The sequence below is a fragment of the Pristiophorus japonicus genome, chromosome 17 (genome assembly GCF_044704955.1).
Source record: "Pristiophorus japonicus isolate sPriJap1 chromosome 17, sPriJap1.hap1, whole genome shotgun sequence".
Lineage (NCBI taxonomy): Eukaryota > Metazoa > Chordata > Chondrichthyes > Pristiophoridae > Pristiophorus > Pristiophorus japonicus.
The window spans coordinates 29242273-29386451 of NC_091993.1; the positions used below are offsets into that span (position 1 = coordinate 29242273).

The 144179-nt window shown below is 47.9% G+C and overlaps 1 long non-coding RNA gene across 1 annotated transcript; it reads right to left on the reverse strand.

The window, feature by feature from the left end:
- Window positions 1–24914: 24914 nt before the first annotated feature.
- LOC139228153 (uncharacterized) lies at window positions 24915–92589 on the reverse strand. The gene is made up of 3 exons (XR_011587508.1): window positions 92151–92589; window positions 37738–37835; window positions 24915–25472 (listed from the first exon to the last, which is right to left on the reverse strand). It is a non-coding gene; the product is annotated as an uncharacterized lncRNA (long non-coding RNA).
- Between the last annotated feature and the right edge of the window lie 51590 nt (window positions 92590–144179).

Sequence of the window (144179 nt, forward strand, 5' to 3'; positions counted from 1 at the left end):
AGACCAGGATCAATAGATTTTTAGCTATTAAGGGAATCAAGGGATATGGGAATAGTGCAGGAAAGTGGAGTTGAGGTATAATATAGTGCTCCACCTAGTGGACTACTGTGGTAATGCAACTGCTGCTGTAAATACAATAAAAGGCACGTGATGTATTGAAGCCATTTTGTACAGTGTGTGTGTCAGTGATGTCATAAAGAATATATCACAATGGAGATAGTGCAAGAAAGTGGAGTTGAGGTAGAAGATCAGCCATGATCTTATTAAATGGCGGAGCAGGCTCGAGGGGCTGAATGACTGACTCCTCCTATTTCTTATGTTCTTCTGTTTAATGTATAACAAATACATCTCCTGTACATAGGAACATAAGAACATAAGCATTAGGAACAGGAGTAGGCCATCTAGCCCCTCGAGCCTGCTCCGCCATTCAACAAGATCATGGCTGATCTGGCCGTGGACTCAGCTCCACTTACCCGCCCGCTCCCCATAACTCTTAATTCCCTTATTGGTTAAAAATCTATCTATCTGTGACTTGAATATATTCAATGAGCTAGCCTCAACTGCTTCCTTGGGCAGAGAATTCCACAGATTCACAACCCTCTGGGAGAAGAAATTCCTTCTCAACTCGGTTTTAAATTGGCTCCCCCGTATTTTGAGGCTGTGCCCCCTAGTTCTAGTCTCCCCGACCAGTGGAAACAACCTCTCTGCCTCTATCTTGTCTATCCCTTTCATTATTTTAAATATTTCTATAAGATCACCCCTCATCCTTCTGAACTCCAACGAGTAAAAACCCAGTCTACTCAATCTATCATCATAAGGTAACACCCTCATCTCCGGAATCAGAGTAGTAAATCGTCTAGTGGGGTACCGCAAGGTTCTGTGTTGGGGCCCCAGCTGTTTACATTGTACATTAATGATTTAGACGAGGGGATTAAATGTAGTATCTCCAAATTTGCGGATGACACTAAGTTGGGTGGCAGTGTGAGCTGCGAGGAGGATGCTATGAGGCTGCAGAGTGACTTGGATAGGTTAGGTGAGTGGGCAAATGAATGGCAGATGAAGTATAATGTGGATAAATGTGAGGTTATCCACTTTGGTGGTAAAAACAGAGAGACAGACTATTATCTGAATGGTGACAGATTAGGAAAAGGGAAGGTGCAACGAGACCTGGGTGTCATAGTACATCAGTCATTGAAGGTTGGCATGCAGGTACAGCAGGCGGTTAAGAAAGCAAATGGCATGTTGGCATTCATAGCGAGGGGATTTGAGTACAGGGGCAGGGAGGTGTTGCTACAGTTGTACAGGGCCTTGGTGAGGCCACACCTGGAGTATTGTGTGCAGTTTTGGTCTCCTAACTTGAGGAAGGACATTCTTGCTATTGAGGGAGTGCAGCGAAGATTCACCAGACTGATTCCCGGGATGGTGGGACTGACCTATCAAGAAAGACTGTATCAACTGGGCTTGTATTCACTGGAGTTCAGAAGAATGAGAGGGGACCTCATAGAAACGTTTAAAATTCTGACGGGTTTAGACAGGTTAGATGCAGGAAGAATGTTCCCAATGTTGGGGAAGTCCAGAACCAGGGGACACAGTCTAAGGATAAGGGGTAAGCCATTTAGGACCGAGATGAGGAGGAATTTCTTCACCCAGAGTGTGGTGAACCTGTGGAATTCTCTACCACAGAAAGTAGTTGAGGTCAATTCACTAAATATATTAAAAAGGGAGTTAGATGAAGTCCTTACTACTTGGGGGATCAAGTGGTATGGCAAGAAAGCAGGAAGGGGGTACTGAAGTTTCACGTTCAGCCATGAACTCATTGAATGGCGGTGCAGGCTAGAAGGGCTGAATGGCCTGCTCCTGCACCTATTTTCTATGTTTCTATGTTTCTATGTCTCTGTACCCCCTCCAAAGCTAGTATATCCTTCCTTAAGTAAAGTGACCAAAACTGCACGCAGTACTCCAGGTGGAGCCTCACCAATACCCTATACAGTTGCAGAAGGACCTCCCTGCTTTTGTACTCCATCCCTCTCGCAATGAAGGCCAACATTCCATTTGCCTTCCTGATTACCTGCTGCACCTGAAAACTAACTTTTTGGGATTCATGCACAAGGACCCCCAGGTCCCTCTGCACCGCAGCATGTTGTAATTTCTCCCCATTCAAATAATATTCCCTTTTACTGTTTTTTTCCCCAAGGTGGATGATCTCACATTTTCCGACATTGTATTCCATCTGCCAAACCTTAGCCCATTAGCTTAACCTATCTAAATCTCTTTGCAGCCTCTCCGTGTCCTCTACACAATCCGCTTTCCCACTAATCTTTGTTTCATCTGCAAATTTTGATACACTACACTCTGTCCCCTCTTCCAGGTCATCTATGTATATTGTAAACAGTTGTGGTCCCAGCACCAATCCCTGTGGCACACGACTAACCACCAATTTCCAACCCGAAAAGGACCCATTTATCCCGACTCTCTGCTTTCTGTTAGCCAGCCAATTCTCTATCCATGCTAATACATTTCCTCTGACTCATCGTACCTTTATCTTCTGCAGTAACCTTTTGTGTGGCACCTTATCGAATGCCTTTTGAAAATCTAAATACACCACATCCATCGGTACACCTCTATCCACCATGCTCATTATATCCTCAAAGAATTCCAGTAAATTAGTTAAACATGATTTCCCCTTCATGAATCCATGCTGCGTCTGCTTGATTGCACTATTCCTATCTAGATGTCCCGTTATTTCTTCCTTAATGATAGTTTCAAGCATTTTCCCCACTACAGATGTTAAACTAACCGGCCTATAGTTACCTGCCTTTTGTCTGCCCCCTTTTTTAAACAGAGGCGTTACATTAGCTGCTTTCCAATCCGCTGGTCCAGAGAATTTTGGTAGATTATAACGAATGCATCTGCTATAACTTCCGCCATCTCTTTTAATACCCTGGGATGCATTTCATCAGGACCAGGGGACTTGTCTACCTTGACTCCCATTAGCCTGTCCAGCACTACCCCCCTAGTGATAGTGATTGTCTCAAGGTCCTCCCTTCTCACATTCCTGTGACCAGCAATTTCTGGCATGGTTTTAGTGTTTTCCACTGTGAAGATTGAAGCAAAATAATTAAATAATAACCAAGGGAATAATGGAGGCATGTGAAAAAGGAACGGCAGTAATCATGGGGGATTTTAACCTACATATCGATTGGTCTAATCAAATCACACAGGGTAGCCTGGAGGAGGAATTCATAGAATGCATACGGGATTGTTTCTTAGAACAGTATGTTACAGAATCTACAAGGGAGCAAGCTATCTTAGATCTGGTCCTGTGTAATGAGACAGGAATAATAAACGATCTCCTAGTAAAAGATCCTCTCGGAATGAGTGATCACAGTATGGTTGAATTTTTAATACAGATTGAGGGTGAGGAAGTAGTGTCTCAAACGAGCGTACTATGCTTAAACAAAGGGGGCTACAGTGGAATGAGGGCAGAGTTGGCTAAAGTAGACTGGAAACACAGACTAAACAGTGGCACAATTGAGGAACAGTAGAGGACTTTTAAGGAGCTCTTTCATAGTGCTCAACAAAAATATATTCCAGTGAAAAAGAAGGGCGGTAAGAGAAGGGATAACCAGCCGTGGATAACCAAGGAAATAAAGGAGAGTATCAAATTAAAAACCAATGCGTATAAGGTGGCCAAGGTTAGTGGGAAAATAGAAGATTGGGAAAATTTTAAACAACAGCAAAGAATGACTAAGAAAGAAAGATAGATTACGATGGTAAACTTGCGCAAAACATAAAAACGGATAGTTAAAGCTTTTACAGATATATAAAACGAAAAAGAGTGACTAAAGTAAATGTTGGTCCCTTAGAAGATGAGAAGGGGGATTTAATAATGGGAAATGTGGAAATGGCTGAGACCTTAATCTCCTGTAGGATTGCTTAAAGTGAGTTTTCATTGCCCTGGCCTTTGCGTCTATCTCATTCTGTCCCACAGGCATGTATGCTTCTCTCCCTCTCTCTCTCATTCGCATTTTTCTCTGCTGATTTCTTTCTCTTTCTGGCCATCTCGGCATTGATTTATAGAAACATAGAAATCTACAGGGCAGAAGGAGGCCATTTCAGCCTATCGTGTCTACGCCGACCGACAAAGAGCCGCACGGCCTTCGGTCAGCAGCCCTGAAGGTTACATATAAACCTATCAACAATGATCAATGGCGGAAAGGTAAAGAGCACCCAGCCCAACCAGTCTGCCCCACACGACTGCGACACCCCATGCAACAATCTTGTTATTGCAGCAATCTTTCCTGTTTTGCTACATTGTTAACTGTCCCTATCCCTGATTTCTCTCTCTCTCTCTCTTCGTTTCTCCGGTCACTTTCTATTGCTGCATCTATCCATCAAGACTTGGGATCTCATCAGCCCACCTGTCTCCCCCCTGATAAGAACATAACATAAGAAATAAGAGCAGGAGTAGGCAATTTGGCCCTTCAAGTCACACACCATCCTGACTTAGAAATATATCGGCCGTTCCTTCATCGTCGCTGGGTGAAAATCCTGGAACTCCCTCCCTAACAGCACTGTGGGAGCACCTTCACCACACGGACTGCAGCAATTCAAGAAGGCGGCTCACCACCACCTTCTCAAGGGGCAATTAGGGATGGGCAATAAATGCCGGCCTTGCCAGTGACATCTACATCCCAGGAACGAATAAAAAACAAGAAAAGATAGATAGATGGATAGATCATATTGCCAAGCATAGAATTGGCATTCAAACACAGAGCCTGATAGCAATGTCACAATTCAGAATTCTAACTATTTTTTAAAATACCTTGAAAATGTTCAACAAACAATATCACATTGCTGGAGTACAAATTATTTCTATTTGCACTATAAGTGCAAAGCATTTGCAGTGCTGTGTGACTCTCAGCCCAAGCTTCTAAAACAGGAATCTGTGTCACTTTTTGTTAGCTTGGATTAACGCAGTTGATTCTAATTGAACTGGACTTTAGCAACTTCCAAGGCATCGCCTCACATCCCAGTGCTGTGTTTGGATCGCCATTTTCCTGTCAGAATCTGTCACTGCTTCCCAACCGGATCCCACCTCTACCCTCCCTGAGGTGACTGCTACTTTCCTCTTCAAACACTGCCACTGTCTTACCCTCGACCGCCTCAATTACATTCTGCACCGCAGCTCGCGTTCCCAAGGCAAACATCACCATCCAATGTCAATAGACGTAATACAGCGCAGATTGTGGAGTCTAATTCTCTCACCCCTCTCTCCATTGTAGCCTGTGCGTCGCTCTTTTTAAGTAATACCTGCCCTATTGGCTCTTGGTTAAGCAACGCCTCGATGTCAACATTCTCATGCTTATGCAAATCCCTCCATGGCCCTCGCCCCTCCCTATCTCTGTAATCTCCTCCAGCCCCACAACCCCCCCGAGATGTCTGCGCTCCTCTAATTCTGCCCTCTTGAGCATCCCTGATTATAATCGCTCTACCATTGATGGCCGTGCCTTCTGTTGCCTGGGCCCCAAGCTCTGGAACTCCCTCCCTAAACCTCTCCCCCTCTCTATCTCTCTGTTCTCCTTCAAGACGCTCCTTAAAACCGACCTCTTTGACCAAGCTTTTGGTCACTTGCGCTAATTTCTCCTTATGCGGCTTGATGTCAAATTTTTTATCTCATAATACTCCTGTGAAGCGCCTTGGGACGTTTCACTACATTATAGGTGCTATATAAATACAAGTTGTTGTCATTGGTCCTCTGAGCGTTCTTGCCTTGCTCCCCCTAAGCTTTGCCATCTTAAGACAGTCTTCATTTTTCCTGTATCCTCACGGTCTGCCATTCCAACCCGATTGTTCTCAGTGTGGAACTTCTTGCCTCCCTTCAGTCGACCGATTCACCGACAATCTGCAGGATTTTATAACCTAAGATTGGGGGTTAACGAACCACCGCTTCCTGATTGACCTCGTTATCCTTCTTCACGGCGGCGTGCTGTCATCAGGTTTTAGATCTTCGCGGCAATATTTTTAAATATATTTGCACAATGCTTTCTGACAGTAGGGGCAACATACTTAATTATTACATCTTAAATTTGTGTTTTCATTTGGCCTTTATTACAAGAAGATTTGAGTGTAAGAGTAAAGGGGGCCAAAATTCCCTATCACCCCAGTTGGGGGCGGTAACTTTCTGAGGTCAGACATTCGGCGCCCCGGAAGCGAAATTGGGGAAGTGAAGCGCATTGTCACGCACTCCACTTCCTCTCGGGGCGCCACGCGGGCGCATGGCGGAGCGCTGATGAATTTCAACACCTTTAACGGAAGGGGAGGGGTGCTGCAAGCTGTGCAGACCCTTTGATGGCCCCCACTGGGCCACCAGGGATGCGGGGTGCTGTGGCCTTAGCCCGGCACCAAGACGGAGTGTCGGGCTGCACCATCGCGGCACGGACCCCGTGATGCTTAAAGGCCAGGAGTGGCCGAGGTAAGTCCGCAATCGATCGGCCCGGCACTCTGCCGCAGTGCGTCGGGCCGATCGGGCCGGATCGCGGCTGCCGTCAGTGTCCAGGTAAATTCTATTGCTGAGCCTGCAGCGATGGGCCTTCCCTTTAAGGGAGGGAAGGAGCGTTCCAACTGGGCAGCGCTGCACGGCCCAGTGAGCAACAATGCTCCGCTCACTGCCCCGCCTGCTGCTAATTGCGCTCCAGGAAGGGTGTGGAACGCCTGAGTTAGTTCCACTTCCTGCCTGGAGCGCTACTCCCCAGTTTTTTTTTTTAAGTAGCAAAATAGTGCCTGGCGCTAATTTTTCGTACTTTTTAATGTCAGCGCCCCGAATGAGACACTCCCGAATTTCTCCCCCATGGAAGCAAGGCGGGAAAATAGAGTTGAGATACAAATCAGCCATGATTGGCAGAACAGGCCGGAAGGGCTAAATGGCCTACTCTTGTTCCTACGTTCAGGGGAGGAGGGGGGAAGTTATAGAAGAAATGTTTCAAAAAAATTATGTGGAGCAACGCTTTTAAAAGAAAAATTCTGATTGGCATCATCAGAATAGAAAATAATGAGTTGTGCGGAGACAGTATCCAACAGTTACCTCATTTCACACAAGCAAAAAAATTAGGCTTGTATTTATATTAGCTTTACATTTGAAACACCACTACTCTTTTCAAAGCTCAGAAAATAGGGAATAATGTTAACTCGGCAAATTGATCCAACAATAACATTTTTTCCTGAGACAGGAAATTCCTGTGACTCTTATGATTTTTTGATTTTTTTTTAAGAGTTATATTAGATTCTGTTAATCCAGCTCCTTATTACTGAGGTAATGTGACAATGTAATTTGTACCTTTTTAGGTTTTGACAAATCTATCCTTGTTGTAACCATGGTGACGCGGACAAAACACAAGTGGTCGGTGAACACTTGAGGAGTTGTGATGCATTCCAATTGCCTATTAAACTGCGGAGTGGAGCCAAGATATATTCATAGGCCAACAAGACATCGGTCCCATTGCTGTGGGGATTGGGGGGCGAATGATATCATTTCCTTTGGCAATCAATGGGTTTGATCACAACCGAGAATTTATTTTATTTTCTAGTTCCAAATGCATTTTTTCCGCGATAAATAAGCGTCGGTGCTGCCTGAGAGAAATTAGTTCGTAATTTTGTTTGTTCCAAATAAGAATTTAATCTCATTAAAGTGCTTTGAATACAGTGCCAGCTGTGGCTTAGTGGGCAGCACCCTTGCCTTTGAGTCAGAAAGTTGTGAGTTCAAGTCCCACTCCAGAAACTTGAGCACAAAAATCTAGGCTGACACTCCCAGTGCAGTACTGAGGGAGTGCTGCACTGTCGGAGCTATCGACTATCGGATGAGATGTTAAACCGAGGCCCCGTCTGCCCTCTCAGGTGGACGTAAAAGATCCCGTGGCACTATTTCGAAGACAAGCAGGGGAGTTATCCCTGGTGTCCTGGGACCAATATTTATCCCTCAATCATCATAACAAAAACAAATTATCTGGTCATTATCACGTTGCTGTTTGTGGGAGCTTGCTGTGCGCAAATTGGCTGCTGTGTTTCCTACACCACAACAGTCATGACACTAAAGCAGTACTTCATTGGCTGTAAAGCACTTTTGGAGGTCCTAAGGTCGTGAAAGGGGCTATACGGTATTTATTTTTCTTTCCACCCACCCCGTCTCCCACTCCCAAAACTCAACGGGTAAAATTTTGGTGGGTTTCTCAGCCATACAGACCAGAACACTCCTGATTACTGTGCTGGGTTTGCTGATCGCTAAGATTGCTGATTGGCCTGAGTGCCAATGAGCTAAGGAGGGATAAAATCAGCCCGCGTTCCCCACTCCTTATCATTAGCCAGCGATCCCGCTGTTGTAGAATACATGCCCAGATCCTGAGCTGGACACAGTTCACTACATCACTCCACATGGTCACATATCTAGTCAAGCCTCGCCTATGAAGATTGGTCACTTGGGCGAGATACCATACCAAGGGCTGAGTTGTGCCCATGATACTACAGTAAAGTCAAGGGCATCAGGGAGAAGAACAGGAATAAATTGGTGGACTGCCCTCTGAACCGGCCTAGCAAGCCATTTATTCATAGAATCATAGAAAACTACGACACAGAAGGAGACCATTCAGCCCATCGTGTCCGTGCCGGCCGCCAAAGAGCTACCCAGCCTAATCCCACATTCCAGCACTAGGTCCGGAGCCCTGTAGGTTACAGCACTTCAAGTGCACATCCAAGTACCTTTTAAATGTGGTGAGGGTTTCTGCCTCTACCACTCTTTCAGGCAGTGAGTTCCAGACCCCCACCACCCTCTGGGTGAAAAAATGTTTCCTCATCTCCCCTCTAATCCTTCCATCAAATACTTTAAATCTATGCCCCCTGGTTATTGACCCCTCTGCTAAGGGAAATAGATATTTCCTATCCACTCTATCTAGGCCCCTGATAATTGTATACACCTCAATTAAATGCCCCCTCAGCCTCCTCTGTTCTAAAGAAAACAACCCCAGCCCATCCAATCTTTCCTCATAGCTGAAGTTTTCCAGTCCTGGCAACATCCTCGTAAATCTCCTCTGCACCCTCTCTAGGGCAATCACATCCTTATTCAAGAAGGTGGCTCACCTCCACCTTCCAGAGGGCAATTAGGGACGGGCAATAAATGCCGGCCTTGTCGACGATGCCCACATCCAATAAATTAATTTATAAAAAGCACTTTGTCTCTGTTGCTGGTGTCCTGCACAATGGACCTCAGCCCTTTACCTGGGTCTCTTAGTGAAGGAAATATACGCTCGGAGAATGTCCGTGTCTTTAGAACTCCAGCGGTGAGGGCCTGTCACATCCAGACTCGGGAACTTAGCACCTCCAGGACCTTCAACTGACATTCGCGTTGATCCAATTATAAACTGGAACGGGAAAAAGTATATTTATTATGCAGGGTCCCTGAGGGCTGCAAGATTTATAATGCTCGGGCCTGGGCCCAGGTTCTGATTAATTACATCATTCCACTTCAGAATATGGCTGAAATCCTGCAAGGTGACATCACTCAACACTGAAGAAAGCACAGTGTTCGCCTCGCGATTAATTGTCTCGCTGGTAAATCTTTTGGGGGGGAAAGGGAAGTGTAAAACCCTTGCAATTCAGTGACTTTCTCCAGCATCAGTCTTGCATTTGTAAATCTCTGTCTGAATTTGTGTTTCTTATCGCTCAGTGGTATTTGAGTGGTACTGAGGTATAGATGCCAGGAAGACCACAGTTGTTTTTTTAGTTTTTTTTTTTATTCGTTCCTGGGATGTGGGCGTCGCTGGCAAGGCCGGCATTTATTGCCCATCCCTAATTGCCCTTGAGAAGGTGGTGGTGAGCCGCCTTCTTGAACCGCTGCAGTCCGTGTGGTGAAGGTGCTCCCACAGTGCTGTTAGGGAGGGAGTTCCAGGATTTTGACCCAGCGACGAGGAAGGAACAGCCGATATATTTCCAAATCAGGATGGTGTGTTACTTGGAGGGGAATGTGGAGGTGGTGGTGTTCCCATGCGCCTGCTGCCCTTGTCCTTCTAGGTGGTAGAGGCCGCAGCTTTGGGAGATGCTGCCGAAGAAGCCTTGGCGAGTTGCTGCAGTGCATCTTGTAGATGGTACACACTGCAGCTACGGTGCGCCGGTGGTGGAGGGAGTGGGTGTTTAAGCTGGTGGATGGAGTGCCATGCTGCTCAAACGGGCTGCTTTATCCTGGATGGTGTCGAACTTCTTGCTTTGAGTCCCAATCTCCACTGAGTGAATTGGTTTCAGCCAGGGTGATATCTAACACATTAAAATTGGATTTGGTGTATCCAGATTAGGGAGGGTATCAGAGTGGGTACTTTTATATACAGGGCTTTGGTGAGACCACACCTGGAGTACTGTGTAGTTTTGGCCTCCGTACCTAGGAAGGTTATACTTACCTTAGAGGAACCTCTACGAAGGTTATCCAGAATGATTCCTGGGATGAGAGGATTGTCCTGTGAGGAGAGATTGAGCAGATTTAGAATAATGAGAGGTGATCTCATATAAAGATCTCATTCAAACATATAAAATTCTGAGGGGGATTGACAGGGCAGATGCTGAGAGGTTGTTCCCCCCCTGGCTGGAGAGTCTAGAACCAGAGGTTACAGTCTCAGGATAAGGGGTCGGCCATTTAGGACTGAGATGCGTCGAAATTTCTTCACTCAGAAGGTGGTGGATCTTTGGAATTCTCTACCCCAGAGAGCTGTGGAGGCTCAGTCATTGAGTACATTCAAGGCTGAGATCGATAGATTTTTGGACTAAGGGAGTCAAGGGCGATCATAAGAACATAAGAATTAGGAGCAGGAATAGACCATTCGGCCCCTCAAGCCTGCTCTGCCATTCAGTATCATGGCTGATCTTCGACCTCAACTCTACTTTCCTGCACTATCCCCATATCCCTTGATTCCCTTAATATCCAAAAATCTATCGATCTCTGTCCTGAATATACTCAATGGGGATCAATGGGGATTGGGCTGGGAAGTGGAGTTGAGGTCGAAGATCAGGCATGAGCTTATTGAATTGCGGAGCAGGCTCGAGGGGCCGAATGGCCTACTCCCGCTCCTATGTTCTTGTGTATAAACATAGATCGATGTTTTACACTGCGGGGGTGCATGGGCTGATCCCTAAAGCTACCACCTCTGCATAGAAAACAATCAGACCCAGGAGGGTGGTTTTATTAGCAGTTGGTTCTGATGACACAACCAGCTCTCGCCAGTGGCTCCAAGCGCCACGCCCTGGGACCTTGCCTCAGTTGGCATGCTAAACCTAGGGAGAGGAGCCAAGGGATTCTCCTTGAAGACTTGGCGAATTCTAGACCTCTGAAACCAAAATTGTCTCTTTCGTCACTGCTAAGCTGCTGGACGGGAATTCAGCGATAGTGTTATTATGCTGTGCGACCTTTATTATCTGCAATCTTGTTATCAGTAATATCCATTATTCACAGTCCCTTTATCTTCATTCCAAGGGATCTGTTTCCTCATTATTCACACTCCTGTTTATGTGCCCTGTCCAATTTTCACACTTTCCATTATTCACATTCACTTTAATGCACAGCCCATAAGCAACTCCCCTGTAAGATGTGCCCTCATAAGCCACTGTCACATTTTGACATCATTTTTTACTCTTTATTAGCAAGGATTTGGGGGGAAAAAGTTTGTTTAACTTTGGGTTTTAAAAAGTATAGCATATCCAGACAAGGGCAGCAGGCGCATGGGAGCACCACTGCCTCCAAGTCCACCTCCAACTTACACACCATCCCGACTTAGAAACATAGAAACATAGAAAATAGGTGCAGGAGTAGGCCATTCGGCCCTTTGAGCCTGCACCACCATTCAATAAGATCATGCTGATCATGCAACTTCAGTACCCCATTCCTGCTTTCTCTCCATACCCCTTGATCCCTTTAGCCGTAAGGGCCATAGCTAACTCCCTTTTGAATATATCTAACGAACTGGCCTCAACAACTTTCTGTGGTAGAAAATTCCACAGGTTCACAATTCTCTGAGTGAAGAAGTTTCTCCTCATCTCGGTCCTAAATGGCTTACCCCATATCCTTAGACTGTGACCCCTGGTTCTGGACTTCCCCAACATCGGGAACATTCTTCCTGCATCTAACCTGTCCAATCCCGTCAGAATTTTATATGTTTCTATGAGATCCTCTCTCATTCTTCTAAAGTCCAGTGAAAATAAGCCCAGTCGATCCTGTCTTTCTTCATGTCAGTCCTGCCACTTGGAAATATATCGGCCATTCCTTCATCGTGGCTGAATCAAAATCCTGGAACTCCCTCCCTAACAGCACTGTGGGAGCACCTTCACCACACGGACTGCAGCGGTTCAAGAAGGCGGCTCACCACCATCATCTTGGGGGCAATGAAGGATGAGCAATAAATGCCGGCCTTGATAGCGACACCCACATCCCGTGAACGAATAAAATAAAGTGAAGATGAAAAGGTTGGGATGAAAGGTAGTTATGGTGCAAGCAAGCTGGTTTTGATGTTGTGTCCCTATAGACTAAGTAATAAGCAATTTGTTAGACTATTTTGACAATTGGAAAAGACCTCTCACCCATTGTACAGCAGGGTCTTTGGAGGTGTTTTCAGGCTGTGAATAGCAAAAGCTAAAAACAGAGGAACACAGATGGGAAGGGCGGCTTCTTGAAACAGGATTCTATGATGGCAGTCAGGTTTTTAAAAGAGAAAGCTGAGAGATTTGTTGCAGAGACTAAGAGGCCCAGTATGTTGGGGGAACAGCCAGCTGTCTATTTGTTCAAGTCGAGGAAGATGCACCACTGATGTGAAGAACCACGACTGACTCTTTATTCTGTATTATTACGCAACAGTGAATTGTACAAATTGAATCAAGTGCCTCCAGTTAAATGATTGGTGCTCTGTATGTTCACCACATTGTGAAATGATGCAGATTAACCGGCCATATGTGGCCCCATATCACCAGTCGGTGGCTCGATCTGCCAGTGGGGACATTACAGAAATACACATGTCAAAGGTCACAAGCTGTACCTCCAGGTTACACACATATTGGGCACCAAGTGCCGATTCCCATAAAGGCAAGACAGTCCGGCCACTTACGGAAGCAACGAACATCCTGAGAAGGAATCTACAACAGACCTAAATTTGTAATAGACTTACTCCCATTAGCTGCATTAAGCACATCCCAGTCTCAGGCAGTGTCTTCAGGAGAATGGGGGAGGGTGGGGCGGGCGTGGGCGGGTAATGGGACACAAGAATCCACTCTTATTTGATCCCTTATCAAACAAAGTCTCTGAAGTTCACTGAAGCTACCAGACGGGATGCGGTCTCTAGCTAAGCCGCCATCTTTCACTGAGGGGAGGGGTGGGGCAGCTGTTGGGGGAGCAGGGCGGGGGGGAGGGTTCAATTAAACATAGTCTCATCAGGCTGGACATCGGACAATAAAGAAAGACTTGGAATAATATAACGCCGTTCATGACCACCAGATGCCCCAAAGTGCTTTACAGCCAATGAAGTACTTTTGGAGTGTAGTCACTGTGGTAATGTGTGAAACGCAGCAGCCAAATTGCGCACAGGAAGCTCCCACAAACAGCAATGTGATAACGACCAGATAATCTGTTTTTGTTATGTTGATTTGAGGGATAAATATTGGCTAGGACACCGGGGATAACTCCCCATGCTCTTCTTCGAAATAGTGCCGTGGGATCTTTTACATTCACCTGAGAGGGCAGATGGGGCCTCGGTTTAACATCTCATCCAAAAGAAGGCACCTTCGACAGTGTAGCTCCCTCAGCACTGCACTGCGAGTGTCAGCCTAGGTTTATGTGTTCAAGTCCCTGGAGTGGGACTTGAACCCACACCCTACTGACTCAGAGGCGAGACTGCTGCCTGCTGAGCCACAGCTGGCACTGAATAAAGGAATTAGTTATATGCAAATCAGAGCAGACTGTGAGCTGAAGTTCTAGCCATGCCCGGCAGCGCGTGGACCTTTGCAACACAAATGCTTCAAGCTGCAAAGGTTGCTGCGCGAACGCTGATGTTCCAGAAACATTCGCCCATCCAGCGCCCTTGCGCTGAACATTTGGGGTAAGCGCTGTGAGACCCGGGGGTGTCTGCTCTGCGCTGCCGTCCCTAAGAGGTAGCGACAAGCAAACCGAAGCTGTCAGGGACACAGCTGACATCCAAAGGCCACCTATGCTGCATCGGCTATTAGAACATCTCCTGTCAAACTGCTGGCAGTACTGAAGCAAAAGAGACCCAATTAGCAAGCAGCAAAGATCTCAAGCCAGTCATCCGTCACTAACGCTCGGGAGAAAATCTGACAGCCTGCTTTTCTTTTCTATCCCTTATTAATTGCAATGACTCTACCCAGCAACTCTGAGAAGGCAGAAGATCTTTTATTTGTGGTTAATCAGTTGAGTATTGGCTCAGTTTCCGGCCCTTTATCTGCACAGTTGTTCTGTCACCGAACTACAGTACGTGGACCACGCTTGCGTCTGCGCACATTCAGAGGCTGAACTCCAAGTCATAGTCAACATCTTCATACAAAAGCATAGGCCTTACACTAAACATCTGTAAGACAAAGGTCCTCCACCAACCTGACCCCGCCACACAGCACTGCCCCCCCAGTCATCAAGATCCACGGTGCGGCCTTGGACAACGTGGACCACTTTCCATACCTCGGGAGCCTATTATCAGCAATGGCAGACATTGACGGCGAGGTTCAACACCGCCTCCAGTGTGCCAGCGCAGTCCTCGGTCATCTGAGGAAGGGAATGTTCGAAGATCAGGCCCTCAAATCTGGCACCAAGCTTATGGTCTACAGGGTTGTAGTGATACCCGTCCTCTTGTATGGCTCAGAGACGTGGACCATATACAGCAGACACCTCAAATCGCTGGAGAAATACCACCATCGATGTCTCCGTAAGAGCGTGCAGAAAGCAAGCGCAGGCAGCGGAAGGAGCGTGCGGCAAACCAGACTCCCCACCCACCCTTTCCTCCAACCACTGTCTGTCCCATCTGTGGCAGAGACTGTAATTCCCGTATTGGACTGTTCAGTCACCTGAGAACTCACTTTTAGAGTGGAAGCAAGTCTTCCTCGATTTTGAGGGACTGCCTATGATGATAATGATGATGTTCTTTGAAGAGCCAAGGAATCAGCAGCAGCATCGTCCATATCCCAACTCACTCATGTTTCCAGATGCCTTTTCATCTAAATTTTGTCCCCCCATCTCTCTTGATGGCACTAACCCTTGCTGGGGTCATGGCTCCCCATGGGCTTCGTGTATGAGCCAAGCAAACGAGCTATTCCTCCTTTGGAGGGCCACAGCCAAACCTGACCCTGCCCTCAGTCAACAGTCAGGCACAGCGTGTACTGGACAAGTGCTCAGGCCTGTTGAAACCTGAAAGACTTGCATTTATATAGCACCTTTCATGACCACTGGATGTCTCAAAGCCAATGAAGTACTTGTTGGAGTGTAGTCACTGTTGTAATGTAGGAAATGCAGCAGCCCATGTGCGCACAGCAAACTCCCACACACGGCAATGTGATAATGACCAGATCATGTTTTTGTTATGTTGATTGAGGGATAAATATTGGCCCCAGGACACTGGGGATAACTCCTCCTGCTCTTCTTCGAAATAGTGCCGTGGGATCTTTTACTTCCACCTGAGAGAGCAGACAGGGCCTCGGTTTAACGTCTCATCTGAAAGACAGCACCTCCAGCAATGCAGCACTCTCTCAGTACTGCACTGGGAGTATCAGCTTCGATTTTGTACGTGGTCAAGTCGCTGAAGTGGGACTTGAACCGACAGCCTTCTGACTCAAGCGAGTGTGCTATCCACTGAGCCACAGCTGACACTGAAGGGTTCTTTTTTATCAATTCATTCTCGGGATTCTTGTGTATGCAATAACTCAATAGACTGAATACTGTAAACTCCGAACAGGTACAAACCTGGCTCTACTTTATTAGGGCCCAAAGTTATTACATTACAAGATGGCTGGCCTTTTATACCTGGCCCGCATACACGTGCGCACAGCCCAATGACCTCCGACAGTGGCGCCACCTGGTGGCTAGTAAACCCAAGCATACATAACAATATCCCCCTTTAAGATATTAGTAATGGTCTTTTTACAAATTGAGACAGTCCAGGGCTTTCCGCTCCTGAGTTGAACGCCTCAGTTCAATGCCAGCCTTGGGCGAGCGTTCAAAGTCTGTTATGACTGGGGGCTGGGTAGCCGATCTGATGAGAGTGGCAATGACCACGTCCGGATTGAAAGTCCAGATTCTTGATGACAGCGGAGTCCTCTGATGACTGAGGGTAGGTTGGTTGGTCACTGATTGTGTCTTCCTCAGACTGTTCCGGTTCATCCGTGTGCCGCAGCTTTATCTGATCAACATGTTTCCTGCATGTCTGCCCATTCTTGATTTTAACGATAAACATAACAGTACCGGTGATCCATTTGGGACCTTGACCATAATTCAATACATACACAGGATCATTGATAGAAATGTCACGTGACACAGTAGCACGATCATGATACCCTTGCTGACTTTGACGTCTGTATTCGACACGATTATTCAAGTCAGGGTGGACAAGAGAGAGCCTGATCTTGAGACCTCTCTTCATCAATAGTTCAGCAGGGGAGACCCCGGTAAGCGTATGGGGTCTTGTCCTGTAACTAAGCAATATGCGTGACAAGCGAGTTTGCAGTGAACCTTGAGTTACACGTTTCATACTCTGCTTGATGGTTTGGACCGCATGCTCTGCTTGTCCATTGAATGCGGGTTTGAATGGTGCTGACCTCACATGTTTGATACCATTGAGTTTCATGAACTCTTGAAACTCCATACAGGTGAAGCAAGATCTGTTGTCGCTTACAACAATGTCAGGCAGACCATGCGTAGCAAACATGACACGAACGCTCTCAACGGTAGCTGTGGATGTGCTGGATGACATGATTGAACACTCTATCCACTTGGAATAAGCATCCACCACAACTAAGAACATCTTTCCCAGGAAGGGACCTGCAAAATCTATGTGGATCCTGGACCATGGTTTAGATGGTCATGAACACAGACTCAGCGGCGATTCCGCTGGTGCTTTACTAAGCTGCATGCAAGTGTTGTACTGATGTACACATGGTTCGAGATCAGAGTCAATTCCAGGCCACCATACATGAGACCTGGCAATGGCTTTCATCATGACAATACCGGGATGCGTGCTATGTAGATCATGCACAACTTTCTCTCTGCCTTTCTTGGGCATAACAACACAATTATCCTACAGTATACAATCTGATTGAATGGATAGTTCGACTTTGCGACGGATGTAAGGTTTGGTCTCCTCACACATTTGCTTGAGTATGGCAGACCAATCACCACTAAGGATACATTTCACAACCAATAATATTGGGTCCTGGCTGATCAAGGTCTTAACTTGTTGGGCCGTGACAGGGATTCCTTCACTTTCAAAAGCATCCATGACTAACAGTAGGTCTGCCAGCTTTGGCGTTTCCACCTCTGGTGTGGGCAACGGCAGACGGCTCAATGCATCGGCACAATTCTCAGTGCCAGGTCTATGGTGAATGACATAATCATAGGCAGATAATGTCAGCGCCCACCTCTGGATGCGGGACGATGCATTGGTATTGATACCTTTGTTTTCCGAAAACAATTAAATGAGTGGCTTGTGATTTGTTTCCAGTTCAAACCGAAAATCAAACAGGTACTGATGCATCTTTTTAACCCCATACACAGAGGCTAGTGCTTCTTTCTCTACCATGCTGTAGGCTCTTTCCGCCTTTGACAAACTTTTTGAAGCATATGCAACAGGTTGTAGTTTGCCTGACTCATTAGCTTGAAGGAGCATGCAACCAACTCCATATGACGAAGCATCACAGGCCAATACTAGACGCTTACACGGATCATAATGTACCAGCAGCTAGTTAGAGCAAAGCAGATTAGTAGCTTTCTCAAAAGCTCTATCTTGAGATGCACCCCAAACCCAGTTGTTGCCTTTTCTTAGCAGCATGTGCAGTGGTTCTAAAAAGGTGCTCAATCTAGGTAGGAAATTACCGAAGTAGTTGAGTAGACCCAGGAACTAACGCAGCTCCGTCACATTCTGAGGCTTGGGTGCATTTTTGATGACCTTGGTTTCGAGTCCGTAGGCCTGATACCATCAGCAGCAATTTTCCTCCCTAGGAATTCGACTTCCGGTGCCACGAAGATGCACTTCAAGCATTTCAGTCTGAGTCCCACTTTATCCAGACAATGTAGAACCTCTTCCAGGTTGTTCAGATGTTCAGTGGAGTCACGGCCTGTGACCAGTATGTCAACTTGGAACACGACGGTTCTGGGGACGGACTTCAGTAGACTCTCCATGTTCCTCTGAAGTATGGCTGCAGCCATGTGAATTCCAAAAGGGCACCTGTTGTAAATAAACAGTCCTTTATCAATGTTGATGCACATAAGTTTATTCGATGTGTCAACCAGCTCCTGTGTCACGTAGGCCAACGTCAGATCCAGTTTTGTGAAGGACTTCCCCCCGGCTAGCGTTGCAAACAGGTCATCAGCCTTCGGTAACGGGTATTGATCCTGTTTCGAAACTCGGTTGATTGTAACCTTGTAGTCTCCACAAGTCCTGACAGTGCCATCACTTTTCAACACGGGAACAATGGGGCTGGCCCATTCGTTAAATTCAACCGGTGATATGATCCCTTCACGCTGGAGTCTGTCCGGTTCGATTTCGACCTTCTCTCTCATCATGTACGGAACTGCCCGAGCTTTATGATGGACGGGTCTTGCATCCGAGTCCACGTGGATCTGCACCTTGGCTCCCGTGAAATTGCCGATGCCCGGTTCAAACAGCGAGGGGAACTTGCTCAGCACTTGAGCACATGGAGTCTCCTCCTCCTCCGACAACGCTTTGATCTCGTTCCAGTTCCATTTGATTTTTTCTAGCCAATTCCTGTCAAACAGCGTTGGACCATTGCCTGGGACAATCCATAAAGGTAAATCGCGAACCGCACCATCATACGACACCTTTGATTACTGCACTGCCAATCAGCGTTATGAGTTCTTTAGTGTACGTACGCAACTTGGCATTGACTAGACTCAGCTTAGGCCTCATTGCCTTAGTATCCCACAGCATGTCGAATGTCCTCTGGCTCATTATTGATTGACTCGCACCCGTGTTCAATTCCATCGATGCCGGCACACCATTAAGTTTTACATTAATCATTATTGGTTGGCTCTTTGTTAGGAATGAATACAGTCCATACACTTCCTCCTTTGGTATCTCGGATTGCATATCCGGATCCGCGCTAGACTGGTCATCATCCTCCACATGGTGTGTCGCAGCATGCTTGCTCAGTTGTAAACACATGCACTGGAGATGCCCCACTCTCAAACAGCCTTTACAAATATACTGTTTAAACTGACACTGATGATGCCAATGATTTACCCCACAACGCCAACATGGTGATATCGGATTCATTCCCGTTGGCGGACTTTGAGCAGCCGCAGGTTTCGCGTACGCAGTCGGGTAGGCCCTGCCATGTGCAGCTCTGCCAAATGACGATACTATCTTGTTTACAGTACTTACCGAGTTCCGATTTTTCAATGGTATCTACTTTAAGCTTTTGTCCGTCATCATGTATGCCTGGGCAATCGTGATGGCCCAGCATCTCTGTCGCCAGTAGCTTACACAGGATCACCCCGATTACAAAGAAGTCCCGCAGCATGTCTGCCAACGCAGTTTCAAACTTACACGGTCCAGCTAGACGTCTTAGGTCGGCAATGAATTCTGATACATCCTGTCCCTCAGAACGAACGTGCGTATATAATCAATATCTTGTGATGATGATGCCTTCATCTGGTTTGAGATGGTCACGTACCAGAGCACACAATGTTTCATAGTCCTTGTCCATTGGACTTAAGGGCGAGAGGAGATTCTTTATGAATCCATAGATTTTTGGACCGCAAACCGTGAGGAGGACCGCCCAGAGCCGAACTGCGTCTGCCTCTTTCTCCATTTTGTTGACCACGAAGTACTGGTTCAAGCGGGCTACAAAGTCTGTCCAACCTTCTCCCTCCACGAATCACTCCAGAATTCCAATTGTGCACATTTTTGCATGTGAAGGTTCTTGTTACCTCGTCGCCAAATGTTGTTTATGCAGTAACTCAATAGACTGAATACTGTAAACTCCGAACAGGTACAAACCTGGCTCTACTTTATTAGGGCCCAAAGTGATTCCATGACAAGATGGCTGGCCTTTTATACCTGGGCTGCACACACGTGCACAGAGCCCAATGACCTCCGACAGTGGCGCCACCTGGTGGCTAGTAAACCCAAGCATACATACATGACAGTGCTGTAGGTGTCGCTGGCAAGGCGAGCATTTATGAACCATCCCTAGTCGCCCTGTACAGCTGAGTGGCTCGCTCGGCCACTTCAGAGGGCAGTTAAGAGGCAACAACTTTGGGACGGGACTGGAGTCGCATGTAACCCGAACCGGATAAGGACGGCAGGTTTCCTTCCCTAAAGGACACTAGTGAACCAGTTGGGGTTTTACGACAATCCAACAACAACAACAACTTGGATTTATATGGCGCCTTTAACACAGTGAACGTCCCAAGGCGCCTCACAGGAGTGTCGTGAGACAAAAAATTCGACACCGAACCACATAAGAAGATATTAGGACAGGTGACCAAAAGCCTGGTTAAAGAAGTAGGTTTTATGGAGCATCTTAAAAAAGGAACGAGAGGCGGAGCGGTTTAGGGAGGGAGTTCCAGAGGTTAAGCAGCTGAAAGCATGGTCACCAATGGTGGAGTGATTAAAATTGGGGGCATGAGAGAGAGCACAGAGATCTCAGAGGGTTGTAGGGCTGGAGGAGGTCATGGACTTGAGCACTAAATCTAGGCACCAAAAATGGTCCAATGCAGTACTGTGGGAGCGCTGCACTGTCGGAGGTGCCGACTTTCAGATGAGACGTTAAACCGAGGCCCCGTCTGCCCTCTCTGGTCGATCTAAAAGATCCCTCAAAGCCTCCTTGATAAAATGCAACATCCCCACCGACACCTGGGAGTCCTTGGCCAAAGACCACCCTAAGTGGAGGAAGTGCATCCGGGAGGGCGCTAAGCACCTCGAGTCTCGTCACCGAGAGCATGCAGAAAACAAGCGCAGGCAGCGGAAGGAACGTGTGGCAAACCAGCCCCACCCACCCCTTCCCTCAACCACTGTCTGTCCCACCTGTGACAGGGACTGTAATTCCCATATTGGACTGTTCAGTCACCTGAGAACTCACTTTTGGAATGGAAGCAAGTCTTCCTCGATTTCGAGGGACTGCCGATGATGATGGAAAAGATCCCACGGCCACTATTTCGAAGAAGAACGAGGGAGTTCTCCCCCGTGTCTTGGGGCCAATATTTATTCCTCAACCAGCATCACTAAAACGAAACAGATGATCTGGTCATTATCATATTGCTGTTTGTGGGAGCTTGACGCGTGCTAATTAGCTACCACCTTTCCTGCATTACAACAGTGACTACGCTCCAAAAGCACTTCATTGGCTGTAAAATGTTTTGGGACGTCTTAAGGTTGTGAAAGGCCCTATATAAATGCAAGTTTTTTCAATCTTTTATGAGCTATGTATTTAGCCACTAAGTGATCGGGGGAGCTCCCTGCCAGTCACCTGACGAAGACCATCTACGGTCGGATGAGGTAAGAGTCATGTCCCACACCAGCAGCTTGGCCTCCCTGTTCCCTCTCACAAGGTAGTCACCCTGCAATAATATAGTTTGTCACTTGCTGACTTTTCCAGAACAGAAAGCGCTGGAAAAAAATTTTCATTTTCATGATAGTTACTTTGGAATCTTCGTATCCAAGGAGTTATTGTTTCACCCAAGTCATAGCTACTTAATTTGAAGGATTTCAGCATTGACCGAATGGCCTGTCAGTCACAGTGCCATCGGCCCCATATATTTTCAAAGACATTCTCTTGACCTCGCTGCCTTTGCCAAGATACACTTTAAAACTCCCGGCAGTCCCTCAATTATTGTGTAATGTGAATGCGCGTTCCTTTAGATTAGAAAGCAGAATCACAAGCTCACCATGTTTTCGCTTTGACACTGTTTATAACTCAAATAGGAAAAATGAAATTACCGCACACAATTAAAATCTAGCTGGAAATTTTGCCAGGAGTTAAGCTCCTGAGACAAAAGACATTTCCCAAAGACAAAACAGAAATATTCTGATTTCCATCGAGCCATTTCTTAGTTTAGCCTATTTGCAAATACAGAACATTCCTGTGAGTTTAGAGAATATTCCTAGAAATACGTAAGTTGGATTGTGTTTTTTCTCCTGTTTTCAGCAAGTCTTTCTCAGATGTTTATCCCCCTCCCCTTGCTTGGCCTCCGCATCCTTTTAAGGTGAGGCAGAAAGCCTGGTCTCCAACAAAGGCCTCCTGCAGCTTGAGCTCATTGACATGAACGTTTCTTGACCACGATGAAGGGGCCAAGGCCTATCATGTTGTGGGAGTCCGCCACAGTTGCAAAGAGTAGAGGATGAGACGATTATTATGGGCTGGGTTTTCGGTTCTGGTCATTTCGGGGTAGTAATGGCGGCAGGGTGGTAAAGTTTGCGCCCGGGAACAGTTTGCATCTCAGTCAGCAAAATTCATCAGCTGGGCCTGGAGTGTGTGAAGGGAGGTGTTCACCTCTCTCAGGGCACTAGGCCGGCTGAGCAAGCGCCAATCCCGAGCTAAACAGCTGGCATGGGAGCGCTTTGAGAGAGGTCTGGGGGGGCTGGGAGAAACGTGAAAAAAACCCACCAGAACATTCCCAATACATAGCCCACGCCAGCACAACATACGTCACAAAAACAAAAACCTGAGGTCAACATTACTTATCTCACTGCTCCGGATACAGCTCGGACCGCCCGCTTTCACAGGCGGTCCCAGCAGGGGGCGCTCTACGGGGCATACAGATCAGGCGGCAGCCAAAAGTTGAGCCGGTGTCGCAACCAGGGGCATTACACACCTGATCACCATTTCCTGACGGTAATGCTCCGAATCCCCCTCCAAACTGGCACCGAATTTCCCGGCGGGGCGCTGGAAGCTGGCCGCCCGCCCGGAAGTGCTTACTGCCGCCATTGCTGCCCCTCGTGGCTGCCAACGGGGACAGCAAAAGACCGAGAATGCAACCCATAGAGATTACAATACAGAAACAGGCCATTCGGCATAATCAGTCCATGCTACCATTTGTCCTTCACGTAAGCATTAGGACATAAGAAATAGGAGCAGGAGTCGGCCACCTGGCCCCTCGAGCTTGCTCTGCCATTTAATAAGATCATGGCTGATCTGATCATGGACTCAGCTCCACTTCCCTGCCTGCTCCCCATAATCCTTTACTCCCCTATCGCTCAAAAATCTGTCTATCTCCGCCTTAAATATATTCAATGACCCAGCCTCCACAGATCTCGGGGGTAGTGAATTCCACAGATTTACAACCCTCTGAGAGAAGAAATTCCTCCTCATCTCAGTTTTAAATGGGCGCCCCTTATTCTAAGACTATGTCCTCTAGTTCTAGTCTCCCCTATGAGTGGAAATATCCTCTCTGCATCCACCTTGTCGAGCCCCCTCATTATTTTATATGTTTCGATAAGATCACCTCTCATTCTTCTGAACTCCAGAGTATAGGCCCAACCTACTCAACCTTTCCTCATAAGTCAACCTCCTCATCTCTGGAATCAACCTAGTGAACCTTCGCTGAACAGCCTCCAATGCAAGTATATCTTTCCTTCAATGCAGAGACCAAAACTGTAAGCAGTACCCCAGCACATTTACCCGTCCTGTTCCCGTACCTTTCAACCACTATTCCTTCACCCACTTACTTCAACATGTTCTGCACACAATTGAGTCAAACATTATTCACAAGGATATTTGCAGTCAGGTTTTAGATGAAGTTGTTGCACTCAGTTAGCATTAGGTTGAAATTATGTAAACTAATATTTGTTTGTAGCGCCTGTGGCCAGCAGAGAAAGGGTTTTCATCTCCCCATTCTGGGCTAGATTCCAATCCCAGTCCTATTGGTGTCAGCTGTGGCTCAGTGGGTGGCACTCTCTTGCCTCTGAGTCAGAAGGTTGTGGGTTCAAGTCCCACTCCAGGGGCTTGTGAACAAAAATCCAGGCTGACACTCCCAGTGCAGTGCTGAGAGAATGCCACACTGTTGGAGGTGCCGTCTTTCAGATGAGACGTTCAACTGAGGCCTCGCCTGCTCTCTCAGGTGGATGTAAAAGATCCCACGGCACTATTTCAAAGAAGAGCAGGTGAGTTATCCCTGGTGTCCTGCACAGTATTTATCCCTCAGTCAACAACAAAAACAGTTTATCTGGTCATTATCACATTACTGTTTGTGGGAGCTTGCTGTGTTGCAATTCCGACATTACAACAGTGACTGCACTTCAATAGTTTTTCGCTTTGGGATGTCCTGAGGTTGTGAAAGACATGAAATAAATGCAAGTCTTTCATTTAGAGACTAAAGAAAAGATCCTAACCCACTGCACCAATCAGCATCCATGATCCATAGCAAAAACTTACATTTACCCAACACCTGACTCCATTTCCCCCAACTATTCCCAAGTGCCTGACATACAGCAAATTGCTTTAAAGTGGAATTACTGTTGGAATGTAGGCAAATGTGACAACCATTTTGCGCACAGAGATCCCACGCTGGTCTGCTTTGAGTGAGGAAGAAATGTTGGCAGAGACACCAAAAGAACTCTCAAACCAAAACAGAAATGATTGATATTTAATAAATAAAAGAAGTAAAAAAAATGTCTTCCTCTGACCTTACCCAGAGGTTGGCTGGAACTTTTAAACTGGTTTGAAACTATTTGATCCAACATTTAAAAAGAAATATTTACCGTAGCAACAGAGCAGAACGTTACCCAAAACATGATCTAAGTGCAATAATCACACTCAAGCACGCCATCTGGCCAGCCACAAAGATTCGATTGGTCCAAAGGAGTATAATGTCTAAATGGACTTGGTTTAACATTTTCACACTGCATATGATTTCCGTTCAAGAGCAACACAGAAAGTGGAATTCATTTTGCTTGGTGTTCCTGTGATATCAGTAGTATTGGGTTGGCACACTCTCTGCGAGATGGCTGTACATTCTCCGTCTTCACTTCACCAGGTGGCAAATTGCAATTTTAGCCAGAAACGCAGCTCCTTGGGCAATGATCCGTTTTTCCACCAGATTGAATCTTCTGACCTCTTGTTTATTTAGCCAAAAGAAATGTTTCCTGCAGAGTCAAGAATCGTTAATCCAGCCAATTATTCGGTGACGAAATGTGTTTTAAACTCTCTTGCAATTTCCACTGCGTCCAAAGCTTTCTGCCATGTGTGGAATTCAGACCCCCTCAGTCCAGACCGAAAAACTGCAGGAGGAAAGGAAAAGCTTTAACATTTTTCTCCTAGGTTTATAATTTCATAGAATTGTAGAATCATAGAACGGTTACAGCACAGAAGGAGACCATTCGGCCCGTCAAGCCCGTGCCGGCTCTCTGCAAGAGCACCTCAGCCAGTCCCACTCCCCCGCCCTTTCCCCGTAGCCTGGCTATTTGTTTTCCTTCAGGTACTTATCCAATTCCCTTTTGAAAGCCGCGATTCAGTCTGCCTCCACCACTCTTTCAGGCAGCACATTTCAGATCCTCACCACTCGCTGCGTAAAAAATGAATTCATTATGTCGCCTTTGGCTCTTCTGCCAATCACCTTAAATCTGATTCCTCTGGTCCTCGACCCTTCTGCCAATGCGAACAGTTTCTCTCTATCTACAGAGTCCAGACCCCTCATGATTTATTTACCATATTGAGATACCTAGGTGAAGGGTTGATGCTCACCAGAGCAGCAGACCATAGAGGTTGGAAAGAGTTGAAGTGAAAAAGGATGGTTCTTTAATTCATTCACGGGATTTGGGCATCACTGGCAAGGTCAGCATTTATTGCCCATCCCTAATCATCCTTGAGAAGGTGGTGGTAAGCCACCTTCTTGAACCGCTGCAGTCCGTGTGGTGAAGGTGCTCCCACAATGCTGCTAGGGAGGGAGTTCCAGAATTGTGACCCAGTGATGATGAAGGAATGGCCGATATATTTCCAAGTCAGGATGGTGTGTGACTGGGAGGGGAACGTGGAGGTGGTGGTGTTCCCAAGTGCCTGCTGCCCTTGTCCTTCTAGGTGGTAGAGCTTGTGGGTTTGGGAGGTGCTGCTGAAGAAGCCAAATTAGCCAAAGAAGTTTAATTAAGAACTAGTGTAATGCCTATAAATTGTAGGGAAAATGGAATACTGAGGGAAGTAAGGTGTTCCACAGTACTGAGGAAGAATGAGTTTGAGTGGTGAAATGAGCCTAGACTTTAACTTGATGAGAATGTTACGAAGAGGAAGAATGTGTAGGAAGATGCATTTCTGAGATGGGGAGGGAAATTGGGACATTTTACTACTTTAAAGGTGCTATCAATGACTGTAGTACAGCTCATGGTCTACAGGGCTGTAGTGATACCCGCTCTCCTGCATGGCTTAGAGACGTGGACCATATGCAGTACACACCTCAAATCACTGAAGAAATACCACCAATGATGTCACCGCAAGATCCTGCAAATCTTTTGGGAGGACAGACGCACCAACATTAATGTCCTCGATCAGGCCAACATCCCCAGTATCGAAGCATTGATCATATTCGATCAGTTTCGTTGGGCGGGTTACATTGTTCACATGCTTAACACGAGATTCCCAAAGCAAGTGCTCTACTTGGAACTCCTACACGGCAAGCAAGCCCCAGGTGGACAGAGGAAATGTTTGAAGGACACCCTCAAAGCCTCCTTGATAAAATGCAACATTCCCACCAACACCTGGAATCCCTGGCCAAAGACCACCCTAAGTGGAGGAAGAGCATCTGGGAGAGTGCTGAGCACCTCGAGTCTCGTCGCCGAGAGCATGCAGAAATCAAGCGCAGGTAGCGGAAGGAGTGTGCAGCAAACCAGACTCCTCACCCACCTTTTCCTTCAACCACTGTCTGCCCCACCGGTGACAGAGACTGTAATTCCCATATTGGACTGTTCAGTCACCTAAGAACTCACTTTTAGAGAGAGGCAAGTCTTCCTCGATTTCGAGGTACTGCCTATGAAGACAGTAATATCAATAAAATGGAGAGCGAGAGAGACAAAAATAATTGTGAAGAGGGAGGTTGGAGACCAGATAAGATGAGAGAAAGATTGTCCATTTTTATATATGACCTGTCTAGGACCGTGACAAATGCTGGAACCGAGCCCCCCCCCCCCCAGATATGGAACCAGCATTCAAATCTTGGGCGGGACTGGGCTTGAAATAATTTTAGCAGTAAGCCGATGGTTTTCACACATGGCTGAATTCTAAAATTTCACAGCATAAACTCTGTGCGTGTAATTATGTTTATGTTTAATCGAGGATGAGAGAAAGCCATCACACCCATTGGCTTCAGAACTTCTTGCCTGAATCGTTTTGAGTATAAATAACAAGAAAACCGGTGCCAAAAACGTCTTGTTTTGGCTGGTAGCTGTCCCTTTAAATCCGACACAAGAGAAAGAGCCACCTGCAACCACAACCCACTTCCTTACACATGCAGTGAAGATTGTCGTTACAATCTCCCTGGGTACTGGGTTTGGGAAGAAATCGAACTCATGATTTTCGAAGGTATACTGATTTCACGATTGGTTCAGTTATGAATATGGCAGCCTGTTCTTTATTGGAATGAGGTCGGTAGTTATAAATTTCTAACGAGGGCTGGCAGCAAATCGAGAGCTATAAAAGGAGGCGAGCAGACATCAGTCCTCAAGAGTGTAGTTAAATCAAACAAACTGCGATCTTCAGCAGGCGGTAGGTAACAGTTAGCTCGTTCCCGTTGCTCAAAGGGAGACAAGAGGGGAGCTGAGTAGATAACAGTTGTTTATGGAGATACACGCTAGCATTTAGATTTCTAAGCTGCTCTTACTCTCCCTTTCACCATGATTGAATTTCCACTGTAAATATGCATTTTACCGTCTTATATAGTCTCGTTGCCGAGAGCATGCAGAAATCAAGCGCAGGCAGCAGAAAGAGCGTGCGGCAAACCAGTCCCACCCACCCCTTCCCTCAATGACTATCTGCCCGACCTGTGACAGGGACAGTGATTCTCGTATTGGACTGTTCAGCCACCGAAGGACTCATTTTAAGAGTGGAAGCAAGTCTTCCTCGATTCCGAGGGACTGGCTGTGGTGATTGGAGTAGAATTCCAGTTACAATTGTTTTTATTACGCAGCAAGTTGTTATGATCTGGAATGGGTGGGAAGCAGATTCAATAGTAACTTCTAAATTGGATAAATACTTGAAGGTGAAACATTTACACGGCTATGGGGAAAGAGCGGGGGTGTGGGACTAATTGGATAGCAGATGCGGATAATAAAGTTAGAAAAGTGCTGATGTAACTGTGAACTCTCTGCCGCTGAGAATTAACTCGGTTCCCACTGTGCTCCACTTGTACAGGAGCAACTATATCTTTCGCCTGAGACGTTAAACTGAGGCCCCATCTGCCCTCTCAGGTGGACATTAAAGATCCCATGGCACTATTTCGAAGAAGAGCAGGTGTCCTGGGGCCAATATTTATCCCTCAATCAACATCACTAAAAACAGATGATCAGGCCATTGTCACGTCACTGTTTTGTGGGAACTTGCTGCACACAAATTGGCTGCTGCGTTTTCTACGTTACAACAATGACAACTTTGACACTGTCAACCGTGAGAGTCTATGGAGTGACCTCCTCCGTTTTGAATGCCCCCAAAAGTTTGGCAACATCTTTCGCCTGTTCCACGATGACATGCAGGCCGTGATCCTTACCAACAGATCCATTACAGACCCAATTCACGACTGGACCGGGGTCAAACAGGGCTGCTTCATCGCTCCTACCCTCTTCTCAATCTTCCTTGCTGCCATGCTCCACCTCACTGTCAACAAGCTCCCTGCTGGAGTGGAACTAAACTACAGAACCAGTGGGAAGCTGTTTAACCTACGTCGCCACCAGGCTAGGTCTAAGATCACCCCAACCTCTGTCGTTGAACTGCAGTATGCGGACGATGTCTGCGTCTGCGCACATTCTGAGACTGAACTCCAGGATATATTCAATGTTTTCACCGAGGCATGTGAAAGCATGGGCCTTACGCTTAACATCCGTTAGACAAAGGTCCTCCACCAGCCTGTCACCCGCTGCACAGCACTGCCCCCAGTCATCAATATTCACGGCGCGGCCCACAACAACGTGGACCACTTCCCATACCTCGGGAGCCTCTTATCAACAAAGGCAGACATTGATGCAGAGATTCAACATCGCCTCCAGTGCACTAGTGCAGCCTTCGGCCGTCTGAGGAAAAGAGTGTTCGAAGACCAGGCCCTCAAATCTACCACCAAGCTCATGGTCTACAGGGCTGTTGTAATACCCGCCCTCCTGTATGGATCAGAGGCATGGATGATGTATAGAAGGTACCTCAAGTCGCTGGAGATGTATCACCAACAATGTCTCCGCAAGATCCTACAAATCCCCTGGGAGGACAGGCGCACTAACATCAATGTCTTCGTCCAGGCTAGCGTTGAAGCACTGACCACACTCGATCAGCTTCGCTGGGCAGGCCACACAGTTCGCATGCCAGATACGAGACTCCCTAAGCAAATGCTCTATGCGGAGCTCCTTCATGGCAAACGAGCCAAAGGTGGGCAGCGGAAACGTTACAAGGACTCCCTCAAAGCCTCCCTGATAAAGTGCGACATCACCACTGACATCTGGGAGTCCCTGGCCGAAGACCACCCTAGGTGGAGAAAGTGCATCCGGGAGGGTGCTGAGCTCTTCGAATCTCAACGCCGAGAGCGTGAAGAGGTCAAGCGCAGGCAACGGAAGGAGCGTGTGGCAAACCAGTCCCACCCACCCTTTCCCTCAACGACTGTCTGTCCCACCTGTAACAGAGTCTGTGGCTCTCATATTGGACTGTTCAGCCACCTAAGGACTCACTTTAGGAAGCAAGTCTTCCTCGATTCCGAGGGACTGCCTATGATGATGATGACACTTCAAGAAGTGCTTCATTGGTTGTAAAGCGCTTTGGGATGTCCTGAGGCCGTGAAAGGTGCTATATAAATGCAAGTTCTTTCTTTTCTCAGTTTTCCACCTTCAATCTGCAGGCTTTTAAAACAACAACAACTTGTATTTATAAAGCACCTATAATGTAGTAAAATGCCCCGAGGCACTTCACAGGAGTGTTTTAAGACAAAACAAATAAATTTGACACTGAGCCACATAAGAAGAAATTACAGCAGATGGGTCAAAGTGGTAGGTTTTACGGAGCGTCTTGAAATCCGAGCATTACATTGTCGAACTGTTGCTCATTGTTGAATCCCGGCTTCTCTCCCAGGTGGTGTCCTGCACCCCCCGGCCTCAACCCAGGCTTCCCCAATTCAGAACCAGAGCAGAGCAGACCATGCTGTGAACCCTCCCGTCATTCACAACAGGCTGCACCGTCCTTTCCCTTCTGTGTTAAGCCACAAAGATGGCACATGGGATCGTTGCGCAGAACATAGATGAATGACGAGGATGAATGGAGTTATTCATCTGGGAATTCCAGCACGAACTAATGAAAGTGATAGAGACATGCGGATAATTTGCATTGCTGACCCATAGCGTTGAGAAGATAATGTCCTGTTCTACCCCATTCCTTCAATGTGGGTGGCAGACAATTATAATAGTGAGTCATGTCACTAAAAGGATGATTTTGAGTTGGGGTGGGGCGAGTGGGAGGAAGAACATAATACTTTAATCATAACAACATAATGAATTTACTGGGTAGGCCAAGTGGAGGGCCAAACCTTACAGGAAACTGTTCGGTTTAAGTTTTATTAGGATTGGTTAAAGGGACATTGTCATCAAGACAAAGGGGCACAAATTGCCCTCCACCCGAAACGGGGTGTTCCCACCCCATTTTTGTGCTTTTATCGTCGCGGTGGTTGAGGTCACCTCTTGAGCGAAATTCCGCTCTTTGTTTTTCTCTTGGATCCGGAAGACGCTCGTAACGGGGCAGTGGCAACACGGGAGGGGCAGAAGTTGGGGGCGGTGCTGAATGGCTGCCGTGGTGACGGCTCTCCCCTTCACGTAAAGCGGAGAGCCTCCGTGATTTAAAAACTTCGGCCCACTGGGCCGCCGGTGAGGGTTTCGGCCGGGCCAGCGGCCTGGCACCCAAGAGGCGGCCCGGCCGAACCCCGGGGGGCATAATCGTCGGGCAGACGTGGCAGTCGGCCGACAAAAAAAAAAACGCAGCGGCGGTGCGTCCGCCCGGTTTAAGGGAAGCCGCACTGCCGCTACAGAAGGCCACAGCCTGACTGGACCACCGGGGAAAGCTTGTTTTGGCACCGCCGGGCAGGAGAAAGATTTTCACGGGGGAATTTAACCGTCGGGGGGGGGGGGGAACATCGGTGTTGCGCAATCTGATGGTGCACTTAGCACGGATCAGCAGCCGCGGAGCAGTGGGGAGGGCAGCTGTGTGGGGGGGGCGCGGTGGGAGGGGTGGGGGGGGGGAGCTGTGGTGGGGGGGGGGGTGCGGTGGGCGTGGCGTGGTGGGGGAGGCACAGTTGGGGGGCTGGTGGTGGGGGGGAACTGTGGTGGGGTGGAGCGGGTCACCACCAGGATACCACCGGAGCGGAATTTTGATAATGGCGGCCATTACACGAAAAGTCAGCGGCCATTGCGCTCCGCTGCGTGGCCGCCGATTTGCGATGTTAAGAGGGCGTCAGGAAAGGGGCAGTTTCAGCGGCAAAATGTTTAGCAAGTCTTTCCCTCAGTTGGAAGGATGCTCAGCAGCGGGGACTAGGGGATGGAATTCGGTATGGCTGTGGGCCAGGACTTCCTACGCCCAGTGCAGAAGTCTCACCCCAGCTGCAAAATTGAGGTTACCGCCCCCAAGAGGACATGGAGTGCAATGTCGCGCGCTCCACTTCCTCTCGGGGGGCGGGACTGGGGCACTAAGTGTGGGAATTTTCCAGTGCTACGCAGTGCATGGCCACCAATGGTGGAGCGATTAAATTCGGGGATGCGCAAGGGGCCAAAACCAATGATCTACCTGATCGACATGATTCAATCATTGTGGTGTGGGCCCGGCTCGATGGACTAGCTGGTCTTTCCCTGCCCATCAATTTTGTATGTCCGTATGTTCGACGTGCATTTCTACCATGTGGACAAATATGTGAGTCAGCCCTGCAGTAAACATGTCTTCTTAGGCGATCCCTCGAATCGAGGATGACTTGCTTCCACGCCAAAAAGGGATGAGTTCAATGAGTTCACAGGTGTTTCAATGAAGGACCTGATATTCCGGATCCCGAACTACATCTTGAAGGATGGAAGATGCCTGTGCGTGGATTTTTTTAACATGTGGTGGCCGTTACACACCAGCCACCACAAAACATGTAACCACAAAACAGCCACCAGTAAACATGTGCCATAGGAGCAACTTACTGGATTTAATATGGGTGAAAAATTGGTAATGGAGAAAATAATGAGACTGAAGATAGATAGATCTCCAGGACCAGATGATTGCCACCTCAGGTTATTAAAAGATGTACGTGAGGAAATTATAGATGCTCTCGTCATTATCTTCCATTGTGTCTTTATTCAGGAACTGTCCCCTACGATTGGAAAATTGCTAATGTCACTCCATTACTTAAGAAGGATGGGAGGGAGAAACCAGGAAATGATAGGCCTTTTGGTCTAACGTCTGTTGTGGGGAAGTCACTAACGACTAAGCACCTGGAATGAGATTGGTTGATTTTTGTTGGGTAAGGGGATTAAGGGATATGGATCCAAGGTGGGTAAATAGAGTTCAGTTATAGATCAGCCATGATCAAATGTTTTATTTGTTTGTTCACGAGATGTGGGTGTCGCTGGCAAGGCCGGCATTTATTACCCACCCCTAATAGCCTTTGAGAAGCCACCTTCTTATACCACTGCCATCCGTGTGGTGAAGCTGCAGTGACTTTGTCGTAGCGGTTTGGTACAACTGAATCTCTAGTTAGGCCATTTCAGAGGGCAGTTAAGAGTCAACCACATTGCTGTGGGTCTGGAGTCACATATAGGCCAAACAGGCAAGGACGGCAGATTTCCTTCCCTAAAGGGCATTAGTGAACCAGATGGATTTTTACAACAATCCGGTATAGAATCATGGAATCATAAAAATTTTAAAAGTATTTGGATGTGCACTTGAAGTGCCGTAACCTGCAGTGCTACGGACCGTGAGCTGTAAAATGGGATTAGGCCGATGTGGACACGATGGGCCGAAATGACCTCCTTCCATGCTGTGAATTTTTATGATTCCATGAAGTGCCTCTACCACGCTTTTAGGCAGTGAGTTCCAGACCCTCACCACCTTCTGGGTGAAGAAAATTCCCCTCAAATCCCCCTACCAAATACTTTAAATGACTGGCCCCTGGTTATTGATCACTCTGGTCCTTCCTATCCACTCTATCTAGGCCCCTCATAATTTTATACACCTCAATAAGGTCTCCCCTCAGACTCCTCTGTTCCAAAGAAAACAAATCCAGCCTATTATATAGTTTCATAATCACCATTACTGATACTAGCTTTTTAATTCAGATTCATTTACTTAACTGAATTTAAATTCCCCAGCTGCTGTGGTGGGGATTTGAACTCACGTCTCTGGATCATTAGTCCAGTTTCTGGAGTATTGGTCCAGTAACATCACCACTATGCTACCATTCCCTCTGTTGAATGGCAGAACAGCCTCGATGGGCTGAATGGCCTCCTCCTGTCCCTATGTTCCATTGGGTTTGCCAAACACCAATTTGCCACCACTACAGACAAGGCCCATGGAAAAAATAAATGTCTCTAAACAGGAGATGCAGGATCCTTACTGCTGCTGTGTATGTCACAGGAAGTAATGGTTTTCTTTCATTAATGTAACAACAATATGTTTTCACAAGATATCGCTACAAGCATAATAAGAACATTGTGAGACTCGCGCTCTTTGAATTCATTCTAGTCACAAATCTCTGGCCAACATCAGCAATTACTTTATTCCCTCTGTTGTTTTGAATCAATATCTCATAATTTTTTAAGCTTCCACCCATTCCCCAATGCACAATCGACGAAAAACAAATTCAGACGTGTTTCTTTCAGTGAAACAATTCAATGCGAATGTCAAGCAAGTACAACAATATATGTTTCTGCATTGCTTTTTGTTTTAAGACGGAGAAAGCTGGATGTAGGGCCAAGACCTCCAGTGCAGGATACCGTCAAGGTTGAAAATCTTTGAAGGTGGCAGGACTAAGTTGATAAGGCTGTTTAAAAAAACACACAGGGACCCTGGGCTTTATAAATAGGGGCATAGTGTACAAAAGTAAGGAAGTGATGCTAAGCCTTCATAAAACACTGGTTAGGCCTCTGGGCACCACACTTTAGGAAGGATGTGAAGGCCTTGGAGAGGGTGCGGAGGAGATTACCAGAATGGTGCCAGGGATGAGGGACTTCAGGATGTGGAGAGACTGGAGAAGCTGGGGTTGTTCTCCTTGGAGCAAAGATTGTTAAGGAGAGATTTAATAGAGCTGTTCAAAATTATATGGAATGAATAAGCAGAAACTGTTTCCACTGGCCAGAGGGTCGGTAACCAGAAGACACAGATCTAAGATAATTGACAAAAGGACCAGTGAGGAGGTGAGTTGAATTATTTTACGCAGAGTTGGCGATGGAAACAGATTCAATCGTGTAATATATATAGCTCCACGCAGGGGACTGCTGTGGTAATGCAGCCATTGCTGGCTACAACAATAAAAGAGGGAACAGGTCACTTGACAGGCTCCATCTCAGAGCCTGTGTGTTTGTGAGGTTGTGCAGAAGATATCACAAATAGTAACATGCAAAAGGAAGTTGGATAAATACTTGAAAAGGTCAAATCTGCAGCAGCTAAGGGAAAAGAACAGGGGGAGTGGCACGAATTGGACAGCTCTTTCAAAGGCATGATGGGCCGAATGGCCTCCTTCTGTGCTGTGAAATTCTATGAAAAGAATAGAAGAGAAGCCAGGGTAAATGAGGATTTGCCATTACCCGACACCAAGCAGCGAATTCAAAAGCCTGGGACAAGTGAGCGAGGTAAGGGAGCTCCACAGCTCCGAGATCCTGCGAGGGTCCTGAGTTAGAGCAGTACAATGGTACAATCAGTACAGGTAAAATTAACACTAATAAATTGTTTGATGGAACCACAAGCCTTCAAACCAGTGTGCCTCAGTGGGTAGCACACCCACCTTTGAGTCAGAAGGTTGTGGGTTCAAATCCCTCGCCAGAGACTTGAGCACATAAGTCTAGGCTGACACTCCAGTGCAGTACTGAGGGAGTGCTGCACTGTCGGAGGTGCTGTCTTTCAGATGAGATGTTAAACCGAGGCCCCGTCTGCTCTCTCAGGTGGACATAAAAGATCCCATGGCACTATTTCAAAGAAGAGCAGGGTAGTTATCCCCGGTGTCCTGGCCAATATTTATCCCTCAATCAACATAACAAAAAAACAGATTATCTGGGTCATTATCACATTGCTGTTTGTGGGAGCTTGCTGTGTGCAAATTGGCTGCCGTGTTTCCCACATTACAACAGTGACTACACTCCAAAAATACTTCATTGGGTGGGCAGTTTCGATTTTAAAAAGAAACAAAGAATGCAAGTGGTCAGTCTGAGGAAATTCAAGAGGGAGCTGGATACCTTTTTTTAGGCAAAAGAAGTGATTGAAGAACATGGGTGCGATATAACAAGGTGCGCTGCAATAGCCTTTCCGAGTCCTGTGCGTCCATGCGCTCCAGTGTAAGCCTTTTATAACTTTTGGCTTCACTTTTCAGTCCCTAATAATCTAAACCCTTCACACAAACCCCAATTTGTAACACAATCTAAACAGCCCATATGCAAACACCAGAGCTTATATCACTTTGCTTTTTCAGCACTCAGAAACATTTTTCAATTAAAAACAAATCAAAGTCAAGCCCAAACTGTGTCAACAATGGGATTTGGTTTAATCAGAGCCCCAGTTCTCACCAAACTCAGACTTCAGATCTGATTCAATGTTCAGAAGTATCTCACTATCACACCCCCTGACCATACATCCTTCGCTAGGATGCTTCCCTCATTAACAGAGAATGCCCCGCTCTGTAACATTGCCCGCTGTTTCAGTAAAGCTTCTTGAACATCTCCCAGAGACAGGAAGAAGGCACGACATAAATCCAGGCTGACACCCCCAGTGCAGTGCTGAGGGAGTGCTGTACTGTCGGAGGGCAGCACTGAGGGAGCGCCGCACTGTCGGAGGGGCAGTACTGAGGGAGCGCCGCACTGCCGGAGGGGCAGTACTGAGGGAGCGCCGCACTGTCAGAGGGGCAGTGCTGAGGGAGTGCTGCACTGTCGGAGGGGCAGTACTGAGGGAGCGCCGCACTGTCGGAGGGGCAGTACTGAGGGAGCGCCGCACTGCCGGACGGGCAGTACTGAGGGAGCGCCGCACTGTCAGAGGGGCAGTGCTGAGAGAGTGCTGCATTGTCGGAGGGGCAGTATTGAGGGAGCGCCGCACTGTCGGAGGGGCAGTACTGAGGGAATGCTGCACTGTCGGAGGGGCAGTGATGAGGGAGTGCTGCACTATCGGAGGGGCAGTACTGAGGGAGCGCCGCACTGTCGGAGGGGCAGTACTGAGGGAGCGCCGCACTGCCGGAGGGGCAGTACTGAGGGAGCGCCGCACTGTCAGAGTGGCAGTGCTGAGGGAATGCTGCACTGTCGGAGGGGCAGTGATGAGGGAGTGCCACACTGTCGGAGGGGCAGTAATGAGGGAGTGCTGCATTGTTAGAGGTGCCGTCTTTCAGATGAGGCGTTAAAGCGAGGCCCCGTTTCCTCTCAGCTGGGCGTAAAAGATCCCATGGCACTATTTTGAAGACGAGCAGGGGAGTTATCCTAGGTGTCCTGGCCAATATTAATCCCTCAATCAACATAACAAAAACAGATTATCTGGTCATTGTCACATTGCTGTTTGTGGGAGCTTGCTGTGCACATATTGGCTGACGCATTTCCCACATTACAACAGTGACTACACTCCAAAAGTGTTTCATTGGCTGTAAAGCGCTTTGAGACGTCCGGTGGTCGTGAAAGGCGCTATACAAATCCAAGTCTTTCTTTCTTTTCCTCCAGCCCCTTCCCGCCCTTGCGATAGACTGACTCCTGAGGGGTCGGTGATGCTCCCGATAAGGTCAGCGTGTCACCGAGCTGGTATGCGTTTTGGCGAGCATGTGAGATCACTGACTGAATAGGGACGATGGATATTTCGGTACCGCACTGAGAGGACCTCCAGTGCTGCAGAAAATCAAACTGACAGGACAAAGGCTAGAAGCTTGACAAGAGCGGATTTAATAAGAACCCAGGCATGTCCTTTAACCTTCTGAGATTCTGCTGTAACATTCCAGCACAGAATCAGAAAGATACTAAAGTTGGAAATGTCCTTCCCCCTTTTCCTTGCCGTATATACGGGACACTTTCTTTTAACGAGGTACTCACTAGGGCTTTTTTTTTGGATAAGATTGAGCAATTGTGTCAAATAATTATTGGTCGAAAATAAGTAATTTAAAGGTAGAAATACCTTTTCAGTTTCTTCCTCTCTGACTTTTTCCAGGATATCGTCCACAATCTCTGCTCGTCCTCCGCTGTCTCACTGAGCGGCTGTTCTTCCAGCTTTATCTCAGAAAGGAAGGAAAAAGAAAGACTTGCATTTATATAGCACCTTTCACGACCACCGGGTGTCCCAAAGTGCTTTACAGCCAATGAAGTACTTTTTGAAGTGCAGTCACTGCTATAACATAGGAAACACGGGCAGCCAATCAAGCTCCCACAAACAGCAATGTGATTACAGAGTTACACAGAATGTACAGCACGGGAGCAGGCCCTTCAGCCCCACGGTCTGTGCCGGTGTTTATGCTCCACATGAGCCCCCTCCCACCCCTCTTCATCTCACCCCATCACCATATCCTTCTAATCCTTTCTCCCTCATGTGTTTATCCAGCTTCCCTTTAAATGCATCGATACTATTCACCTCAACCACTCCCTGTGGCAGCGAGTTCCACATTCTCACCACTCTCTGCCTAAATATATTTCTCCTGAATTCCCTATTGGATTTCTTGGTGACTATCTTATATTGATGGTCTCTAGTTATGCTCTTCCCCACAAGTGAAAACATTCTCTCTGTATCCACTCGATCAAAACCTTTCAGAATTTTAAAGACCCCTATTAGGTCATCCCTCAGCCTTCTCTCTTCAAGAGGAAAGAGACCCAGCCTGTTCATTGACCAAGTTGACTGAATTTACTCTCTGTTTAGCTTGGAGTATGTTACCACTCTCCCTGGTTTTATAGGGGCCACTTAGAAAGGGGAGGCCCCTGAGCACACGGAAGCAGCCCGGTAAAATTATCTCTGAGCCGCAATCCTGTCTGGCAATGTTTCGCACCATGAATGAAGCCTTGCAAAATGATCCATTGCATCTCTTCTGAGCCATCCCGCCTCCTGCAAGGTTGTGTCTTCTGTTCCTGCACAAGGGCAGTGGGACGTTGTGGGACTCTGGACCTCCATTCAATGCCTGCCTGGTTGTCGAATTTTTATAGACAGATATTCTATAAATAGAGCGGGAGCGCTGGGCCCTGGAACATCATGGGCCGCCCCGAGCTGTGTGAGAACACCACCGCAGGTCGGGGTTATAAATAGAGCTGGAGCGCCGGGCCCTGAAACATCGTGGGCGGAGGTGCGGCAAATGAGGGTACGGGGCCCAGAAGAGCCAAGGGCCCAGGGGCAGCACGGGCCAGCCCACACTGCGATATGTGCGCGCACTCGGTCCGTGCAGCAGAGCAGGTCTCCAGTCGTCCTGGTTCAACCCTTGCCACTGGACCAAGGCCTAGCTCCGTGTGGTGGCTGATGTGCAACGGTCACCACAGGTTAAAAAAATCCACGCACAGGCATCTTCCACCCCCTCAATTGGAGTTCAGGATTGGAACATTGGGTCCTCCATCGAAACATCTGTGAACTCGTGGAAGCAAGCCATCCTCGTTCGAGGGACCGCCTCTGATGGATGGCTGTCGAATGTTGCTCCCTTCTCTTCAGCAACAGAGGTAAAATAATTCCGGTGGGAGGTGGGATTATCCCAGCAAGTGGCAGAGCTCTGTTAGAATTGACATTTTTACTCGAATTATTGAGCCTCCAATTTGTTTTTCTTTGTCTTCCTGAGTGGAGATGTCCTGACTTTCACCGAGCACCTCTCCACAGAGGCACAATTCCGATCAGGAGTTTCCCCACGTGGGGAATCTCAAGCGCTGACTGCAATCCCATCTCTCCATGGTGCAGCATTCCTGACGAGTGTTCTTTGAACCGCAAATTGGTCGGGATTGTGGCCCCCAAAGAAATTCACCGACTTTGCGACCGTGTTTTTGCCGCTATTTCACCCTCCGCGGCGAATACCCAGTCAGCGGGATCGTCGGTGACCTTTTTGCGGCGGTGCTGTCCACGTACCGCCAGGGAGCGGAGCGCCGATGTGCAACGCCCGAAATAACGTTTGCGACCGATATTTGGCTCTCTCAGGGACCCGTACACCGTGCCCAGAATACCCACAGGGAAAATCCTGCCGTGCAGCCCTGCCAGCAGCGGTAAACTTGAAGACCTGCAAAAAAGGTAAGTTAAGGTTTTTATTTTTGAATTCTTTTTCAGCGATTTAGTAGGTAAGGGTTTTGTGAATGTTTTATTTTTGTTTTTTGCCATTTTTTTCTGTTGTTTCTCCCCCTCTCAAGGCCTCTCTCGCAGCGCTATCGGCCTCGGACTAAAGTTGCCGAAACTCGCGGTTTGCGCCACGAATCCTCGTGCAACGCCGATTTTTTACCGTGGTGCAAATTAAAGGTCAATACCGGGCCTGAAAACGGTAGCGAAGCGAAAACGGTAATTTTGGCGTAAAAATACCATTTTCACTGAAAACCGAATATCTCGCCCTTTAAGTTTCTCACATTACAACTACACTTCAAAAGTACATCATTGGCTGTAAAGCACTTTGGGATGTCCTGAGGTTGTGAAAGGTACTCCTGAATTTTCTACTGGTTGGCACAGTGGTGATGTTACTGGATCAGTAATCCAGAGGCCTGGACTAATGATCCGGAGACACAAGTTCAAATCCCACCACGGCAGCTGGGGAATTTAAATTCATTTAAGTAAATAAATCTGGAATAAAAAACGAGTATCAGTAATGGTGACATAAAACTACCGGATTGTTGGATAAACCCATCTGGTTCCTTTAGAGAAGGAAATCTGCCGCCCTTACCCAGTCTGGGCCTATGTGTGACTCCAGACCCACAGCAATGTGGTTGACACTTAACAGCCCTCTGAAATGGCCCAGCGAGACACTCAGTTGTATAAGGCAGCTCATCACCTCATTCTCGAGGGCAAATAGGGATGGGCAATAAATGCTGCTGATGGCCACCTCCTGTGAACGAATAAATTTTTTTAAAGGTGCTATATAAATTCTTTTTTCCTTGTGTTGGACGTGCCCACCTGTTTCCTGTATCAACGTATCTTTATCGCACTTAAATGTTGTGTAAGTATTTCCTGTTGGCGCTTCAGCCAATGAGTTCCTGCTCTATCTGCTCAGTGTGGAGTGAGAGATTCACCGGGGTCTGGAAGCAGTTTGATGTAATACAGATGCTGAAACATCAGTGCACACGTGAATTCTTGGACATTTCAAATGGCCTGCTTCTGTCAACTTAAACTTAAAGCAGACCCGAGAAATCACATTATCACAGGCAGTGTATGCACCCGTTCTATTCAATCACAGGCTGTTCGAGTGCTTGCATTGATTGCTTTCCACAGGATTTTTTTTTAGCCAGGCACATGCAAGAACTGATCTCTTTCTTTCTCTCTTTCTCTCATAGAAACATATAAAATTCTGACGGGATTGAACAGGTTAAATGCAGGAACAATGTTCCTGATGTTGAGGAAGTCCAGGATCAGGGGTCACAGTCTAAGGATAAGGGGTAAGCCATTTAGGACCGAGATGAGGAGAAACTTCTTCACTCAGAAAGTTGTTAACCTGTGGAATTCTCTACCACAGAAAGTTGTTGAGGCCAGTTCGTTAGATATATTCACAAGGGAGTTAGATGTGGCCCTTATGGCTAAAGGAATCAAGGGGTATGGAGAGAAAGCAGGAATGGGGTAACTGAAGTTGCATGATCAGCCATGATCATATTGAATGGTGGTGCAGGCTCGAAGGGCCGAATGGCCTACTCCTGCACCTATTTTCTATGTTTCTATGTTTTTCTTTCTTTCTCTCTTTTTCTCTCTCTCTCTCTTTCTTTCTCTCTTTCTCTCTGTCCTTTCTTTCTTTAAACATGGTTTATACCTCAACGGGCTCTGATGATTAGCAGCAGTTCCATCACTTCCACTTTACACCTCAATAGTGCAGACTTCAGTTATTTGACTCCGTGTCGATCAAAATATGAAATAAGACTCCAATATTTCTGAAAAGCATTCCAGGCTCAGTGGGCAGCATTTGTACTTCTGAGTCGGAAGGTTGTGCATTCAAGCTCCCCTCCGAAACTTAAGTATGTAATGTAAGTCCGAGGCTTCAGTGCAGTGCCGAGGGAGTGCTGTACGGTTGGAGGCCGTGCACTGCAGATGAGACTCTTTCTCCTTGTTAATCTGGATAGTAAAGGCTCGGTGATACTAGGGGTGTGGTGGAGTTAATGTCTGGGGATGTGTCTATGGGCACAGTTGATTATGGGAACTGGGGAGATTTGAAGCAAGTAGATATGACTGAGGTTCAGTGGGATGATCTTGTGCCGTGTGGGAATAAGGCTCTGTGGGCTGATAGATGAGTAATTAACGACTGTGCAATTTTCTGACGTTCGTTCCCTCTAATTGTTTCAAAAAATGAATGAAGGGAGCTCATTTCTCACGCTGAGCCCCGTTCACCCATCACCCCCTGGCTCCCGGTCCAGCAACGCCTCGATTTCAAAATTCTCATCCTTGTTTTCAAATTCCTCCATGGCCTCGCCCCTCCCTATCTCTGTAATCCCCTCCAGCCCCACAACCACCCGAGATGTCTGCGCTCCTCCAATTCTGGCCTCTTGAGCATCCCTGATTATAATCACTCAACCATTGGTGGCCGTGCCTTCTGTTGCCTGGGCCCCAAGCTCTGGAACTCCCTGCCTAAACCTCTCCGCCTCTCTACCTCTCTCTCCTCCTTTAAGATGCTCCTTAAAACATACCTCTCATCTGCTCTAATATCTCCTTATGTGGCTCGGTGTCAAATTTTGTTTGATAATCACTCCTGTGAAGTGCCTTGGGATGTTTTAAAACCTTAAAGGCACTATATAAATGCAAGTTTTGTTTTGTTGTTGTATATAAATGTAAGTTGTTGTTGACACTAAAGAAAAAATTACTGCAAGGAACAATTTGAAAGTAAAACACATTTTGCGAACAATTATCACAGCGCATGCTCAAATTGCTTTCTGTTCAGCTCAATGGATATTATCTCATGTGAAGAATATATTTCACCCCAAAATTCTGCAAAATGCACTCGATTAAAGGATAGTTCTTCCAACAAGACATCTTACACGGCACGTTGAAGTATTGTGTCCAATTCTGGGCACCGCACTTTAGGAAGGATGTGGAGGCCTTAGAGAGGGAGCAGAAAAGATTTAGGAGAATGGTTCCAGGGATGAGGGACTTCAGTTACGTGGATAGACTGGAGAAGCTGGTGTTGCTCTCCTTGGAGCAGAGAAGGTTGAGAGGAGATTTGATCGAGGTGTTCAAAATCATGAGGGGTCTGGACAGAGTAGATAGAGAGAAACTGTTCCCATTGGTGGAAGGGTCGAGAACCAGAGTGATACGTCCTTACTATACAGTATAAATGCACACGAGGCCCATGCTTGAGAGAAGGTCAGTCTGTGACCTGTCCTTTATTCCTTAGCACTCAAGTGATGAAGGTGGGTGGAGCTTCCCCTTTTATACCTGAAGGTCCAGGTTAGGAGTGTCTCCCACCTAGTGGTCAGTGTTCTCACGGTGTACAACTTAGGTCAGATTATACATGGGTTACAATGCTGGTTGAATACATGACATCACCTACCCCCCCAAAGTCTTATTGGGATCACAGGTTGAGTCTCTCTGGTGGTTTACGCTCCCTTGTAGAGCGCCTGAGTTGGGGCTCCGGTTGTTGGGCGCTGGCCTGAGTGTCTGCTGATGGCAGTGCCTCAGGCCTGTCTGGACTGCCCACAATGACTGGGCTCTCCTCCCTTTGGTTCCGGTGTTCAGTCACCTGTGGTGGAGTGAACTCTATATCGTGTTCTTCCTCTGCTTCTTCTATGGGGTTGCTGAACCTTCTTTTTGTTTGATCCACATGTTTGCGGCAGATTTGTCCATGTGTAAGTTTAACTACCAGAATCCTCTTTGGCAACCGCAGTGCCTGCGAGCCATTTAGGCCCTGCAGCGTAGTTGAGGACAAAAACAGGATCATTTACATCAATATATCGCGCCCTCGCATTCCTGTCATGGTAGTGATATTGTAACTGCCACCTGCTCTCGACAATTTCTTTCATGGTGGGGTGTATAAGGGATAATCGGGTTTTGAGCGTCCTTTTCATTAGTTGCTCTGCGGGTGGAACCCCTGTGAGCAAGTGTGGTCGGGATCTATAGGCCAACAGGAGGCATGATAAGCGGGTTTGTAGGAAACCTCCTTGGAATCTGAGCATCCCCTGTTTGATTATCTGCACTGCTCGTTCTGCCTGGCCGTTTGAGGCCGGCTTGAACGGTGCCGTTCTAACATGGTTAATTCCATTGCCTGCCATGAAGTCCTGGAATTCAGTGCTTGTGAAGCACGGGCCATTGTCGCTGACCAAGATGTCCGGTAGACTGTGGGCGGCGAACATTGCCCGTAGACTTTCTACCGTGGCAGAGGATGTGCTTGAATTTAAAATGTCACACTTGATCCATTTGGAGTAGGCGTCTACTACAACCAAAAACATTTTCCCCATGAAAGGACCTGCGTAGTCCACATGGATGCATGACCAAGGCTTGGTGGGCCATGGCCAGGGGCTAAGGGGGGCTTCCCTGGGCGCATGGCCCAGCTGGGCACACGTGTTACACCTGCGAACACAAAGTTCCAGATCTGCGTCTATCCCTGGCCACCAAACGTGTGACCTGGCAATTGCCTTCATCGTGACAATGCCGGGGTGCTCATTGTGGAGTTCTCTGATGAACACCTCTCTGCCCATCTGGGGCATGACTAGTGGTTTCCCCACAGTAGGCAATCGGCCTGAATCGAGAGTTCATCCTTGCGCCTGTGAAATGGTTTAAATTTCTCAGGGCATGCCCTGTACGTGGCTGCCCAGTCCCCATTCAGGACACATTTCTTGACTAGAGACAAGAGCGGGTCTCTATTTGTCCAGACTTTAATCTGACGGGCTGCCACGGGTGAGCCTTCGCTTCCGAAAGCTTCAACAGCCATGACCATCTCAGCACCATGCTCGGTAGCCCCCTCAGTGGTGGCTAGTGGGAGCCTGCTGAGTGCATCGGCGCAGTTTTCGGTGCCCGGTCTGTGCCGAATTGTGTAGTCATAGGCAGCTAACGTGAGTGCCCACCTCTGTATGCGGGCCAATGCGTTTGCATTTATGGCCTTGTTGTCGGCCAAAAGGGACGTTAGGGGTTTGTGATCTGTCTCCAGCTCAAATTTCCTGCCAAACAGGTACTGGTGCATTTTCTTTACCACATATACACATGCGAGCGCCTCCTTTTCTACCATCCCGTAGCCCCTTTCTGCCCGGGACAGACTCCTGGAGGCATAAGCTACCGGCTGTAACTGACCCTTGGCATTGACATGCTGCAACACACACCCGACACCATAGGACGACGCTTCGCACGTTAACACAAGTTTCTTACATGGGTCATATAGCGTTAACAGATTGTTGGAACATAACAAATTGCGTGCTCTATTAAAAACCCTTTCCTGGCTGTCCCCCCAGACCCATTCGTGACCTTTGCATAGGAGCACGTGTAGCGGCTCTAGCAGCATGCTCAATTTGGGAAGAAAGTTACCAAAATAGTTCAGGAGCCCCAGGAACGAACGCAGCTCCGTCGTGTTACGGGGTCTGGGTGCTCTCTGGATCACTTCCGTCTTGGATGCAGTAGGGCTGATCCCGTCTGCTGCTACCCTCATCCCCAGGAATTCTACCTCTGGAGCTAGGAAGACGCACTTCGCCTTTTTCAGTCGCAGACCTACCCGGTCCAGTCTGCGTAGCACCTCCTCCAGGTTGTGGAGGTGTTCTTCAGTATCGTAACCCATAATGAAGATGTCGTCCTGAAAAACCACCGTCCCTGGAATCGACTTGAGGAAGCTTTCCATATTTCGTTGGAAGATCGCGGCGGCTGAGCGAATCCCGAACGGACATCTGTTGTACTCAAACAACCCCTTGTGTGTCGTGATGGTGGTCAGCTTCTTCGACTCACTCGCCAGCTCCTGGGTCATGTAAGCTGAGGTCAGGTCCAATTTTGAAAAAAGTTTGCCACCGGATAGTGTCGCAAAGAGGTCCTCCGCTCTCGGTAGCGGGTACTGGTCTTGGAGTGACACCCGATTGATGGTGGCCTTGTAATCGCCACATATCCTGACCGACCCATCTGCCTTGAGCACCGGCACAATTGGGCTCGCCCAGTCATTAAATTCGACTGGCGAGATGATGCCTTCCCTCAACAGGTGGTCCAATTCGCCTTCTATCTTTTCCCGCATCACGTACGGCACCGCTCTGGCCTTGTGGTGTACTGGTCTGGCGTCCGGGTTTATGTGAATCACTACCTTGGCCCCCATGAAAGTGCCAATGCCGGGTTGAAATAATGAGTCAAATTTGTCCAGGACCTGTGAGCATGATACTCGCTCCACAGCGGAAATTGCATTGACATCGCCCCATTTCCAGTTCATGACAGCAAGCCAACTCCTCCCCAGTAGTGTGGGACCGTCCCCTGGGACAATCCAGAGTGGCAACCTGTTCTCCGAATCTTTGTGGGTCACGACTACCGTGGCGCTGCCTAGCACCGGAATGATCTGCTTTGTGTAAGTCCGTAGCTGTGCGTCAATCGGCGATAATTTTGGCCTCCTGGCCTTGGATGCCCACAACTTTTTGAACTGTTTGATACCCATCAGGGACTGGCTGGCACCTGTGTCTAACTCCATTGATACTGGGATGCCATTGAGGAGCACTTTCATCATTATCGGTGGCGTCCTGGTGTATGAACTGTATACGTGCTCCACATGAACTCGCTGAACTTCAGCTTCCAGCGATTTCCCCCAGTGTCCATTTCTGCAATTTCTGCAGGTATTTTGCTCATCTCTGCAAACTCCAGCTGAATGTCTGCCTCCACGCCTCCAGCATGAGTTGCGGTTTGAAACAAAAGGTCCCTTGCCAGTCGATCGTCCCTGACTGCCCCTGTTATTGTCCTTGAGTGCACCATTAACAGGTGTTGATGGCCCCATTACTGGCCGCATTGTCCCTTGCAATGGCGTGAATCGCTGTTCAGCTTGCCATTGTCTCTGTCGAACTCCCCCTCTGGGTTGGACTACATGTTGGGGCATGCCTGACTGTCCTTGTCTGCCTGAAGAACTGTGTGCTGCTTTAACAATGTTGAATCTCTGTCCCAACCATTCCTTAACACAGTACCTCTCGTCTGTTCTGCTAGTGCCCATGCTTGCGTGGTTTAAATCCCAGTTTCTTGTCGCCATTGATACGTCCTTACTACATAGTATAAATGCACACAAGGCCCATGCTTGAGAGAAGGTCAGTCTGTGACCTGTCCTTTATTCCTTAGCACTCAAGTGATGAAGGTGGGTGGAGCTTCCCCTTTTATACCTTAAGGTCCAGGTTAGGAGTGTCTCCCACCTAGTGGTCAGTGTTCTCATGGTGTACAACTTAGGTCAGTTTATATATGGGTTACAATGCTGGTTGAATACATGACACAGAGGACACAGATTTAAGGTGATTGGCAAAAGAACCAAAGGCGACATGAGGAAAAACCTTTTTACGCAGCGAGTGGTTAGGATCTGGAATGCGCTGCCTGAGAGGGTGGTGGAGGCAGACTCAATCATGGCTTTCAAAAGGGAGTCGGATAAGTACCTGAAAGAAAAAAAATAGCAGGGCTACAGGGAAAGGGCGGGGGAGTGGGACTGGCTGAAGTGCTCTTGCCGAATGGCCTCTTTCTGTGCTGTAACCATTCTATGACGATTCTATAATTGTGCAACCACTGGTGCTCGGGTGATGTCAGGTAGCATTTCTTCACACAAAGGGCCGTGGAAATCTGGAACTCTCTTCCCCCAAAAAGCTGTTGAGGCTGGGGGTCAATTGAAAATTTCATAACTGAGATGGAAAGATTTTTCTTGGGCAGGGGTTGCGGAGCCTAGACGGGTTGATGGAGTTGTGGTTCAGATCAGCACTTGAATGGCGGAACAGGTTCGAGGGACTGAATGGCCTCCTCCTGTTTCTGTTTGTATGAGTTGAAGTAGGAAACGGGACAATGAATCATGATTCAAGCACAGACAGGATGAAGAAGGTGTGAGATTGGGGGGTGGGGTGGGGGTGAGGGGGGGCAGCGGGGGGAGGTGTGGGATTGGGGGGGGCAGAGGGGGAGGGGTGGTTTGCAATTGAGAAAGAACAAGGGATGCAGACTCATTGGTTACCATTCCACTACACAACGCACAACATGGCCTCAATAGTCACTGCAACCGCTTACTTTTTGTAGTATATATCAATGATTTAGACTTAAATGTAGGGGGCATGATAAAAAAATTTGCAGATGATGCAAAAATTGGTTGTGTGGTTGACAGTGAGGAGGAAAGCTCCAGACTGCAGGAAGATATCGATGAACTAGGCAGATGCAGAAAAGTGGCAAATGGAATTCAATCCGGGAAAGTGTGAGTTAATGCATTTGGGGAGGGGCAACAAGGCAAGGGAATACACAATAAATGGGAGGATACTGAGAGGCGTGGTGGAACATATTCTTGGAGTGTATGTCCACAGATCCTTAAAAGGCAGCAGGACAGGTCGATAAGGTAGTTAAAAAGACATATGGAATGCTTTCTTTTATTAGCCGAGGCATAGAATACAAGAGCAGGGAGGTTATGCTTGAACTGTATACAACACTAGTTAGGCCACAGTTGGAGTACTGCATAAAGTTCTGGTCACCACATTACAGGAAGGATATGATTGCCCTGGAAAGGGTGCAGAGGAGATTTACGAGGATGTTACCAGGACTGGAAAAATTTAGCTAAAAAGAAAGATTGGATAGGCTGGGGTTGTTTTCCTTGGAACAGAGGAGGCTGAGGGCGGTTTAATTGAGGTGTATAAAATTATGAGGGGCCTGGATAGAGTGGATAGGAAGGACCTGTTTCCCTTAGCAGAGGGGTCAATAACCAGGGGTCATAGATTTAAATTAGTCGATGGAAGTATTGTGTTCCTAACACAGATAAGACTGCACTCAGGTAGGTTAAAGTAACAGTGACCTCAGTCTTTATTAAGACACTCCAGTGTGAGGAACAGTCCTTAGGGGCCGGCTTATATATAGTGCTCCCAAGGGATGCTGGGATCCCTTTGGACTTCAGGGGATGCACTCGCTGGTGGCGGAACATGGGAGTGCATGCTTTACAGATACACAATATCACTCCCCACCAAAGTCAAAGTGAAAACTATTTACAAGGTGAGGCGGTCGGGAGCCACTTTCCCTGGTGGACCACCTCGGTAGAAATGTCTGTTCTGGTGTGTTACATAGAAACATAGAAAATAGGTCCTTCGAGCCTGCACCGCCATTCAATGAGTTCATGGCTGAACATGCAACTTCAGTACCCCATTCCTGCTTTCTCGCCATACCACTTGATCACCCTAGCAGTAAGGACTACATCTAATTCCTTTTTGAATATATTTAGTGAATTGGCCTCAACAACTTTCTGTGGTAGAGAATTCTACAGGTTCACCACTCTCTGGGTGAAGAAGTTTCTCCTCATCTCGGTCCTAAATGGCTTACCCCTTATCCTTAGACTGTGACCCCTGGTTCTGGAATTCCCCAACATTGGGAACATTCTTCCTGCATCTAACCTGTCTAAACCCGTCAGAATTTTAAACGTTTCTATGAGATCCCCTCTCATTCTTCTGAACTCCAGTGAATACAAGCCCAGTTGATCCAGTCTTTCTTGATATGTCAGTACCGCCATCCCGGGAATCAGTCTGGTGAATCTTCGCTGCACTCCATTAATAGCAGGAATGTCCTTCCTCAAGTTAGGAGACCAAAACTGTACACAATACTCCAGGTGTGGCCTCACCAAGGCCCTGTACAACTGTAGTAACACCTCCCTGACCCTGTACTCAAATCTCCTCGCTATGAAGGTCAACATGCCATTTGCTTTCTTAACCGCCTGCTGTACCTGCATGCCAACCTTCAATAACTGATGTACCATGACACCCAGGTCTCGTTGCACCTCCCCTTTTCCTAATCTTTCACCATTCAGATAATAGTCTGTCTCTCTGTTTTTACCACCAAAGTGGATAACCTCACATTTATCCACATTATACTTCATCTGCCATGCATTTGCCCACTCACCTAACCTATCCAAGTCACTCTGCAGCCTCATAGCATCCTCCTCGCAGCTCACACTGCCACCCAACTTAGTGTCATCCGCAAATTTGGAGATACTACATTTAATCCCCTCGTCTAAATCGTTAATGTACAATGTAAACAGCTGGGGGCCCAGCACAGAACCTTGCGGTACCCCAGTAGTCACTGCCTGCCATTCTGAAAAGTACCCATTTACTCCTACTCTTTGCTTCCTGTCTGCCAACCAGTTCACAATCCATGTCAGCACACGACCCCCAATCCCATGTGCTTTAACTTTGCACATTAATCTCTTGTGTGGGACCTTGTCGAAACCCTTCTGAAAGTCCAAATACACCACATCAACTGGTTCTCCCTTGTCCACTCTACTGGAAATATCCTCGAAAAATTCCAGAAGATTTGTCAAGCATGATTTCCCTATCACAAATCCATGCTAACTTGGACCTATCATGTCACCTCTTTCCAAATGTGCTGCTATGACATCCTTAATAATTGATTCCATCATTTTACCCACTATCGATGTCAGGCTGACCGGTCTATAATACCCTGTTTTCTCTCTCCCTCCTTTTTTAAAAAGTGGGGTTACATTGGCTACCCTCCACTCCATAGGAACTGATCCAGAGTCTATGGAATGTTGGAAAATGACTGTCAATGCTGTGGCCTCGCTGGGCTGGCGTGTTGTTGGCCCTGCAGGGCTGCTGGTTGAGCCTGGCCTTGCTGGGCTGTTGGGCGTGATGGGTTCGGTTTCCTGGTCCGGGGTGGTGTCGTTGATCCTTTGGATGTGTGTTGTGGGCTCGAAAAAGGTGGTGTCTGCTGTGGGTTGTTCAGGGCAGTCTGTGAACCGTAGCCTCGTTTGGTCCAGGTGCTTTCTGCAAATTTGTCCATTGTCTAGTTTGACTATAAATACCCTACTCCCTTCTTTAGCTATCACCGTGCCCACGATCCACTTGGGACCATGTCCATAATTTAGCACATACACAGGGTCATTCAGATCAATTTCCCGTTACACAGTGGCACGACCATCATTTACATTTTGTTGCTGCCGCCTGCTCTCTACCTGATCATGCAGGTTGGGGTGAATCAGCGAGAGTCTGGTTTTAAGTGTCCTTTTCATGAGTAGCTCAGCCGGGGGCATCCCTGTGAGTGAGTGGGGTCTCATGCGGTAGCTGAGCAGTACTCGGGACAGGCGGGTTTGGAGTGAGCCTTCTGTGACTCGTTTAAGGCTCTGTTTGATTGTTTGTACTGCCCGCACTGCCTGCCCATTGGAGGCTGGTTTAAACGGGGCCGAGGTGACATGTTTGATCCCAGTGCGGGTCATGAATTCTTTAAATTCGACACTGGTGAAACATGGCCCGTTGACACTGACCAATACGTCAGACAGACCGTGGGTGGCAAACATGGCCCTCAGGCTTTCAATGGTGGCGGTGGCGGTGCTTCCCGACATTATTTCACATTCAATCTATTTTGAAAAAGCATCCACCACCACCAGGAACATTTTACCGAGAAACGGACCCATATAGTCGACATGGATCCTCGACCATGGTCTGGAGGGCCAGGACCACAAACTTAGTGGTGCCTCTCTGGACGCATTGCTCAACTGAGCACATACGCTGCATTGCCGTACACAGGACTCTAAGTCAGAGTCGATTCCGGGCCACCATACGTGGGATCTAGCTATCACTTTCATCATTACTATGCCCGGGTGTGTGCTGTGGAGATCTGAGATGAACGTCTCCCTGCCCTTTTTGGGTAGCACTACGCAGTTACCCCACAACTGGCAGTCTGCCTGAATGGCCAGCTCACCTTTCGCTGCTGGAACGGATCAATTAGCTCTTGCATTTCAACGGGGATGCTGGCTCAACTCCCATGCAATACACAATTTTTTACTAGGGACAGCAGAGGATCTTGGCTGGTCCAAGTCCTAATCTGGCGGGCCGTGACAGGTGATTTATCATTTTCAAATGCTTCCATGACCATCAACAAGTCTGCGGGCTGCGCCACCATCAACAAGTTTGCAGGCTGCGCCATTTCCACCCCCGTGGTGGACAATGGTAGCCCACTGAGAGCATCCGCACAGTTCTCGGTGCCTGGCCTGTGGCGGATGGTATAGTTATACGCTGATAGCGCGAGTGCCCACCTTTGTATGGGGGCTGAGGCATTAGTATTTATCCCCTTGTTTTCAGCGAACAGGGATGTGAGGGGCTTGTGATCGGTTTCCAGCTCAGATTTGAGGCCAAACAGTTACTGATGCATTTTCTTTACCCCAAACACACACGCTAAATCCTCTTTCTCAATCATGCTATAGGCCGTCTCGGCCTTAGACAAGCTCCTGGAGGCACAGACGACAGGTTGCAACTTCCCCACAACGTTAGCTTGTTGTAATACACACCCGACTCCGTACGACGACGCATCACATGCTAGCACAAGTCTTTTACACGGGTTATACAATACAAGCAGCTTGTTGGAGCATAAAATGTTTCTGGCTTTCTCAAAAGCAATTACTTGGTTTTTTCCCCATGCCCAGTTCTCACCTTTACGCAATAACACATGTAGGGGCTCTAAGAGGGTGCTTAACCCCGGTAAGAAGTTACCAAAATAGTTAAGGAATCCCAGGAACGACCGCAGCTCCGTGACGTTCTGTGGCCTGGGCGCGTTCCTGATGGCCTCTGTCTTGGTGTCTGTGGGCCGAATGCCATCCGGCCCTCTCCCCAATAGCTCCACTTCTGTTGCCATGAAGACGCATTTCGACCTCTTCAGCCACAGCCCTACGCGATCCAGTCGCTGGAGGACCTCCTCCAGGTTTTTTAGGTGCTCGACGGTGTCCCGACCCATGACCAATATGTCGTCCTGAAAAACCACCGTTCGTGGTACCGACTTGAGTAGGCTCACCATGTTTCTCTGGAAAATCGCTGCAGCTGACCGAATTCCAAACGGGCATCTTTTGTAGATGAACAGTCCCTTGTGCGTGTTGATGCAGGTGAGGCCCTGCAAAGACTCCTGCAGCTCCTGCGTCATGTAGGCTGAAGTCAGGTCAAGCTTGGTGAACGTCTTGCTTCCTGCCAGCATCACAAATAGGTCGTCTGCTTTAGGTAGCGGGTATTGGTCCTGTAGCAAGAAACGATTAATAGTTACTTTATAATCGCCGCAAATCCTGACCGTGCCATCACTTTTGAGTACTGGAACAATCGGGCTGGCCCACTCACTGAATTCCACTGGGGAGATGATGCCCTCGCATTGCAACCTGTTCAGCTCGATTTCCATTTTCTCCCTCATCATGTGAGATACCGCTTGCGCCTTGTGGTGAATGGGTTGTGCCTCTGGGACCAAGTGGATCCGCACCTTCGCCCCAGAAAAGTTTCCAATGCCTGGCTCAAAAAGGGAAGGAAATTTGTTAAGAACCTGGGTACATGAGGCCTCATCGACATGTGATAGCGCTCGGATGTCATCCCAGTTTTTTTGCAGATTTTGCCCAGCCAACTCCTTCCAAGCAGTGTGGGGCCATCGCCCGGGACAATCCAGAGTGGCAGTTCGTGCACCGTGCCCTCGTAGGTGACCTTGACCATGCGCTGCCCAGGACAGTGATCAGCTCTTTGGTGTACGTTCTCAGTTTCGTGTGGATGGGGCTCAGGGCTGGTCTGAGTGCCTTGTTGCACCACAGTCTCTCAATATCTTTTTACTCATGATGGATTGGCTAGCACCAGTGTCCATTCCATGGCTACGGGTAAGCCATTCAGTTTTACATTTAGCATTATAGGTGGACATTTCGTCGAAAATGTGTGCACCCCGTGTTCTTCAGCATCTGCCTCCTCTCTCTGAGGCTCGAAATTGCTTTGATCCACCATGGACCGATCTTCCTCTGCCACGTGGTGGTTAGCAGGTTTTGCAGAGCTTGCAGCTCGTCTGCAAGCTCGTTGGAGGTGCCCCATTGTTCCACAGCTCTTGCAAACATACCCTTTGAAGCGGCATGAATAGACTGAATGGAAGCCTCCACAACGCCAACAAGGTGTGAATTGCCTTGCATTCATCCTTTGTTGCGAACTCTGAGTCATCAGGGTCACCTGAGGCCTGCTGGCAGTTGCAGACTCATGGTTTCTGCCCTGTACATTTCTGCTCGCAAACACAGTTCCAGTTAATTTATGAACATTACTAGCACTCGTGTGCTGAGAGATTTGTTTGGTGTTATCACTGGTGGACATAAACGCCTGTGCTATCGCAATGGCCTTATTGAGGGTCGGTATCGCTACAGTCAAAAGTTTTTGTTGGATGGTCTCGTGGCCAATGCCCAGTACAAAAAAGTCTCTGAGCATTTGCTCCAGGTAGGCAACAAACTCACATTGTCCTGCAAATCGCCTTAGTTCGGCGATGTAGCTCGCCACTTTCTGACCTTCAGATTGCTGGCACGTGTCGAACCGATACCTCGCCATCAGCATGCTCTCCCTTCGGTTAAAATGCTCCCGAACCAATGTATACAGCTCCTCATACGACTTATCTGTGGGTTTCACCAGAGCCAGAAGATTCTTCATGAGGCTGTAGGTCGGGCCCCGCAAACCGTGAGGAGGACCGCTCTCCTATTTGCAGCGCTTCCTTCTCCATCCAGCTCGTTGGTTACAAAGTACTGGTCTAGCTGTTCGACATCGGCTTCCTAGTCGTCACCCTCCGAGAACTTCTCCAGGATGCCCACAGTTTGTTGCATCCTTGCGTTGGATTTGTATACTCGTCACCAGTTATTATGTTCCTAACACAGATGAGACTGCACACAGGGAGGTTAAAGTAACAGCGACCTCAGTCTTTATTAAGACACTCCAGAGTAAGGAACAGGCCTTAGGGGCCCGCTTATATACAGTGCTCCCAAGGGATGCTGGGATCCCTTGGGACTTCAGGAGACGCCTGGTGGCGGAACATGGGAGTGCATGCTTTACAGATACACAACAGGAAGGATTAGAGGAGATTTGAGGGGAAATTTCTTCACCCAGAGGGTGGTGGCGGTCTGGAACTCACTGCCTGAAAGGGTGGTAGAGGCAGAAACCATCACCACATTTAAAAAGTACTTGGATGCGCACTTGAAGAGCCGTAACCTGCAGGGCTACGGACCTAGTGCTGGAAGGTGAGATTAGGCTGGGTAACTCTTTTGCGGCAGCACAGGCATGATGGGCCGAATGGCCTCCTTCTGTGCCATAACTTTCTATGATTTTATGAACCCCACCTCTGCCGTGGAATCCTTCTTCCTGTTCTCATTTATCCTTCACAGTGTTGTCACTCTTACAGGTACTGGGTAATTAACGCAACATCGCCGTCCTGTAAAGCCCCTGGGTATTCCCAGGCTTCAAGCACTGACTCAATGCCAATGCTCACAGGAAGCCTCATGATTTAATCGGCGCCCAAACGCGGCGGAAAAGTTGACGAGATGAAGCGCCGAATGAAAAAATGCCAATCACAACAAGAAGGTGCGAAATAGTTGTGAATATTTGTACTTAACACTCAATGACGTGTGATTACCTTCAGGGATCAGTTTCTGGAATTCCTTGGGTCTGTTGCGAATGTGAGGAATGCTCCTATCACCTCAGCCAATATTTGATTTAGATGCAATGATAAACACACGCTAGCTATCTGTTACGGACAAACACCAGGTCACGGGCAGTAGGTTGACACTGAATCCATTTTGCCACTGACACACCAAAGTGCGCAGAATAGAAAATGCAGCGAATATTTGAATATTTTAAGAATGAGGCACTTATGAAGTTAATACATCCAGGTTAAAGTCGACCTGTACAGAACAAAACATCATTCGAATGCTGGGTTTCTTACAGGGCTTGACAGGGTAGATGCAGGGAGGATGTTTCCCCTGGCTGGGGAGTCTAGAACCAGGGGTCACAGTCTCAGAATAAGGGGTCGGCCATTTAGGACTGAGATGAGGAGAAACTTCTTCACTCAGAGGGTGGTGAATCTTTGGAATTCTCTACCCCAGAGGGCTCTGGAGGCTCAGTCATTGAGTATATTCAAGACAGAGATCGATAGATTTTTGGATATTAAAGGAATCAAGGGATATGGGGATAGTGCAGGAAAGTGGAGTTGAGGTCGATGATCAGCCATGATCTCATTGAATGGCGGAGCAGGCTCGAGGGGCTGAATGGCCGACTCCTGCTCCTAATTCTTAACTTATGTTATGTCTTATGCTTCACTAAACTGCTTGGATTTAGATAAAGAGATGGTCGGATTGGCTAAGTTGGCAGCACTGAGTCGCAAGGCTTTGGGTTCAAATCCCACTCCAGAGCTTGGACACATGATCGAGATTGATGTCCTACTCTGGTACTGAGAGAGTGTCACATTGCTGGAGGTGCCATCCTTCCAATAAGTTGTTTTTTATTTATTCGTTCACAGGATGTGAGCATCACTGGCAAGGCCAGCATTTATTGCCCATCCCCAATTGCCCTCGAGAAGGTGATGGTGAGCCGCCTTGAACCGCTGCAGTCCGTGTTGTGAAGGTACTCCCACAGCACTTTGTCGCAGTGGTTTGGTACAACTGAGTGCCTCGCTGGGCCATTCCAGAGGGCAGTTAAGAGTCAACCACATTGCTGTGGGTCTACATAAGAACATAAGAAATAGGAGCAGGAGTAAGCCGTACAGCCCCTCGAGGCTGCTCCACCATTTAATATGATCATGGCTGATCCGATCATGGACTCAGGTCCAATTTCCTGCCTTGTGGTGGCTGGTGTGCAACGGTCACCACACGTTAAAAAAATCCACGCACAGGCATCTTCCACCCTTCAATATGTTGTTCGGGATCTGGAATATTAGGTCCTTCATTGAAACACATGTGAACTCAACCCTTTTTGGTGTGGAAGCAAGTCATCCTCGATATGAGGGACCGTCTAAGAAGAAGACTTCCCTGCCCGCTCCCCATAACCCCTTAATCCCTTATTGGTTAAGAAACTGTCTATCTCTGTCTTAAATTTATTCAATGTCCCGGCTTCCACGGCTCTCTGAGGCTGCAAATTCCACAGATTTACATATGGATCTGGAGTCACATATAGGCCAGACCGGGTAAGGGCAGCAGATTTACTTCCCTGAAGGACATTAGTGAACCAGTTGGTTTTTACGACAATCCGGTAGTTTCATGGTCACCATTACCGATACCAGTTTTTTAAAAAATTGAACCATTAATGTTAAACCGAGGCCCCGCTCAAGTGGACATTGAAGATCCCTCGGCACCATTCAAAGAAGAGCAGGGGAATGTCCCAGCCAACCTTCCTCCCTCAACCTGCACCTCCAACTACAAATTAACTGCTCATTGCTGTTTGTGAGATCTTGCTGGGTACTGAAGAGATGCGTGGCTGTACAACAATGGTAATTGGATTTCACAATAATTCATACAGTATGAGTAGTGCTTGTGAGACAATTCAGCTGAGATAAAGTGGTGTAGAAACAGCAACAACAACTTATATTTGTATAGCGCCTTTAACTTAGTGCAACGTCCCAAGGCCCTTCACAGGAGCGTTATCAAACAAAATTTGACACTGAGCCACATAAGGAAGAATTAGGGCAGGTAAGGAGTGTCTTAAAGGAGGAAAGAGAGGTAGAGAGGTGGAGAGGTTTAGGAAGGGAGTTCCAGAACTTGGGGCCCAGGCAACAGAAGGTATGGCCATCAATGGTTGCTCAAGAAAAGAAAGGCTTGGATTTATATAGCTCCTTTCACGACCACCGGACATCTCAAAGCGCTTTACAGCCAATGAAGTACCTTTGGAATGTAGCAGCCAATTTGCACACAGCAAGCTCCCACAAATAGCAATGTGACAATGACCAGATTATCTGTTTTTGTTATGTTGATTGAGGGATAAATACTGGCCCCAGGACACCAGGGATAACTCCCCTGCTCTTCTTCAAAATAGTGCCATGGGATCTTTTACATCCACTCAAGAGAGCAGGTAGGGTCTCGGTTTAACGTCTCATCCGAAAGACGGCACCTCCGACAGTGCAGCACTCCCTCAGCACTGCACTGAGAGTGTCGGCCTGGATTTATGTGCTCAAGTCCCTGGAGTGGGACTTGAACCCACAACCTTCTGACTCAGAAGGCAAGTGTGCTGCCCACTGAGCCACAGCTGACACCTACCATCAAATCGGCCATGATCTTATTGAATGACAGAGCAGGCTCGAGGGGCAAATTGGCCTGCTCCTGCTCCTATTTCGTATGTTCTTATGTTCTGACAAGTGGCAGAATTAGAGGAATGCAGACATCTCAGGGGGGTGTTTGTAGGCCTTGAGGAGATTATAGAGATAGGGAAGCAAGGAATGGGATTAATGTCAGTCCTCACACACTGTTGCACACCGCGTCACTGAGGATCTTTGAGAAATTGGGTTTGGGCCGTCACTGCCAAGTTTCAAATAATCTGACAATTTGTCACTTGCTCGGAATTTGCATCGAGGGCTTGAACAGATGGCACCGAAAATAGAATTATCAGGATATTATATTCAGTGATGAATAGATTGTCAGTTCAACTATTGGGTATATTTTCCTCTGCTCACTGTGCACAAGCCAGCGTGAGTATAAGGCACTTGCTCGAACAATATTTTAGTACAGAAGCTTTTTCAACTCTGAAACTTGCGTTTCAATCCAATGCCGCTTGATGGACGACAGAGTGTGGAGTGGAGTGGGTTTGCACAGCCCCAGCCCAGTCCCTGTGAGCATCAGGCCACAGCACTAAACCAGAGGACACGGATTCACGGTGATTGGCAAAGCAACCCGAGGCGACCTGAGGAAAAACTTTCCTTCAGCAGTGAGCATAAGAGTTTAAATAAATATTACAACAATAATGTTTTAAAGATTAAAAAACCTTTAAAATTAGCTTAGGTTATTTTTAGCCCCTTTAAAATATTTACATTTATTTTTCAAAAACTTAAATTTGTGTTTTAAATGTTTAATTAAATTGTATTTTGATTAATTTTGAACATGTGATTTATTTTTATTTAACTGGTGCGTGTGTTTTTTCGGGGATTCCTATTCACGCGTATGGGGATTCCGTACGTAAATGGAATCCTCATAAACATAGTGGGAATCCCGCTTTGTGATTGGTTGGGCCGGCCCATGTGATCCCAGAGAGGCTTGCGAACCGCCTGCGATCCGGGGATCCGTCGGCCTCTCCACAGGGGTATGCCTGAGGGCCCCGAGGTGTGAGTGTCCGAGCCTCTGGGACCATCCATCACCCCTGTGCTCGCTGATCGACATTGGCTCCCAGTTAAACCATGCCTCGATTTCAAAATTCTCATCCTTATTTACAAATCCCTCCATGGCCCTCACCCGCCCCTCCCCCCCGCGCCCCCCACCCTAACTCTGTAATCTTCTTCAGCCTCAGAACCCCACGAGATGTCTGCGCTCCTCAAATTCTGGCTGCTCGAGCATCCCTGATTATAATTGCTCAACCATCGGTGGCTGTGCCTTCAGCTGCCTGGGCCCCAAGCTCTGGAACTCCCTCCCTAAACCTCTCCGCCTCTCCGCCTCTCTTTCCTCCTTTAAGACGCTCCTTAAAACCTACCTCTTTGATCAAGCTTTTGATCATCTGCCTTAATTTCTTCTGTGGCTTGGTGTCAAATTTATGTTTGTCTGTAACACTGCTGTGAAGCGCCTTGGGACGCTTTACTACGTTATAGGCGCTATATAAATAAAAGTTATTATTATTATCAGGTAGGTGCGAGTTTACTTGCGGTTCGGAGGCATTCGTTGGCAGGAACCCTCTGACCTCAGGTTCAGGCCCAATGTTCCTGTCACTGCCCTAATTCAAATCAGTTAACTCAGGGTGCACACTGGGATATTCCTGGTTCAGTACCACGCAGCGACAGGAAGGAAGAATAAAGAGAATTTGCGTGGATTGTACAGCTGGAGTAAGAGCAGTGTAATCATAGAACAGTTACAGCACAGAAGGAGGCCATTCGGCCCGTCGAGCCCGTGCCGGCTCTCTGTAAGAGCCCCTCAGCCAGTCCCACTCCCCTGCCCTTTCCCCGTAGCCTTGCAACTTTTTCCCTTCAGGTACTTATCCAACTCCCTTTTGAAAGCTGCGATTGAGTCTGCCTCCATCACCCTCTCAGGCAGCGAGTTCCAGATCCTAACCACTCGCTGCGTAATAAAAGTTTCCCCTCATGTCGCCTTTGGTTCTTTTGTCAATCACCTTAAACCTGTGTCCTCTGGTTCCCGACCCTTCCACCAATGGGAACAGTTTCTCTCTATCTACTCTGTCCAGACCCCCCATGATTTTGAACACCTCGATCAAATCTCCTCTCAATCTTCTCTGCTCGAAGGAGAACAACCCCAGCTTCTCCAGTCTATCCACGTAAGTCTTACTGCACCCATCTGGCGTATTCCTGTTTTCATCAAGTTTGGATTGCTGTGGGCTACACAGTTTTCACTGGTATGACCCAGGACTATGTTTACGTTTTGGGCCTACCCCTTACACAAAGGTTAGAATAAGCCTCACTGACAGACCTACACCAAGACAAACAAACCCTGAAGCCATAAGACAGAGCAAAGGAGCACGTAGCCAGGCTTAGGAAAATGTTCCTTAAGTGCTTTCAAAATAAGATGTATGCTATCGTCTCAGTTTGCAAATCAAAGCACTGATTGTTTGTTTTAAAGCCACGAACTGTACTGAACTGCCCGATATTCCCCCCATTCCCCCTCGCTGATGATTTTCATCAATTTTAAGCATGACAGAAATTCAGCTGAAGGCACCATTCTGATGCTGTGTGACAAATTATTTTCTGTAATTGATGAAGAGTTAATATGCTCTTACTGCATATACTCGTGAACTATATTCTCACTGTCTTATTTCTCCCTGGTGCCCTGGGGCCAATATTTATCCCGTAACCAACATCACCTGGTGTTCCCATGCGCCTGCTGCCCTTGTCCTTCTCGGCTACTAATCATCCTGCAGAGGGTCAGGTTTACCAGAGGCGCTCCTGGCTATGGGCCATGGGTCAGGAATTCGAGCATTGAGGCCACCATGCCTCATTCACAGCCTAACGCATTTTATCATCATAGTATGAGACCTGGTGAGACCCGGAGTATTGTGCACAGTTTTGGTCTCCTTACCTAAGGAAGGATATACTTGTCACACAGAGAGTGCAGCGAAGGTTCACCAGACTGATTCCTGGGATGGGGGGATTGTCCTATGAGGAGAGATTGAGTAGACTAGGCCGATATTCTCTGGAGTTTAGAAGAATGAGAGGTGATCTCACTAAAACATACAAAATTCTTACAGGGCTTGACAGGGTAGATGCAGGGAGGATATTTCCTTTGTCTGGGGAGTCTAGAACCAGGGGTCACTGTCTCAGAATAAGGGGTCAGCCATTTAGGACTGAGATGAGGAGAAATTTCTTCACTCAGAGGTAGGTGAATCTTTGGAATTCTCTACCCCAGAGGGCTGTGGATGCTCAGTCGTTGAGTATATTCAAGACACAGATCGATAGATTTTTGTATATTAAGGGAATCAAGGGATATGGGGACAGTGCAGGAAAGTGGAGTTGAGGTAAAAGATCAACCATGATCTTATTGAATGGTGGAGGAGGCTCGAAGGGCCAAATGGCCGACTCCTGATCCTATTTCTCATGTTCTTCTGTTTAATGTATAATGAGTACATCTCCTGTGGGATTGCTTAAAGGGAGTTTTCATCACCCTGGCCTTTGCGTCTTTCTCATTCTGTCCCACAGGCATGTATGCTTCTCTCCCTCTCTCTGTCATTCGCATTTCTCTCTGCTGATCTCTTTCTCTGTCTGGGCATTGATTTATAGAAACATAGAAATCTACAGGGCAGAAGGAGGCCATTTTGACCCATCAGGTCCACGCCTATTTCTTATGTTCTTATGTATCGTAGATTACAGAGGGAGGCCATTTGTCCCATCGTGCCTGGTGGAGCTATCCAATTAGCTCCACTCTCTGCTCCTTCCCCATAGCCCTGTCATTTTTTGAAAGTTACTGTTGGATCTGTTTCTACCGCCCTTTCAGGCAGCGCGTTCTAGATCACGTTAACTCACTGTGTTAAAAAAGTGCTCTCATGTCGTCTCTGCTTCTTTTGCTGATCACCTTAAATTTTCTGTCCTCTTCATTTTGAGCTGACTTAAATATACGAATGTATCTTCCATAGTGACGCTCACTGCCTTCACCGTCACTGTGCCGTAATCTGAAGCAATGGATTGCCCGCACATTGTAAAATCATCGAATCATACGGCACAGGAGGAAGCCATTCGGTCCATCGTGCCTGTGCCGGCTCTGTGAAAGAGCGATCGAATTAGTCCCACTCCCTCTGCTCTTTCCCCAGAGCCCTGCAATTTTTTTTTCCTTTTCGAGTATTTATCTAATTCCCTTTTGAAAGTTACAATTGAATCTGTTCCCACCGCCCTTTCAGTTGTTTCAGCCAGGTAGTTCAATAGCTGTGATCAGTGTTAGACTGAGATTGATAGCTCTGGCATAACGCCACTCTTAGGGGACAAAATTGCCCCCCTCCTTAAGGCCTCACCGGGGGCAGACTAATGGGCCGAGCTGTCCTATATTGCCCCCGGGCCGGGAGCGGCAGGAATGGGTTTCTGCGCTGTCCGTGTTGCTACCCCTTCGGGCACGCGGGAGAGGAGCGGCCACCGGTCGGTGCCACTGATAGAATTCCCCGGCGGGAAGCCGTGTGTGCCTGGGCGGCACTCCCCTCTTGGGTGCCAAGCTGCTGGCCCAGCCGAAACCCTCCCTGGTGGCCCAGTCGACCCAACTAAACTCAGTGCAGAGTTTGCAGTGGCCCTGCCCTTTAACTGAAGGGGAGGGACATTGTGACGTGTCAGCGCGGCGCTGATGACTCGGAGCGGCGGCCGATGGATCGGGCGGAGAAAAATCTTCACAAACGGTGAGTGCGTCTACTCTTAGTCGGGGGGCAATTTTGGCCCTGTGTACGGAAGGTTAGGCTTCATAGAAACATAGAAACATAGAAAATAGGTGCAGGAGTAGGCCATTCGGCCCTTCGAGCCTGCACCACCATTCAATCTGATCATGGCCGATCATGCAATTTCAGTACCCTATTCCTGAGTTCTCTCCATACCCCTTGATCCCTTTAGCCGTAAGGGCTACATCTAACTCCCTTTTGAATAGCTCTAACGAACTGGACTCAACAGCTTTCTATGGTAGAGAATTCCACAGGTTCACAATTCTCTGAGTGAAGACGTTTCTCCTCATCTTGGTCCTAAATGGATTACCCCTTATCCTTAGACTGTGACCCCTGGTTCTGGACTTCCCCAACATCGGGAACATTCTTCCTGCATCTAACCTGTCCAATCCTGTCAGAATTTTATATGTTTCTATGAGATCCCCTCTCATTCTTATAAATTCCAGTGAATATAAGCCTAGTCGATCCAGTCTTTCTTCATATGTCAGTCCTGCCATCCTGGAAATCAGTCTGGTGAACCTTCGCTGCACTCCCTCAATAGCAAGAATGTCCTTCCTCAGATTAGGAGACCAAAACTGTATACAATACTTAAGGTGTGGCCCCACCAAGACCCTGTACAACTGCAGTAACACCTCCCTGCTCCTATACTCAAATCTTCTCGCTATGAAGGCCAACATGCCATTTGCCTTCTTCACCTCCTGCTGTACCTACATGCCAACTTTCAATGACTGATGTACCTTGACACCCAGGTCTCGTTGCACCTCCCCTTCTGCAGGACTTAAAACTTCACAGCCATAAGAAAAAGCTCTGTTATAAAGGTAAGATTCCAACAGATTTTGTGAGAGTTCCAGGGGATTTTTTTTAAACGCAGTAAATCGAATGTTTATATTATCCACAATAGTCTTGGAAGCTTAAAGGTAATGCTTTATGAGTGTAGGATCTTTTTTGGTGCAAGTTGATTTCTGCAGACATTTTCAAATCACCCACAGTAATGTTTACCTGGTTATTATCTCGAACAATAAGCTAAACAGAATTCTTTTTACATTTAGCTTTTGACACTCGCGCCATTTTTCTTTTTCCAGTTGCCTTCCCTCAACTGCTGACGATGCAAACTCCTCCTGGCCGTTGAAGAACGATCCCACCGCACTATGTCGAAGAAGAGCAGGGGAGTTACCCCCTGGGGTCTTGGGGCCAATATTTATCCCTCAACCAAACATCACTGAGGGAACAGATTATCTGGTCGGTCATTTATCGCATCGCTGTTTATGGGAGCTTGCTGTGCACAAATTGGCTGCCGCATTTCCTGCATTGCAACAGTGCCCACACTTCGCAAAAGTACTGCATTGGCTGTAAAGCGCTTTGAGGTCATGAAAGGCTCTGTAGAAATGTAAGATTTTTTGTTTTAAATGTTTTCGCACCTCATTTTTTTTATATCACTTTTTCAAGTCTCCAAGCTCTGTAGACTTCACAGAGTGAGGTGTGGGCAGAAATCAGGCAGTCTGGGTGAACTCATGACTCCTTCATACACCCCCAGAGACGTGAAAGGTGCGATATTAATATGAGTTATCTCTTTACCACAAGAAAATCCATTTACATGTATCTGTTACACAGGATGGTGGTTCTGATATGAAAGTGAACACAGATATAGAAGCAGTGCCCCGGGTATAATTGTACAACACAGAGGTATTTCAATTAATCAGTGTTCTAAAACCCAGATGACTAAAGCCACAAAAATGTCAACATGCCTTATCGCTCCGATCTTTCCGAGGGGCTAACAACTAGATATGTCTGTGTATTCTGACATAAAGATTGTAACCGGCAAAATAAGGGCTTTAAGTGAGTCATTCTAAGTTAACAAGCTATTTACTGTAAGCAATTCTTGATTGGAGACTCAACATTGATTTTGATAAATGCTATATGTTGGGTTTATCGTGGCGTTAGAAGATTTCAGTAGGAGGTGCGCAGTATGGTATCGTACTGCACTGTGTAAATGTGTGTAATTTACACTCAGGAGCTGGATTTCCATTGGGATTGGGCCTCTGGTAGTGCCCCGGAGGGGCGGTAATGGGTCTGGAAATGATTACCGCCGGGCGCCGCGCTGGGACATTTGGTGGTGGTTTTGCGGAGGGCGTGGAGCAGCACCGCCCGGGGACACCGAGCCGGTGCACAACGCCCCCGCGAGCGACATCGCGGTGAAATTGGTTTGGCGCGTGCTCGGTAGCGCCCCCCTAGTGGGACGGTCCGAGCTGTCCCGGCGGTGATGAGGGAAGGAATGAGGTAAGCGTGATTGTGGTTTTGTTGTTTTATTTTTGCGATTTATCTTTACGTGGGGTGAGCAAGGTATTGGGAATGTTTTTTGTGGGGTTTTTTTTTGGCGATTTTCAGTTGCTCAGCCGGCCGAGCGCCCACGGGGAGGTGTGGAACGCCTCACACTCGGGGCCCAGCTGATGAATTTTGTGGCTGCAGACGCCAACCTGTTCCCGCCTCCATTATGTCCAACCGAAGATCCAGCCCTAAAGGCACTATATAAATGTAGGTTGATGCTGTTGTTGAGAGAGTGCCTCGGTGTGCTCCTGGATTCCTAGATTCCCGCTGGAATGGCAGCAGTGGGATACTCGCTCTCGCAGGCCCCGCTCTGGAGATAGCAAGCTGGTCGGGAAACGATCTGATGGGGGTGGGGCGATGGGGCTCAGAGGGCAAACTCTTAACCCAGGCGGCTTGAGAAAAGCTGCACACTCAAAGCCAACATTTTAAACGTGAGCAGGAGTCCAGCCTTGACTCAATGGGCAGCACTCTCGCCACTCCAGGGACTTGAGCACAAAAACCAGGCTGACATTCCCAGTGCCAGTACTGAGGGAGCGCTGCACTGTCAGGGGGGGGCAGTACTGAGGCAGCGGCGCACTGTCGGAGGGGCAGTACTGAAGGAGCGCTGCACTGTCGGACGGCAGTACTGAGGGAGCGCCGCACTGTCGGAGGGGGCAGTACTGAAGGAGCGCTGTACTGTTGGAGGGGCAGTACTGAGGGAGCGCTGCACTGTCGGAGGGCAGTACTGAGGGAGTGCTGCACTGTTGGAGGGGGCAGTACTGAAGGAGCGCTGCACTGTTGGAGGGGCAGTACTGAGGGAGTGCTACACTGTCGGAGGGGCAGTACTGAGGGAGCACTGCATTGTCGGAGGGGCAGTACTGAGGGAGTGCTACACTGTCGGAGGGGCAGTACTGAGGGAGCGCTGCACTGTTGGGGAGGGTGGTACTGAGGGAATGCTGCAGTGTTGGAGGGCAGTAAGGAGGGAGCGCTGCATTGTCGGAGGGGCAGTACTGAGGGAGTACTACACCGTCAGAGATGCAATACTGAGGGAGTGCTGCACTGTTGGGAAGGGCAGTGCTGAGGGAATGCTGCACTATCGGAGGGGTAGTACTGAGGGAGCACTACACTGTCGGAGGTGCCATCTTTTGCCTGAGACGTTACACCAAGGCCCCATCTGCTCCCATCTGGCCAATATATATCCCTCAATCAACAGCACTAAAACAGATTATCTGGTCATTATCTCATTCTGTTTGTGGTAGCTTGCTGTGCGCAAATTGGCTGCCGCGTTTCCCACATTACAACAGTGACTACACTCCAAAAGTACTTCATTGGCTGTAAAGCACTTTGAGATGTCCGGTGGTCGTGAAAGGCGCTATATAAATGCAAGTCTTTCTTTCTTTAGCGTTTCCCACATTACAACAGTGACTACACTTCAAAAGTACTTCACTGGCCGTGAATCAGTTTGGGAACTCCTAAGGTTGTGAAAGGTGCTATCTAATTACAAGTTACTTCTTCCTGGTGCTGCAGGCAAATTCAGTAACTGAACTCAGAAGGTTTACATGCATGATCAAGAGTCAGGAGCCAGGAAAACGCTCCACAATAGAACAGGAAACTTGTAAAATGTAGCGCTGATGTGTTTAGGGACAGCTTGTGTGTAGGTAATTTGCGCAGAGCAGGAGGGAAAATATGATCTTTCCAGTGATTGAATATACCCACATAGATTCACAGAACCTATCAGCCATGATCATATTGAATGGTGGTGCAGGCTCGAAGGGCCGAATGGCCGATTCCTGCACCTATTTTCTATGTTTCTATGAACCTTACAGCGCAGGAAGAAAGATTTGGATTTCTATCGCACCTTTCGCAACCACCGGACGTCTCAAAGAGCTTTACAGCCAATGAAGTACTACTTGATGTATAGTCACTGTTGTAATGTAGGAAACGCAGTCTGCGCACAGCAAGCTCCCACAAACAGCAATGTGCTAATGACAAAATAATCTGCCACGGCACAGAAGGAGGCCATTCGGCCCGTCAAGCTCGTGTTGGCTCTTTAAAAGAGCGGTTCAATTAGTCCCACTCCCCTTGCTCTTTCTCTGTAGCCCTGCAAATTTATACCCTTCAGGTAGTTACTCAATTCCCTTCTGAAAGTTACTAATGAATCTGTTTCCACTGCCCTTTCAGGCAGCGCGTTCACGATCATCAGAATCCACCCAGAGGCCGAGGAATCAAAAGAACCCCAGATGTTTGAGGGGCAGCAGTAATGAACCCAAACCCACCCACTTGAACTGAAAATAAAAGTGGCAGCTCAAGCAATAACAAATCGTGACCTCTGATATTTCCAGCCAACAAATCTGACATATTTATTTTAATTCTACATTTGTTGGAGAGTAACTGCCAATAAAATCATTAAAGATTTAGCTTGTTTAACTGAGATATACTGGGGGCAAAATTGCCCTGCGCTAACCATCTGGAGCCGAGACTTTTAACGCCAGGCGCCGAAGTCTCGCCCCCGCCGCAAAATTGCCCTTACCGCCCCGCAAAGGAAGCAGAGCACAATCTCACGCATGCCACTTCCTTTGGTGCGCTAACCGGGGCGTTGGGGGAAGCGCGACCCAAATGCTCCGCGTACTGCTGCCGTGCTTCATTGCCCCTCGCCTTCGCTTAAAGGGGGCCGCTGCGCACTCTGCGCAGCCTCTAATGGCTTCCACTCGGCCACCAGGGCAGCGTGGGACCGGATCTGCAGCCAGGCACCCAAAACGGAGTGCCTGGGATGCACGATGGCCGCCCGGACCTTGCCAGTGCCGCCATCGTTGAGTCGACCTGAGAGTCAGCCGGCAAAAAAACAGATGGCGCCCTCCCCTTTAAGGAGCGCCCCGAGAGAGGATGTCGGCCAGCTTCGCGACTCTCGCCAGCCTCGCGGCAATTGCCCCCGCAGGGCGTTAAGGGGCTGGCGTGGGGCAGTGAGGGGTCACCACCCATGGCGATGGCGCCATTGCCAGTTGCGCGGAATCCCGGGGCGCGGCGCTGCTGTGACATCGCCTCCATCAACGCCTGGCCAATTTCCCAGGAGGCGGTAGCGCTCCCTACCCCAGGCACAAATTCTCCTCCGCCACGTTAGCGCCCCCCCACAGGCGCTAACGGGGCTGTAAAACGGGCCAATTTTGCGCCCAGTGTCTCTTTCAAATTATAATTTCAGAAATGTATTCGAGACTTTCTGTAAGTGAATGCATAATCTAAATATTAGAGCCAGACCGTTCAGGAGTGAAAACAGGAAGCTCAGGCCCCTCACCCCCTCCCTATCTCTGTAACTCCTCCAGCCCCACAACCCCCCCGAGATATCTGCACTCCTCTAATTCTGCCCTCTTGAGCATCCCTGATTATAATCGCTCAACCATTGGTGGCCGTGCCTTCTGTTGCCTGGGCCCCAAGCTCTGGAACTCCCTGCCTAAACCTCTCCACCTCTCTACCTCTCTTTCCTCCTTCAAGACGCTCCTTAAAACTTACCTCTTTGACCAAGCTTTTGGTCACCTGCCCTAATTTCTACTTATGCGGCTCGGTGCTACATTTTTTTTGTCTTATAATACTCCTGTGAAGCGCCTTGGGATGTTTCACTTCGTTAAAGGTGCTATATAAATGCAAGTTGTTGTTGTTGTCGAATGATAGGCCAATGTGTGGGAGATTGTGAGACAATCATTGACCAGCCCAGGAAAAAGAAACAATGGAAAGACTTGCATTTCTATAGCGCCTTTCATGACGGTAGGATGTCCCAAAGCACTTTACAGCCAATGAAGTACTTTTAGAGTGTAGTCACTCTTGTAATGTGGGAAATGCAGCAGCCAATTTGCACACAGCAAGCTCCCACACACAGCAATGGGATAATGACCAGATCATCTGTTTTTTTGATTGAGGGATAAATGTTGGCCCCAAGACACCGGGGATAACTCCCCTGCTCTTCTTCGAAATAGTGCCATGGGATCTTTTATGTCCACCTGAGAGAGCAGACGGGGCCTCAGTTTAACGTCCCATCTGAAAGACGGCAACTCCGACAGTGCAGCGCTCCCTCAGCACTGCACTGGAGTGTCAGCCTAGATTTATGTGCTCAAGTCCCCAGAGTGAGACTCGAACCCACAACCTTCTGACTCAGAGGTGAGAGTGCTGCCCACTGAGCCACAGCTGACACTCCAAAGTGAACCAGCTCTGTTTTTATAACAATCTGGCAGCTATTTTGGTCATTACTTCCCGTTAAGAAGGGTGGACAAACATCAGCGAGGACATCCCGTCCTCAGTCGCTCTCCAATGACCCGATGTTGGAAAATACGTGTGCATCGGGTGAGGATCGAATCAGGCTGGGCAGCAATGACCCCCACAGTTGAATAGCCTGCCAACACTCACCGTCTAAGCTCACAAATATAGGATGGCAACTTGGGGTAAGGTATGTGAGGATTGCCTGTGTCCGTGGAACCTTGGCAGTGAGAACAAGGGAGAAAATTAGCGGGAGGACGGGGTTTAAAAACATGTAACACGGAACAGGAATAATATCCATGGGACACAAGTTCTAATCCCATCATGGCATGTTCTTGAATTCAACACATCTGGTAATTTGAGGGCTGGCACGAGACTAGAAAAATCATCAAGGTAACTGTTAGGTTATTGTAAGAATCCAACTAGTTCACTAATGCTCCTCCTGGCGTGGTCTAACGAGACTCCCATCGCACACCACACTTAATGTCCCTCACAGTGGCCTCGCATTCCACTCAGCTGTCTCATTTCACTCGGGTGGGCAACTGAGGGTGGCCAATATTAAAGGTGTTTCGCCAGAATCACCTGCATCCTGAAAAGGAATACATTTTAAAAAGGCATCTGAATGTAAGGTTTGCAGACATGCCCTTTCATCTCTCTCTCTCTCTTTATTCATGAGTTCGTTCCTCCTGAAGATGATGGCCCAGAGGTCGCGGCCACCCCGGGGTCCATACGGAGTGCGTACGGAGTGCGTATGGAGTGCGTACGGACCCGGGAAGGCATCGCAAAAGCCGGCTTTGGGCGTGCGATGAGCATGCGCTGAAATCCGGCTTTTCCGATCTGTCAAGCTCCAGTTTGACAGATCCTCTGCATCTCGGCAGCCGGGACATTTGCACGGGCAAGATTGCAGGATTTACCGATCTCTTGCCCGGCAAATGTCCTCAAAACTCTTGCGCCTGATAAAAGCATAGCCGACTTTTACAGGCGTCAGAGTTTTAAAACACAAAAACATAATAAAATAAATTTTAAAAACACATTTTATTGTTAAAAACCCTGCCCACTACGGTAAGTTTTTTTAACCATAAGTAAAAAAAACTTTTTTGAAAAATCGGAAAAATATATATTTTTTATAAGACATAAATAACTTTAATTTAAATTAATGTTAAATATGTGCTGTATTTTTTCTATTTTTTATTAGTGTTTTGTGTGTTTGGTTATTTCTCATTCATAATAATGGGAAGTCCAACTTACGGAGTTCCCATTATTATGAATGAGAAAATACTGTACCTGGATTGGCTGCCCAGAGCCATGTGACTGCAGCTCCAGCTTACAGCTGTCCCAACGTGCACGCACTGCGACGTGCTGAGAGAGGAGGCCTCAGGACCGGGATCACTGATGGGCGCAGCAGGGGGTGGTGGGGGAGCTATATTACAGATACCTCAATGGGACACGACCCCAATGTTAACCAGGCATATCTGGACATCAATCTCTTGAGTAAAACAGTGCTAAACTATTGAAACACGTTTATTGCGCCAAGCCATTTCTCAATTCCACCAACGCCAGAATTGTTTTGACTCCACTTAGTGTTGGGTTTGAGAAATCACAGCTGTTTTCTATTTTCCTATTCTGTAGCTCTGAATCAAATGTATGTAATACTTTGTGCTCCAGTCTGTTTACTGGTAACAGAAACCCATCGAAATCCTGGGTGTACTGCACGGACTTTATTGCTTATATCATATGATTTTCCATTACAGATTTTCTACATAATTCATACCCTGTGAAAATTTAGCATCACAGGAAAGCAATTAACCCTTGAGATCCTGTATTTCCCATGGTGGTGTCCTGTCACAGGTTGCGTACTCTACATTAGATCATTATAGTAAGGGTAGGCCATTCGGCCCCTCGAGCCTACTCCGCCATTCAATGAGAAAATGGCTGATCTTCGACCACAACTCCACTTTCCTGCACTGTCCCCAAATCCCTTGATCCCCTTAATATCCAAAAATCTACCTGTTATGTCTGTAATGCATTTATGAATGACTCCACGAGGCACTGTTTTGTACTCAAACTGTAGTGACCTTGGTCCTTTATTCGTAACTCCATAGTGAGGCCCAAGCATGGTGGGCAGCCTTTTATACTGGGCCCCACACACCTATGCAGGTGACCCTCAGGTCTCCCACCGCAGTGCCCTCTGGTGGACAGCCTCTACCACAGGGGCAGGAAACCCCAGTGTCCACCAGTTGCACCCTCTAGTGGTGCCAACATAGTATATACACAGTGTAAACCTCATTGAGGGTACGTCAGGTAACAAGTCTCCATCTTACGAAACTACACAGTGACTACAAAGAGAGTATATCTATAGTCTGCATATAGAACACTTCCAATCTCTGCCTTGAATATACTCAACGACTGAGGCTCCACAGCCCTCTGGGGTAGAGAATTCCAACAATTCACCACCCTCTGAGTGAAGAAATGTCTCCTCACCTAAATGGCCGACCCCTTATCCTAAGATTAAAACTCCAAGGGGCGGATATTCCAGTCCTTTACGCTCCGTTTTTTCACTCTGGAGTGGCGGCAATGGCAGCGGTGAGGAGTTGTGGGCGGGCGGTCAGCCTCCAGTGCCCCGCGGGGGTTTTAGGGGCCAGTTTAGTGGCGGTGCGGAGCAGCACCATCCGGAAGAGCTACCCGGGTGCACAACGCCCCTGGTAAAATTCTGGTTATAAGGTGTTACATACATAACACATATTATTCGCTTCAACCACTCCCTGTGGCAGCGAGTTCCACATTCTCACCCCTCTCTGGGTAAAGAAGTTTCTCCTGAATTCCCCATTGGATTTCTTGGTGACTATCTTATATTGATGGCCTCTAGTTATGCTCTTCCCCACAAGTGGAAACACTCTCTCTGTATCCACTCGATCCAAACCTTTCATCATTTTAAAAACCTCTATTAGGTTACCCCTCAGCCTTCTTTTTTCAAGAGAAAAGAGACCCAGCCTGTTCATCCTTTCCCGATATGTATACCCTCGCATTTCTGATATCATCCTTGTAAATCTTCTCTGCACCCTCTCCAGTGCCACTATATCCTTTTTATAATATGGTGACCAGAACTGTACACAGTACTTTAAGTGTGAATATTTGAATATTTTTCCACAATTATGATTTTTAAAAAAACACTCCCAGCACCACATGCAGAGGATTAAAGTGATAACTCGTTGTTACTTCAGGGATGGGTAATAAATGCCAGACTTACCAGCGACGCCCACATCCCGAGAATGAATAAACATTTTTTACTGACCTCTAATTGACCTGATGTCAATAACTATAACTAATTGTATAGCACCTTTAAAGTAATAACGCGTTCCAACATGCTTCACTGAGGACAAGAGGAAGATCAAACAGTAAATCCTCGGGACTAAAAATTTGGTATCGCCTATTTTGAGGCAGAAACATCGCCTGGTCGCTAACTTTAGCGTCTGCCGATCTTTAGCACCGCCGACCACGATATTCAGTTTTAGTGCCCCAAGAGGGCAGTGGAGCACTGAAGCAAGCGGGAAAGTACAGCCGCGCTAATACCCACATCCTGTTGCTGAAAGGGGAAATTACCTGGAGCACCTGTAAATAAGAACATAAGAAATAGGAGCAGGAGTAGGCCAACTGGCCCCTCGAGCCTGCTCCGCCATTCAATAAGATCATGGCTGATCTGATCATGGATTCAGCTCCACTTCCCTGCCCGCTCCCCATAACCCTCGACTCCCTTATTGCTCAAAAACCTGTCTATCTCCGCCTTAAATATATTCAATGACCCAACCTCCACAGCTCTCTGGGGCAGAGAATTCCATAAATTTAAAACCCTCTCAGTGAAGAAATGTCTCCTCATCTCAGTTTTAAATGGGCGGCCCCTTATTCCAAGACTATGTCCCCTAGTTTTAGTTTCCCCTATGAGTGGAAATATCCTCTCTGCATCCACCTTGTCGAGCCCCCTCATTATCTTGTAAGTTTCAATAAGATCACCTTTCATTCTTCTGAACTCCAATGTGTATAGGCCCAACCTACTCAACCTATCTTCATAAGTCAACCCCCTCATCTCTGGAATCAACCTAGTGAACCTTCTCTAAACAGCCTCCAATGCAAGTATATCCTTCCTTAAATACGGAGACCAAAACTATACGCAGTACTCCAGGTGTGGCCTCACCAATGCACTGTACAATTGTAGTAGGACTTCCTTGCTTTTATACTCTATCCCCCTTGCGATAAAGGCTAATATTGCATTTGCCTTTTAATTACTTGCTGTACCATCAGAAAATCATCAGAAAAATGCTAAAGGAACAAAATTTCACATCAGCAGCAAGGCACAGCAGCAGAGAATGTCAAAGCAATGGAAACAATGTTGAGCGATATCGCTGAATCTTACCTGGCAAATACCTGACTGCTCGTGCCCGGAAGTAGCACCCTGGGAGCGATGCTGGCAGGTCTGAGCGCCTGCTTTTTCTGGTGTGATTAGCGCCAGGCGGTAAGTGCGGCGCACCGACTGAAGTTGCTGTCCGGGGCGCTAACGTCCCATCGTCGTCGCGCTGTGGATGCCATGTTATCGCCGCTAAAACTCAACCGAAGTTCCCAGGTGCCGTTAAGTTGGCCGCGTGCGGGCGAATAAGCCATTAGTAACCCTTTACCACCCTGCCGGGACGCTAAGGGAGGCACTAACCAACTGAACTTCTAGCCCTAGCTAGGAATTTACCTGTTGTATATGCAGACTATAGCTGTACTCTCTATGTAGTCACTGTGTGATTGCATAAGATGGAGACTTGATACCTGATGTACTATCATTAAGGTTTACACTGTGTGCACACATGCTGGCACCACTAGAGGGTGCAACTGGTGGAGACTGGGGTTTCCTGCCCTGGTGGCAGGGCCCAGTATAAAAGGCCGCTCACCATGCTTGTGCCTCACTCTGGAGTTTGGAATAAAGGACCAAGGTCACTACAGTTTGAGTACAACACATTGCCTCGTGGAGTCATTCATAAGTACATTAGAGACGTAACATTACCATTCGCTGCTGTTACCTGGATTGATACAAAGGAATATTTAAGCAGTGTCCATAAAGCGACCGGCAAGGTTAGCAACTTCAGACTGTCTGTGAGCAATCCCAGGATGCCCACCGTTTGTTTTTTATTCATTGACAGGAAGGCTGGGCCAGCATTTATTGCCCGTCCCTAATTGCCCCTGAGAAGGTGGCAGTGAGCTAGTGTTGGAATAATGAATGCATTTGGTGAAATATTGAGCAGAAGCATTTCGCAGGAACAAGTTAACATGCACATTAACATTTCACCCCGTGATGTGTTTAGCATTTCCACTTATCTGAACGTTATCCAGACAAACTACTGGTTGGCCAAGATCCAGAGCAGAGGTATCGAAGATGTAACGTGCAGATCCTTATTAAACAGTGTTGGTTTACAAATATTTCAGGTAGCTGTTAGAATCCCGTGGAACACCATGTTCCAAAGTTGTTTCCAGTCCCGAAATGACGTCTTTGCTCACCAATGTGGAAGGGCAGTGGAATGATTTCATTGTTGTTTATTTTCATATTGGGAAATGAAGGAAGGGAGAGGTGGCCTGATATAAGGCACTGGCACTGGGTCTATGTGGCTCCCGTGCCTTGAGTGAGAAGTCCATTATTATCAATGATAATAAAATTAAATTGATCATTAAAGAGCAGGGGGAGTTCTCCCCGGTATCCTGGCCAATATTTATCCCTCAACCAACATCACTTAAAAAAATGGGTAAACTGGTCATTATCACATTGCTGTTTGTGGGAGCTTGCTGTGCACCAATTGGCTGCCGTGTTTCCTACAACAGTGACTACAAATCAAATAGTACTTCATTGGCTGTAAAGTACTTTGAAATGCCCGGTGGTCGTGAAAGGTGCTATATAAATCCAAGTCTTTCTGTAAGGTTCTGTGAATCTACATAGGTGCATTCAATCACTGGAAGTACCTATTTTACCTGCAATGCACCTGAAAGATCATATTTTCCCCTCCTATGATAGGAAGCTCTGTGCAAAATACCTGCACACAAGTTGCCCCTAAACACATCAGCGATACATTTTACAAGTTTTCTGTTCCATCGTGGAGCGTTTCCCCAGCTCCTGACTCTTGACGAAGCATATAAACCTCCTGAGTTACAACAGTGACTACACTTCAAAAACAAACTTCATTGGGTGTAAAGCACTTTGGAATGTCCTGATGTCATGAAAGGCGCTATAGAAATGCAAGTTCTTTCTTTATTGGGTCAACTTACGATCATTCATTGGCCAATGCCTTGTTTTCTGGTTCCTCTCGTGATAAAGTTGCAAATAGAAGCAGAGACTGCCTTCCATTCTGGTTAGGTATATAGCATTCAAATAGGTGATGGTATCTGTTGTGAATGGAGAAAGAGTCAGACTGAACACTGTGAGCTCAAAGTAAAGTGTGACCTTGGGCTTTTATTGCAAGTCTCCAGAGTGCCTCTCCAACCTGTGAGGCCTCCTTAAATACCTGTGCTCCCAAGAGATTATGGGAATCCTTGAGAACAATTAGGGTGTTTGGATGTATTGTCAGGACAATTACATTCAATACAATTATTTCTTTGTATAAGGTTTTGTCAGGCTATATCTAGAATATTGTATCCAGTCTTGGTTCCCTCACACGGTAGGGGATATAGAAGCCCTTGGAAAGGTCCAGAGGAGTTTTAAGAGTCTTAGTTGCCAGGATCGGCTTCGAGAAATAGTGCCATGGGATCTTTTACATCCAATTGAGAGAGCAGACGGGGCCTCGGTTTAACGTCTCATCCGAAAGACGGCACCTCCGACAGTGCGGCACTCCCTCAGCACTGCACTGGGAGTGTCAGCCTAGATTTTTTTTTATGCTCAAGTCCCTGGAGTGGGACTTGAACCCACAACCTTCTGACTCTGAGGTGAGGGTGCTGCCCATTGAGCCCCAGCTGACAGCTGAGGAGGTATGACTGAGCGTATAGGCGATTTGAGCTCGATAGATTAAGGAGAACCGGGAAGGGGGGGGGGGCGTGGATTACGGAAACATAGAACTAAGTTAGATGGCAGAAGGTTCTTCTTTCAGAAAAGAGTCATTGGCCTCTGGAATACAATGCTGGCATCGCAGTGTGCGTGGAATCGCCGCAAGTACTTGAAAAGGGGGCGAGGTGAGTTCCTGCAAGTAGCAAAGATATAAAAGGTAGGTGAGTCATTGGGGTTTACATCACCCAGTCAGCGTGAACTCCTGGAGGGAGAAATTCAGTTAGACATCGCCCTTTGTGAGGGGCGCTACAGAGGTGCTAACGGGTTTGCAGCCACGAGCGTTGACATTAGCGCCGCTCGGCAAATTCAGTGTGCCGGTACCGACGGCGCTGAGGAGCATTGCCCGGGAGCGTGGCGCCGGTGTGCAACACCTCCGGTATCGACACGGATACTAAACGTGGTTTGCGTTGCACCCGTAGCGCCCCCTAGTGACCCCGTCAGAGAGAGCTGGCGTGCAGAGCTGTGCTGGGGCGCTACGGGAAGGAATGTCTGCAGGAGGTGAGGGAATTTTTGGGGGGGGGTTTGCGATTTAACTTTATATGGGGCGAGTAATGTATTGAGAATGTTGTTTGTGTTTTTTGTGGCGATTCTTTTTTTTTGCAGGGCGGCCTCCCTTAGGGCGCTACGAAGCCGGCTCGTTAGCGCGGGACCTTCAGTTGCTCGCCCGGCCGAGTGCCCTGAGAGAGATGTGGAACGCCTCCCTCAGCGCCCCGCCCCACTCTCAGGGCGCAAACACTGAATTTTGTGGCTGCCGTCGCAAACCATTTCCCGGCGCTAAATTTAGCGACCGCTTGACATTCGCGCGTGAGGAGCCCTCCGACTGAATTTCCAGCACCGGGAATTGCCTGGATTGCCTTCTGGGATCAGAGATGCATTGCAGAGAGTTTGTTCCGAGATTCCGTTCAGGTTTATTTTTCCCTCTGATTTCTGCCTCGTTCGGGAGATTGTGTGACTGCACGGGGGCAGTGGAGGGTGGGGGGGGAGGGGCAGGGGCGTAATGGTGGTGACGGTATGCGGAAGATAAAATATGCCACAGACTCAATGGACCGACTGTGCTTTCCCTGTCTATTTTCCTATGTTTTGAGGGTGCAGCGTGTTCTAGCCCTGGCATGCGATGTGACGGAAAGCAAGGATCCGGGTCTGTCCACCCCGCCACACCGCTCAACCCCTGGGGCCGGATTTTCGGTTGGAAGCTCCTTGGGGCGCTAATGGCGGGCGGGGCGGTACATTTTGCACCGGGAAATGGTTTGCGTCAGCATCCACAAAATTCGGCAGCTGGGCCCCGAATGTGGGGCGGGGCGCTAGGGGAGGTGTTGCACACCTCTCTGCGGCCGTGAGGCCAGGTGAACAACTGAATATCCATCGCTAAAGAGCCGGCCTCGAAGCACCCCAAGAGAGGTCTCCGTGCAAAAAGAAAATCGGGTCACAAAACTCAGAAAACATTCCCAATATATTACTGACCCCAAATAAATATAAATCGCAAAATAGAAAACACAAAAAGACCAATCACACTTACCTCACACGGTCATTCCTTTCCTCACCGCGGCCGAAACAGCTCTGACCGCCCGCTTGCCCTGCCGGTCTCACTAGGGGGCGCTACCGAGCGCTACGGGTGTCGCTCCAACCAAATTTCACCGCGCTGTCGCAACCGGGCAATTGCACACCGAGGCAATGCTCCCGGGCGGTACAGCTCGTCACCGCTGCAAAACCACCACCGAATGTCACGGCGGGGCGCCGGAAGCTGACTGCCTGGCCGGTAACCAGTTCCAGAGACCAGCCGGGCCGCTAACAGAGGTGGGAATCAACAGGAAAATCCAGCTCTTGAACTCTTTGGCACAGCTCTGGGGAGGCACTTCCCGAAAGGAAGGGAAGGGGAAATCCGATGGGGAACCATATCAAAGCTGGATGAGTGAACTTATTAAAAAAGGGAAATGGAGAGGTTACTGGGCCAGGAGGAGACTGAAGAACAAGCATAGATCGACGCGGAATTTGAGGCCTCTGGAAAAAAAACAACTTGCATTTATATAGCGCTTTTTATGACCTCAGGATGCCCCAAAAGTACTTTTTTAAAGTATTTGTTCCTGGGATGTGGGCGTCGCTGGCAAGGCCAGCATTTATCGCCTATCCCTAATTGCCCTTGAGAAGGTGATGGTGAGCCGCCTTCTTGAACCACTGCAGTCCATGTGGTGAAGGTGCTCCCACAGCGCTCTTAGGGAGGGAGTTCCAGGATTTTGACCCAGCGATGATGAAGGAACGGTCGATATATTTCCAAGTCAGGATGGTGTGTAACTTGGAGAGGAACGTGGAGGTGGTGGTGTTCCCATGCGCCTGCTGCCCTTGTTGTTGTGTTTCTGTAAATCATGCACTCCCATGTTCCGCCACCAGGGAGCTCATCCCCTGAAGTTCCAAGGGATCCCAGCATCGCTTGGGAGCACTGTATATAAGCCAGCCCCTAAGGCCTGTTCCTCACTCTGGAGTGTCTTATTAAAGACTGAGGTCACTGTTACTTTAACCTCCCTGTGTGCAGCCTCATCTGTGTTAGGAACACAATAACTGGCGACGAGAATATGAATCCAACGCAAAGATGCAGCAAACTGTGGGCATCCTGGAGAAGTTCTCGGAGGGTGAGGACTGGGAAGCCTATGTCGAACGGCTAGACCAGTACTTTGTAGCCAACGAGCTGGACGGAGAAGGAAGCTCTGCAAAAAGGAGAGCAGTCCTCCTCACAGTATACGGGGCACCAACCTACAGCCTCATGAAGAATCTTCTGACTCCAGTGAACCCCACAGATAAGTCGTATGAGGAGCTGTGTACACTGGTTCGGGAGCATCTTAATCCGAGGGAGAGCGTGCTGATGGCGAGGTATCGTTTCGACACGTGGCAGCGATCTGAAGGTCAGGAAGTGGCGAGCTATGTCGCCGAGCTAAGGCGACTTGCAGGACAATGTGATTTTGATGACTACCTGGAGCAAATGCTCAGAGACTTTTTTGTACTGGGCATTGGCCACGAGACCATCCTACGAAAACTTTTGACTGTAGAGACACCGACCCTCAGTAAGGCCATTGCGATAACACAGGTGTTTATGTCCACCAGTGATAACACCAAACAAATCTCTCAGCACACAAGTGCTAGCAATGTTCATAAATTAACTGGAACTGTGTTTGCGAGCAGAAATGTACAGGGCAGAACCCACGAGCCTGCAACTGCCATAAGGCCTCAGGTGACCCACATGACTCAGAGTCCGCAATAAAGGATGAATGTAAGGCAATTCACACCTTGTTGGCATTGTGGAGACTTCCATTCAGCCTATTCATGCCGCTTAAAAGGGTATGTTTGCAAGAGCTGTGGAACAATAGGGCACCTCCAACGAGCTTGCAAACGAGCTGCAAGCTCTGTAAAACCTGCTAACCACCACGTGGCAGAGCAAGATCGGTCCATGGTGGATCAAAGCAATTTCGAGCCTCAGAGAGAGGAGGCAGATGCTGAAGTACATGGTGTGCACACATTTTTAACGAAATGTCCACCTATAATGCTAAACGTAAAATTGAATGGCTTACCTGTAGCCATGGAACTGGACACTGGCGCTAGCCAATCCATCATGAAGAAAAAGATGTTTGAGAGACTGTGGTGCAACAAGGCATTGAGACCAGCCCTGAGCCCCATCCACACGAAACTGAGAACGTACACCAAAGAGCTTATCACTGTCCTGAGCAGCGCCATGGTCAAGGTCACCTACGAGGGCACGGTGCACGAACTGCCACTCTGGATTGTCCCGGACGATGGCCCCACACTGCTTGGAAGGAGCAGGCTGGGCAAAATCCGCTGGAACTGGGATGACATCCGAGCGCTATCATATGTCGATGAGGCCTCATGTACCCAGGTTCTTTACAAATTTCCTTCCCCTTTTGAGTCAGGCATTAGAAACTTTTCCAGGGCGAAGGTGCGGATCCACTTGGTCCCAGAGGCATGACCCATTCACCACAAGGCGCGAGCGGTATCTCACATGATATGGGAGAGAGTGGAAATCGAGCTGGACAGGCTGCAACGTGAGGGCATCATCACCCCAGTGGAATTCAGCGAGTGGGCCAACCCGATTGTTCCAATACTCAAAAGTGATGGTACGGTCAGGATTTGTGGTTTATAAAGTAACTATTAATCATTTCTCGCTACAGGAACAATACCCGCTACCTAAGGCAGATGACCTATTTGCGATGCTTGCAGGAGGCAAGACGTTCACCAACCTCGACCTGACTTCGGCCTACATGACGCAGCAGCTGGAGGAGTCTTCAAAGGGCATCACCTGCATCAACATGCACAAGGGACTGTTCATCTACAACAGATGCCCGTTTGGAATTCGGTCGGCTGCAGCGATCTTCCAGAGAAACATGGAGAGCCTACTCAAGTCGGTACCACATACGGTGGTCTTTCAGGACGACATATTGGTCACGGGTCGGAACACCGCCAAGCACCTACAAAACCTGGAGGAGGTCCTCCAGCGACTGGATCGCGTAGGGCTGCGGCTGAACAGGTCAAAATGCGTCTTCATGGCAACAGAAGTGGAGTTTTTGGGGAGAAAGATTGCGGTGGACGGCATTCGGCCCACAGACGCCAAGACAGAGGCTATCAGGAATGCGCCCAGGCCACAGAAAGTCACGGAGCTGCGGCCATTCCTGGGACTCCTCAACTATTTTGGTAACTTCCTACCGGGGTTAAGCACCCTTTTAGAGCCCCTACATGTGTTATTGCGCAAAGGTGAGAATTGGGTATGGGGAAAAAAAAAAGTAATTGCTTTTGAGAAAGCCAGAAACATTTTATGCTCCAACAAGCTGCTTGTATTGTATAACCCGTGTAAAAGACCTGTGCTAGCATGCGACGCAGCGTCATACGGAGTCGGGTGTGTATTACAACAAGCTAATGTTGCGGGGAAGTTGCAACCTGTCGCCTATGCTTCCAGGAGCTTGTCTAAGGCCAAAAGGGCCTACAGCATGATTGAGAAAGAGGCATTAGCGTGTGTGTTCGTGGTAAAGAACCGATCACAAGCCCCTCACATCCCTGTTCGCTGAAAACAAGGGGGATAAATACTAATGCCTCAGCCCGCATACAAAGGTGGGCACTCAACTATCAGCGTATAACTATACCATCCGCCACAGGCCAGGCACCGAGAACTGTGCGGATGCTCTCAGTCGGCTACCATTGCCCACCACGGGGGTGGAAATGGCGCAACCTGCAAACTTGTTGATGGTGGCGCAGCCCGCAGACTTGTTGATGGTCATGGAAGCGTTTGAAATTGATAAATCACCTGACACGGCCCACCAGATTAGGACTTGGACCAGCCAAGATCCTCTGCTGTCCCTAGTAAAAAACTGTGTACTGCATGGGAGCTGGGCCAGCATCCCCGTTGAAATGCAAGAGTCAATCAAGCCGTTCCAGCGGCGAAAGGACGAGCTGTCCATTCAGGCTGACTGCCTGTTGTGGGGTAACCACGTAGTGCTACCAAAAAAGGGCAGGGAGACGTTCATCTCGGATCTCCACAGCACACACCCGGGTATAATAATGATGAAAGCGATAGCCAGATCCCACGTGTGGTGGCCCGGTATCGACTCTGACTTAGAGTCCTGTGTACAGCAATGCAGCGTATATGCTCAGTTGAGCAACGTACCCGGAGAGGCACTGCTAAGTTTGTGGTCCTGGCCCTCCAGACCATGGTCGAGGATCCATGTCGACTATGCGGGCCCGTTTCTCGGTAAAATGTTCCTGGTGGTGGTGGATGCTTTTTCAAAATGGATTGAATGTGAAATAATGTCAGGAGACACCGCCACCGCCACCATTGAAAGCCTGAGGGCCATGTTTGCCACCCACGGCCTGCTTGACATACTGGTCAGTGACTACGGGCCATATTTCACCAGTGCCGAATTTAAAGAATTCATGACCCACAATGGGATCAAACATGTCACCTTGGCCCCGTTTAAACCAGCCTCCAATGGGCAGGCAGAGCAGGCAGTACAAACCATCAAACAGAACCTTAAACGAGTCTCAGAAGGCTCACTCCAAACCTGCCTGTCCCGAGAACTACTCAGGTACCACACAAGACCCCACTCACACACAGGGGTGCCCCCGGCTGAGCTACTCATGAAAAGGACACTTAAAACCAGACTCTCGCTGGTTCACCCCAACCTGCATGATCAGGTAGAGAGCAGGCGGCAGCAACAAAATGTAAACGGTGGTTGCGCCACTGTGTCACGGGAAATTGATCTGAATGACCCTCTGTATGTGCTAAACTCTGGACATAGTCCCAAGTGGATCGCGGGCACGGTGATAGCTAAAGAATGAATAGGGTGTTTGTAGTCAAACTGGACAATGGACAAATTTGCAGAAAGCACCTGGGCCAAACGAGGCTGTGGTTCATAGACTGCCCTGAACAACCCACAGCAGACACCACCTTTTTCGAGCCCACAACACACACCCAAAGGATCAACGACACCACGCCGGACCAGGAAATCGAACCCATCACGCCCAACAGCTCAGCAAGGCCAGGCTCACCTAGCAGCCCTGCAGGGCCAACAACACACCAGCCCAGCGAGGGCATAGCCAACCAGAACAGACATTTGTGCCGAGGCGGTCCACCAGGGAAAGAAAGGCTCCCGACCGCCTCACCCTGTAAATAGTTTTCACTTTGACTTTGGGGGGGAGTGATGTTGTGTATCTGTAAAGCATGCACTCCCATGTTCCGCCACCAGGGAGTTCATCCCCTGATCTCAGCATCCCTTGGGAGCACTGTATATAAGCCGGCCCCTAAGGCCTGTTCCTCACTCTGGGGTGTCTTAATAAAGACTGAGGTCACTGTTACTTTAACCTCCCTGTGTGCAGCCTCACCTGTGTTAGGAACACAATACTTGTCCTTCGAGGTGGTGGCGGTCGTGGGTTTGGGAGGTGCTGCCGAAGAAGCCTTGGCGAGTTGGTGCAGTGCATCTTGTAGACGGTACACACTGCAGCCACGCTGCATCGGTGGTGGAGGGAGTGGATGGGGAGCCAATCAAGTGGGCTGCGTTGTCCTGGATGGTGTCGAGCTGCTTGAGTGTTGTTGGAGCTGCACTCATCCAGGCAAGTGGAGAGTATTCCATCACACTCCTGACTTGTGCCTTGTAGATGGTAGAAAGGCTTTGGGGAGTCAGGAGGTGAGACACTCGCCGCAGAATACCCAGCCTCTGACCTGCTCTTGTTGCAACAGTATTTATGTGACTGGTCAAGACGCTCTTTAAAACATACTTCTTTGACCAAGCTTTTGGTCACCTGCGCTAATTTCTACGTTTTACGGAGCGTCTTAAAGGAGAGAGAGGCAGAGAGATTTATGGAGGGAGTTCCAGGGCTTGGGGCCCAGGAGACTGAAGGCACAGCCACCAATGGTGGAGCGATTAAAATCGGGGATGCTCAAGAGGGCAGAATTGGATGAGTGAAGAGATCTCAGAGGGTTGTGGGGCTAGAGGTGGGTACAGAGGTAGGGAGGGGTGAGGCCATGGAGGGATTTGAAAACAAGGATGAGAATTTTAAAATCGAGTCATTGCCGGACCGGGAATCAATGTAGGTCAGTGAGCACAGGGGTGATGGGTGAGCGGGACTTGGTGCGAGTTAGGCCACGGGCAGCCGACTTTTGCATGAGCTTAAGTTTTTGTAGGGTGGAAGATGGGAGTCCGGCCAGGAGTGCGTTGGAATAGTCCAATCTAGAGGTAAAAAGGCACGGATGAGGGCTTCAGCAGTAGATGAGCTGAGAAAGAAAGCCATGCGTTTATATAATGCCTTTCACGACCACCCGACGTCTCAAAGCACTTTACAGCCAATTAAGTACTTTTTGGAGTGTAGTCACTGTTGCATTGTGCGTAACGCATCAGCCAACTTGCGCACACCAAGCTCCCACAAACAGCAATATGGTAATGACCAGATAATCTGGTTTTTTTTGTTATGTTGATTGAGGGATAAATATTGGCCAGGACACCGGGGATAACTCCGCTTCTCTTCTTCGAAATAGTGCCGTGGGATCTTTTATGCCCACCTGGGAGAGCAGACGGGGCCTCGGTTTAACGTCTCATCCGAAAGACAGCACCTCCGACAGTGCGGCACTCCCTTAGCACTGCACTGGGAGTGTCAGCCTCGATTTATGTACTCAAGCCCCTGGAGTGGGACTTGAACCCACAACCTTCTGGGCAGAGGCAGGCGATGTTATGGAGGTGGAAGTAGGCGATCATGGTGATGGTGTGGATATGTGGTGGGAAGCTCACCAGGATTGTGGGTGTGGTGATCAACAACTTGGAAAACCCAGCGCAGCCCGACTGTTAGATGACCAGTTGTTTTGTCGGAAATCACAGCAGCGATGTCTGCGCTCACTGATATCCCACAAACAGCACTGCGGGAGATGTTTATTCTGTGGGGGGGGGTTTATGGTGTTGGCTAAGGGAAGCATGCTGGCCAGAGAACCTAGTGCTCCATTTGCAATAGAGCTGTTTGAGATTTTTAAAAGCCTTTTAAATAAGCAGATAGAAGCTTGGTTTAACGGGGCACAGAACTCCCTTGGAGTTCACTGCAACATTGGCTTCAAGGCGCTTGCAGGACCAGGATTCTGCGTGTAGGGATTGATAGCTGAAAAAGCTAACCACAGCCCGAGTTTATTAAATCCAGCTGGAAGGGGGCACTTTCCTCCACGACCAGGGTCCATGCCTTGTTCATTAAAATCAACAACTGTTGTGGAGTGCTGTTTGTTTTTATAAAGAGGTTCCATTTGAGCAACAGGCTCCAGAAAGCACAAATTAAAGAGTTTGCTGCAATTCAATCCAGGTGATGACATTCCTCCCTCCCTATACAGAGTTACTGAAGTGGACTGCCAGTGCTTAAAGCTTGGAATGGATAGCCGTCTGCGTTTCACGTGTGGTTAACCCTTGTCCCTTTCCCACCCAGAAGCTTTTGACATTCTGTGTTATTGACAGGAATTAATGTCAGTCATTAATTAATAAGCATAATATTAAGTTGAAGCAATGGTTTCCAACTGTTCACTAAAGTTAATAATGGCCGGGTCACAGACCCTGAGTTGCAGCAGAATGGAAAGAAAACCAGAAGGTATAGAAAGCCCTTTGTGGTCTCTCAAAGCGTGAGCCTGTAGGACTGAGCGTCCCAATTTTATCCTTCTGTTTCCTAAGCTCAGATGCATTTTGTAAAGAGTTTAATGTATTATCTCTCTGGTGGTGGTTTTCAGGTTTTTGTCTCAAACGTATTCAGATTTAGATTTAGATATGGCTCTGACCCCTTCAGAAGTCTTCCTCTCCATTTCCCCTCAGTCTGTGGAACATACTCGACATGCACAAATATCTCGCTGGACACAAAGATCAAACTTCTTCTGAACTTTTTCCACGAGCTGTTTTTCTGCCTCAGCGTTACTTCTTGTTTTTGCATACATTCATCTCCCAAACCCGCAACCTCCACCGCCTAGATCATCATCATAGGCAGTCCCTCGAAATCGAGGAAGACTTGCTTCCACTCTAAAAGTGAGCTCTCAGGTGGCTGTACAGTCCAATATAGGAATTACAGTCTCTGTCACAGGTGAGACAGACAGTGGTTGAGGGAAAGGGAGGGTGGGGAGTCTGGTTTGCTGCACGCTCCTTCTGCTGCCTGCGCTTGTTTTCTGCATGCTCTTGGCGACGAGACTCGAGGTGCTCAGCACCCTCCCGGATGCTCTTCCTCCAATTAGGGCGGTCTTTGGCCAGGGGACTCCCAGGTGTCGGTGGGGATGTTGCATTTTATCAAGGAGACTTTGAGGGTGTCCTTGAAACGTTTCCTCTGCCTACCTTGGGCTCACTTGCCGTGTAGGAGTTCCAAGTAGAGCGCTTGCTTTGGGAGTCTTGTGTCAGGCATGCGAACAATGTGGCCCACGCAACGGGGCTGGTCGAGAGTGGTCAGTGCTTCGATGCTGGGGATGTTGGCCTGGTCAAGGCCGCTAACGTTGGTGCGCCTGTCCTCCCAGGGGATTTGTAGGATCTTGCGGAGACATCGTTGGTGGTATTTCTCCACCGATTTGAAGTGTCTGTTGTATATGGTCCACATCGCTCAGCCATACAGAAGGGTGGGTATTACTACAGCCCTGTAGACCATGCTCCGCCTAGAAGGACAAGGGAAGCAGGCGCATGGGAACACCACAACCTCCACGTTCCCCTCCAAGTCACACACCAGCGTCACTTAGAAATATATCGACCGTTCTTTCAACGTCGCTGGGACACAATCCTGGAACTCCCTCCTAACAGCACTGTGGGAGCACCTTCACCACACGAGACTGCAGCGGTTCAAGAAGACGGCTCACCACCACCTTCTCAAGGGGCAATTAGGGAGGGGTAATAAATGCCGGCCTTGCCAGCGACGCCCACATCCCGTGAACGAATTAAAAAATATATATTTTTCGTTGTGAGATTGCTGCTTTGTGACGATGTGCTTGGAGGAGCTTTGATCTGCTCCAGCTCGGAGAAAGGAGATGAGAGGGCGTGTGATTCATGCACTATAGGGAATAGCTGGAGTGCAAGCTTGTGGGTTCCTGCACTGACGCCAGGTCTTCAAGACACAGGAGCATGAAACGTCGGGTTAGGAAACCACTTCACTTGGAAATCAGAGTTTTACAGAAAGGCTCTTTTACTCTCTCAGACTTTTAAAGGAACAAAAACAACAACTGAAAGTTGGCAGAGTCGGGAGGAAATTTAGCAACACAGGAAATGCTGGGATCCAGGTCAGCAATGAAGAAAACTCAGGCCGACCCTGGAATTGGAGAGTTTAATTTCTAATTGCAACTATGAGAGTGTGCTCGATCCACCACCACCCAGATAAAAGAAAGATTTGCATTTATATAGCGCCTTTCATGACCACTGGACGTCTCAAAGCTCTTTACCGCCAATGAAGTACTTTTTGAAGTGTAGTCACTTGTAATGTAGGAAACGCAGCAACCAATTTGCGCACAGCAAGCTCTCACAAACATCAATGTGATAATGACCAGATAATCTGGGTTTTTTTTGTTATGTTGATTGAGGGATGAATATTGGCCCCAGGACACCAGGGATAAATCCCCTGTTCTTCTTCGAAATAGTGCCATGGGATCTTTTACATCCACCTGACAGAGCAGACAGATCCTCGGTTTAATGTCTCATCCGAAAGACGACACCTCCAACAGTGCAGCACTCCCTCAGCACTGCACTGGGAGTGTCAGCCTAGATTTATGTGCTCAAGTTCCTGGAGTGGGACTTGAACCCACAATCTTCTGACTCAGAGGCGAGAGTGCTGCCCACTGAGCCACAGCTGACATGGTCTAATTATTGATGCCAAGGCTCAATAAATGCCAAAGATGAGAATACAAGCATTTTCTATTGGAAGTATTTACGGTACGCTGTGAATGAACGTTCTTTGCCATCAACCCATCCTTACTGGCATCATTGGAGGATTACACCTGAACCATTGGATGAAATGATGACAGTGGAACCCCCATTATGCACACTCCAATTACCCCCCTTTCCAATTGTCCACCAGAACATTTGCAGGACAAAGCCTTGTGGGGAACTCGCAGCCCACAAACATCAATCTCCTCCTGTTTGACACAGAACAATGGCACAGCCCAAGGAAGATTAAACTCACTTTCCATTATTTTTATTGAGCTTATTTCATTTCCGTGCCAAGGAAACCATTTCGGAAAGCCCCAAGTTTGGGAACTCCCCATTATCCACCAATTTCAATGACTCACCACAAAGATTGTGTGGGCTCCATTGTGGCATTTCCACTGTAGGTTGGTCTTGCAGGTCGGGACCGCAGCGATTTCCAGGCTGGGCCCAGCCCGCACCGCGATTTGTGTGCACACTAGGTCCGTGCAGCAGAGCTGGTCTCCAGTCGTCTTGGGTAATCCTTGCCACTGGATAAAGGCCTAGCTCTGTCAAGCCCGTGTGGTGGCTGGTGTGCACAGGTATCTTCCACTCTTCAACATGTAGTTCGGGACCTGGACTTTCAGGTCCTTCATTGAAACACCTGTGAACTCATCCCTTTTTGGCGTGGAAGCAAGTCATCCTCGTTTCGAGGGACCACCTGTGATGAACTCCATTGTAGGTGTGGCTCTGATCTGGGGATCCATGCAAAGCCTGGGCAGCTGGCCAAAGACCGCCCTAAGTGGAGGAAGAGCATCCGGGAGGGCGCTAACCACTTCGAGTCTCATCGCCAAGAGCATGCAGAAACCAGGCTCAGGCAGCGGAGGGAGCATACGGCAAACCAGTCCCAACCACCCTTTCCTCCAACCATTGTCTGTCCCACCTGTGACAGAGACTGTAATTCTCGTATTGGACTGTTGAGTCACCTGAGAACTCATTTTTAGAGTGGAAGCAAGTCTTCCTCGATTCCGAGGGACTGCCTATGATGATGATGGTGGGGCAGCTGGGTGTGTGTTATTTATTCTCGTGCTAACGTCCTCATGATAGGAGTTCTCACAGTGGGTGGCAGGGAGGGGGTGGTGTGGGAGGGCAGCCCTTGCGGGAAACACATTTCAAGTAACCTCGGGTAGGGATGGAGATCATGGAGCATGTGCCTGTGATTTCCTGGGTATCACTCCACCCTGGGACTGTAGACTCTCCCCTATCATTCCTTCCCCCGTCGCAGGTTGGGCCAACAACCTTTAAGTTGCCGTGCTCCTCTCTCTATCAGCCCACCTGCAATACAACTCAGTCAGCTATCTTCTGAAGGCCTGTTGTCCCACTGACGATGTTGGCTCCTTGCTGGGGGCAGTCCCATGGGTGTCAGCAGCCCTCCTGAAGTCCCGGAATTGGCCATTCTTCGTGTCATTGAGTGGCGATAGGCTATTTGACTACAGAAGGCATCACAACCAAGCCCCGCTATGCACCCAGTCGTACTTTCCAGCAGGCACCACTGGATGGATGCTTAGCAGGAGGAACCCGTCGGATTTTATCCCCCTTCCCAACTCCAGGAAAATTAGGCCATTTGTCCTTCTCCAAATGCAACCCGGGCTCCAACATGGACCATGGGGATCTGGTGCTGGGAGTTCCTCTTTACAAGCAGTCTAAGACAGTGAGACCATCTCTTTGAAAGAAGTCCCTCTTGGAAAAGAGGTCATGGAACTGGACGACCCAAGTTTTCAGGATATAACGGGAATCTAGATAGGGTAGATCGAGAGAAATTATTCCCGCTGGTTGGGGAGTCTAGGACTAGGGGCATAGGCTAAAAATTAGAGCCAGACCTTTCAGGAATGAAATTAGGAAACACTTCTACACACACAGGGCGGTAGAAGTTTGGAACTCTCTTCCGCAAACGGCAATTGATGTTAGGTCAATTGTTCATTTTAAATCTGAGATTGATAACTTTTTGTTAAAAGGATATGGGCCAAAGGCGGGTATATGGAGTTAGGTCGCAGATCAGCCATGATCTTATTGAATGGCGGAACAGACTCGAGGGGCTGAATGGCCTCCTCCTGTTCCTATGTTCCTACATGCTAAGAACTTTCATAGCTGGGACATTCATTCAAATCCCGCCTAGACAGACAGATGGGGTGAAAATAACCTCTGCGTACTCGGAACATAAACTTAGGATCAGGAGGAGACCATTCAGTCCCTCCAGTCTGTTCCGCCATTCAAGTAGACCATGGCTGATCTGTATCTTAACTCCATCTACCCGCCTTGGTTCCGTATGACTCGAAGAGCCCATCTCAGAGCAGTTAGAGATGGGCATTAAACACAGATTTGCCAGCGTGTCCACATCCTGAGAACAAATTGATAAAGAGAACCTGTAGTCAGGCTGGAGAAGTGACTAAAAGAAAGAGTGGCAGAAGGTGGGTAGTGGTGTTCCACAAGGATCGGTGCTGGGCTGGGACCGCTGTTGTTCACAATTTGTATTAACAATTTAGACTTTGGAATCAAAAACACAATTTCTAAATTTGCAGATGACACCAAACTGCTAACCCCTCTCCCCAGTCTCCACCCTCACCTCCGACAATAAGTGTGAGGAGCGCGTGGACTTCTTTGTCTCTAAGATCCGTTCGGCCGCCTCTGCCTCTTTCCTTCCTTCCCCTAGCCCACCGGGCCAAACTTCCACCAAGGAAGCCCTCTGCCCTAGCCTTGACCTCCCTTCTTTCTCCAGTTTCTCTCCGATCTCCCCTCATGACCTTTCCGAGCTCATCCTGTCCATGAGACCCACTTCCTGCTGTGCTGAGTTAGCAGATCTCAGGCACAGACACGATGGGCCGAATTGCCTCCTTCTGTGCCATAAATTTCTATGATCTCAGTCAGAGTGGCAGGAGGATATTTAGAGAGGGGAAGGGTGGGACATATCCAGGGTTCCCACTCCCAATCATTCTTTGGTGATCTCCGTAAACTTGAGCTCATCCAAAACTTGGCGGTCCCGTGTCCTAACTCACACCAAGTCCCGTTCACCCATCACCCCTGTGCTCGCTGACCTACACTGGCTTCCAGTTAAGTGTAATCTCCTCCAACCCTACAATCCTCTGCGATCTCTGCGTTCCTCCAATTCTGGCCTCTTGCGTATCCAGACAAATTATTATTTAAATGGAGAAAGATTGCAAAGTGCCGCAGTACAGCGGGACCTGGGGGAATTTGTGCATGAAACACAAAAGGATAGTATGCAAGTACAGCAAGTGATCAGGAAGGCCAATGGTATCTTGGCCTTTATTGCAAAGGGGATGGAGTATAAAAGCAGGGAAGTCTTGCTACAGCTATATAAGTTATTGGTGAGGCCACATCTGGAATACTGCGTGCAGTTTTGGTTTCTGTTATGTAATGATGTGTGTATCGTCCCAGTACCTTAAATGTAATGTAAGTACTATGCCACACCACAGAGGGCGCTGCGGTGGGAAACCCTGGTAGTACCTGTAAGAAGGACTATATAAGGCTGACCACCACACCTGGGAGGCACTCTGGAGCTGAACAATAAAGGACGAAGGTCACAGCAGTTAGACTTACACCAGACCGTGTGGAGTCAGTGATTTGTGTGCTACATACACCACATTGGCAATGAGGAAGCGGACGAACTCCACGCAACCATGGCTACTCTGGGCTCGCTAAAGGATTTTACCGTGGGCAATGATTGGGAGGCCTTTACGGAAAGGCTCGAGTACTACTTCACAGCAAACGACCTGACGGAGGACACATACGCAATGAGAGAGAAGCGTAAGGCGATATTGCTCTCCGGTTGTGGAGATGAGGTTTACTGTCTCGTCAGGGATTTGCTGGCACCCGGGAGCGCCAGGGACAAGTCATACGAGGAGCTGACTGAACTCATTCGTGACCAGTTGAAACCGAAGGAGAGCATCCTCACAGCCAAATACAAATTTTACCATCACTGCAGACTCGAGGGCCAGGATATCACCAAATATGCTGCAGACCTCAGGAGACTCGCGGCTCCGTGTGATTTTGGGGCACACCTTGACGAGGCTCTGCGGGACGTTTTCATCATGGGGATTGCCCACGAGGGCCTCCTTCACAAGCTGCTGGCCACGGAACCCACAGTCACTCTGACAAAGGCCATCACCATCAGCCGGGCATATATGACCTCGACTTGCAGCACCAAGCAAATAATCCACACAGTCTCGAACCCGGCAGGCACTGTCCACAGGATAGCGCCCACCACGGACAAAACTGCAGAACGTGGCTCTGCCCGGGGCAGAGAGCACGGACCTCGGGATCCTGGAAATCAGAGTCCGCCGAGGGGGGGCCAATCAAGCAGCACCATGCTGGCGCTGTGGAGGAAGCCATGGGGCTCAGCGGTGCAGGTTTGCGGAGTACACGTGCAATACCTGCCACTTTAAAGGCCACCTTCAGCGTATGTGTAAAAGAAATCAGACTCACCATGTGGCTGAGGAGATGGGGGATGATCCACTGTTCAGCGAGGAGCAGGTAGAAGAAGATGAGGTGTTTAGACTGCACACGTGTACTGACGATTCGCCCCCAGTGATAAGGGAAGTAAAAATCAACGGAGTCCCAGTGAGTATGGAAGTGGACACGGGCTCGGGTCCGTCGTTGATGAGTCGGAGAACTTTTGATAAACTGTGGATTAACCCAGCTGCACGACCCAAGCTGGTCCCGGTCACGGCGAAGCTGCGTACCTATACCAGGGAACTAATACCTGTTCTCGGCAGAGCGATGGTGCAGGTATCCCACCGGGACGTGACGCACGCTTTACCTTTGTGGGTCGTTGCAGGCGATGGGCCGACACTCCTCGGCCGGAGGTGGATGGGGAAGGTCCGTGGGAGCTGAGAAGACTTCATCACTCCACAGGCTGCTGCTCCCCGGGGTGCTGCCGTGCCCCGAGTCCCCAGAGAGCAGCGCTGACGGAGCTGGAGCTGCAGCCTCAATCCCCCCCCCCACAGGCAAGTCCCAGGCCCGGGCCTCACACAGAGATCCTGCAGCCTCAATCCCCCCACAGGCAAGCCCCAGATCTCACACAGAGATCCTGCAGCCTCAGCCCCCACAGGCAAGCAGCCCAAGGAGGGGTGGAGGTTGAGCCGGCGGGGATCTGTGGGCGGGGTGCTGAGGGATCCAGGGGCCGGCGGTTCGGAAGGGCCCCGCAGAGGAAGAGGCCCCGCCGAGGAGCTGGTAGCGTCAGTCGGCGGCCATGGCAGCCGCAGGGGAGGCCGCTACGGAGGCCGCGGGGGACGCGGCAAGTGCGGCCGCTGGAGAGGCCACGACGGCCACAGGAGAGGCGGCAAGTCAGGTGGCAGTGGAGGGGAGCGGAGGCTGCGACGGCGAAGGGCATCCGGAGCGGCGGAGAAGATGGCGGCGGCATCGTGTTGGAGCAGCAGAGCATCAAAGATGGCGGCACCCAAGGAGAAGCCTCGTGGAATCCTCCTGCATCAAAGATGGCGCCTTAAAGAGGAAATGCACCCGGGAGTCTTAAAAGGGCCTTACAGAGAGGTGGTCCCCACAAAGGACTTCTGTTTGGCAGAGCGAGTCTAAAATGAGCTATGTTAATGTGAGATAGTGAATTTATTATAAGAATTACTTTTTTTATGCTGAATGGCCACTGTATTTGTGTAAAATAATGGATGAAGTACAATTAATGATAACGGCTAACAAGGAAATCAAGGTTCCGCTACCAGTCAATAACCAGTTAATGTACCATATAATATGTACCATACTAACGCGCTGTCTATGTCCACCTGCCTTCCGTTGGACAAGTGTGATGTTATGTAATGATGTGTGTATCGTTGTCCTGCGTCCAGGTGGGGGAGGGGAAGGTGATGTTATGTAATGATGTGTGTATCGTCCCAGTACCTTAAATGTAATGTAAGTACTATGCCACACCACAGAGGGCGCTGCGGTGGGAAACCCTGGTAGTACCTGTAAGAAGGACTATATAAGGCTGACCACCACACCTGGGAGGCACTCTGGAGCTGAACAATAAAGGACGAAGGTCACAGCAGTTAGACTTACACCAGACCGTGTGGAGTCAGTGATTTGTGTGCTACATACACCACAGTTTCCATATTTACGAAAGGATATACTTGCTTTGGAGGCAGTTCAGAGAACATAAGAACATAAGAATGAGAAACAGGAGTAGGCCATCTAGCCCCTCATGGCTGATCTGGTCGTGGACTCAGCTCCACTTACCCGCCCTCTCCCCGTAACCCTTAATTCCCTTATTGCTTAAAAATCTATCTATCTTTGACTTGAAAACATTCAATGAGCCAGCCTCAACTGCTTCCTTGGGCAGAGAATTCCACAGATTCACAACCCTCTGGGAGAAGAAATTCTTTCTCAACTCGGTTTTTAATTGGCTCCTCCGTATTTTGAGGCTGTGCCCCCTAGTTCTAGTCTCCCCCACCAATGGAAACAACCTCTCTGCCTCTATCTTGTCTATCCCTTTCATGATTTTAAATGTTTCTATAAGATCACCCCTCATCCTTCTGAACTCCAAGGAGTAAAGACCCAGTCTACTCAATCTATCATCATAAGGTAACCCCCTCATTTCTCGAATCAGCCTAGTGAATCGTCTCTGTACCCCTTCCAAAGCTAGTATATTCTTCCTTAAGTAAGGTGACCAAAACTGCACGCAGTACTCCAGGTGCGGCCTTACCAATACCTTATACAGTTGCAGCAACACCTCCCTGCTTTTGTACTCCATCCCTTTTGCAATGAAGGCCAACATTCCATTTGCCTTCCCGATTACCTGCTGCACCTGCAAACTAACCTTTTGGGATTCATGCACAAGGACCCCCAGGTCCCTCTGCACCACAGCATGTTGTAATTTCTCCCCATTCAAATAATATTCCCTTTTACTGTTTTTTTTCCCAAGGTGGATGACCTCACACTTTCCGACATTGTATTCCATCTGCCAAACCTTAGCCCATTCGCTTAACCTATCCAAATCTCCTTGCAGCCTCTCTGAGTCCTCTACACAACCCGCTTTCCCACTAATCTTAGTGTCATCTACAAATTTTGTTGCACTACACTCTGTCCCCTCTTCTAGGTCATCTATGTATATTGTAAACAGTTGTGGTCCCAGTACTGATCCCTGTGGCACACCACTAACCACTGATTTCCAACCGGAAAAGGACCCATTTTTCCCGACTCTCTGCTTTCTGTTCGCCAGCCAATTCTCTATCCATGCTACTCCGCGTACCTTTATCTTCTGCAGTAACCTTTTGTGTGACACCTTATCGAATGCCTTTTGGAAATCTAAATACACCACATTCATCGGTACACCTCTATCCACCATGCTCGTTATATCCTCAAAGAATTCCAGTAAGTTAGTTAAACATGATTTCCCTTTCATGAATCCATGCTGCGTCTGCTTGATTGCACTATTCCTATCCAGATGTCCCGCTATTTCTTCCTTAATGATAGTTTCAAGCATTTTCCCCACTACAGATGTTAAACTAACCGGCCTATAGTTACCTGCCTTTTGCCTGCCCCCTTTTTTAAACAGAGGCGTTACATTAGCTGCTCTCCAATCCGCTGGTACCTCCCCAGAGTCCAGAGAATTTTGGTAGATTATAACAAATGCATCTGCTATAACTTCCGCCATCTCTTTTAATACCCTATACCCTGGGATGCATTTCATCAGGACCAGGGGACTTGTCTACCTTCAGTCCCATTAGTCTGTCCAGCACTACCTCCCTCGTGATAGTGATCATCTCAAGGTCCTCCCTTCCCACATTCCTATGACCAGCAATTTTTGGCATGGTTTTTGTGTCTTCCACTGTGAAGACGGAAGCAAAATAATTGTTTAAGGTCTCAGCCATTTCCGAAGGCTCACTAGGTTGATTCCGGGTTGACAGGGTTGACTTATGAGGAAAGGTTGAATAGGTTGAGCCTCTACGCATTGGAATTCAGAAGAATGAGAGGTGATCTTATCGAAATGTATGATTATGAGGGGGCTTGACAAGGTGGATGCAGAGAGGATGTTTCCACTGATGGGGGAGACTAGAATTAGAGAGCATGATCTTAGAATAAGGGGCCGCCCATTTAAAACAGCGATGCAGAGAAATCTGATCTCTCAGCGGGTTATTAATCTGTGGAATTCACTGCCTCAGAGAGCTGTGGAAGCTGGGACATTGAATAAATTTAAGACAGAAATAGACAGTTTCTTAAACGATAAGGGGATAAGGAAGGGGTTATGGGGAGCAGGCAGGGAAGTGGAGCTGAGTCCATGATCGGATCAGCCATAATCGTATTAAATGGCAGAGCAGGCTCGAGGGGCCGTATGGCCTACTCCTGCTCCTATTTCTTATGTTCTTATGTTCTTATCCCCGATTTCCATCGCTCTACCATTGGCGGCCGTGCCACCTGCTGCCTGGGCCCCAAGCTCTTAAATTCCCTCCCAAAACCTCTCCGCTTCTCTACCTCTCTCTCCTCCTTTAAGCTGCTCCTTAAAGCTTCTCTCTTGGGCGCAACTTTTTGCCAGCTGTCCTAATATCTCCTTATGTAACTCGTTGTCAAATTTTGTCTGGTTACGCTCCTTTGAAGCACCTTGGGACGTTTTACTACATTAAAGGCGCTATATAAATGCAAGTTGTTGTTGTTAACCTCTATAGGAAAATGCGCGTGGGGATATCGGGCAAAGACAGCATCAGGCTCTCTATGACACCGTCACGGTTAAACAGTCCGCCCCACCCACATTCGCTGTCGAGACCGACATGTGGCCACTTGGCAAGAACCAAAGGGCAATCGGTGCCTGGGGAACCATATCCCAAGAAGAATCAACATCTACTGGGGAGCAGATGTGAGAATTCAAAGGAAACTCATTGCCGATGATAAAATGATTTTCACTTTGGGAAGCGACAACAGCTAATTTTGGTGATAAGAAGCCAGAAACTGGGATTCGTGGCTCAGTTTCATTACCATTCACGATTTGATCATTTCCACTAAATGGGAGGCACGTTTAGCGAAAAGACTAGTGCAGTAAAAACATCGCTGATGTCTGTGCAAAGCAGTCGTGCAATTTGTGTTTGAAGTAAGATTGTTGGTATTCCGGGAGGTTGCATCACATGACCTCTTACCTCCGCCCGCCCCACCCCCACATTCCCGCCATTGGTGTAATGTATTTGCTTCATGGGTTCTTTGCTTAAGAATTCATAGCAACACATTGCTATTAAGAACTAGTTGGTTTATTAGCAAAGGTTTAACAATCGCACTGCACATTATCAGTTCATCCACCAGGCTCACACACACCTGCCTCATCGTGGATCTGCTAAACCCAACCGGCTGGGGTTTTATTGAGTCTGGTGAACATCATGTGACTGGCTAAGCCACTCCCAACTCAACAGCTCTACAACTATTTTAAAATAAACAGATAAAGCCAAGTGCCCCCTTATTAAAGGGACACTAGAGCCCACAAATTACCAACTAAATGTTAAAGAGAACTTCAACAGATCAAATTCAAATTCTGTTCACTGCTGTAAAAAATATGGAACGCTTCACGAATTTGTGCCTCTGTATTGCTCTAATTTCAGTATATGTGCTGCCGAAGCGAGCACCCAACAGCTCTACAACTATTTTAAGTAGAACTTAAAATCAAGTGCCCCCTTATTAAAGGGACACTAAAACAGCCAAATTAACAAATAAAACTTTACCATGAACTTAAACCAATCAAACTAAAATTTGGTTGCCGGGGGGGTGATGATGCACTCCAGTCCCTCCAGCGCCCATCTCTCGTGGAAGGCAGCCGAGCGTACCGGTGGACACCGCGTGCTCCATCTCCAGAGACACCCTGGTGCAAACGTAGCCGCGAAGGAGAGGCAGGAAGTCGGGCTGAACGATTCCCTCGACCGCCCACTGCCTGGACCGGTTAATGGCCACCTTGGCCAGGCCCAGGAGCAGTCCCACGAGGAGGCCCTCCGACCTGCCCACAGGTGCATACATTACAAATGGGCTGGGGACACATCGCGCCTCTCAGTGACTACCCCCCGTCCCCTGCCTTCCCGCGGCCAATTAGAAAACGAACAGACTATTTGTAACCCGTTTCTTGGCTGTCGGTTAATCAGCCATTTCTCCTATCTCCGATGGATTTTTGTTTGAATGCCCCGATGGTTTTACCCCCGGGTTGATGGCAGCAGTTTGATCAAGCAGATATTCCTGGAGACTGCAGCACAATCCAGGAGGGTTGCCAACACCGAGTACGAAGTATATTGGGCAGTTTCCCACACGAGGAGGTGGGCCCACACCAGGTAGGCTTCACACTCTGGGCACTGTAACCGCAACCCACATGGAACAAAGCTTCAAGGAAGTCCAGGCGATCAACTGCCCGCTTTTCAAACTTCACATAAGAACATAAGAAATAGGAGCAGGAGTCGGCCATACGGCCCCTCGAGCCTGCTCCGTCATTTAATACGATCATGGTTGATCCGATCATGGACTCAGCTCCACTTCCCCGTCTGCTCCCCATAACCCCTTATTCCCTTATCGGTTAAGAAACTGTCTATCTCTGTCTTAAATTTATTCAATGTCCCAGCTTCCACAGCTCTCTGATGCAGCGAATTCCACAGATCGACAACCCTCGAAGAGAACAAATTTCTCCTCATCTCTGTTTTAAATGGGCGGCCCCTTATTTTAAGATTATGTCTTCTAGTTCTAGTCTCCCCCATCAGTGGAAACATTCTCTCTGCATCCACCTTGTCAAGCCCTCTCATAATCTTATACATTTTGATAAGATCACCTCTCATTCTTCTGAATTCCAATGAGTAGAGGCCCAACCTACTCAACCTTTCCTCATAAGTCAACCCCCTCATCTCCGGAATCAACCTAGTGAACCTTCTCTGAACTGCCTCCAAAGCAAGTATATCCTTTCGTAAATATGGAAACCAAAACTGCACGCAGTATTCCAGGTGTGGCCTCACCAATACGCTGTATAACTTCCCTGCTTTTATACTCCATCCCCTTTTACTCAAATGGAAACATCTTCTCTATGTTTACCCTATCAAAACCTGACATTTAATCTTTTTCAATGTTACCAGAGAGAAAACTATCCTGCAGGCATCTGTTAACATCAACATTTAACCTGTTTTTGGGAAGGTGCTGTGAGCGCCACTTTCTGTTTGTGCTCCCGGTGAATGAGGCCCCCACAGGGAGCGTGATGGCTGAAATCTCCCTCTTCGATCTATCTTAAGGTCATCAACAGGGCCCTTGGCTTAAGGTGATGGAATATGTCCCTGGTTCTTCACCCAAAATGCTCATACTGGGATCACTGAACGATGGAACTTCTGACTCATTTGTGTCTTCTCCTCAGTCCCCAGGATTTTGATATTATCTACCTGCTGTATCTTGAGTTGCCCTGTGTTCTCTCGCACTCTTCAACAGCACAGTGGTGTCTCATGTTATAGGCGTTGACCATTCACCTGCATTCATCAAGTTAGTTGTACTTCATTAGCTGTAAAGCACTTTGGGACATCCTGAGGTGGTGAAAGGGGCTATACATAGAAACATAGAAAATAGGTGCAGGAGAGACCATTCGGCCCTTCGAGCCTACACCACCATTCAATATGATCATGGCTGATCATGCAACTTCAGTACCATATTCCTGCTTTCTCTCCATACTCCTTGATCCCTTTAGCCATAAGGGCCACATCTAACTCCCTTTTGAATATATCTAACGAACTGGCCTCAACAACTTGCTGAGGTAGAGAATTCCAGAGGTTCACAACTCTCTGAGTGAAGAAGTTTCTCCTCATCTCGGTTCTAAAAGGCTTACTCTTTATCCTTAGACTGTGACCCCTGCTTCTGGACTTCCCCATCAGTGGGAACATTCTTCCTGCATCTAATCTGTCCAATCCCGTCAGAATTGTATATGTTTCTATGAGATCCCCTCTCATTCTTCTAAATTCCAGTGAATATAAGCCTAGTCGATCCAGTCTTTCTTTATATGTCAGTCCTGCCATCCCAGGAATCAGTCGGGTGAACCTTCGCTGCACTCGCTCAATAATAAGAACATCCTTCCTCAGATTAGGAGACTAAAACTTACACAATGTTCAAGGTGTGGCCTCACCAAGGCCCTGTACAACTGCAGTAGGACCTCCCTGCTCCTATACTCAAATCCTTTCGCTATGAAGGACACAGAATGTACAGCACAGAGCAGGCCGTTCGCCCCAATGGGTCCGTGCCGGTGTTTATGCTCCACACGAGCCTCTTCCCACCCCTGCTGCATCTCACCCAGTCAGCATATCTTCCTCTTCCCTTCTTCCTTATATCTAGCTTCCCCTTAAATACATCTATACTATTCATCTCCCTGTGGCAGCGAGTTCCACATTCAAACCTTTCTCTGGATAAAGAAGTTTCTCCTGAATTCCCCATAATTGTGTCCCCTAGTTTTGGCCTCAAATGGAAACATCTTCTCTAAGTCTACCCTATCAAAACCTGTCATTATTTTAAAGACCTCTATCAGGTCTTCGCTCTGCCTTCACTTTTCTAAAAGAAAGAAAGACTTGGATTTATATAGCACCTTTCACGACCACTGGACGTCTCAAAGTATTTTACAGCCAATGAAGTACTTTTGGAGTGTAGTCACTGTTGTAATGTGGGAAATGCATCAGACAATTTGCGCACACAAGCTCCCACACACAGCAGTGTGATAATGACCAGATAATCTGTTTTTTTGTTATGTTGGTTGAGGGATAAATATTGGGCAGGACACCAGGGATAACTCCCCTGCTCTTCAGGATAGTGCCCTGGGATTGTTTATGTCCACCTGAGAGAGCAGATGGGGCCTCGGTTTAACGTCCCATCAGCAAGACGGGCACCTCCGACAGTGCAGTGCTCCTTCAGCACTGCACTGGGAGTGTCGGCCTAGATTTTTGTGCTCAAGTCCCTGGAGTGGGACTTGAACCCACAACCTTCTGACTCAGAGGCGAGTGTTACCCACTGAGCCTCGGCCGACATGAGGAGGAGTAAAGGAGAAAAAAATCAGAGCCCCAGAATGTTGAGTCTCTATAAATGCAAGTTCTTTTGTTTTCCTTCAATTAAAAAATGGCCAAGGACATATTGGATTCTGGTTCCAATTGGATTCAGTCTTGCATTGTGGAAAACACTGCCTTGAGAGCTGACAGAACTTTCTCAGACAAACCAAGCATATTCTTCGGCTGTATAACACATGGCTTAGACTGGGCATTTGCCAGCAAGACCTTGTCAACACATCCATCAGCATTCTTCCATTGAAAACATGCAGATTGTGAAAGGTTAGCCCTTGTCCCAACTGCCTGACGTTTATATCTCTCCCGCACGCCCATTGTTTGCAGAAAACCTTCGAGCGGAACACTTGCACTGCCAGTTCCTGTCACGGAGAGAAATAGGCCTCAGCTCCCCCCACCATCCCACCCCTCGCCCCAAGCAGTCCGAGTCAAACTTCAATAATATGTCCCCGGCAAATTGTAAACATCAAAGTGAATATTGTTTAAAGAATGTCGACGGTGCTTGTCACAAGCAAATGCCGGTATCTCGGAATGCTAATAGGGCAGCTCGAGGAGGCCACAACGGCCTTTGCACACAGAGAAAAACTTCATTTATATAGCGCCTTTCACGACCACCGGGCGCCTCAAAGTACTTTACAGCCAATGAAGTACTTCTTGGGGCGTTGTCACTGTAGTAATGTAGGAAACGGGGCAACCCATTTACGCATAGCAAGCTCCCACAAACAGCCATGTGATAATGACCAGATAATCTGTTTTTAGTGATGTTGATTGAGGGATAAATATTGGCCGCAGGACACCGGGGAGAACTCCGCTGCTCTTCTTCGAAATAGTGCCGTGGGATCAGGGAGGTGGAGTTGAGGTCAAGATCAGATCAGCCATGATCTCACTGAATGGCAGAGCAGGCTTGAGAGGCCAAATGGCCTACTCCTGCTCCTAATGTTCTTATGTATATCCACCTGAGAGAGCAGACAGGGCCTCAATTTAACATCTCATCCGAAAAGCGGCACCTCCGACAGTGCAGCACTTCTTCAGTTCTGCACTGGGAGTGTCAGCCTAGATTTATGTGCTCAAGTCTCTGGAGTGGGACTTGAACCCACAACCTTCTGACTCAGGCGAGTGTTACCCACTGAGCCACAGCTGACACAGAGGTCGATGAAATAGGGAATGGTATGAAAGATAGTTTTAGAATTACTTGAAACTGAACTGTGAGAGTGGTAAAGAGTGCACACCGATACTCATGTTCCAGAAAGTTCCATTTTGAGGAAAATAACAGATAATTAGAGGCTGCATGCTAGCAGCTTACTTGTTCTGTGTAACTTCTATAGGGGCACATCCGTATCTGGATCTCTCAGAAACCAATGACTCATTCCAGAATGTTCTGTCTGACGCTTGTGCACAACATACACTGGAAGAAAGTGACGTCTGATTGGTTCCAGGCTTACCCTCTGACCCGTCTGCTTCTGAAAGGCTTCAGGCCCACCTTCTAACTGATCTGATTGGTTGACTCCAGCAAGCTCCAAGGTCAGTGGAAAAATCTGTGAAATGCTTGACACATGGGTCGAAAGTTGTCTGTCCACTTGGAAAGCAGACAACAGTTGGCAATGTATGTGAACCTTCACTCACCACTTCTCCAGTCTCTGGAACGCTGCGCTCTTCCACACTATACATTTGGGGAGGGCTAACAAGGCAAAGGAATTCACATTAAAAAGTAAGACACTGAGAAGTGTAGAGGGACAATGGGCCATTGGAGTGCAGTTCCACAGATCCCTGAAGGTAGCAGGCCAGGTAGATAAGGTGGTTAAGAAGGCATACCGAATACTCGCCTTTATTAGGCGAGGTATAGAATACAAGAGCAAGGAGGTTACGCTCGAACTGTATAAAACACTGGTTAAGGCACAGCTGGAGTACTGCATGCAGTTCTGGTCATCACATTACAGGAAAGATGTGATTGCACTGGAGAGGGAGCAGAGGAGATTACAATAATGTTGCCTGGAGTGGAGAACTTTGGCTATGAGGAACGATTGGAGAGGCTGGGGTTGTTTTCTTTGGAACAGAGGAGGCTGAGGGGAGACCTTATTGAGGTGTATAGAATTATGAGGAGCCGAGATAGAGTGGATAGGAAGGACCTATTTCTCTTAGCAGAGGGGTCAACAACTAGGGGGCTTAGATTTAAAGTAATTGGTAGGAGGTTTAGAGGGGATTTGAGGGGGGATTTCTTCAACCAGAGGGTGGTGGGGGTCTGGAAGTCACTACCTGAAAGGGTGGTAAAGGCAGAAAGCCTCACTACTTAAAAAAAAATACTTGGATATGCACTTCAAGTGCCGTAACCTACAGGGCTATGGACCAAGAACTGGAAAGTGGGATTAGGCTGGATAGCTCTTTGTCGGGTGACACGGACATGATGGGCAGAAATGGCCTCCTTCCGGTCTGTAAATTTCTATGATTCTATGAGGTGCAAACCAAAGTGTGCCATTGCTTGCTGAATATAAGAGCGTGCATTACACCATGACCTCACTGCTGGTATAACAGTACAAACAATCTGTTATGTCTGTGATGTACTTATGAATGACTCCACGAGGCAATGTGTTGTACTCAAACTGTAGTGACCTTGGTCCTTTATTCGTAACTCCAGAGTGAGGCAGCCGCATGGTGGCTACCCTTTTATACAGCCCCTGCCACCAGGGCAGGAAACTCTGGTCTCCACCAGTTGCACCCTCTAGTGGTGCCAGCATAGTATACGCACAGTGTAAACTTTATTGATAGTACATCAGGTAAACAAGTCTCCATTTTATGCAACTATACAGTCTTTCTTTTACCAGAGAGGGGGAGGGAGGAAATTGGATATTCCTGGGGCCTACCTTGACATTGGGCTGAACTAAAAAAAAACATATAAGCTGAAGGCTACTGTAAGCAATGTCATCATAGAAACGCTGTAAATACTCATGTAAAATTCCTCTCTCCGCTATTTTAACAGAGGAATTAACCTGTTTGTTTTAAGTAGGTTAATACCTGCATAAAACACCAGGGAGGAATTTGATAGGAATGTGCTAAGCATTTGTAAGATAACATCACTGATAGTGATTTCATGTCTTATACTACAACATGTATTGAAGCAGAATAATTATGTAGTGCAGACTGTTAAGAGGAGCTTGAGTCTCCATACAAAAGTGACTTAATGCTACAAAGAAGGAAATGCAAGAAAAAATAATACTCCTTCTATACTATCGGACTGGAGTTTCAGGACAAGCTACAAGATCATTTTCAGCCCCCCCACACACACACACACCTACACGGGCTAGAAATGTGCTTTTTTTTTCAAAGTGAGTGAGACAACTGGTATGAGAACAATAATCCAATGATCTCAGCCTCAAAGGTATTTGCTACTGTGCAAGTGCCAGATTGGAAGACCCGAGTGGAAAGGAGGCCTTGTGCCTTGTCCAAGAGTCAGTCATCACTTAACAGATACGTCCAAATACAGCCATTCATCTTTTTTATGCAAGTTAAAGGGCTAGGGGTCGTTCGCTGCAGCTAGGTTTTTTTTTTTGCAGAACGTTGGCCCTGAATTCTCGGCCCCTACGGGTGGGTACGCGGTGCTCACGTGCCCATGGGGAACCCGCAAGTTTCGGGTTTAGACACGCGCCGTGCATACGCCTAAACCCTTGCAATCTGTCAAGAATCTCTTCAATTGTACGAATCTAACAGAAAAGGGCCTCCGCGGGCGGGGAGTTGGGCTATTTGCTCAGTGAATGCCTGTGAAATTCTTACAACTGATAAAAGCAGATGTAAGGCCTGCTTTTATCAGCGTAAGACTTATAAAAGTACAGAAAAAGACATTTTTTTCCAATAGTTTAAACATTTTTTAAATCCTGTGAAATAAGGTAAGTTTATTTATAGACCCTTTAAAATAGGTACATTTATTTTTCAAAAAATTAAATTTTGTTTTAAATAATTAATTACATTCCATTTTGTTTAATTTTAAATATGTGATTTAAAAACAAATGATTTTAATTGTTTGTGTATTTTTGGGGTATTCCCATTCAAACATACTTCGTACATACGGAACTCACCTTAACTTTGAATGGGAATACCCCTACTTTGGTTGGTTGGGCCGGCCCATGTGATCCCAGGGATGCGTACGAAATGCCTGCGTCCCTGGGATACGTGGCCCTCGACTCAGGCCTTCAGGTAGCGGCCCAGGACCAGAAATCTCCGAACCTCCGGGACCATCAGGTAAATTCGTAGATATTTTTCAGGTCGGAGGCATCCGCCCGCGGGAATCCTCCGACCACGATTTCTGCACCGTTGTGTGGTGTGAGGGATGTGAGTGGTGAGGATTGGGTGTGAGTATCAAACACTCCCAAGCTGGTAATCATAGAATCATTGAATGATACAGCATAGAAGGAGGCCATTCAGCCCATCGAGCCCATGCCGACTCTCAACTAGTCCCACTTCCCCTGCTCTCTCCCCACAGACCTTTTTTTCTCTTCAAGTTTTTATCCAATTGACTTTTATTCTTGAATCTGCTTCCACCACCTTTTGAAGCAGTGCATTCCGGATCATAACAACTCGCTGCGTAAATGTTTTCAAGCCTCGTGGCGCCTTTGGTTATTTTGACAATGATCTTAAATCTGTGTCCTCTGGTTACCGACCCTTCCGCCAATGGGAACAGTTTCTCCTTATTGATTTAGTTCATGGTTTTGAACGCCTCTATCAAATCTCCCCTTAACCTTCTCTGCTCTGAGGAGAATCATCAAGTAATGAACAACAACAACTTGAATTTATATAGCGACTTTAATGTAATGAAACGTCCCAAGGCGCTTCACAGGAGTGTTATGAGATAAAAAACCGTGCCGCATAAGTAGAAATTAGGGCAGGTGACCAAAGGCTTGATCAAAGAGGTAGGTTTTAAGGAGCATCTTGAAACATAGAAACATAGAAACATAGAAAATAGGTGCAGGAGCAGGCCATTCAGCCCTTCTAGCCTGCACCGCCATTCAATGAGTTCATGGCTGAACATGAAACTTCAGTACCCCCTTCCTGCTTTCTCGCCATACCCCTTGATCCCCCGAGTAGTAAGGACTTCATCTAACTCCCTTTTGAATATATTTAGTGAATTGGCCTCAACTACTTTCTGTGGTAGAGAATTCCACAGGTTCACCACTCTCTGGGTGAAGAAGTTTCTCCTCATCTCGGTCCTAAATGGCTTACCCCTTATCCTCAGACTGTGACCCCTGGTTCTGGACTTCCCCAACATTGGGAACATTCTTCCTGCATCTAACCTGTCTAAACCCGTCAGAATTTTAAACGTTTCTATGAGGTCCCCTCTCATTCTTCTGAACTCCAGTGAATACAAGCCCAGTTGATCCAGTCTTTCTTGATATGTCAGTCCCGCCATCCCGGGAATCAGTCTGGTGAATCTTCGCTGCACTCCCTCAATAGCAAGAATGTCCTTCCTCAAGTTAGGAGACCAAAACTGTACACAATACTCCAGGTGTGGCCTCACCAAGGCCCTGTACAACTGTAGCAACACCTCCCTGCCCCTGTATTCAAATCCCCTCGCTATGAAGGCCAACATGCCATTTGCTTTCTTAACCGCCTGCTGTACCTGCATGCTAACCTTCAATGACTGATGTACTATGACACCCAGTTCTCGTTGCACCTTCCCTTTTCCTAATCTGTCACCATTCAGATAATAGTCTGTCTCTCTGTTTTTACCACCAAAGTGGATAACCTCACATTTATCCACATTATATTTCATCTGCCATGCATTTGCCCACTCACCTAACCTATCCAAGTCACTCTGCAGCCTAATAGCATCCTCCTCGCAGCTCATACTGCCACCCAACTTAGTGTCATCCGCAAATTTGGAGATACTGCATTTAATCCCCTCGTCTAAATCATTAATGTACAATGTAAACAGCTGGGGCCCCAGCACAGAACCTTGCGGCACCCCACTAGTCACTGCCTGCCATTCTGAAAAGTACCCGTTTACTCCTACTCTTTGCTTCCTGTCTGACAACCAGTTCTCAATCCACGTCAGCACACTACCCCCAATCCCATGTGCTTTAACTTTGCACATTAATCTCTTGTGTGGGACCTTGTCGAAAGCCTTCTGAAAGTCCAAATATACCACATCAACTGGTTCTCCTTTGTCCACTTTACTGGAAACATCCTCAAAAAATTCCAGAAGATTTGTCAAGCATGATTTCCCTTTCACAAATCCATGCTGACTTGGACCTATCATGTCACCATTTTCCAGATGCACTGCTATGACATCCTTAATAATTGATTCCATCATTTTACCCACTACTGAGGTCAGGCTGACTGGTCTATAATTCCCTGTTTTCTCTCTCCCTCCTTTTTTAAAAAGTGGGGTTACATTGGCTACCCTCCACTCCATAGGAACTGATCCAGAGTCAATGGAATGTTGGAAAATGACTGTCAATGCATCCGCTATTTCCAAGGCCACCTCCTTAAGTACTCTGGGATGCAGTCCATCAGGCCCTGGGGATTTATCGGCCTTCAATCCCATCAATTTCCCAACACAATTTCCCGAATAATAAAGATTTCCTTCAGTTCCCCGTCCTTACTAGACCCTCTGACCCCTTTTATATCCGGAAGGTTGTTTGTATCCTCCTTAGTGAATACCGAACCAAAGTACTTGTTCAATTGGTCTGCCATTTCTTTGTTCCCCGTTATGACTTCCCCTGATTCTGACTGCAGGGGACCTACGTTTGTCTTTACTAACCTTTTTCTCTTTACATACCTATAGAAACTTTTGCAATCCACCTTAATGTTCCCTGCAAGCTTCTTCTCGTACTCCATTTTCCCTGCCCTAATCAAACCATTTGTCCTCCTTTGCTGAGTTCTAAATTTCTCCCAGTCCCCAGGTTCGCTGCTATTTCTGGCCAATTTGTATGCCACTTCCTTGGCTTTAATACTATCCCTGATTTCCCTAGATAGCCACGGTTGAGCCACCTTCCCTTTTTTATTTTTACGCCAGACAGGAATGTACAATTGTTGTAATTCATCCATGCGGTCTCATACCTTCAATGTTACCCTTCTTTAAGTTCTGGACCATGGTCTCTGAATTTACTGTTTCATTCTCCATCCTAATGCAGAATTCCACCATATTATGGTCACTCTTCCCCAAGGGGCCTCGCACAATGAGATTGCTAATTAATCCTCTCTCATTACACAACACCCAGTCTAAGATGGCCTCCCCCCTAGTTGGTTCCTCAACATATTGGTCTAGAAAACCATCCCTTATGCACTCCAGGAAATCCTCCTCCACCGTATTGCTTCCAGTTTGGCTAGCCCAATCTATGTGCATATTAAAGTCACCCATTATAACTGCTACACCTTTATTGCATGCACTCCTAATTTCCTGTTTGATGCCCTCCCCAACATCCCTATTACTGTTTGGAGGTCTGTACACAACTCCTGCTAACGTTTTTTGCCCTTTGGTGTTCTGCAGCTCTACCCATATAGATTCCACATCATCCAAGCTAATGTCTTTCCTAACTATTGCATTAATCTCCTCTTTAACCAACAATGCTACCGCACCTCCTTTTCCTTTTATTCTATCCTTCCTGAATGTTGAATACCCCTGAATGTTGAGTTCCCAGCCCTGATCATCCTGGAGCCACGTCTCCGTAATCCCAATCACATCATATTTATTAACATCTATTTGCACAATTAATTCATCCACCTTATTGCGGATACTCCTTGCATTAAGACACAAAGCCTTCAGGCTTCTTTTTTTAACACCCTTTGTCCTTTTAGAATTTTGCTGTACAGTGGCCCTTTTTGTTCTTTGCCTTGGGTTTCTCCGCCCTCCACTTTTCCTCATCTCCTTTCTGTCTTTTGCTTTTGCCTCCTTTTTGTTTCCCTCTGTCTCCCTGCATTGGTTCCCATCCCCCTGCCATATTAGTTTAAATCCTCCCCAACAGCACTAGCAAACACTCCCCCTAGGACATTGGTTCCGGTCCTGCCCAGCTGCAGACCGTCCGGTTTGTACTGGTCCCACCTCCCCCAGAACCGGTCCCAATGCCCCAGGAATTTGAATCCCTCCCTGCTGCACCACTGCTCAAGCCACGTATTCATCTGCGCTATCCTGCGATTCCTACTCTGACTATCACGTGGCACTGGTAGTAATCCCGAGATTACTACTTTTGAGGTCCTACGTTTTAATTTAGCTCCTAGCTCCTTAAATTCGTTTCATAGGACCTCATCCCTTTTTTTACCTATGTCGTTGGTACCAATGTGCACCACGACAACTGGCTGTTCTCCCTCCCATTTCAGAATGTCTTGCACCCGCTCCGAGACATCCTTGACCCTTGCACCAGGGAGGCAACATACCATCCTGGAGTCTCGGTCGTGGCCGCAGAAACGCCTATCTATTCCCCTCACCATTGAATCCCCTATCACTATTGCTGTCCCACTCTTTTTCTTGCCCTCCTGTGCAGCAGAGCCAGCCATGGTGCCATGAACTTGGCTGCTGCTGCCCTCCCCTGATGAGTCATCCCCCTCAACAGTACTCAAAACAGTGTATCTGTTTTGCAGGGGGATGACCACAGGGGATCCCTGCACTACCTTCCTTGCACTACTCTTCCTGCTGGTCTTCCATTCCCTATCTGGCTGTGGACCCTTCACCTGCGGTAAGACCAACTCACTACACGTGATACTCACGTCATTCTCAGCATCGTGGATGCTCCAGAGTGAATCCACCCTCAGCTCCAATTCCGCAACGTGGTCCGTCAGGAGCTGGAGGTGGATACACCTCCTGCACACGTAGTCATCAGGGACACCGGAAGTGTCCTTGAGTTCCCACATGGTACAGGAGGAGCATAACACCCGACCGAGCTCTCCTGCCATGACTTAACCCTTAGATACCCTTAAATTGGCAACAACAATGTTAAAAGTTACTGACTGATATAAGAAGAAAAAGAAAAACTACTCACCAATCACCAGCCAATCACTTACCCCCTAGGCTGTGACGTCACCTTTGTTTCTTTCTTTGCCTTCTCCCTGTAGCTGCACCGGTACGCCTCTCGCCGACCCCGGACTCGCGCTGCTCCGAGCTCCCACCTCCTCGACTGACTGCTCGAACTGCCCGACTCCCGCTGGCCTTTATAGGCCTCTCGCCGACCCCGGACTCGCGCTGCTCCGAGCTCCCACCTCCTCGACTGACTGCTCGAACTGCTCGACTCCCCCTGGCCTTTATAGGCCTCTCGCCGACCCCGGACTCGCGTTGCTCCAAGCTCCCGCCTCCTCGACTGAGGAAAGAGAGGTAGAGAGGCGGAGAGGTTTAGGCAGGGAGTTCCAGAGCTTGGGGCCCAGGCAACAGAAGGCACGGCCACCAATGGTTGAGCGATTATAATCAGGGATGCTCAAGAGGCAGAATTAGAGAAGCGCAGATATCTCGGGGAGGTTGTGGGGCTGAAGGAGATTACAGAGATAGGGAGGGGCGAGGCCACGGAAGGATTTGAAAATAAGGATGAGAATTATGAAATCGAGGCGTTGTTTAACCGGGAGCCAATGTAGGTCAGCGAGCTCAGGGGTGAGCTAGACTTGGTGCGAGTTAGGACACAGGGCAGCTAAGTTTTAGATCACTTCTAGTTTATGTAGGGTAGAATGTGGGAGGCTGGCCAGGAGTGCGTTGGAATAGCCAAGTCTGGAGGTAACAAAGGCACAGATGGAGAAAAAGCTCACTCTACTCTTCCCCAACAAGCGGGGTTTCAGCCAAGAGGGGCAGCACCATGCTGGGGTTAACAGTTGCCACATTAACCCATCTTGTGGCCACCCTGACAGAGAGTGCGCCAATTTGTGCCAAAATAGCAGCCACTGTCTGCCAAAGATTTAGGCTGCATCAAACTTGTTTTAATTGGGACAGGCACCAGACAGAAATGCAGGAACCAATTGTGCTCCAATATCCCACGGTGCAATGTCAAAGCCTTTTGGAACTGCTGCATGATTTGACTGGCGCATAGATAGAAGCAGGCTATTTCAGTGCAGAACTGTAAGACACATATACTGATGCATAACAAGCCACCACCGAGACTGGAGATTCGAAGAATGTTTTCCTCCCAAGAGGCAGTGGATCAGCGGAATAGAATCGCACCAAAGGAGGTAACACTGTGCTGATTAACTCCTTCGGAAAGGAACTGAGTAAGTATTTTGAATGAAACTGGAGGCGGTGGGGATATCTAGTCACGAAGATATGATCTTTTTCCCATGCTTCCAGGGGTGGGGGTGGGGGGGGAAGGGCAGTATCATTTGTGGAGGAATGCGCGCTAGGGATGAGTAATGGAGATGTGGTGAAAGATTGATATTCTGGAATTCTGCTGTAATATTTCTGAGGATCAGAGAATATAGTTGCACAAAACTTGTCTGCAGGAGATTAGAGGAGAGGGGTAACAGTCCATGAGAAGGTCAATTATGGATGAGGAAGGGAGTGAACTTGATGCGGCAAATAATCTTTTCTCGTTGGGTGCTTGATGCACTTAATTGAACTAATGTTGTAAGGCAATCTGACATTGGAGACTGGGCTGGACTTTGAACCCGGGTTGTAAAGATTGAAAGGCTAGTATCGAACTCACCGCAGTGCCGAGTCCCCCATAGGTTGCATTATGAAATGCACACCACAATCATCTCAACAACAACAACAACTTGTATTTATATAGCGCCTTTAACGTAGTAAAATGACCCAAGGCGCTTCAAAGGAGTATTATAAGATAAAAAATAAATAAATTTGACACTGCGCCACATAAGTTCCCCTCCGAGTCACACACCATCCTGACTTGGAAATATGTCGGCCATTCCTTCATCGTCGTTGGGTCAAAATCGTGGAACTCATTCCCTAACAGCATTGTGGGAGCACCTTCACCACACGGACTGCAGCGGTTAAAGAAGGCGGCTCACGACCACCTTCTCAAGGGGCAATTAGGGATGGGCAATAAATGCCGGCCTTGCCAGCGACGCCCACATCCCAAGAATGAATTTTAAAGAAGAAACGTCTTTACCCAGAGAGTGGTGAGAATGTGGAACTCGCTGCCACAGGGCGTGAATTGCATAGATGCATTTAAGGAGAAGCTAGATAAACACATGAGGGAAAAAGGAATAGAAGAGTATATTGATAGGGTGAGCTTAAGAGGGGATGGGAGGAGGCTGGGCCAGTTGGGCTGAATGGCCTGTTTCTGTGTTGTACATTCTATGGAATTCTATGTGTCCAGTGGTGATGTTGGAAGGTCCATCTGTGCAGTCATTAGGTGATGGCAGTATTAGGCTCAGCTATGATGCACAAACCTCTATGGTCGAGAGTCCTCCTGACACTCACTGTGACGTATAGAATGGATTCCTTATAAAGAAAGGAAGAGTTGGATTTATATAGCGCTTTTCATGACCACCAAACTCCTCAAAGTGCTTTACAGCCAATGAAGTACTTTTGGAGTGCAGTCACTGTTGGAATGTAATGTAAGGAGCCCACAGTACAACCTGAAGGATCAAACCTTCCTCGCAAACAGTGGACAACCATCAACCGCCTCAGAACTGGTCATGATAAATGCTGCCACCTTCTCCTTGGTTGACCACACTTGACCAGCTCCGTTTGGCGGGCCACATCGTCCACATGCCCGACATGAGACTCCCTAAGCAAACGGTCTACTTGGAACTCCTACACAGCAAGCGAACCCCAGGTGGGCAGAGGAAACGTTTCAAGGACACCCTCAAAGCCTCCTTGATAAAGTGCAACATCCCCACCGGCAGCTGGGAACCCCTGGCCAAAGACCGCCCTAAGTGGAGGAAGAGCATCCGGGAGGGCGCTGAGCACCTCGAGTCTCATCACCGAGAGCACGCAGGCAGCGGAAGGAGTGTGCGGCAAACCAGGCTCCCCACCCTTTCCCTCAACGACTGTCTGTCCTACCTGTGACAGAGACTGTAATTCCCATATTGGACTGTACAGTCACCTGAGAACTCACTTTTAGAGTGGAAGCAAGTCTTCCTCGATTTCGAGGGACTGCCTAAGATGATGATGAGGTGGGAGATTAAAGCCTCCCCATCATGCGACTGTGGAACTCATAATCAGACCCTGGAGCACATCATTGAGCACTGCCTCAGAGGGAATTCGCAATCAGCCTACAAGATATCCACGCTGTTACACTAGCTTTGTGCCTGGATATCTGACTTGGATATTGACGTTTGATTTGATTTGCTACCGGACAAAAGTAGAAGATGAAGACACTCACTGCCTGAATCCGTAGAGCTACTTGACTGAGTTATGAACGAGTTGCTGGCAGCTGTGGAACTGCAAGTGGGGTTGAGGGAAAAAAAGACAGTTATATTTGTACTGCTGAACTGGAATTACGGGGAAATGTGAGTTGCATTTGTTAAATGTTACCTTTCAGACTTGCTGAGTTATCCCAATTTTGACAAGTGCCTGGGAGATGCTGAGAAACGTCCAGAGGAGAAAATCTAACGTTTCATTCAGGAAATGAAGCCTTTGGCAGCATACTTTTGTGTACCCGAGCTAGGAAAACAGCAAATACCAAAGAAAAACCCTGGAGGCAACACACACACGCAGGTTACTGGAACATTGCAGCATCAAAGGCATGAATTGGCGCCTATGGCAAGTGTGGTGGAAATGTCTGAATGCTTCTTCAAAAATGACGCTTCAAAACAAAAATCCATAACTTTATTTTTCCGACTTTTGCTAAAACAGCCAACCCATTAATGGCAAAAGCAGAAGGAACTCCAATTTCGAATTGCTGTGATCTCTAACAGGTTATTCCAAAGGACGTATGTCATACTTTTAGCTTTCATGTCCAATAGAACCTAACTGTTTCTTCAGACTTAGTTGGAATGTATAAAGAAAGAATTGCATTTCTATAGCACCTTTTACCACTGCGCCTCCCAAAGCGCTTTCCAGAACTTTTGGAGTGTAGTCACTGTTGCAATGTGGGAAACACGACCGCCAACTTTCACACAGCAAGCTTCCACAAACAGCAATATGAAAATGACCAGATCATCAGTTTTAGTGATGTTGATTGAGGGATAAATGTTGGCCCCAGGACACCGGGGAGAACTCCCCTGCTCTTCTTCGAAATAGTGCCATGGGATCTTTCACGTCCAAGTGAAAGGGCAGATGGGGCCTTAGTTTAACATCTCATCCGAAAGACGGCACCTCCGACAGTGCAGCACTCCCTCAGCACTGCACTGGGAGTGTCTGTTATGTATGCAACATCTTGTAACCAGCATTCTACCGCCACCAGAGGGAGCATCTGTTGGAGTCCCAAAGGATCCCAGCATCCCTTGGGAGCACTGCATATAAGCAGGCCTCCCATGCTGTGCCAGCACTCTGGAGCCAGAATAAAGAAACTAAGGTCACACTTACTCAAGCCTACAGTACTCAGTCACATTGCTTTAGTTGAGACATAACAACTGGCGACGAGTGATAGATAACGAACCATCACGCCCAAATGCAGAGAACTGTTGGTATCCTGGAGAAATTCTCAGAAAGTGACGACTGGGAAGCCTTCATGGAGCGACTCGACCAATACTTCGTGGCCAATGAGCTGGAAGGGAATGAGAACGCTGCCAAATGAAGGGCGATCCTTCTCACCGTCTACAGGGCAACAACCTATGGCCACATGAAGAATCTTCTTGCTCCGGTGAAACCAACAACCAAATCGTATGAAGAAGTGTGTATGCTGGTCCGGGAGCATCTAAATCTGAAGGAGAGCGTTCTGATGGCAAGGTATCGATTTTATACATGTCAATGGTCTGAAGGCCAGGAAGTGGCGAGCTATGTCGCCGAACTAAGGCGCCTTGCAGGACATTGCGAATTCGGTGGATTCCTGGAGCAAATGCTAAGAGACCTTTTTGTGCTTGGCATTGGCCATGAAGTTATCCTTCATAAACTATTGACTGTTGAAACACCGAACCTGGGCAAAGCCATAACAATAGCCCAGGCATTTATGTCCACCAGCGATAACAGCAAACCAATTTCACAGCATAAAGATGCATCAGCAAGTACTGTACACAAAATAACGTCATTTTCAGGCAGGATTGCATATGGCAGAACATTCACGCCTGCAGCTGCATGACCTCAGATGACTCAGAGTCCGCCATCAAGTGTGAATGTGAGGCAATTAACATCTTGTTAGCGCTGTGGAGCTAATTAACATCTTGGCGGAGGTGATCATCGAGCCCATCAATGCCGCTTCATACACTATGCGTGCAAAGGCTGTGGAACAAGGGACACCTTCAGTGAATGTGCAGACGACCTGCAAACCCTGCAAACCACCACGTTGCAGAGGAAGACCGATCCATGGCGGATCAAACTGAACTAGAGACTCGAACCGAGGAGGCAGAAGTGTACGGGTTACACACCTTCACCGTGAAATGTCCACCGATCATGTTAAAGGTTGAACTGAATGGAATTCCAGTATCCATGGAATTGGACACGGGTGTGAGTCAGTCGATCATGAGCAAAAAGGTCTTTGAGAGCTGTGCTGCAACAAGGCACAAAGGCCCAAACTGAGCCCTATTCATACCAAACTGAGAACTTACACTAAAGAGCTGATCCCTGTAATCAGCAGTGCAGCAGTAAAAGTCACCGACGATGGAGTGGTGCACAAACTATGGATTGTACCAGGAGATGGCCCCACACTGTTCGGCACAAGCTGGCCTCATGTGACCAGGTTTTGAGCACGTTCCCGTCATTGTTTGAGCCAGGCATCGGAAATTTCTCTCGGACGAAGGTGCACATCCATTTGATTCCCGGTACACAACCCATCCAGCACAAGGCAAGTGCAGTGCCATACATGATGCAAGAGAAAGTGGAGATCGAACTGGACAGGCTGCAACGAGAGGGCATCATCGCAGCGGTTGAGTTCAACGAGTGGGCCAATCCGATTGTTCCAGTTCTCAAGGGCAATGGCACGGTCAGAATTTGCAGGGACTATAAAGTAATGATTAACCGTTTTTTGCTGCAGGACCAGTACCCACTACCCAAGGCAGACGACCTATTTGCGACGCTGGCAGGAGGGAAGATGTTTACCAAGTTGGACCTGACCTCGGCCTACATGATGCAAGAGCTGGCGGAATCTTCGAAAGACCTCACCTGCATCAACACGCACAAAGGTCTGTTCATCTACAATGAATTAGGGATTTCGGATTCGATCGGCTGCGGCTATTTTTCAAAGCAATATGGAGAGTCTGCTAAAGTTGGTTCCATGCATCGTGATGTTCCAAGACGACATACTGGTCACAGGTCGGGACACCATCGAACACTTGCAGAACCTGGAAGAGGTTCTAAGTCAGCTAGATCGTGTGGGACTCAGGTTGAAACGCTCAAAGTGTGTTTTCCTGGCACCAGAGGTCGAGTTCTTTGGGGCCAAGTCGGAGGCCATCAAGAATGTGCCGAGACCACAGAACGTGATGGAGCTGTGGTCGTTCCTGGGACTCCTCAACTATTTTGGTAATTTCCTAAGCACCTTGCTAGAACCTCTACATGTGTTGCTGTGCAAGGGAGATGACTGGGTATGGGGGAAGTCACAAGAGACTGCTTTTGAGAAAGCCAGAAATCTGTTATGTTCCAACAAACTGCTTGTTCTGTATGACCCATGTAAACGTTTAGTGCTAGCTTGCGATGTGCCTTCGTACGGGGTCGGGTGTGTGTTACAACAAGCAAACGAATCGGGAACATTGCAACCGTTCGCTTATGCGTCCAGGAGTTTGTCCAACGCCGAAAAGGCCGACAGCATGATTGAAAAAGAAGCTCTGGCATGCGTTTTTGGGGTGAAAAAAATGCACCAGTATCTGTTTGGGCTTAAGTTCGAGTTAGAAACTGACCATAAGCCACTCATATCACTATTCTCAGACAGCAAAGGTATTAATACCAATGCCTCTGCTCGCATCCAAAGATGCTTATAACTATATAATTCGCCACAAGCCAGGCACAGAGAATTGTGCTGATGCTCTCAGTCAGCTACCGTTGCCCACCACTGGGGTGGAAATGGCACAGCCTGCAGACTTACTCTTGGTGATGGATGCATTTGAAAACGAAAAGTCACCTGTTACGGCCCGCCAGATCAGGAACTGGACCAGCCAGGATCCTTTACTGTCCCTTGTAAAAAACTGTGTCCTCCATGGGAGCTGGTCCAGCATCCCAGCGGAGATACATGAAGAGATCAAGCCGTTCCAGCGGCGCAAAGACAAAATGTCCATACAGGTGGAATGTCTTTTGTAGGGTAATCGAGTGGTTTTGCCTAAGAAAGGCAGGGAAACGTTCATACGTGACCTACACAGTACCCACCCAGGCATAGTAATGATGAAAGCTATAGCCAGATCCCATGTGTGGTGGCCCGGCATCAACTCAGATTTGGAGTCTTGCGTGCGCCAATGCAACACTTGCTCTCAACTGAGCAATGCACCCAGGGAGGCACCGCTAAGTTTGTGGTCATGGCTCTCCAAACCGTGGTCTAGGATCCACGTTAACTTTGCTGGCCCGTTTCAAGCCAAAATGTTTTTGGTTGTTGTGGGTGCTTATTCATAGAAACATAGAAAACATAGAAAATAGGTGCAGGAGTAGGCCATTCGGCCCTTCGAGCCTGCACCGCCATTCAATGAGTTCATGGCTGAACATGCAACCTCAGTACCCCATTCCTGCTTTCTCGCCATACCCCTTGATCCCCCTAGTAGTAAGGACTACATCTAACTCCTTTTTGAATATATTTAGTGAATTGGCCTCAACAACTTTCTGTGGTAGAGAATTCCACAGGTTCACCACTCTCTGGGTGAAGAAGTTTCTCCTCATCTCGGTCCTAAATGGCTTACCCCTTATCCTTAGACTGTGACATTGGGAACATTCTTCCTGCATCTAACCTGTCTAAACCCATCAGAATTTTAAACGTTTCTATGAGATCCCCTCTCATTCTTCTGAACTCCAGTGAATACAAGCCCAGTTGATCCAGTCTTTCTTGATATGTCAGTCCTGCCATCCCGGGAATCAGTCTGGTGAACCTTCGCTGCACTCCCTCAATAGCAAGAATGTCCTTCCTCAAGTTAGGAGACCAAAACTGTACACAATACTCCAGGTGTGGCCTCACCAAGGCCCTGTACAACTGTAGTAACACCTCCCTGCCCCTGTACGCAAATCCTCTTGCTATGAAGGCCAACATGCCATTTGCTTTCTTAACCGCCTGCTGTACCTGCATGCCAACCTTCAATGACTGATGTACCATAACACCCAGGTCTCGTTGCACCTCCCCTTTTCCTAATCTGTCACCATTCAGATAATAGTCTCTCTCTCTATTTTTACCACCAAAGTGGATAGCCTCACATTTATCCACATTATACCTCATCTGCCATGCATTTGCCCACTCACCTAACCTATCCAAGTCGCTCTGCAGCCTCATCAGATCCTCCTCGCAGCTCACACTGCCACCCAACTTAGTGTCATCCGCTAATTTGGAGATACTACATTTAATCCCCTCGTCTAAATCATTAATGTACAATGTAAACAGCTGGGGCCCCAGCACAGAACCTTGTGGTACCCCACGAGTCACTGCCTGCCATTCTGAAAAATACCTATTTACTCCTACTCTTTGCTTCCTGTCTGCCAACCAGTTCTCAATCCACGTCAGCACACTACCCCCAATCCCATGTGCTTTAACTTTGCACATTAATCTCTTGTGTGGGACCTTGTCGAAAGCCTTCTGAAAGTCTAAATACACCACATCAACTGGTTCTCCTTTGTCCACTCTACTGGAAACATCCTCAAAAACTTCCAGAAGATTTGTCAAGCATGATTTTCCTTCACAAATCCATGCTGACTTGGACCTATCATGTCACCTCTTTCCAAATGCGCTGCTATGGCATCCTTAATAATTGATTCCATAATTTTACACACTACCGATGTCAGGATGACCGGTCTATAATTCCCTGTTTTCTCTCTCCCTCCTTTTTTAAAAAGTGGGGTTACATTGGCTACCCTCCACTCCATAGGAACTGATCCAGAGTCTATGGAATGTTGGAAAATGATTGTCAATGCATCCGCTATTTCCAAGGCCACCTCCTTAAGTACTCTGGGATGCAGTCCATCAGGCCCTGGGGATTTATCGGCCTTCAATCCCATCAATTTCCCCAACACAATTTCCCGACTAATAAGGATTTCCCTCAGTTCCTCCTTCTTACTAGACCCTCTGACCCCTTTTATATCCGGAAGGTTGTTTGTGTCCTCCTTAATGAATACCGAACCAAAGTCCTTGTTCAATTGGTCTGCCATTTCTTTGTTCCCCGTTATGACTTCCCCTGATTCTGTCTGCAGAGGACCTACGTTTGTCTTTACTAACCTTTTTCTCTTTACATATCTATAGAAACTTTTGCAGTCCGTTTTAATGTTCCCTGCAAGCTTTCTCTCGTACTCTATTTTCCCTGCCCTAATCAAACCCTTTGTCCTCCTCTGCTGAGTTCTAAATTTCTCCCAGTCCCCGGGTTCACTGCTATTTCTGGCCAATTTGTATGCCACTTCCTTGGCTTTAATACTATCCCTGATTTCCCTTGATAGCCACGGTTGAGCCACCTTCCCTTTTTTATTTTTACGCCAGACAGGGATGTACAATTGTTGTAGTTCATCCATGCGGTCTCTAAATGTCTGCCATTGCCCATCCACAGTCAACCCCTTAAGTATCATTCGCCAATCTATCCTAGCCAATTCATGCCTCATATCTTCAAAGTTACCCTTCTTTAAGTTCTGGACCATGGTCTCTGAATTAACTGTTTCATTCTCCATCCTAATGTAGAATTCCACCATATTATGGTCACTCTTCCCCAAGGGGCCTCGCACAACGAGATTGCTTTTTAATCCTCTCATTACACAACACCCAGTCTAAGATGGCCTCCCCCCTAGTTGGTTCCTCGACATATTGGTCTAGAAAACCATCCCTTATGCACTCCAGGAAATCCTCCTCCACCGTATTGCTTCCCGTTTGGTTAGCCCAATCTATATGCATAATTAAAGTCACACATGATAACTGCTGCACCTTTATTGCATGCACTCCTAATTTCCTGTTTGATGCCCTCCCCAACATCGCTACTACTGTTTGGAGGTCTGTACACAACTCCCACTAACGTTTTTTGCCCTTTGGTGTTCTGCAGCTCTACCCATATAGATTCCACATCATCCAAGCTAATGTCCTTCCTTACTATTGCATTAATCTCCTCTTTAACCAGCAATGCTACCCCACCTCCTTTTCCTTTTATTCTATCCTTCCTGAATGTTGAATACCCATGGATGTTGAGTTCCCAGCCCTGATCATCCTGGAGCCACGTCTCCGTAATTCCAATCACATCATATTTGTTAACATCTAGTTGCACAGTTAATTCATCTACCTTATTACCGATACTCCTTGCATTAAGACACAATGCCTTCAGGCTTGTTTTTTTAACACCCTTTGTCATTTTAGAATTATGATGTAGTATGGCCCTTTTTATTTCTTGCCTTTGTTTACTCGGCCTTCCACTATTGCTTTTTACCTTTCTACCATCTGTTTCTGACTCCATATTACTTCGCCCTATCTCGCTGCATAGGTTCCCATCCCCCTGCCATATTAGTTTAAACACTCCCGAACTGCATTAGCAAATGTTACCCCCAGGACATCAGTTCCAGTCCTGCCCAAGTGCAGACCAGCCCTTTTGTATAGGTCCCACTTCCCCCAAAACTGGTTCCAATGTCCCAGGAATTTGAATCCCTCCCTCTTGCACCACTGCTCAAGCCACGTATTTATTCTAACTATCCTGCTCCCTCTACTCTGATTAGCACATGGTACTGGTAGCAATCCAGAGATTACTACCTTTGAGGTCCTACTTTTTAATTTAACTTCTAGCTCCCTAAATTCAGTTTGGAGGACCTCTTCCTGCTTCTTAACTATATCGTTGGTACCTACATGTACCACGACAACTGGCTGTTCACCCTCCCTATCTAGAATGCTCTGCAGCCGCTCCGAGACACCCTTGACCCTTGCACCAGGGAGGCAACATACCATCCTGGAGTCTCGGTTGCGGCCGCAGAAACTCCTATCTAATACCCTTACAATAGAGTCCCCTCTCACTATAGCTCTCCCACTATTTTTCCCACCCTTCTGTGCAGCAGAGCCACCGACGGTGCCATGAACCTGGCTGCTGGTGCCTTCTCCTGGTAAGTCATCTCCCCCAACAGTATCCAAAACGGTATATCTGTTTTGGAGGGAGATGACCGCAGGGGACTCCTGCACTACCTTCCTGCTCTTGCCTTGTCTCTTGGTCACCCATTCACTATCTGTCCTAACCCTTACCTGCGGTGTGATCAACTCACTAAATGTGCTATCCACAACATTCTCAGCATCGCGCATGCTCCAGAGTGAGTCCATCCGCAGCTCCAGTGCCGTCATGCGGTCTGTCAGGAGCTGCAGCTGAACACACTTCCCGCACACATAGTAGTCAGGGACACTGGAAGCGTCCCTGACTTCCCACATAGCACAGGAGGAGCATGACATGGGTCCGAGCTCTCCTGCCATGACTTAACCCTTAAATTAATTTACTTACTAAAAGTTACTTCAACACCAAACAGCTACTTAGTAGTTTTCTGCCAATTAAACCAATCTAAAAGTCAGTCTAAAAGAGAGTTATACTTACCAGTCGAACAGCCAACTACTTACCAGCTTGGCTGTGACGTCACCTCTCGATTTCGCACCCCTCTATCTTTGTCTGCAAATGGTTGGGCTGGTCTCTGGGCCTCCGTCTCCTACTCTCGCACTCCTTATCAGCTGCTCTAGTGTCAGCACTGATCGGAAAAACAAGACAAAACAGCACCTGCCACCCCCGCTTGCCCGAACTCACCCACTTACCAAACTCACAAATGCCACTCTATGCTGTTGCACTCCGTGCTCTCAAAATGGATTGAGTGTGTAATAATGTCTGTAGGCACGTCCACTGCCACCATCGAAAGCCTACGAGCCATGTTTGCCACGCACGGCCTGCCTGATGTCCTTGTCAGCAACAATGGGCCGTGCTTCACCAGCGCTGAATTCAAGGAATTCATGACCCGCAATGGGATCAAGCACGTCACATCTGCCCGTTCAAGCCAGCATCTAATGGCCAGGCAGAAGGGCAGTCCAAACCATCAAGCAAAGCTTGAAACGCATGTCGGAAGGCTCCCTGCAGACCCGCCCGTCCCGAGGCCTGCTCAGCTACCGCACAAGACCCCACTCGCTCACCGGGATCCCCCTGCCGAACTGCTCATGAAAAGGGCACTCAAAACAACGCTCTCTCTAGTCCACCCTGATCTCCATGATTATGTCGAGGGCAGGCGGCATCAACAAAGCATGTACCATGATCGCGCAAATTTGTCACGTGATATTGAAGTCAATGACCCTGTATTTGTACTCACTTATGGACATGGTCCCAAATGGCTTGCTGGCACTGTCGTAGCCAAAGAAGGGAGTAGGGTATTTGAGATCAAACTTGCAAAATGGACTAACTTGCAGAAAACATTTGGACCAAACCAAACTGATTCACAGACAGCCACGAGCACCCTAAAGAGGACACCAACAACTTCGACCCTCCGATACACAGACAAGTGGCAACTGACATCACGGTTCACCGCGAAGCTGAACTCATCATCCCCAGCTGTGCAGCAACCCAGCGAAGGTCCAAACAACTCACCTGCACCTGTGTTTGTACCGAGACAATCGACTAGGGAGCGGAAAGCCCCAGATCGTCTCACGCTGTAAATAAGTGTACTATTGACTTTGGGGGGCGGGGGGTGGTGGAGGTGGGGAGTGATGTTATGTATGCAGCACCTTGTAACCAGCATTCTACCACCACCAGAGGGCGCATTTGTTGGAGTCCCAAGGGATCCCAGCATCCCATGGGAGCACTGCATATAAGTAGGCCTCCCATGCTCTGCCAGCACTCTGGAGTTAGAATAAAGAGATTAAGGTCACACTTACTCAAGTCTACAGCACTTAGTCACTTTGCTTTATCTGAGACATAACAGTGTCAGCCTAGGTTTTTGTGCCCAAGTTCCTGGAGTGTGGTTTGAACCCACGACCTTCTGACTCAGAGGCGAGTGAGTGCTGCCCACTGAGCCACGGCTGACAGAGTTACTGTACTATATCAACTCAATCTCAGGATCCAGTAAGCAGTGGCCAAAAGGACATGTACTATTCTCTTGTTCTGTATCATTTGTCGGGTTTTTGTCACTCCCTCTTCTGAAGGCACTGAGCTCAGTTGTGGCCTGGTTCACCATGGCGTGTGTTACCATAAGAATGTAGCAGTGGGAGTCAGCCACTCAGCCCCTCAAGCCAGTTCCGTCATTCATTTAGACCATGGCTGGTCTGTACAGCAACTCCTCCTGAGCTCCATAAACCCTTACCTAACATTCGATCTCAATCTTGAAAGCTCCAATTGCCCCCCAGTATCCACAGCCTTTTGGGGTGAGAGTCCCAGAATTTGAGTTTCAGATATCCTTTGATACCTCGCCCCACTGACCAGCCAGCCTTGATGTCTGAGTCTAAGTAGTGACTATGGACTGCTGGAGGTACTCTACAACTGATTATCCTTAGGGAATATGCTGTTAACGAAGTAGTTGCAGGAATAAAGGAATATTTCAATGTGATGTTGGGGACGCAACTGCTGTACAAATTTGAGAGACCACAATACGCAGAGATCTTGGCCGACCATCCAGATGCACCCATGTCGCAGATCTATGGAGTACCACATAAGAACCTAAGAAATAGGATGGGAGTCGGCCATTTGGCCCCTCGAGCTTGCTCCGCCATTCAATAAGATCATGGCTGATCTGATCATGGACTCAGTTCCACTTCCCTGCCCGCTCCCCATAACCCTTTACTCCCTTATCGCTCAAAAATCTGTCTATCTCCACCTTAAATATATTCAGTGACCCAGCCTCCACCGTTCTCTGGGGCAGAGAATTCCACAGATTTACAACCCTCTGAGAGAAGAAATTCCTCCTCATCTCAGTTTTAAATGGACTTATTCTGAGACTATGTCCCCTAGTTTTAGTTTCCCTTATGAATGGAAATCTCCTCTCTGCATCCACCTTGTCGAGCCCCCTCATTATCTTATACGTTTCGATAAGATTACCTCTCATTCTTCTGAACTCCAACGTGTATAGGCCCAACCTACTCAACCAATCTTCATAAGTCAACCCCCTCACATCTCCTTCGATTGTTCGGTAAGTTCCGTTGATTTTCTGAGCCGGTTTTAGTGCTATGAACCACGACCTTTCCCACTTTCTGCCCTCCCTTCCCCTCCTGAAGATGGTGCCTGTGTGCTGGGTATGGTCGCAGCCCTCTGCTAACACGCCCGAACCTGTCACACCCCTCACTAGAGAACAGGCAGTGAGGATTAGGCTACTGAGTGCGGTTTAGTCTAATCCTGCCCTTATCCAACAAAAGAATCTGCAAGAACTTGCATTTATACGGCACTTTTCACAGCCTCAGGACGTCCCAAAGCCCTTTACAGTACATTCTGAAGAGAAAGATATGGTGATGAGGTGAGATGAAGAGGGGTGGGAGGGGGCTGGTGTGGAGCATAAACACCGGCACGGGCCGTGGGGCCGAACGGCCTGTTTCTGTGCTGTAAATACTGTGGGCTGGAATTTCCACGGCATCTCCGCCCGGCTTCTCGGTCGGTTTGGGCAAAAAAAACACCCGCCGGAAATTTCCACAAAGAGTTCCGCCGGCTTTTTCGAGATACCACTGGGGGAGCGGACCGCCGGCGTGAACCGCCGAAAAAAACCGCTACCGCCCAGGTTTGGGCTCAGCGGTGATCCGTAGGCAAGATCAAAAAAAATGCCCACGAACAGCAGCGGGAGCTGGGCGGTGGGTAAGTAGCCCGGCAAAAATAGGTACGTTAAAGGGTTTTTTATAATTCTTTTAAAATTCTTTCACAGCGATTAATTTGAAAAGGGTCCTGAGAATGTTTTCTGATTTTTAATTTTATGTTTGTTGGAAAAAAATGTTTTTTGTGTTTTCCCCTCTCCCTAGGCCCAACCCGCAGCCTCGGTCTAAATTTGAGTAATTACCGCCCATTTTAATTAAGAACCGCCCAATCGGCCCAAGATCGCGTTTTCCGCTGGCGATCGAAGTGTAAAGTCCATTTTTTCTGCTGGGCAGAATTTTTCCTTTTTTTGTGGAATTTTTCGCGGCGGTAATTTTAAGATCTTAGCTGCATTTTGGGTGGCAATCTGACACTGGCGGATTTTTGGGAAATTCTAGCTCTGTGTAACTATGTAACATCCTGTCCTGCTTGACCGACACATATACACAATGTATACACTATATACAAGCAAGGGGTAATCCAGAGGCCTGAACTAATGATAAAGACAGGAGTTCAAATCCCACCATGGTAGTTGGAGAATTCAAAATAATTAAATAAAATTTTGAATTAAAAAGCCAGTATCAGTACTGGCGACCATGGCCCCGATATTGGTGGCAGTCCCGCCCACATCCACCGGAAATGATGTTTTTTTTGCCGATTCCTCTGGTCCCACCCATCTACTGCCCATGTTCCGTCCATAAGCACATAAGAAATAGGAGCAGGAGTCGGCCATTTGACCCCTTGAAGCCTGCTCCGCCATTCAATAAGTCCATGGCTAATCTGATCATGGACTCAGCTCCACTTCCCTGCCCGCTCCCCATAACCCTTCACTCCCTTATCGTTCAAAAATCTGTCTATCTCCACCTTAAATTCAATGACCCAGCCTCCACAGCTCTCTGGAGCAGAGAATTCCAGATTTACAACCCTCAGAGATAAGAAAGTCCTCCTCATCTCAGTTTTAAATAGGCGGCCTTATTCTGAGACCATGTCCCCTAGTTTTAGTTTCCCCTATGAGTGGGAATATTCTCTCTGCATCCACTGCTGCAAGATTGGTCCCGATGATTCCCCCGGCCTGCTGCCCGCCGCCCATGCCGGAGTCTGGAAATACGGCTTTTGCCTCATCGTGGACCGTCTCAGATCGCTCTGCCACCCGCCAGAAGGACCGCTGGGGAAGAGCTGGTCTGAGCTGGCTCTGAGTCGGGCGGCGGGGAGAATCACTCAGAGTGCCACAGCGCTGCACTTCCCAGATATCGTTCACATCCTGCAGCATTATCAGTGGCGCATAAATAGTGAGGTGATGGACCTTAACCTGCCCAGAGAGTCTTCAGATATGTTACTCCCTGTGACTCCGTTGCAGGGAAGGTGTGGCAGAGGAATGAGTCGCGGAAGATGGTGAGGGCTCGATGGACACGCCCTGCAAGAGTTGGGAGACCATTTCATGCGGAACCTGTTTAGTGGCTGATTGCGACTACGCAGATGGTGTGAGTTTATGTCCGAGTTATTGTAGGAAAGTGATAAGATGTCAAGCAATGGCACATAGCTGCAACTGATACTGAGAACATCATGACATAGAAACATAGAAACATAGAAAATAAGTGCAGGAGTAGGCCATTCGTGGAAGCGGGAAAAATACATAAAGTGGACTGCAATGTAGCTGATGACATATCATCTCAGGGGTGGCACTCCGCCATGTTTGGCGTCATAAAAATTGTCCTCACCTGCAAGCGTTAATGTGTGCCCTGCAAGTACTTCAAGTAGCTCTCAGTGAGTGGCAGCCTTCCTGCGTTGGTCGCCCTTGCTTGTCGTGCCGCGATGGTCTGATGACAGGACCCATTGTACAGTGGAATCAGATGTGGAGGGAAATATATTCCTGATGCAGCAGAACCCCTGAGGGACTGCTATGTGTTTCTCACACGGCATCACACATCACGTGGGAATGAGGCACTGACCAAGGAGGGTGAACATTGTGACTGTATTTAAACGTGCATCATTACAAAAGTGACCTAACCTTATAGACTCTATGAACATCTCGACCACCAACACCCACCCCTCTACCCGCTACCATCACCTTGATGTGAGGCCCATCATCCTCTTCTTTGCCCCGCCTTGAAGACAGGGTCCTGCACCTCTCCCCCTCCCCGCCTCTGTTTGAGCAGGTTGTGCAGGAGGGCAGCCGGATCTCTGCAGACGTGCCCGTCTTGGCGAGAAGGTAGGGGGCGTGACTGAAGGTACCAGCATCTCGGCTCCTCGGGATCTGTGTGCCTTAAGGGTGTGGGCTCGGGGGCTTGCATGACCTGCCCAGCAGCCATCGTCTGCCTCATCGCCTCAGTAGACTCGGTATTGCGCTCCGTCGCACTAATGAGCTGTTCCATGCGGTCAGTATGGTGCTGAGCGAGGGATTCGATGCTGTCATGGTCTGCAGCAGCTCGTGACCTAGGTCGATGCTCGTCCTCGATAGCTGGACCATCTCATGAATAGCTATGAGCTGTCCTGCATTTCAGCAGCTAGTTGGGTCGGTGTGGGTTGACCCGCCCTGGTTGGGTCAACTCCACGGCCTCTGCACCTGGCAACTGGAGGCGTTGTATCCGGTTCAAAGCCCGTGAATTCTGAGCCCGACGCCGAGGGTCTCTGGACAGGCGGCACACATGGCAGGAGGCTGGTGTCATCCTCTTCCAGCTCCTTGACCTCAAGGGGCTCAAACTCGGGTCCGTCTCCCTCCTCCCTCTCCTCTCCTTCGTGACTCTGAGTGGCGGAGGTGGGTGTGGTGGAAATGGGTGATTTGGGGTGGGGGGGGGTGGAGGAAGGAGCCCATGTCTTGGGCTGGGGACAACGTTGGGGTGGGAGACGCTGGGGTCACATTCCTCCTTTGAGTGCCAGAGGTGGATGGCGTGCATTGATCGCTGCTGTCCGACTCACCACCTGCAAGTAGAGGACAACATTTCAGTCTATGGCGGGGGATGGGGGGGGGGGGGCGGGAGGTCAAGCTGACATGTGAGCTGTCCCATCTCACAATGTGCCTTCAAGGAGTTCCAGTTCTACATGGGCACACCAATAATGGGCGACAAACTGTGCGTTAAAACGCATTTGGCTTGACATTGCATGACCTTTCATGCCATGAGCGTGACTCACACTGGAGATTATACCATTACCATGCTCCAGCACCAGATCTGCATCACCCTTTGTGGTGGCAAGGCGAATGTCACCCACCAGTGCCAAGGCTCGCTCCTCCAGGCTGCTCAACTCTATCACCTCTGCTGGGCCCCCTCCCATTACACGCAGGCTCCCTGACTTGGACGTTTGTTTCTTCTGCAGAAAGAAATGTTGCAGCCTTTACCCCCTTTGCTCATGCCCCACACACACCCATATACACCCATATACACACTCTCACACACACTCACTCACACAGACACACACACCCACACACACCCATATACACACTCTAACACACACTCACTCACACAGACACACACACCCATACACAGACACACACACCCACACCCACACACCCACACTCCCACACTCCCCCACACACACACACTCCCACACACACACACTCCCACACACACACACACACACACACTCCCACACACTCACCCACACACCCACACACCCACACTCCCACACTCCCACACACACACACACTCCCACACACACACACTCCCACACACACACGCTCCCACACACACACTCCCACACACTCACACACCCACACTCACACACAAGTGGTCCCATAAATATTTACTCACTCTTGCTGACGCCACCACATCGTTGCAACATTTCCGACACTGGTCTCCATCTCGCTCAATGTTGCCCATTGAGGACACGGCCTCACCAATCTCCCTCCAGATGCGTCTATATTGGGGTGGTGGAGGTTTGCCACGACCTTCCCGGATGAGGTCTTTACACCTGTGCTCCACCTCTGATACAGGCTCCTCCAGCTCCTCATCATTAAACGAGGGAGCTCTGGGCCTGGTCTTGACAGTCTTCTTTGAACCTTTTGTTCCCACTCATAATAAATCACTTAAGGAATGGATAATGAAAAGTTTGCAGCTCTGTGTCTCCTACTCTCCCCCAAACAACTGGCAAGTGCAAGCGAGTAATCACCATTTATGCGCATGCGCAGATGTCCCAGCAGCCTCAACCGTGGCAAAAATGATGTTGGTGTGCTAAAAGAACTACCAAAAAAAACAGATCTTGCGCATCCACAGTGTGGCACCTCCGAAGTTCTCCAATTCGAGAGCCTGCACCTCCCGCCCGCTGACTCCCGCTGCCAACCGCTGACTCCCGCTGCCAACCGCTGCCGCTGCCGCCCACAATACCGAGCCGAAAATGGATCCCAGCGGCAGCAGGCGCCAAAAAGGTAGGTGCCGCCCGGAGACCCCCGAGAAATGGGTGTGCCTTGCAGCTCATCAAAATCAGGGCGCATGAAACTACCAGATTGTTGTAAAAACCCATCTGGTTCACTCATGTCCTTTAGGGAAGGAAATCTGCCATCCTTACCCGGTGAGTCCATGATCAGATCAGCCATGATCTTATTGAATGGTGGAGCAGGCTCGAGGGGCCAAATCGTCGACTCCTGCTCCTATTTCTTATGTTCTTACATTTGATTCCAGACCCACAGCAAAGTGGGTTGACTTAGTGGCCGTGCCTTCTGTTGCCTGGGCCACAAGCTCTGGAACTCCCTGCCTAAACCTCTCCACCTCTCTACCTCTCTTTCCTCCTTCAAGACGTTCCTTAAAACTTACCTCTTTGACCAAGCTTTTGGTCACCTGTCCTAATGACTTCTTATGCGGCTCGGTGTCAAATTTTTTAATACTCCTGTGAAGCGCCTTGGGACGGTTCACGGCATTAAAGGCGCTATAGAAATACAGGTTGTTGTTGTTGACATCTTTGAAAATGTAACACCCTGTACCACACTGAAGTGTCAGCCGACTAGATAATGGGCTGAGCTTCTTGGAGTGAGGCTGCCGCTTCCAACCTTCTGACTTGGGGCAGCTGCGCACTCAGCCAAACAACAGAACAGCTAATAACATTTCTACATCACCAGACACACACCGAAGTGAGGGGTACAGAATCCTATTCATTTTTTTTTTAAGTTTTCTGCCTTAAACTGTAGAAATCTCTGAATAACCCACTGAACACCAGACTGCTCAGATTACAACCAGCCTGGTGACAACCTTGGGGATATCGGCCTAGGGCAGTTGTTTCTGCAGTGTCGGGGGCACCAATTTTCCACCTAGTCTAGATGGACAGACAGACATCTCAAATGTCCAATTAATGGCCGGCCTGGAAAATCCGACCCTCCCAAATAAAATGAACCAAAGCAGAGGTGTTATCAAAGTGATGTTAATTGTTGTATTTTCCCTCTTATTTCCTCTCCTCTTTGCAATGTTAGAATATCTCTTCATCGGCGGTGTTCAAAATATTATAGAACCAAGAACAGGAAATGCTACCTGCTCAATAAACTCATCCCTTTTTTCAGAGGTTAACCCCACCTCCTCACCATGTCCCTCAACCTCACACATCTTCTCACCATATCATCCTCACACATTTTCTGGCCGTGTCCCTCAACCCCACCCACATCATCTACACCCACCCACCATCTGAGGAGAGGAGGAAAGGAATCGAAGGGAAACAATATTTGTCCTCTGGCTATGTTTGCCCAAGCGGCAACAGCTCAGTCCAGTCGCCATTCTTCATGGGAACCCAGAGTGTCGCAGGCAGTTCTGCTCTGGTGGGAAGGGGTCGAAGATGGGTCTGATGCTGTGCTCAGCCAACATGCACACAAATAGAACTTGCCAGGAGAAGTTACTGGAAGGTGATTAGAACCTGGCCGGTTCACTTCTCCCTAGACCAGGAGTTCGGAAGCCAATAGCAGCACCTGTACTTTGGGTCGCCTACTCTGGTTGGACGTATTCCTGGATGCTTCATCACATGACCAATCGCCTTCAACCACCCCGCCCCCAAGCTCCCGCCATTGGTGGCTCAACCTGTCCATTCTATCAGCGCCCCGCCTTCCCACGGCCAATCGGAATGTGAACAGACTCTTTGTTATCTGATTGGATGATCCTTGACTGTCAATCAAACAGCCTTTTATTTACCCATCCCCCAATACTTTTGCAACCAATAATCAAAAGTGTTGAAAGAAAATAAAACATTTTTTATCGCCCCTATGATTTTTTTTCTCCCATCAGTATCCTTTAATTTCTGGAGACTCCAGGGCAATCCTGGAGGGTTAGCAACCCCTGCCTGTACTGCCCCAGGCTGAGAGAAAGAAAGACTTGCATTTGTATAGTGCTTTTCACAACCGCCAGAAGACTCAACGCACTTTACAGCCAATGAAGTACTTTTGGAATGTAGTCACTGTTGTAATGTGGGAAACGCAGCAGCCAATTTGCGCACAGCAAGCTCCCACAGCAATGTGATAATGACCAGATTATCTGTTTTTGTTATATTGATTTTACATCCACCTGAGAGGGCAGATGGGGCCTCGGTTTAACATTTCATCCAAAGGATGGCACCTCTGACAGTGCAGCGCTCCCTCAGCACTGCACTGGGAGTGTCAGCCTAGATTTTTGTACTCAAGTTTCTGGAGTGGGACTCTGAACCCACAACCTTCTGACTCCGAGGCAGGTATGCTGCCCACTGAGCCACGGTTAACACCAGCAACCAGCTTAGCACAGACCCAGCAATCAAAGCTGAGAGCACGTGGAGGGAATCTGACGTGTAAATGTGTGCAGGGGTGGGGCAGGAGGGAGAGAGGGAATCTCACGCCAACTAAAATCAGTTTCACAAGGCAGCCGTGCTGTGAAATGATGAGACCGCCTGTCAAATACAATGCTGCGATTTCCAAAGTATTGAGTGCCATCTGCTGTTTGAATTGATCGAGAACCTCTAACTCCTATTATTTTCCCAAGAGAAAAATGTACAGTTCTTCCCAGCTATTTGCTACACTCCTTAATACTCTCATAGACACGCGGCAAAAAGAGCGAGGCTTAGAGTCATTGCAAGTACAGAAGGTCTCTTAACTATAACTTAAACCCACAGCCACAACTTTTGTTATGAAATCATTTGTATGGCAGTGGAAAGACTGGAGAGATTGCTTTTTATAATTTAAAAGAAAGATAGAAAGACTTTCACGACCACCGGATGTCTCAAACGCTTTCCAGCCAATGTCACACTTTTGAAGTGTAGTCACTGTTGTAATGTGGGAAACGCAGCAGCCAATTTACGCACAGCAAGCTCCCACACACAGCAATGTGATAATGACCAGATCATCTGTTTTTGTTACGTTGATTGAGGGATGAATATTGACCATCCCGAGTTGTCCTGAAAGCATTCAGAGAAAACCACATCAGGTGATGCTGGACTCACGTGCAGGTCGGACTGAGTAGGGGTAGCGAGCACATTAAGGCAATACATGCTAGTGACGCCTGTAATGTATGCACCTGTGAGGATGCTCACAGGGTTGTGCTCGTCACCAACGGGAGACGAGGTGGCCGAGAGGTTAAGACGATGGATTGTTAATCTATTTTTTAGTGCCCCCTCCTCTCTTTTTAGCCAGGGGGGCACTTGTATAATTTGTGTTTTTAGTGCCCTAAAAAAAAACAAAGGGGCACTTGTTTGAAAGTCTTTGGTGTGTCCCCCCTCTTTAATCAGGGGGCATTTGATTTAATTGTTTTCTACAAAAATAGTTGTAGAGCTGTTACACTGTGAGTGGCTTAGCCAGTCACGTGATGTTCACAAGACTCAATAAAACCCCAGCCAGTTGGGTCTAGGTTGTCCACGATGAGGTATGCAGTTGTGAGCCGAGTGGATGAACTGGTAATGTGTCATGTGATTGTTAAATCTTTGTTAATAAACCAACTAGTTCTTAATGGCAATGTGTTGTTATGAATTCTTAAGCAAAGAACCCATGAAGGAAATGGATTACAACGCCCAAATCCCACGAATGAATTTTTTTAAATATTAGTGGCACTGTTGGGTTTTTATGAAAATCCAACATCTTCCATGGTTACTTTCTGGTGCTAGCCAGTGTTCCCTTAGGGAACCTGCACAGCCACAGACTCTTAAATGGCCGTGCGGCTCCATAAATAATTATAGGGATCATTGGTGTTAGCCCACAAATTGCCATATTTATTACATTTCATTTCCCAATTAAAGATTGGCAAACGAACCCGAGACGGGATGAGAAATTTTTTTTTTAACGTAGCGAGTGGTTATAATGGGGAATTGTCTGCCTGGAAGCAGATTCAATAATAACTTTCTAAAGGGAATTGGATTCATACTTTAAGTGGAGCAAGAGCGGGGGGAGTGGGACTAATTGGATCACTCTTTCAAAGAGCCGGCACAGGCACGATGGGCCGAATGGCCTCCTTCTGTGCTGGGATTATGAACTCACAACCTCTGGGCAGCTAACCCACAAGAAAGAAAAAAGATTTGCATTTCAATAGATTCTTTCACAAACTCAAGACCACCCAAAGCGCATTAGGGCAAATGAAGCACTTTTTTGAAGTGTATTCACTATCGTAATGTACGAAATGCGGCAACCAATTTGCACACAGAAAAGTGATAATGACCCGGACTTTAATTTTTTTTAAGTGATATTGATTGAGGGATAAATATTGGCCATCACTGGGTAGAACCCCCCTACTCTTCTTCTAAAAAGTGCCATGGGATCTTTTACGTCCACCTGAGGGGGCAGACAGGGGCCTCGGTTTAACATCGAAAGGATGACATCTCCGACAATGCAGCACTCCCTCAGCACTGCACTGGAGTGTCAGCCTACATTTTGTGCAAGACAGATTCCTGGGATGGGGGGGATTGTCCTATGGGAAGAGATTGAGTAGACTAGGCCTATATTCTCTAAAGTTTAGAAGAATGAGAGGTGATCTCATTGAAACATGTAAAATTCTTAAGGGGCTTGACAGGGTAACATAGAAACATAGAAAATAGGTGCAGGAATAGGCCATTCGACCCTTCGAGCCTGCACCGCCATTCAATAAGATCATGGCTGATCATTCCCTCAGTACCCCTTTCCTGCCTTCTCTCCATACCCCTTGATCTCTTTAGCCGTAAGGGCCATATCTAACTCCCTCTTGAATATATCCAATGAACTGGCATCAACAACTCTCTGCGGCAGGGAATTCCACAGGTTAACAACTCTCTGAGTGAAGAAGTTTCTCCTCATCTCAGACCTAAATGGCCTACCCTTTATCCTAAGACTATATCCCCTGGTTCTGGACTTCCCCAACATCGGGAACATTCTTCCGCATCTAACCTGTCCAGTCCCGTCAGAATCTTATACGTTTCGCTGAGATCCCCTCTCATCCTTCTAAACTCCAATGAATAAAGGCCCAGTTGATCCAGTCTCTCCTCATATGTCAGTCCAGCCATCCCTGGAATCAGACTGGTGAACCTTCACTGCACTTCCTCAATAGCAAGAACGTCCTTCCTCAGATTAGGAGACCAAAACTGAACACAATATTCCAGGTGAGGCCTCACCCAGGCCCTGTACAACTGCAGTAAGACCTCCCTGCTCCTATACTCAAATCCCCTAGCTATGAACGCCAACATACCATTTGCCTTCTTCACCGCCTGCTGTACCTGCATGCCAACTTTCAATGACTGATGAACCATGACACCCAGGTCTCGTTGCACCTCCCCTTTTCCTAATCTGCCGCCATTCAGATAATATTCTGCCTTCGTGTTTTTGCCCCCAAAATGGATGACCTCACATTTATCCACATTATACTGCATCTGCCATGCATTTGCCCATTCACCTAACCTGTCCAAATCACCCTGCAGCCTCTTAGCGTCCTCCTCACAGCTCACACCGCCACCCAGTTTAGTGTCATCTACAAACTTGGAGATATTACACTGAATTCCTTCATCTAAATCGTTAATGTACATTGCAAAGAGCTGGGGTCCCAGCACTGAACCCTGCGGCACTCCACTAGTCACTGCCTGCCATTCTGAAAAGGACCCATTTATCCCGACTCTCTGCTTCCTGAGGCTTAAAGTGTAGATGGGATAAAGAATTAATTGGGTAGATGCAGGGAGGATGTTTTCCCCTGGCTGGGGAGTCTAGAACCAGGGTCACAGTCTCAGGATATGGGGTCAGCCATTTAGGACAGAGATGAGGAGAAATTTCTTCACTCAGAGAGTGGTGAATCTTTGGAATTCTCTACCCCAGAGGGCTGTGGAGGCTCAGTCATTGAGTATATTCAAGACAGAGATCAATAGATTTTTGGAGACTAAGGGAACTAAGGGATACGTGGACAGTGCAGGAAAGTGGAGTTGAGGTAGAAGATCAGCTATGCTCTTATTGAATGGCAGAGCAGGCTTGAAGGGCCGAATGGCCTCCTCCTGTTCCTAATTCTTAGGTTCTTAAGTCTCTGGCCTTGTTTTTTTCCCACTAGGATCTAGTTCAAAATTGGACTCGTAAGATTAATGCCTTCCCCTTCTGCTTACTGTAAGTTCCTGTGTGAGATTAGTTTGGACTGTGTCAATCTAGCTCCTCCTTCCCACATCACAAAACTGACACTGGTTTTGCAATCTCCATCAGGGAGGTCACAGGACGGCTGGTATGGGAGGGAAATGAACTCTGGTAGGGCTGAGGTTTACTGTGGGAGCAGAAGGGAGGGAGCTTGACTCTGCTTTTGTCTGCGCACACACGAGCACAGGATCGAGCTTCGTTGTGATCCCTCGCACAGTCAAATAGCCTGGAGGACACTCGGTGTCCAGGCTCGCGGGTCATGAACAGTAACACGTTGAGGTGCTGGGGGAGGACTGCCCCTGTGTACAGACAGAAGAGGAGGCGACCACAAAGGTGATGGCGGGTATCAGGAATTCAGGTTATGGGGAAAGGTTAAGGTAAATTGGGTTTGCTTTCTTTGGAGAAGAGGATACTTGGAGGCAGGTTGTTTAAATAAAAGTTAAACATTAGGAGGCTAACAGTTACAAGGGAAGTCAGGTGGAACTTTTTCACACCAAGAGTTTCAGAGTTCTGGAATAAGTTATCAGAGAAAGACATTGAGACTTAATGTGTAGACGGGATGAAGAATTAATTGGATGATGAAACTATTGGATACCATCCAGATCGACAGGTTATTTGAAATGAACGCCGATAGTAAAAGAAAGCAAAACTTGTATTTATATAGCGCCTTTCACGACCTCAGGATATCCCAAAGCGCTTTACAACCAAAGAAGTACTTTTGAAATGTAAGGAAACGCGGCCGCCAATTTGCGCACAGCAAGCTCCCACAAACAGCAATGTGACAATGACCACTTAATTGGTTTTGTTAGATGTTGGTTGGGGCAATAAATATTGGCCCAGGACACCTCCCCTGCTCTTCTTCAAAATAGTGCCGTGGAATCTTTTACGTCCACCTAAGAGAGCAGATGGGGCCTCAGTTTAACAACTCATCTGAAAGACGGCACCTCTGACAGCGCAGCACTCCCTCAGTACTGCACTGGGAGTGTCAGCCTAGATTTATGTGCTCAAGTCTCTGGAGTGGGACCTGAACCCACAACCTTCTGACTCAGAGGTAAGAATGCCAGCTACTGAGCCACAGCTGACACTCTGACGGGGCCAGAAGCCAGCCCTATAAAGTCCACAGACAAAGAGTCAGTTTGGATGGTAGGATGTAGTTGTTTTCACAAAGAGACATCACCTTCTGCAACAAATTGACAAGACATGTGGCAAGTATGGGGTCATTCCAGTCCTTGAAAAGCTCTTGAGATAAAAGGACCCTTCCATTTATAGAGAACAAGTAGCTGGTCAGTTGTGACTGTGCTGAGTTGTCGGCAACTGAGGTTTCACGGAGCTTTGCGTGATTGCTTTCGGGAGCTGGAGGGGACTTTCCCAAAGATTTTCCTGAATTGAATACGGGTACTGTAATTTTCTGTTTTTTGCCTCTCTGAGGAGGTGGCGTGATTAGGGAACAGGGCACTAGGTTGCATCGTCAGCTCATGGAACTGAAGGCAAATGATTGAGCTGGTTAGGAGATTGGTTGGGCGGTCGAACTCCGAGAGTCTGGATAATGGGTATGTACTCAAACATAAGAACATAAGAAATAGGAGCAGGAGTAGGCCATTTGGCCCCTCGAGCCTGCTCCACCATTCAATAAGGTCCTGGCTGATCTGATCTTGGCCTCAACTCCACTTCCCTGCCCGCTCCCCGTCACCCTTTACTCCCTTATCGCTCAAAAATCTGTCTATTTCCGCCTTAAATATATTCAATGACCCAGCCTCCACAGCTCTCTGGGGCAGATAATTCCACAGATTTACAACCCTCTGAGAGAAGAAATTTCTCCTCACGAGCGAGTCAGAACCTGAAATCAGGACGCACTTCTTCACATGAAGGATAGTGGAAATCTGAAATTTGCTCCCTCAAAAGGCTGTGGATGCTGGAGGTCAACTGAAATTTTCAAGACTGAAATGGATAGATTTTTGTTGGGGACGGGAGCTGGAGCAAAGGCGGGTAAATGGAGTTGAGGTACAGATTAGCAATGATCTGATTGAATGGTGGAGGAGACCCGAGGGGCTGAATGGTCTCCTCTGGTTCCTAAAAATTCTCCTGCTTCTATTTAAGTTACTTACAGGCTGCTGTTTGGTCAAAAGATGCCAGTAGCACTGACTGATGATTCTACACTGTGGAAATATAATTATTTTTTCATCCTTTACATCTGCCAGACCACACAGGCCTTATAATGAAGTCAAACAGAGGGACCTCTAATACAGACACATCAAAGTCTTATTAATTTTTCTAGCCTAGTTTGCTTTGGTCCAAAAACATTAACTGCGGAACGCTTTCTGCTAATGACTAACAAACGCCTCCCTGTGAATTATTGGAGCTTTTGTTAATGTGCCAGGTCAGCAAAGAGAAATAAAATGCTGTCCGATTTCACAACAGGCCAATGTGGGAGGTCGAGCAAAACTCGGCAACACTTCGGAAACGCATAAAGCACACACACCCTGAATAATGAGACTGATAGAGACTTGTGTGTAATAAAGTTTTAATAATGAGCAGGATTAAAGGAATCCACTTCAACTGATTGAGGTAATGGCACGGGAATTGCAGTCGGAGGCTTGCAAAATGTCAACAAATCTACCCCGGAGGTTCGGAGACTTGCGGGTCCCGGGCTCTGTACGCGAAGACCTGCGTCGTGGCCCGCGTATCGCCGGGACTTATCCGCTTCGTACGTGTCCCTGGGATCACTTGGGCCGGCCCAACCAATCAAAGGACGGGTGTTCCCATTCATACTTGCGGTGATTCCGGAATCAGTGGCAGTATGAATGGGAATACCCCCAAAACACTGAAAACACATTTTTTAAAACCTTCAAATATTTAAAATTAATCAAAATGGGATTTAATTAATTATTTAAAACAAAAATTTAATTTCTTGAAAAGCAAATTTACATATTTTAAAGGGTCTAAAAGTAAACTTTTAGATGTTTAAATTATTGAAACAAATGTCATTTTCTGTCCTTTAAAAATGTAACACTGATAAAAGCACTCCTTACGCCTGTTTTTATCAGTCATAAGAATTTCATGGGCATTCTCTGGGCAAATAGCCCAACTCTCCGCCCGCGGAGGCCCTTTACTTCCAGATGCGTGCGAGCTGTCGAGAGGATTCTTGACGGTTCTGGGTTTCGGCGCATGCGCTTCGCATACCTAAACTCGGAATTTGCAGGGCCCCGAGGGGTGCACCTCACACGCACCCGTAGAGGCCGTAAATCCAGGGCCATTGAGTACCTGAGCCATATCACAGAATCATACAGCACAGAAAGAGGCCATTTGGCCCATCGTATCTGTGCCAGCTGTCAGAAAGAGCTATCCAATTTGTCTCCCTTCCCCTCCCTCGCGCCGCCCCCCCCCCCCGCTCTATTGCCATAGCCCTGCAAATGTTTCCTTTTCGAGTATGTCTCTAAGAGTAGGAAAGCGCCGATTTGACCCCTGGTTCATGCTGAGTGAGCTAATAGTCCCTGTGGCCGGTATGTCTCCACTATGTCTCAGTCCTAGAACCAAGCCTGAGTACTGCATCCAGTTCTGGTGGCCAACACACAAGGAAGACATTTAATCATGGGAGGCAGTGCCAAGAGAGCAAGGAGCTGATCCCGATTGTTGGGGGTCTGAGTTATGAGGAAGGACTGGAGAACCTTGGTTTTGTCAGCCTTAGAAAGGAGGCGTCGGAGAGGTGATCTGATAGAGTACACCAAATAGTTACGGGCATAGAAACATAGAAACATAGAAAATAGGTGCAGGAGCAGGCCATTCAGCCCTTCTAGCCTGCACCGCCATTCAACGAGTTCATGGCTGAACATGAAACTTCAGTACCCACTTCCTGCTTTCACGCCATACCCCTTGATCCCCCGAGTAGTAAGGACTTCATCTAACTCCCTTTTGAATATATTTAGTGAATTGGCCTCAACTACTTCCTGTGGTAGAGAATTCCACAGGTTCACCACTCTCTGGGTGAAGAAGTTTCTCCTTATCTCGGTCCTAAATGGCTTACCCCTTATCCTTAGACTGTGACCCCTGGTTCTGGACTTCCCCAACATTGGGAACATTCTTCCTGCATCCAACCTGTCCAAACCCGTCAGAATTTTAAACGTTTCTATGAGGTTCCCTCTCACTCTTCTGAACTCCAGTGAATACAAGCCCAGTTGATCCAGTCTTTCTTGATAGGTCAGTCCCACCATCCCGGGAATCAGTCTGGTGAATCTTCGCTGCACTCCCTCAATAGCAAGTATGTCCTTCCTCAAGTTAGGAGACCAAAACTGTACACAATACTCCAGGTGTGGCCTCACCAAGGCCCTGTACAACTGTAGCAACACCTCCCTGCCCCTGTACTCAAATCCCCTCGCTATGAAGGCCAACATGCCATTTGCTTTCTTAACCGCCTGCTGTACCTGCATGCCAACCTTCAATGACTGATGTACCATGACACCCAGGTCTCGTTGCACCTTCCCTTTTCCTAATCTGTCACCATTCAGATAATAGTCTGTCTCTCTGTTTTTACCACCAAAGTGGATAACCTCACATTTATCCACATTATACTTCATCTGCCACGCATTTGCCCACTCACCTAACCTATCCAAGTCACTCTGTAGCCTCATAGCATCCTCCTCGCAGCTCACACTGCCACCCAACTTAGTGTCATCCGCAAATTTGGAGATACTACATTTAATCCCCTCGTCTAAATCATTAATGTACAATGTAAACAGCTGGGGCCCCAGCACAGAACCCTGCGGTACCCCACTAGTCACTGCCTGCCATTCCGAAAAGTACCCATTTACTCCTACTCTTTGCTTCCTGTCTGACAACCAGTTCTCAATCCACGTCAGCACACTACCCCCAATCCCATGTGCTTTAACTTTGCACATTAATCTCCTGTGTGGGACCTTGTCGAAAGCCTTCTGAAAGTCCAAATATACCACATCAACTGGTACTCCTTTGTCCACTTTATTGGAAACATCCTCAAAAAATTCCAGAAGATTTGTCAAGCATGATCTCCCTTTCACAAATCCATGCTGACTTGGACCTATCATGTCACCATTTTCCAAATGCGCTGCTATGACATCCTTAATAATTGATTCCATCATTTTACCCACTACTGAGGTCAGGCTGACCGGTCTATAATTCCCTGCTTTCTCTCTCCCTCCTTTTTTAAAAAGTGGGGTTACATTGGCTACCCTCCACTCGATAGGAACTGATCCAGAGTCAATGGAATGTTGGAAAATGACTGTCAATGCATCCGCTATTTCCAAGGCCACCTCCTTAAGTACTCTGGGATGCAGTCCATCAGGCCCTGGGGATTTATCGGCCTTCAATCCCATCAATTTCCCCAACACAATTTCCCGACTAATAAAGATTTCCCTCAGTTCCTCCTCCTTAATAGACCCTCTGACCACTTTTATATCCGGAAGGTTGTTTGTGTCCTCCTTAGTGAATACTGAACCAAAGTACTTGTTCAATTGGTCTGCCATTTCTTTGTTCCCCGTTATGACTTCCCCTGATTCTGACTGCAGGGGACCTACGTTTGTCTTTACTAACCTCTTTCTCTTTACATACCTATAGAAACTTTTGCAATCCGCCTTAATGTTCCCTGCAAGCTTCTTCTCGTACTCCATTTTCCCTACCCTAATCAAACCCTTTGTCCTCCTCTGCTGAGTTCTAAATTTCTCCCAGTCCCCAGGTTCGCTGCTATTTCTGGCCAATTTGTATGCCACTTCCTTGGCTTTAATACTATCCCTGATTTCCCTAGATAGCCACGGTTGAGCCACCTTCCCTTTTTTATTTTTACGCCAGACAGGAATGTACAATTGTTGTAATTCATCCATGCGTTCTCTAAATGTCTGCCATTGCCCATCCACAGTCAACCCCTTAAGTATCATTAGCCAATCTATCTTAGCCAATTCATGCCTCATACCTTCAAAGTTACCCTTCTTTAAGTTCTGGACCATGGTCTCTGAATTAACTGTTTCATTCTCCATCCTAATGCAGAATTCCACCATATTATGGTCACTCTTCCCCAAGGGGCCTCGCACAATGAGATTGCTAATTAATCCTCTCTCATTACACAACACCCAGTCTAAGATGGCCTCCCCCCTAGTTGGTTCCTCGACATATTGGTCTAGAAAACCATCCCTTATGCATTCCAGGAAATCCTCCTCCACCGTATTGCTTCCAGTTTGGCTAGCCCAATCTATGTGCATATTAAAGTCACCCATTATAACTGCTGCACCTTTATTGCATGCACTCCTAATTTCCTGTTTGATGCCCTCCCCAACATCACTACTACTGTTTGGAGGTCTGTACACAACTCCCACTAACGATTTTTGCCCTTTAGTGTTCTGCAGCTCTACCCATATAGATTCCACATCATCCAAGCTAATGTCTTTCCTAACTATTGCATTAATCCCCTCTTTAACCAGCAATGCTACCCCACCTCCTTTTCCTTTTATTCTATCCTTCCTGAATGTTGAATACCCCTGGATGTTGAGTTCCCAGCCCTGATCATCCTGGAGCCACATCTCCGTAATCCCAATCACATCATATTTGTTAACATCTATTTGCACAATTAATTCATCCACCTTATTGCGGATACTCCTTGCATTAAGACACAAAGCCTTCAGGCTTGCTTTTTTAACACCCTTTGTCCTTTTAGAATTTTGCTGTACAGTGGCCCTTTTTGTTCTTTGCCTTGGGTTTCTCTGCCCTCCACTTTTCCTCATCTCCTTTCTGTCTTTTGCTTTTGCCTCCTTTTTGTCTCCCTCTGTCTCCCTGTATAGTTTCCCATCCCCCTGCAATATTAGTTTAACTCCTCCCCAACAGCACTAGCAAACACTCCCCCTAGGACATTGGTTCCGGACCTGCCCAGGTGCAGACCGTCCGGTTTGTACTGGTCCCACCTCCCCCAGAACCGGTTCCAATGCCCCAAGAATTTGAATCCCTCCCTGCTGCACCACTGCTCAAGCCATGTATTCATCTGCACTATCCTGCGATTCCTACTCTGACTAGCACGTGGCACTGGTAGCAATCCCGAGATTACTACTTTTGAGGTCCTACTTTTTAATTTAGCTCCTAGCTCCTTAAATTCTTTTCGTAGGACCTCATCCCTTTTTTTACCTATGTCGTTGGTACCAATGTGCACCACGACAACTGGCTGTTCTCCCTCCCATTTCAGAATGTCCTGCACCCGCTCCGAGACATCCTTGACCCTTGCACCAGGGAGGCAACATACCATCCTGGAGTCTCGGTTGCGTCCGCAGAAACGCCTATCTATTCCCCTCACCATCGAATCCCCTATCACTATCGCGCTCCCACTCTTTTTCCTGCCCTCCTTTGCAGCAGAGCCACCTACGGTGCCATGAACTTGGCTGCTGCTGCCCTCCCCTGATGAGTCATCCTCCCCAACAGTACTCAAAGCAGTGTATCTGTTTTGCAGGGGGATGACCACAGGGGACCCCTGCACTATCTTTCTTGCACTGCTCTTCCTGTTGGTCTGGAGTGGGTGGATCTAGAATATTACTTGAAATTAATTGTGAGAAAAATACAAGAGGATCACAGAGGCAAACTAATACAAGCAATAACCTTCTATGTAAACCGTGGCTCAGTGGGCAGCACTCTTGCCTCTGAGTCAGAAGGTTGTGGGTTCAAGTCCCACTCCAGGGACTTGAGCACCAAGCATCTAGGCTGGCATTCCAGTGCAGTGCTGAGGGAATGCTGCACTGTTGGAGGTGCTGTCTTTTGGATGAGACATTAAACTGAGGTCCCATCTGCTCTCTCAGGTAGATATTAAAGATCCCACGGCGCTATTTAGAAGAAGACCAGGAGAAGTTCTCCCTGCTGTCTTGGGCCAATATTTACGATATTCAATCAACATCACTAAGACAGATTATCTGGTCATTATCACCTTGCTATTTGTGGGAGCTTGCTGAGTACAAATTGGCTGCTGCGTTTCCCACATTACAACAGTGACTACACTCCAAAAGTACTTAATTTGCTGTAAAGCACTTTGCGATGTCCGGTGGTCATGAAAGGCGCTATATTTCTTTTAGCAAGTTTTACTTTTAGCGCCTGTTCATCGCTCCTCTGATGTCACACTTCAAAGGAATGAGAAAGAAAGCCAGTCATTGGATCCTGGTTTCTTCTGACCTTAAGTCAGGAATTTCCAAGTACTCAAGGCACACAGTGGTTTAGATGCAGCCCCGCCTTAGCAGCAGAATAATACATTGCGTATTACACGGTGTAACGTTGCTGTGGTTACAAAAGAGGATGCCACTTGACTTAGGACTGAGATGAGGAGGAATTTCTTCACTCAGAGGGTGGTGAATCTTTGGAATTCTCTACCCCAGAGGGCTGTGGAGGCTCACTCTCTGAATATATTCAACAACAACAACTTGTATTTATATAGCGCCTTTAACATAGTGGAACGTCCCAAGGCACTTCACAGGAGTATTATGTGATAAAAATTTGACGCCAGCCACATAAGTAGAAATTAGCGCACGTGACCAAAGGCTTGGTCAAAGAAGTAGGTTTTAAAGTTTTAAGGAGCGTCTTGAAGGAGGAAAGAGGTAGAAAGGCAGAGAGGTTTAGGGAAGGAGTTCCAGAGCTTGGGGCCCAGGCAACAGAAGGCACGGCCACCAATGGTTGAGCGATTATAATCAGGGATGCTCAAGGGCAGAATTAGAGGAGTGCAGACATCTCGGGGGGTTGTGGGGCTGGAGGAGATTACAGAGATTCAAGGCCAAGATCGATAGATCTTTGGAGTCCAGGGGAATCATGGGATATGGAGATTGGGCGGGAAAGTGGAGTTGAGGTAGAAGATCAACCATGATCTTATTAAATGGCGGAGCAGGCTCAAGGGGCCGTATGTCCTACGCCTGCTCCTATTTCTTATGTTCTTATGTTTTTATGTTCTTACCTTGTGTGCACTGACATGGGAGATCCGCCAGTGACATATAAGAATTCCATTTTAGCAAAAGGTTCCCCTCTGTCACATTTTCCTCAGTCCCGACTGATGCATCAGGTCAACGGTTTTTCCATGATAGGTCATTTCACCTGAACGCACGTTCCGTAATCTTC